General features: G+C 37.6%; 5 protein-coding genes and 1 pseudogene across 11 annotated transcripts; 2 read left to right on the top strand and 4 right to left on the bottom strand.

Annotated features, from left to right (window-relative positions):
- Window positions 1-4,135: 4,135 nt before the first annotated feature.
- Window positions 4,136-17,549, bottom strand: CLEC9A (C-type lectin domain containing 9A). Its single transcript, XM_036252924.1, has 5 exons — window positions 17,475-17,549; window positions 8,332-8,478; window positions 6,434-6,585; window positions 5,112-5,233; window positions 4,136-4,444 (listed from the first exon to the last, which is right to left on the bottom strand). Exons 1-5 carry the CDS (start codon window positions 17,536-17,538, stop codon window positions 4,312-4,314), a joined length of 618 nt encoding a protein of 205 aa, XP_036108817.1. The 5' UTR covers window positions 17,539-17,549; the 3' UTR covers window positions 4,136-4,311.
- A 5,739-nt stretch (window positions 17,550-23,288) lies between these two features.
- CLEC1B (C-type lectin domain family 1 member B) lies at window positions 23,289-28,260 on the bottom strand. 2 transcript variants are annotated; one of them, XM_036252504.1, is made up of 6 exons: window positions 28,042-28,248; window positions 27,345-27,443; window positions 26,022-26,144; window positions 25,714-25,865; window positions 25,257-25,363; window positions 23,289-23,500 (listed from the first exon to the last, which is right to left on the bottom strand). In XM_036252504.1, exons 1-6 carry the CDS (start codon window positions 28,103-28,105, stop codon window positions 23,356-23,358), a joined length of 690 nt encoding a protein of 229 aa, XP_036108397.1. In that variant the 5' UTR covers window positions 28,106-28,248; the 3' UTR covers window positions 23,289-23,355. The 2 variants fall into 2 exon arrangements, with proteins under 2 accessions (XP_036108397.1, XP_036108398.1); XM_036252505.1 differs by lacking the exon at window positions 26,022-26,144 and having other exon boundaries at window positions 28,042-28,260.
- Window positions 28,261-35,067: 6,807 nt separating this feature from the next.
- Window positions 35,068-43,333, top strand: CLEC12B (C-type lectin domain family 12 member B). Of its 2 annotated transcripts, XM_036253084.1 has the most exons (7): window positions 35,068-35,158; window positions 36,809-36,814; window positions 36,950-37,039; window positions 38,915-39,133; window positions 39,658-39,812; window positions 40,013-40,128; window positions 43,183-43,333. In XM_036253084.1, exons 1-7 carry the CDS (start codon window positions 35,068-35,070, stop codon window positions 43,331-43,333), a joined length of 828 nt encoding a protein of 275 aa, XP_036108977.1. The 2 variants fall into 2 exon arrangements, with proteins under 2 accessions (XP_036108977.1, XP_036108976.1); XM_036253083.1 differs by lacking the exon at window positions 36,809-36,814 and having other exon boundaries at window positions 36,941-37,039.
- A 31,334-nt stretch (window positions 43,334-74,667) lies between these two features.
- On the bottom strand, window positions 74,668-105,069 carry LOC118624568. Of its 3 annotated transcripts, XM_036252961.1 has the most exons (7): window positions 104,891-105,069; window positions 104,383-104,484; window positions 93,838-93,936; window positions 92,402-92,614; window positions 90,894-91,006; window positions 77,390-77,461; window positions 74,668-75,615 (listed from the first exon to the last, which is right to left on the bottom strand). In XM_036252961.1, the coding sequence occupies exons 1-7, from the start codon at window positions 104,979-104,981 to the stop codon at window positions 75,586-75,588; spliced, it is 720 nt and encodes a 239-aa protein (XP_036108854.1). In that variant the 5' UTR covers window positions 104,982-105,069; the 3' UTR covers window positions 74,668-75,585. The 3 variants fall into 3 exon arrangements, with proteins under 3 accessions (XP_036108854.1, XP_036108855.1, XP_036108853.1); XM_036252962.1 differs by lacking the exon at window positions 77,390-77,461; XM_036252960.1 differs by lacking the exon at window positions 74,668-75,615 and having other exon boundaries at window positions 77,300-77,461.
- CLEC12A (C-type lectin domain family 12 member A) lies at window positions 104,999-139,293 on the bottom strand. 3 transcript variants are annotated; one of them, XM_036252957.1, is made up of 7 exons: window positions 139,268-139,293; window positions 139,016-139,135; window positions 129,693-129,791; window positions 128,792-128,980; window positions 127,772-127,923; window positions 126,412-126,521; window positions 123,709-124,051 (listed from the first exon to the last, which is right to left on the bottom strand). In XM_036252957.1, exons 2-7 carry the CDS (start codon window positions 139,104-139,106, stop codon window positions 123,898-123,900), a joined length of 795 nt encoding a protein of 264 aa, XP_036108850.1. In that variant the 5' UTR covers window positions 139,107-139,135; window positions 139,268-139,293; the 3' UTR covers window positions 123,709-123,897. The 3 variants fall into 3 exon arrangements, with proteins under 3 accessions (XP_036108852.1, XP_036108850.1, XP_036108851.1); XM_036252959.1 differs by lacking the exons at window positions 123,709-124,051; window positions 139,268-139,293 and adding an exon at window positions 104,999-105,103 and having other exon boundaries at window positions 139,016-139,226; XM_036252958.1 differs by lacking the exon at window positions 139,268-139,293 and having other exon boundaries at window positions 129,693-129,788; window positions 139,016-139,226.
- Window positions 130,521-130,853, top strand: LOC118624569 (annotated as a pseudogene).
- Window positions 139,294-142,014: the final 2,721 nt, after the last annotated feature.

The following is a 142,014-nucleotide window of genomic DNA, read 5'->3' as shown; positions in this document are numbered from 1 at the left end:
GCTGTAGATATTACCAAAGTTTTCTATAATGAGTGCAGATATTTAATGCATGCAGTTAATGTAGTAAGCACATAACAAGAAATGTGGATTAGGCCTTCAGTTAGGCAGTGAATTGTTGTTATTTAAGCCTTGCTACTGCAGCAAGAAAATGCAGTTAATATAAACCAACCAGATGAGCCCGGCTGGTGTGGCTTAGTGGTTGAGCATCGACCCATGCACTAAGAGGTCTCCAGTTCAATTCCTGGTCAGGGCACATGCCAGGTTGTGAGCCAAATCCCAATGGGGGCACGCAGCAGGTGGCCGATTGATGTTCTCTCTCATTGATGTTTCTATCTCTCTCTCCCTATCCCTTCCTCTCTCTCTAAAATCAATAAAAAAATTTTAAAAAGTCGAATGACTTTGTGGACTAATTTGTGAAATAGAGACAGGGCAAACAGATTTTGACCCCCGTGTTCAGGGTTGGATAACAAGTATCTCTAAATAACACTGCTTTAAAGAGTCTAGCTGCCTGGAGAGTGGGTGTTGAATAGTATTCTTTCTCCAAATCTGCAACCTAAGGCAAAGTGTCACTTTAGATAGTGAGGAAGGGGGAAAAAAGCATTTATTTGACATTTTTGGCTATTCTTGAGCTTATTTGTTTCTTTCTTTGTCCATCATAACCCCCTCATCTGTATAACAAAGCCCACAATACTGATCACAATATGAGCAAATATTTCAAAAAACAACAACAACAACAACAAAAACAGAAAGGGTGCATGGCACACCATTCTCTCCACAATTAAAAAAAAAGTTTAAAATAGAACATAATCATAACATGAATTTGAAAATATGATTTGCTGAGATCAATTTTACGTTGAGAACCAGAGAGGACAGAGCCTCCTGAACTGGGTTTTCAGCAAGAGAAGAGCTTGTCTGGGCGCTTCTGTGTTTAGGTTGTTCCGAAGCAATTGCAGGAGGAGTCGGACAAGAAGCATGGCCTTTCCTGGTAGACCGAATTCCTCAGGGTGCACAATGGGCTATTTCTTTTCCTGAGGATATTGGACCAGCTCTTAAAACTTATCAACAGGAAACAAGTCAAGAGCCCTGTAACCGCAGGAAGTGCGAGAAGTGTAATGGGAGTTTTTACTTGGGGGATATAAAAAAATTATGAACTAAATAGTCTATTAGGTTGTGTCAGGGATGGTCATCATATTTGGGATTCTTGTAATTCTGACGAACAGGAAAAGGGGCATAATCTGATTTCAAGTGTAGGTAGGTTTTTTTTATAAGCTTCATTGTATAAACAGATCAGTAGAATCTGATAACACATTATTATTCTTTCAATCTTACTATTCGAATGCTGTTGTTTTTTTATCTTTTTACTCAAGGTACTTGAACTGTACCACGTTATACATTTGCTGGGCAGAGTTTTATGTTTCCTTTTCTTTCCCCGTTTTAAAAGCTAACTTGGAACTTAGTGAGATGAATCAAGATACCAAATTTATTATTGGTGGGACTAGGGTATAAAACTGATTATCCCAGTGCTAGGGCCCCCTGTTACCACTGCCTTGAAAAAGGCCTTGATATTCTGGGCCAAAGCAACCTGCAGGGAAAAGTCGTCTACTGGTAACATCTGTGTGGAAAACAATATTGCTACTGAGGGAATTTGAAGAAGCTTCTGCCAGCTACACTCTAGATACAATTCTGACTTGTAGATACATTGCATTCTGGCAGGATGACATCAGCTGAAGGATGTTTGCCTTTTGCTTCACTGTACTTTTTCCGAAAGGAATTATTAAATACTTCCTATGCATTCTCTAAACATAGCTCCATGACAATACTTTGGAGAGTCCTGGAGACAAACAGTCTTTATTAGTAAAATTGCTATTGTTCCTCCTTTACTGCAGGTTATTATATTCCTCTGCCAGCTGTGAAAACAAAACACATGCTGTTTTCTTGGCTCTTCTCCTTTCCCAAGTTTCAGCTGAAAACTGGAGAAAATCCCTTTTATAGACATCCCCGCCATTTAAACTGCAGGTCAAGGTAAACAAAGAAAAAATCGCAAAAATGTGCCCTTCCCTCTCTTGAAGGACCTTGCCCTTCAGAGGTTGCCTTTCACAACAGCCTTGTAAGTTCATTTCAGTGAATAGATTTTATTTCACTTTATCTATTTAAGTGATGTCTTTATTATAGAGAATGAGGAGAATCTAGTGTACTCAGCTACTTCGTGTGAAAAATGAAAGCTTTAATACAATTATATTGATTTTAGCAAATATTTGATAAGAATCTTTGGTGTAGTAAGTTGTTGTAGGTGTGGTAAGTGGTAGCAGAGTAATAATAATTAGTGAATTTTTCCTTCCTAGCATAAGATACTGTCACATCCACTGTCTCTTGGGAACAAGCTAATCCATGCTCAAGGAGTCTGCAGACCTAGGACACAGATTGTCTATAGATGTATTTGCAGAAATTCATTCACTTTATTCATTTATTCATTTAATATATGTTTTTATTGATTTTTTAGAGGGAGAGGAAGGGAGAGAAAGAAACATCGCACTCCCCCTACTGGAGATGAGCCTGCAGCCAGGCCATGTGCCCTGACCAGGAACTGAGCTGGGACGGCTCAGTCTATAGGAGGACGCGCAGTTCACTGAGCCACACGGCCGGGCTCATTCACTTTGAGAGATATATTTTCTCCAGACAGTTGATGGCATTTTACATATAAACTTTATCTTCTCAGTATTCCTGGAACATGAGCAGGAAAAGGGGCCATTTTCACTAGGAATACACACGTAAAGGGATGCCTAGAGATGACTGGTGATCTGCTCCAGATAATAATAGCAAGCGCCCACAGAGTGTCAAACTCTACATAAGGTGCTATTTTAAGCAATTTGCATATATTGATTTAAACCTCAACAATATTCTGAAATAAGTTATATTACTCTTTTACAATAAAGAAATCAAGGCACAGAGAAATACAGTTAAGAGTGCTGGAGAGCTGTTCGTCCAGCTTGTGTGGCTCAGTGGATTGAGCATAGTCTCATGGACTGAGAGGTCCTGGTTCCATTTCCCCGTCAGGGCACATGCCCGGGTTGCGGGCTTGATCTCCAGTAGGGGGTGTGCAGGAAGCAGCCAATCCATGTATTTCTCTCACATCGATGTTTCTATCTCTTTCTAAAAAAAATCAAGCAAAATAGCCTGGCCAGTGTGGCTCAGTGTCTCTGTTGTAATTATGCAGCTCTCACACTGTAGCATATAGCAGCCACAGATAGTAGGTAAATGAATGAGCATGATTGTGTTCCAATAAAACTTTACTTACAAAAACAGACTGGAGCCTGGCCAGTGTGACTCAGTGGCTGAGCATCAACCCATGCACCAAGAGATCGCCAGTTCAATTCCTGGTCAGGCACATGCCCAAGTTGTGGGCCAAATCCCCAGTGTGTGTGTGGCAGATAAGCAGGAGGTGGCTAATTGATGTTCTCTCTCATCAGTGTTTCTCTCTCTCTCTCTTTCTTCCTTCCTCTCTCTCTCAAAATAAAAAAAAAAAAAATTAAAAATCAATAAACATATTAAAAACAAAAGTGCTGAAAGTTAAACTTCGAGGGTCCAGACTGTGAGACCTTTGATTTGTGAATGGTAGGGGTGGTCAGTGAGAGGAGGAGGAGGCACAGAGCTGTCTGTCACTGGAGACATGCTGGTACTGGCAGCCCGACTATCCCTTCCACTTACGTGAGTGCTGGTAATTCATCTCTCTAGCAGAAATCTACAGTTTTAACAGGGTATTGTCTTACGGGCAGTTGTGATCAGCCTCTCTTCCTTCCAGTTTGAAAGTCTATATGCCTGGGCTCCCATCCTACCAGTCTGATACTGATGCCTTGGAAACCTAGCAAATACATAAAAGATCTGGTAGACAAAGAGTTTAAAGGCCACATTTATCTATTTATTTTAAAAAATTAGCTAGAACAGCATCATCTCCCCAGTGATTTATAGATTTCTGTGTAGAGTTCATAGTCATTCTAGAGTAAAAAGAAAACACACACAAAAAATGACAAATGAAAATGTCTGTTCTTCAGTTTGTTGTCAACCCTTCAGGGTTTTGTCCTTTGTAGCACTAAATCAATTCTATTCTTGGCAATGTGAACACTACCCAAAGGATGTCTGGGAAGTAAAGAATATTACCCAGTGTAAATGCAAACTTGAGTTTTGAGTCCCAGCTAGCTAGTTTAGCCCACACATAGGTTTACTTCTGCTTTTGCTATTTGGCATTTTGTGGTAAGTTTTTCAATGGCCTGTTCCAAATACTATTGCAATAGATCACTTCGAACTGAACTTCTTTTAGGCAGGGGATCTTAACGTGTACTTCTCACAAATAAAGTATTTCCAAAAGGTGCAGTTGGAGGAAGAAAGGACCTTGTCTCTGAAGTATCCACAGAGCCGGTGAGTTGACTGAGTTCTCTGTATTGGCAACCTGGAGAGGCAAGTCGGTGTACATAAGGTTAGGTGTGGCGCTTACAGTGCTGTTCTTATGGGTAACTCAGAAGAGGTGTGTAGTTTTTTGTTTTGTTCTCCTTTGAATAAGACACATTCCTGTAGGAGTTTTGTCTTCCTTCTGTAATAACAGAGCTGTTTTCTCTCAATAAAAAAATATGTAATATAATTTGAACAAACTGCACATTAAAACTCAAAGACAGGCTCTAAATTAGAATATCTTTCCTGACTCTTAATTCTCAAAAATACTAAAGCAGCTGATTCCGTTCACTAATTTCCCTACGTCTATCTGAAAAGCTTAATATGGAAATTTCTTAATACTATAATCTCTTTCCCTCAGCACTCTCTAGCCATTACATTATACAAAAGAAATGTACTTGATGATTAAATAATATTGTTCATTTGGACTCTCAGATTTTGATGTAAATGTTCTAGAGGTTAATGGTGGTGAGGCTGACAAGGAGGAAGATGTAGAAACCATGAAGCTGATTTAAATTACTCGGCTTTGATTCCAGTCAGAAGCCTATGAACTTATAATGCTAGTTATGTTTCTTGGAGGAAATGTAAAATATAAAATAAAATGAAAACTTGAATTCCCTCATGTATTTTCTTCTTGTAACTTTGTGATTTTTCCCTTCGACACTTACAGGTCAGAGGAAGGCAAGGAGCCATCTTGCCAAAACCAGGGCTGGCTGGGTCCATCCTGAGTCAGTCCCACCCAGTAATCATAGCCTCTTCTGATCTTTTGCAGTCTGCCAGTAATAAAGTCCTATAAGAAACAAGACCAGGTTGTGAACTGAGGGGGGGGGGGTACCAACAACCAACTACCATGAAATATAAAGTGTGCCATTTTTCCTAGACAGACATCAATGCGAACTTTAAAGCTGGAGAAAGAAGGGGGTATATTTACAAGAAGAAATACATTTCATAGACTTTTTTTTCCCTATTGCCATACAATCAGTGAAGTGTTAAAAACTAAAGGAAAAATAGGCATCTGGTATTAAAATAGAGCAGGTTTAGAGTTTGGCAGAGATATATGTCCACGAAGGTAAGTGTTATACTGAACCCTCACTATCAGAAGAAGTAAAATATCCTTGTCGGCACAGACCACGTAGATCATACTTACATGCTCCTATATGAAAAATAGTTTAGAAGATTCCAGAAGCAACTTAACTGTAGGCATATTGTGTTAGCAGAAACATTACTAACATTTGTCAACAAATTTGCACAGAAAACAGTGAAAACCCATAATTGTAATAAATTAGTTTGATTTGCCTTGCTTTACTGCATATCCTTAACAAATTGTTCTGCCATTATTCTCATAAAAATGAACTTCGGCTAATTACTGAGTATAGCAACATACACTTTTAATAAGTTCAGAAAGGTGGAACTGTACATTCTACTTTACATATATGGGTAGAATAATTTCAGAAAAACTTCTATTGTTTGCTTGTTAAGATGTTAGTAAATTGGGTTTAATGTCAATTAAACAACTTATTTAGCAAATGTTAATTTTATACACCCTTTCCATTTCATGACATCACCTCACTTTTTATATTTCTGATTTTCCTTGATAATTGAAAACTTTTATAGGTTATTATACTTCCTTACAGCATAAAAATAATAAATTTAAAACATATACACAATTATAATGTATGTATATCTTGGAGTAGATTAGCATGTCACAAAATGGTATTTCTTTTATTCATTCCAATATTTGATTAACAAAGGACATAGAACTAACATAAGCTTCTTGATTTCGGGATAATCATCCTGTTTTTTGTTTGTGTCTCCAGTTAAAAAAAACACAAACCATAATAATTCCTACTTTGTCTCATAAACCTTTGTTACAACAAATATACTACTGTTATACAATATTAAGGAATTCTATCTTATTACAATTAATTCTTTCTTTTAATAGGTAATATGATATTTTCAGAATGATATGAAACCATAAAATAGTGTTTACCATTTCTTCTTTGCTGTCTATTTGTAGAAGATTAGACCTCTCCTTCAAACAATTCTCTTTACCGGTTTTCCAAATACTCCAATTTTCAAAGATACGGTAACAACTTTTTTCATTCTGAATCCAGTTGTCTGGACAAGGGCTGCAGTTAGGAGCTTTGAATAAAACATTTTAGTTTATTAAATTTATTGTAAAAATATTACAAGCACATCTCTTCAAAAGAACCCCTTGTATCACCATCAATGAAGCTGACCATTCTAAGCAAATCTTCCATATGCTATAGTTCTTACTGATTTCAGCTTCTCTGAGGTGACTATGATAATATTTATATAATCATTTCCAACTGTAACAGGTCTCTAAGAATCAGTTTAAGATAAAATTAACTTGAGAATATCTTTTATCAAATTATTTCTCTTCTATAATAATTGATCTGATTATTCTATTTTTATAAATCTCCCTTTCCTTAAGTTTACCTCATTTATAGTCTTCATTTGTTTGCTTATCATTTCATACTTGTTAATCTTACTGGCCCAGTCTAGTTTGAAATGCACTGGACCATTAAGCAAGTTGAGTAATAAGCCTCAAGTTGATGCTTAAATTCTGAGGTTTAAACGTGAAAATGTTTTATGTATAATGGAGAGAACAAGCAATGTACCTTAGAGAGTAATTTGAAAATATATAAGTGAAAAAACTTGAAGAAAATGTGACCAATATGCTTATTTTAGGACTTTGATATAACTAAGAAGTAAGCCACAATGTTTAATCAGCTTTATGAAATCTGCCTTAAGAAAGAATGTATTCACAAAAGAAGGGTACTCACATGTATAAAAGGGAAACCAAACAGCAAGATTTTGACCAGGTGTTTCTGGCACAGTTTTATAAAGGAAAAGACACTGAAATTTCCAGAACTCAAGTTTCTAGAGAAAGTCATGAATAGCATTATCAGCTTCCATGGCCCAGATACTGAGTTGTTTAAGGCTCTTCAATATCCTTTGTTTGGAATCTAGGCTAATCAGGATCCTGAATATTGTTAAAGTTACAGCATACATAGCATTGACAATGGCAATTGAAGGCTTGGAGAACATGCTGAATACGTTGGTCTCCAAACAGATATTGTCTTCAACTGAAGGTCGATGGCTCAGAAGTGGACCTAAATCATGCTTGCAATGGCCTCTTATATTTAAAAAATTTGTTGGGCACACAATGATTCTTTAAACATTTACTTGACTAAAATTCAATCAGAAGGATCTATGGTAGGTTTTTGACTTCTCTCATTGGTGATTACTTAAATGGTATCCACTTCAGGGAAGTTAATTCTCTAAATTATATGTATGAGTATTATTAAATGTTAATTAAGTAATCATAGAATACTTTACAAACTCTACAACAGATAGAAATAGACTGTTTTAGGTTGAAAACATTTATAAAGGATTTAAAATATATAACTGAAATAACTTCATAGAATTTTTAAAAAGAGCTCCATTGTTATAGTTTAATGTTAAATACTCTAATTTTTAAATGATTTTTTGCTGAAAGAGTTATCTAAATTTGAACTTAAAGCAATATCTAAAATAAATATATCAAAGAATCTGAAGCTACAGTTAAAGATATAAATTAGAGTGATTGGATAAAACGTCTGACCTACTAATATCACACGTTTCACTTTGAAATTTGAGTGAATGTGTTCTTTATCTACATTTCTTGGAACCTCTGTATTTTCTACATACTATTGAAATACATAAATAAGATTGATCTGGATGATGAATCAAAAGTATGTTTCGTCCTTTATAAAATGCTGATTATGATTTTGCAGAGAATAAAATGAGTGTCACTGTTTCTTTTGGGGATTTGCTGCATACATTTGTATCTGCAAAGCGAAAACTTACTGTTATATCAGTTACCTGAACTGAAAGAGTTTTGCAGCAAGGTTTGGCAGTGTTTTATCTGGAGGTCATGGCTGGTCTTCCACTTTGTGAAGTTCAACAGTGCTTTGTCCTGTTCCATGAGTTTTTCTTGCTGTTTCTTTGCAATAGCTGACACCTGGAACACTTCAAACAATAACACTCATTTCTATAATTTCCTGACAACTTATAAAAGAGTCATCCTTCAACACAAACTAAAGACAACTACTAATTGTTGATGATTTTTGTGACTTTAATTTGCACTATTTTAAGTATTTATTTAAAATTCACATTGTTCAAGAATTATCTACTATTCTATGCTGTACACCTAATAAAAAATAATATTGAATTTAAACTGTAATTGAAAATAAAATTTAAAAATTTATATATCTAAAGGAAATGTGAAGAAAGGCTTCATTAATAAAATTAAGACTTGTTGAAAACAAAAAACAATTATTTATTTATTATTATTATTTTTTAAATCCTCACTTGAAGATATTTTTGCATTTATCTCCAGATAGAGTGGGAGGAGGAGAGGGAGGAAGAGAGAGAGAGAGAAAAACATCGATGTGAGAAAGACACATCAAGTGCCTGCCACCTCTACAACCCTTGGGGTCAGGGACAAACTGCAACCGAGGTACGTGCCCTTAGCGGAAACTGAACCCTGGACTCTCTGGTCTGTGGGCTGATGCTCTAACCACTGAGCAAGACCAGCCAGGGCCAAAAAACAATTTATATTGTTCAAGATAAAAACTAAAAAAAAAAAAAAAATACGCAGCAAAAAGCCTCTTTGCCACCCTGCTTCTTTTTAATTTAATTTTATATTTTTATGATTTTTTTTAGAGAGAGAGGAAGGAAGAGAGAGAAACACCAATCGGCTGCCTCCTGCGTGCTCCCTACTGGAAATTGAGCCTGCGACCTGGGCATGTGCCTTGACTAAGAATCAAACCGGGACCTCTCAGTCCATGGCTCAATCCACTGGGCCACACCGGCTAGGCATGCACCCCTTTCTTCTTCTTCTTCTTTTTTTCTTTATTGATTTTAGAGAGAGAGGAATGGAGAGGGAGAGAGATTGAGGCATTGATGAGAGAGAACACCAGTTGGCTGCCTTCCGCATGCCTCCTACCCGGGATGGGGTCTACAATCTGGGCATGTGCCCTGACCAGGCCTCTCGATGCATGGGTCGACACTCAACCACTGAGTCACACCAGCCAGGCACTTCTACTCCTCCACAGCAGTCAGGAGCACCAATTTCTTCCTTCTTCTTCTAGAAGTAGTTTGAGTTTTACAAGCAAATGAACATAAAATGCCCTTTCTTACCTTTACATAAATGGTAACAATCTGTTTACATAGTTTTGCACCTTTTATCACTTGAAATACATTTGGACATAATTTTATATTATTATTTCACTATCATTGTGTAGGATTCCACTGTATGGATATATCATGCATGAATGTATCATTACTTATTTTAGTAATTTTCTATTGACTTTTAGACTATTTGTAACCTTTTGGTGTTACAGAAATGAATACTATAATAAAGAACCTTAGTCATATATAATTTTACACATGTGCAAGTATATTTTTACGGTAAGTTTCTAGGTCAGTTTATGTGCATTTATTCAAACCATAATCGATACATCCAAATTACCCTTCAGGTACACTGATGCAAATGGTATCTCAAATCATTGGAACTTGCATCTCTTTTTATGTTTGATGTTGAAATGATTTTTCACACATATAAATAAAAGTCAGTTGTACTTCATTGTTTTATGAAGTATATAATTCTATCCTTTGTAAATTTTTTCTTTGAGTTTCTAGTTTTTTTGTTTCTATGAGGTACTTATTGCGCTATGAGAGTTCATTTGAGCAGGCCGGGAATCAGCCTCAGCTGGGCTTCTAAAGTTTCTGCATGGAACCGATTGACCCATGGACAAGGCATCAAGCATACTCATTAAACAGTGTAGGTTTGTAATCATCAGCCTGAGAATTTTTGGGGGTGGGGGCAGATTATATTAGTTTGTCAGCATTGTTTCTTGATAACATATTGTTGATGATTCATCCCTGGTTACAAGGAGACCCTGAGAAGTCTCTGCCTTGAAGCTGGTTACCTTGCAGGAATATGCCTGTGTGGTCAGCAAAATATAAAAATCCCAGCGACACTCCGTTTGGGGTTCCCTAGTACCAAGGTGTTCTGTGTACACATCAGTGGTTCCTCATTCAAGAGAGAAACTGTGCTCTGAAAGGATATTACAAGGGAAGAACAAGGGTGCCTGCCTGCACCTGGCCTCCCCAGACCTCTTAATGTAACATATCCTTATTTTAATGCTGTTGTTAAATTATATCCTCTTCTTGTAATAAAATAGATCTGTAAGCACTGTGACTTTAGGGTTCACACGGTCCTACAAGTCTTCTGGAGCAACCAATCCTGTTTCCTGAATCTGTTCGTGTACTTACATTTTGGTAAAGTTAGCTTTTCCTATGATATAAGCTACAGTGACATTGCCCTAGTTTGTCTTTCGACTTTGCTTGTGGTAGCTAACCCCCACATTGATCAGATCTTTGTGTGTGTGTGTGTCATTTTTAGTAAAAGTTTTATGCTGGAGATTAAACTGTTATAAGTATATTTTACATTTACTTTTTGATCTTGCTGGGATTTTTTTTTCCTCCTAAATTATATGATATGACTTCACCATTTCCCCCGAGATGGCTGAATAGTTCTCATATCATTTTTGACTCTTTCCCCCCCCATACTCTCTATTTGCCACCTTTAACTTACTGTAAATTTCCAGTGAAGTACTTGGTTACACAGTATTTCTATTGTTTTGAGCATATTCAAGTCAGCTACTTATCTTTTCATATGTCAGCACCACATAGCCTTAGTCATTTTAGGTTTTTAATTTATTTTAATATTTGATAGGGCCAACCCTTCTCTTATTTTCACATTAATTTTTGGTTATTCTCTTCTGACAATTCTGGCTAGCTTATTAAGCCAGTTCACTTTAAATATCATGTTATAAAGTATCTATCTATTCCTATTTTGTGAAATATTTTTCTAAGCATGGATATTGATCTTCTTTGTCTTGTTTGATTTTTATAGAATTTCTTGAAATGGTGGCTTAATGTTTTTAATCAATTATTGAAAATACTTATCCGGTAAGTCTTTTAATCATATTACTTTTGCCCAACTCTCTGTCTTCTACTTTTGGGTTTATTGTTGCACATAAGCTAGTTAGCTCTGCCTCAGAGGAAGACTTGGTTACAATTTTGCTGGTTCCTAATAGAGAATATTGGCATGAAGGTGAAGTTTTTATATAAAAAATAATAATTTCTGTCTGCATGTTGTCTCATGATTAGCTGGTTAATATTCATAATAAAATATTTAATTGCATATCTGCATTTTCTGTCTGTTATAGTCATCAACATTGTTTCTGAGAAGGAAATGCTAGAAGAGCCATGGACTAGAGAAAGCAGGTGCTTACGCCCTGTCCATCTGTGGGTAGAGCCAGGAACCCAGGCTGCCAGTGGATTATTCATTTTTCTTCTTAGCAAAAGGCTGGATCTCACCAGAGTGGGGAGTAGGACAGTGGTGTTATTTATGTTATTCTATTAATAATCTGGCTTGTTTAGACAATGAAAAAGAATAATCTTCCTTTTATAAATTTGAAGTATTATTCTAAAATGTTTAATTTTGATGAATGTCTTAGATTAACTATATATTTTTATTTCTTTTTAAAATTCTCACCAGAGGATATTTTTTCATTGATTTTTAGATAGAGTGGGAGGGGAAAGGAGGAGAGAAAGAGAGAGACATAGCCATTGGTTGCATCCCACATGACCCCTGCCAAATCCGGGGATCGAGCCTGCAACCAAGGTATGTGCCCTTGACTGGGAATCAAACCTGCGGCTCTTCAGTCCACAGGCCGACACACTAACCACTAAACCAAACCGGCCAGGGCAAGGTTAACTATATTTTTGAGGTTATTGTTGCTTTTTTTATTACTCCTTGAAGAGCTTGAACTACATAAAACTGTAATGAAACTGAGAAAGGGAAATGAGACTTTTCTTTAGATTTCCTCCAAGTGGGAAGAAATGTGCTGTACCTTTATTAGTGTTGGGGTTATAATTAATTTGCAACAAGTGAGGAGTAAAGATTAAACAATATAATTACCTGGGAAAATATAAAATGACATATGTTTAAGAAGGAAAATAAAAATATTTATTATAAGATGATATATATTTTACCTAATTGATGAATCAGGAGAACAAAAAAATATAGTAAAAACAAATGAAAAAAATCTGATTCTTTAGAAAATGTTTTGCACAAAAGAATTTTTTTTTTTAAATCCTCATTCAAGGATATTTTTCCATTTATCTTCAGATAGAGTAGGAGCGGGAGAGAGACAGAGAAACATCTCTCTAACTGCTGAGCCAAACTAGCCAGAGCAAGAATTTTTTTTTATCTTCACCTGAGGACATTTTTTCATTGATTTTTTTAGATAAAGTAGAAGGGAGGGAGGGGGGGAGGGAGAGATAAACATCACAAGTATGTGCCTTGACCAGGAATCGAACCTGAGATCCTTCATTCTGAGGGCTGACACTTCAACCACTGAGCCAAACTGGCCAGGGCTGCACTAAATACTTTTTAAAATAGTAAGTCAATTAACAAAGTAATATGGTGGAGAAAAACAGAAAATACAAAATAGTAAGATGGAAGAAATTACTTCTACTTACCTTTAAATTTACCACTCCCTTTCCTCCTCCCCCTCTTCCTCCTCTTCCTTCTCCTGCTCCTCTTTGTTTTATGTTATTCCATAGTGTGTATATATCATGAATTTACACTGTCTCTTAATGATAAACATTTGAGTTTTCTCGAATCTTTCTTTCCTCTAGTGCTACACATGCAGGTTTATCTACAGACACATTTTTCACAAAAGTGGGATTTCTGGGTTAAAATCAATTACAGTGATACCTCGGTTCTCGAACGCCTCGGTTTTCGACCAAATGGAGATTCGAGAAACTTTTGTCTCGGAATCCGAACAAATATTTGGAACTCGAACTTCCGAGATGAGCCAAATGGCGTTCATTCGGCCCAGCGCGCCTTGCTTGCGTCATCAGTGTGAGTGCAGAGAGAGAGAGAGTCACGCTTTGTGGAGTCACGCTTTCCTATTGGTTTCATTGCTTCGGTTCTCGAACAATTCGGTTCTCGACCGTCCTCCTGGAACGAATTATGTTCGAGAACCGAGGTATCACTGTAATACAGTTTAAGACAACCCAGAGTTTGTTAGGCACATGATTGTCTTGGTTATCTAAACAGATTTCATGAACTACACAGAGGAAAAAAAAAAAGTATTTACTGGACAGAAAGTTTTTTGAGAACATGAAAAATGTACAGTATGTTTTATTAGTATTTTTAATATGTGCTATATGCTATATGGTTTTCGGCTATATAATGATTGCTGATTGGAGATGATAAACTTATTTTTATATAAAAAACAAATTCCATATCCTATTCACTTGACAATATTGCTTGAAAATATTTCATCTTTAATTAATCATTTTTTAAATTGAAAGTGTATTTTGTAGTTTCTTTTATCTTCTCACCCCAAATAGTTTATAAAACAACATTGAAATTTATTATATAGAATGGTACTTAATGCATATCTTTAGCTATTTCCAATGTCAGTTAAATATGAATTAGTTTTTTAAAAATGTGGATTCTTATATTTAGAATAAAACTTGGCAATATTTTATTAAAAGTTCCCAGTTTTTATAGAAGAAACTAGATTATTATGTGAATTGACTTATTTGTTAGTTCTCTTTCAACTCTGCAAATCTGCTTCCAGTATATCTTCTTGATAAACAGGTATTTAAAAGTGAGTTTCTTAAAAAAAAAATAGGCTGACATTTGACAACCCAGAGTGTGTTAGGAACATGATTACCCACAGATGGAAAATAGGGTGAGATAAGAAAAGCTTTCTGGAAGTTCTAACATTTATGCTAGACTGTGAAATTTTATTTGAGGAGATAGACAAGGTAACAATTACTTTTTGAGCTACAACTAATTATTAAAGCATTCCTTGCAGAACCACCAGGAAAATGGATTCATAGTTAACATGAACAAAGTCAAGTTCCCTGTACTTTGTGGAGGCAAATCTGAACCTTTCTCTCCTCATTTCAGAACTCATAATTCTCCACCACCAGCTAGTGCCTCCTAGATAGAGAAATGACTTGCCAAAACATGAAGGAAGAAAAATGATCTTGACAATAACCTTCATCTCTGTCTCAGTATATGTTTCAGTGCTAGTATGAGTGATAATAGAGGCTCTTAGTTGTTTTTTTTTTTTTTCTGAAACTTGCAGCTCTGTAATTATTGTATTTCATAAAAAATTCACTTGCTAGAGCTAGAAACATCTCAAATTTAGACTCAAGGAAATAAATAAATGTGATTAAATATGACCCAAATAAAGTTTTCAGGTTTGCATTAAACATTAAATTGTACCTTGTCTAATGTAAAGTGAAAACTCTTATTAAAATATCTGCACAAATCAAGTTTAGAATAAATGCCTATTAGAAAAGAGAGCGGACTTCCGGTTAAGATGGTGGCGTAGGTAAACACGGTATCGCGTCTTCCCACAACTACATCAAAGTTACAACTAAACTACAGCACAACCATCATTCAAAGCAGCCTGAAATCGAGCTGAATGGAAGTCCTACAACTACGAAATTCAAGAAGAAGCCACATCGAGACTGGTAGGAGGGGTGGAGGAGCGACGGGCTGGTCCCACACCCACGTGTGGCGGATAAAAATCAGGAGGACACCTCAGCTGGGAAGGTCCTCCCTGAGGACTGAGGGGTCCCCGTCCCACACCAGATGCCCTGCTCAGGGTTCCAGTGCCAGGAAAAGAAGTCCCTATAACTTCTGGCTGAAAAAATCAGCGGGAACTGAGGCTCAGGGAAGCTGAAGCAGCTGGAGCCCCTGGCAGCTTCTCTTTAAGGGCCCGTGCATGGACTTACGTAGACTTGATCCCTCTAAGTTCAGAGGGGAAGCAGCTTGAGGGGCGCCAGAGACATACAGGGAAGAACTGAGCTGTTTGACATTGGATCGAGGGCTGGAGAGGGGGCTTTCTCCTGTACAGACCTGCTGTCAGAGGCCTTTGTTTCTTTGGTGAGTCCTTCCCTGGGGCGTCAGACAGCCGCCATATCTGGGACTCCAGCCACCTGGATCACAATGTTTGCCCTGCCCTGGTTATTCCCTGATGCCCCGCCCCACCCAACTTTCAGGCCCACCCAAGCTGTTGCCAGTTGCTTAACCATAGGATTGGCCTGTCTTGGATCCTGCTTCAGGTTTTCCTAAATTCTTTCAAATAAGCAGCATATGGTCTCAGCTAGCCCCATACCTCTCGTTAAGTCATACACAGAAACAAACACAGGGAGGCAGCCAAAATGAGGAGACAAAGAAACAAGTCCCAAATGAAAGAACAGAACAAAACTCCAGGAAAAGAACTAAGCGTAATGGAGATAAGTAACCTAACAGATGTTGAGTTCAACACACTGCTAATAAGGATGCTCAATGAACTTAGTGAGAACCTCAGCGAACTTAGTGAGGGCCTCAAGAGCATAAAAAAGGACCAGTCAGAAATGAAGGACGCACAGTCAGAAATGAAGGAGGCACTAACTGAAATAAAGAATAATTTACACAGATTCAATAGCAGAGTAGGTAAAGCCAGGAAGCAAGCCATTGATTTGGAATATGAGGAAGCATAAAACACCCAATCAGAACAGCAAAAAAAAAAAAAAAGAATAATTAAAAAAAAATGAGGATAGTGTAAGGAACCTCTGGAACAACTTTAAGCATGCCAACATTCGCATCTTGGGGGTGCCAGAAGAAGAAGAGAGAGAACAAGAAGTCGAAAACCTATTTTAAACAATAATGGCAGAAAACTTCCCTAACTTGGTGAAGGAAACAGACATACAAGTCCAGGAAGCACAGAGAGTCCCAAACAAGGTGAACCCCAAGAGGCCCACACAAAGACACATCATCATAAAATGCAAAAGGTTCAAGACAAAGAGACAATCTTACGAACAGCAAGAGCAAAGCAGTTAGTTACCTACAAGGGAGTTCCCATAAGACTGTCAGCTGATTTCTCAAAAGAAACTTTGCAGGCCAGAAGGGAGTGACAAGAAATATTCAGAGCGATGAAAAGCAAGAACCTACAACCAAGATTACTCTATCCTGCAAAGCTGTCATTCAGAATCGATGGCCATATAGTTTCCCAGACAAGGAAAAGCTAAAGGAGTTCATCACCACCAAACCATTATTATATGAAATGTTGAAGGGTTTTCTTGAAGAAAACGATAAAAAATATGAACAAACAAAATGCCAATGAATACATATCTATCGACAATTGAACCTACGAACAAAATGAACAAGCAGAACAGAAACATTCTTATAGATACAGAGAACATTTTGTTGATTGCCAGATGGGAGGGGGGTTAGGGGAATGGGTGAAAAAGGTGAAGGGATTAAGAAGTACAAATTGGTTGCTAGTCTGACAATCCTCAAAGGGAAGGGGGGTTGAGGGAGTGAGAAGAAATAAACCAAAAAACTTATATGCATATATGCATAACCAATGAACACAGACAGCAGTGTGGGGAAAGGCAAGATGGGGGTGGGAGTGGGGAGGAGGGGGTCAATGGGGGGAAAATGAGGAACATCTGTAATACAGTCAACAATAAAGATAAGTTTAAAAAAAAAAAAGGGAGAGCATTTACTGACATTTTTCACAGAGCATGCTTTGGCATGCTAACACGGTTCACACATTGAATTATAATATATGTAATTATTTACATTATTTTTCCCAAAGAGACTTATCGTGTTAGATTTGAGTTAAACACCATGCAATTGAACATTACAAGTTATAACAGCATCCGGGTGCTTAGAGCATTAAATCAAATCAATGTTCCATAAATTAAATTACAAAGCTATTATTTTTGTCATTTATATGTTTGTAATTGATTTATTTATCCATTTATAAATTATGAAGTTTTATTTATTATGATATACATATATAGTTGTATGTAAAACAATATGTCGTATATAATGCATACGGTTTTTTTTGAAGATATCCTTTTGTACTTACACTTAATACCCAAGAAAATGGAGGCTGTTAATGAGCCCACGCAGAAAATACATGATATTACCATCACTGCACACCATGCTCCTAAACAAGGAATCAGGACAATAAAATTGAGTTAGAAAAAGTAGGTGAAAATGGTGGGCCAGGATAAGACTAGACTGAGGGAAAAAAGGAATTAACCTTAGGCATTTCAACCACAGACTTGTTGACACCATGTAACTGTAACAATAAAAAGAGAACGCCAACCCTTTGATATGCAATTTATAACCTGAAACACATTTGATGGCAAAAATGTCAAATTGAACAGGTTTAATACATACTTCTTTTACCCTTACATGATGCACAGCCTTACTAACTAGTTTTATGTATTCTTTTCCAAATATTTTAGAGATTGTAGCAAGTCAGGCAGCAAGCTTAAATTTGTTTTTGTTGTTGTTGTTAATCTTCACCTTCGGATATTTTTTCATTGATTTTTAGATAGAGTGGAAAAAAGGGTGGGAGAGAGGGAGAAACATCAATGTGAGAGAGACACACCAATTGGCTACCTTCAGCACAACCCTGACCGGGGTGGGGGAATCAAACCCGCAACCCAGGTACATGCCCTTGATTGGGAATCGAACCCATAACCCTTTGTCTTGGGCCAACTCTCTAAGCCAGACCAGCCAGGGCAAGCTTTAATTTTTGAAAACAAAATACTGTGTTGTATCTCCTCATCTCTTCTCAGTGTCACTTTAACATAATAGGTTCAAAGATATTTCTTTTTAAACATATAGTTTGGGATGAGGAATATTTTTTTCCTGGCAATTTTGCAATTATTCAGTAAGAAAAAAATGAAGATTGTGTAACTGGTTGTATTCTTAATACTAATCAGAGAAAAATAGATACAATGTGTCTTTGGATAATTTGGTAAAGTGAATAATGTACCTGCTCAAGATACACATGTCCTGATCCCTAGAACCTGTAAATGTCACCTAATGTAGCAAAAGAGGTTTTTAAGATGCAATGAAATTAATGATTCTAGCATGGAGAGATTATTCTGTTCTTCTGTCTAGGCTCTTATGAATGAGAGGTAGGAGATCAGAGGGACGTAGTGCAATATGATGGCAAAAGCAGACCTGATGCTGCTGGCCTTGAAGACCGAGGAGAAGTCGTGAGCCATGGAACGTAAGAAATGCAGCTCTAGAAACTGGGAAACACAAGGGAGTGGATTCTCCTGTAGAGCCTCGGAGAGGGAATGCAGCCCGGCCAGTACCTTGACCCAGTAAGATCCGTTTCAGACTTCTGGTCTCTAGATCTGTAAGATAATAAACTTGTGTTGTGCTAAGCCCTTGAGTCTGTGTTTATTTGTTACCCCAACAGTAGGAAACTAATACAAAGATTGACCTTAATAAAGACAGAAATGATTGCTATAGCATACAGCTTCAGGCTGATGAGATGGTGTCAGTTTTTCAATGTCTGTTTTCTCTTTATTTCTTAATATTTATCAGACAATTTGTGAAGGACTGTTTTTGTTGTTGTTAATCCTCACTGACGATATTTTTCCTTTGATTTTTTAGATAGAGTGGGAGGGAGGGAGGGAAAAAAAGAGAGAAAGATGTGAGAGAGACACATCCATTGTTTGCCTACTGAACCACCCCAACCAGGACTAGGCACTGAACCTGCAACCCAGGTATGTGCCCTTGACTGGAAATCAAACGCACCACCCTTTGGTCTATGGTCCAATGCTCTACTGCTGAGCCAAACCGGCCAGCGTGTGAAGGAGTGTTTTATAGAGAAATTGAAATAATTTTTAAAAATTATTTTTTCACTTACTTTTCAAATCCAGGAATTCTTTGTCTGAGAGAGAGAGAGAGAGAGAGAGAGAGAGAGAGAGAGAGAGAGAAAGAGAGAGACTACATATTTGTCAAGTCCATTGCTCTTTTCCTTTTCATCCTTACTTACTCCTCCTACCCTTTATTTAATTTTTTAATGCTAGTGTATCCTGAACAATATCATACTCTAAAGTGGTTTACTTCATTAGAAAAATCACCTGGGTTCAATATGTAATACGAAACAAAACATAAACTGCAAAGTCTTGGACCAAATAATTAGACTGGTTACCTGAACATTTGGTGGAAGACAGATGTTTCTGGCAAGAGTTTGGTGTTGGAGTATCCCACTGAAGGGAAGTATAGATTTCTTCATCCTGCATGTCTGAGGTGCTCTGAGAGCTGAGACTGTTCTCACAAAACGCTGAGACAAGGAACTCCTTTTGTAGTCAGGAGTAGATTGTTGAAAGAACTGAAATTGGCTGTTCACACACCAGTGGGAAAATATGCTAAGGTTTAAGGAATAGAATAAATGCATCTTCATCCAGAAAGTAGAAGTTTATGAAGTTTAAGCCAAAGCACAACTTGCTAAAGAAGGAAATGAGAAAGGAACTGAACTCAAATGACCTGTAATAGAATATGTTTTTGGTCTGGTTTCTAAGATGTAGAAGATGTTATGGTAATAGCACTAGATTACTGTTAAAATGAAGAGAAGTGTTTAAAAAAATGCACTTGTATTTGGCATAGGACACAGAGCATGGGGATGACCTAGATAGCAAAGATAGCTCATGTTGGGCAAATCAGGGTGTAAGGAGTCATCAATCACTGTGTACCTTTAAATAAGAAAGCTAGGAAGGGATTGCATCTCTAGAGTAAATTTACACATTGTATTAGTTAGGCTAATGCACTTGCTGTGACCAGTAAATCTCAAAATATCAGTTGTTTAACACAGTAAAAGTTTATTTCTTGCACACATAGCATTCTAGCTCCAGTAATCCTGGCTACTGGGTAGTTTTCATCCAAATGGAACCCAGACATCTTCTATCTTGTGAGACATTCAAGTCCTCCACTTCTAGCCATTGGAAAGGACAAGGGAAGATGGCAAATCCACATCTGGAGTAACGTACCCCTCTGTGTGCACTGAGGGAATGCCCATGTTTGGATCTAAAGGTTGGGCGTGATAAATGTAACTAACTTTTGCCTGGCTGGAAAACTTTCTATGCCAACTTCATTGTAGAAGGGAAGCATGAATTATTTAGTAGATAGATGGCCCTTTCTGCCACATCCTGACTACTGCAATGGTATTGAGAAATTTGATACTTTAATTGTTATTGGTCTTTTGTCCTTATGGTCAAAGATCCTATCTCAGTAATTTACAGTCTGCAAACCCCAACAGTCTGCAAAATTGCAATGTTTTCTTTTGTTTCTGCATTTCAATGGATCGATCACTTGTCTTTGCTAGAGAAGGAAGCAAATGGCACTCAAGGGCAATTCATAAAGATACTGTTTATAAGGTTTTGGTAAAAATTAAAGGAAGCAAAAGGGGGGTGATATATGCTTTGGGGAGCTGTTACTACCCTTATGCTTGAAGGGTCAAGAGAAGGGTGCTTAATGGAATTTTGTGACCTGATGGAGGTCATGGCCAACATTTGTCAAACCAAGGCATGGTAGGGAGAGAGCCAGGGGAATACATACCCTGACCATTCTCTCCTTTCACCCTGTGATCACGGCTCGCATCTCCCTGTAGCTGAATTAACTGGGAACCAGAGGCCAAGTCTTCCCAGAGGATGCTCTTCATTTGGGTTCTGCCTCGCAAGGCACGGGGGTGGGGTGGTGGGGTGGTGGAGGGCAGGGGGTGGATAAGAAGATCTCAAGATGCAAATGAAGAACATCCAAAAAATTCTCCAAGTATTTTATACAATTTTCATGTGACCTGAGATTTTGATCTGAAAAATAATGTGACTTAATGAAATGATTTCTATTTTCAGGAGAAAAAAGAAGAAACCACAAGCATACCAAATGTACATTAAGACTAATATCAGGAACGTAGTTCAAAGTGTTGCCCTTAATTTTCAGATTCTTTTAAATTTTATCAGCACTGAATATCAGGTTCAAAAAGATCTAGTTTTGTCAAATACAGTATATTCTCTAATAAATTACTTTGGGAACTATTAGGCTCCCCTAATAGAAGATTATGTTATTTGTTTTACATTTGATGTTTTTAATCATACTACCTCTTATTTATTATTTATTATATTTCTAGTACTGTTTCCAAGGACTTTGACATGAATTATTTTGCTCATCACAACAACTCTATGAAATGAGTACTACTATTAGTGTATTATAACTTAGCTGTAAATGAGACACAGAGAAATCATTTACCGAAGTTTACCTATGTAGTAAGTGCAAGAATTAGTATTTAAACCAGGTGATCTAATCATAGTACCTGTGCTATTAAAATCTGTGCTATTTTGATCTCATGTTCAAAATGCTTTTGATGTGAGTACCAAAAAAGGCAATTCTCGTAAACACAGTTTAATTGGCTACATTTGTAATTGTATTTTTGCCGTGGACTAATATATCATTCTTTGAAATTGTGTTGTGCCATAGATACTTTTCCATTTATCTTAAGATAGAGTGGGAGGGGCGAGAGAGAGAGAGAGAGAGAGAGAGAGAGAGAGAGAGAGAGAGAAGGACACATTGATAGGAGAGAGACACGTGGATTGGTTGCCTCCTATACGACCTCAACCAGAGCTATGACCAATCAAGGTTCGTGCCCTTGACCAGAATTGAACCCGTAACTCTTTGGTACATGAGTTGATGCTCTAACCACTGAGCAAACCAGCCAGGGCTCTCCTTAGCTTTTCAACTGAGTACCATAACTTTTTGTATTTGAATTTCTAGTGTTTTCACAAACATCTTAGTTAAGATGTTTGAGAATCATGTTTATAAATTTTATTAGCACTAACTTAAGAAGAAAGTGTACCTTGAGCAAAGCTGCGGCAAGGAAATGCAATGTTGGCCTGTTATCCTGTAAAGGGTGCCTCTCCACATGTCTATAAATATTTCATGAGTTACTCAGCAAAAACTAAGCATAGAGCTGCCAGGAAAAGAACTAGATAAAATATTTTTACTTGGTGGTCTGTCTCCTAGCCTATGGCCTTGTTAAGAAGCATTTATTCATTTTTAAATCCCATCAGGTTTCTTGCAAAGTATATTTTCCTTCTTTGCACAGAAAATTACTGCTGTTGAATCTTACAAGAGGTAGAATTGGAATAGAACTTTGTACAGTGTTTTACTGATTGTAGTGTTTTGTAATGAACTGTCTCACACAATGAGAAGTCAGTATTTTTTTCTGTTTCTTGTGAGGCAGAAGCTGTGTTTGGTGCTGGGCATAGAATAGCAAATAGGAAAGTTGTGGTGTCTGCCTTCATGAAGTTCCTGATGTAGTTAATACTCTGAAGTTTTATTTTATGTTGTAGAACTGTGAGGTATATAAGCCAGGTATTATTCTATTTTAAATATAAGAAAATGAAAGTTGAGGCTACATGACTGGCCCATGGTTGCACTTTACATAAGTGATCACACAATAAAATTATTCTACTGATTCCAAGATTCATATTCTATCTACTACTTTATGTTGTCTTTGAAAGTTAGGTATTTTATATAGTTTCAAACTTAAATATTTTGCACAGCTTAAGTCAACTAAGCCCTAACCTTTCTTGTTCTAATTTGAAATGTATGTATTTATGTCTGAAGATGCAGTGAATTATAAAATGTAGAGATAATTAGGAATGGAAGACAAGAAGAAAGAAAATTAATAAAAAAAGAACAATTGGGAAACAATCAACTCACAGACTAGCTTCTGGATGTATAAAGAAGGGACTACGGTATCCCTTAGTATAAAGGGACATATAAAGAGAGCACTGAGCGGTGTTGGTATAAACAGAATGTAAAGATGAGTCCAAGGGGGTTAAAGGGAAAAATAAGCAATTTTATGTCCTGTGATTCTTTCATCCAGAGCATTTATTATATAATTCAGCATTTATCAGTGACATCCTTCCCATCTCTTAGCATTAAACTACTGTGGCCACCTTTGCCATACCTTCCTTTTTCTCACACATTAAATAATGTTTGTTCTCACAAAAGGTAGGGTGAATTTTTCCATTATGAAAATAAGCACAATTCATATTTTCTCTTGCATTTTCAGAAAGCTCAGTCCTGTGAATGAAAAAGGTAAACATGAGTTCCTTTGAAAACCAAACAATCAGCAATCAAACTCTGTGTACAATTTTGTTACATAAAGTGGAGACAAAATTATGGGGAAAAGAAAGTTAACATCATTCAGATTTCTAAGAGACTCCCTATCTGCTTGAGAGTATCAAGTATGTACATTGGTAGGGCTCAGTAGTAATTTAAGGTAGAACAAGATTAAGCAGCAAGTGAACATTAGGTACAATGATAGCCCAAAGGAAGAGATGGATGGGAATCTGAATGATTGGAAAGACTTTTTCTTTTTATCTTTTTTTTAATCCTCACTCGAGGATATTTTTTCATTTATTTTCAGATAGAGTGGGAAAGAAGGAGGGAGGGAGGGAGAAAGAGAGAGAGAGAAACTTCAATGTGAGAGAGACACATCGATTGGTTGCCTCCAGCAAGACCCTGACTAGGGCCGGGGATGAACCAAAACCGCGGTAAATGCCCTTGACCGGAATTGAACCTGAGACTCTGGTCTGCAGGCTGATGCTCCAACCGCTGAGCCAAACCAGCCAGAGCTCTTTTTATATTTTTATAGAAGATAATACTTTAGTTTTATCTAAAACTAAGGGTAGTTTTAGAAGGGTAGGATTTAGATGAGCAGAGAGGAGATAGGGTACCTCATGGGGCACAGGGTGGAAATGAGCTCATGGAAAAGTAAGTTGATTGAATATTTTTGAAATAAAGGTTTATGTTATAAGTAGCAGATATAAGACAGTACACTATATTGTAGCTGCCTGTCAACTTGTTCATATTCTCTGCCACACTGCTTATGACAAGAGGACAGAAAATGTATATTTATTAATTCATTTGCCAAATATCTGAGATGCCTACTATATGTGCCAATGTTATTTTCTGTGGTGATGATAGAGTGGTTAAGAAAGATAAGGTCCTGTCTTCTGGGGAACTTACATTATTGCTACTGGATACTGATTTGTTGAAAGAACAGAGAGAACACCAGTTTGCTTGCAATATTGTGAACAAGGCAAGTGATAGGAGATAAAGCCCAAGGTCTGTGAAAAGGCTTGCTTGTAGTTGAAATATCTTTGTCTCCTACTCATCATAAATACTTAATAAATATTTGCAAATTAATTACTTAAACATGCAAGCAATAATCATATTGTATAAATTTTAATTAATTGGTTCAACTTTTAATGGGAGAGACGTTGTGGTCTTGATATACAAGATGAACAAAGGGTATTGAGACTGAAGATTGGAAAGCCACATTCAATAACAACGTAATTGTCTCCTTTGCCTGGATTATTTGTAGAAAGAGGGAGGCTTTTGACATGGACATCAGAACCACCTTGTGGATGATGTTGTGCCTGATTCATGGAGACCCCTAAGGTAGAAGAGTAGGTAAATGCTACAAAAAAGTCAAAAGAATCGTGAATAACTTTCAACCATCAAATAATAAGGATAATTTTGTTCTACAATCTGCAAAGAGAATTCGATTAATCTAAAAAGAAAGACATAAAATGCTCTTATAGTAAAGTAGTCAGTAGAAACGAGTGAGGAAAAATATTGGGAATAGAGGTGGGCTGTGACTTATGGCAGAAGACAAAAAGTGTTCTGTTAGGGTGAGGATGTGAGTTACTCAGCTTCAGAGCCCACAGTAGGATACAGAGCTACCTCCCAGCTTTTAAGTAACTTGCATTCAAGAAGATAGAGTATCTCGGAAGTAAAAATTGCTAGGTGTGCCTTGTGTCCAGTGACTTACATATTTTTGAAGGGAGCTGAGCCATCTTCCCACTTCCAGACTGGACTGGAGTTCTTGCGGGACAATCCAACCCAACGAATTAATGCAGTCCTGGATTTGATGTATTCCTGTTGCAAACCCAGATAAAAATAACGGTCAGAACATTTACACATTTCTTTAAAGACACAAAGACAAAGCTTCACTATAAGACCCTGGACCAAAAACAAACAAAGAAAACAGATTATATGTCTATGCTAATATCAATGAATTATATTGATATTTAGAATTGTACCAAGTCCGCTTGTTTTAGCACAAAAAGTACTCAGTAAGAAAATATTGTAATTTTTACTGAGCTTGATAAGGTTCTCAGATTAGCATAAACTAGAAGGCATGAGAAAATCTTTTTAAATGGTAAAATGTTTCACTTCAGATTTTTCTCCTCATGGTTTCAAAATATTTGACTTGGGGATCTCCTTACGAGAATCTTCTGGTTGGCAATCTTCAGTAGAGTCGCGTTCAGGTTGGTGCAGTACCTCTTGCTCTCTTCCCAGGTCAAGTTGTGCCTGAAGAATCCATAGCAACTACCTTCAAAATTTCTCCAATTTTTGTCACAAGGGCTACCCTTCTGGCCTTAAGGAGAAATCAAGCATAGCAGGTCTTTTAGTCTAAATAGGACTCTCTTTTTCCCTAAATTCAATGTTTCCTACAGATCTCAAAATTTCCCACAGATAGCATCAAGGAAATACTTCAGGGGTAGGGGAGATAAAGTTACCAAATCATACTTACTGAGATTGTCCTTTTTTTCTGATGGTTTTATTAAATCTTGGCAGTACTGGTTTGTTAATAATTGTTGCAGAATTCCCGAGAGATTTTTATTCTCGATTTGTAGGTAGTTATGCTGCTTGACAGCTACGTGTAAAAATTAGTTAATGATTTGTAATGAGGATCATAAAGATAATGCGAAGACCTTTCTGTAAACCAATTTCATTAGGACTATCATTCTATGCAAGTGCTTACTAGATCAGCAATTTTCAACCCTTTTCATTTCATGGCATACATAAACTAATGACTAAAATTCAGAGGCACACAAAAATATTTTTTGCCCATCTGACAAAAAAAAATGGGAATAATTTTTATTCATTCACACTGGATGGCTATTGTTGTATTGGCTGTCGTCATTTTTTACTTTGGCGATCTAAAGGAAAAGAGGTTAATGCCCCTAAATAGACAGATATTACATGTTTTAAACATTCTTGGGGCACTTGGGGTGAAAATCGTTATACTAGATACACATGAATAAATGAGTGCTGAAGGCCATCAGGATAAAGGGGGTGATAAAGAACAAATTAAGAACTAAGCAAAGCTGACAGTTGAGGGCTATCCGAAAGAAGAAATGAACTTTTTAAAGGAGATAATCACAAGTAAGAAAATGCCATCAACAAACTGCATCCACAGCTGTTGTTTCAAAGATTTCTTTAAATTATTTTAAAAATACATATTGATTTTTGTTATGCTGGAAGTACTGGGATATTCAGGTAAATAAAAATGGTGAATGAAATATTAGAAAATGTCTTATGAAAAATAAACAGGAACACAAAAAATAACGACTACACAGATGTTAATATGACATTGGAGGGCTTTTAGATTTATAGGGGAAGTATTTATAAATTAGGTGGAATATGAATGCTCTCTTAGCGGAAGTAAATACATTCATTAAACAAAATGGGAAGGAGGACATTTTAGGAAGAGGTAATATAATAAGCAAAACCTTAGGCAAAGGGACAGTATTTATTTGTGAAACTGAGAAAACTCCATGTTGACTAGATCTCAAGATATGCAGGATAGTGAGAACAAATTTTCCAAAGATAGTGTGGAAACATGCTGGGGAGAAACTTAAGAACCAGTCTAAAATTCTTGAAAATAATTTTTAATTAATACAAAATTTAAAAGGTGATTTTAATCTGGAGAGAAAGCTCAGAGTTCCCCTTTAACGAGAATATCCTGACAGCTATGTATAGGATGATTTGAGTAGTAACAAATGGACAAATCCCGACAAGCTTAGGTATCGCCTTTCTCAGATGTAGTCTTTAGCAATGAGGCAACACTTACACATAATCCCCAGAGTCACGAGTCCAACAACCGACCCGATGCACAAGACCAGCAGAATCAAAGCCATCACACGCCACAGTGATGAGGGAGCAGGGTCATCTGTGGAAATGCAATGAAAATGCCAGGAAACAGGTGGTGTGACATAGTCATGGGGCAGCGACACTCCTGGCCCTGCCTACTTAGAATTTTTGGAATGATGTAAACAGCATCTCTGGCAGATTCTGCCAGTGTTCCCCTGGTGACCATCAGCAGGATGCACAACCCACTCCCACTCCACACATCCACTCCCACCCTCAGAGGACTTCTCTCTGAGTCAAAATATAACTTAAAATCTTGTGTGTTTGTCTTTGTTTTGTTTTGTGGTCATTCACATAAATAACTGCTTTAATAAACAAGACCTAGAGAATCACACCCATTTGCTGACATTTTAAAAACTGGGGTTTCTAGTCCCTTTGGCATTGAACTCTATAAGCTTAAAGTAGTGTTTGCCGGTATCTTTTCTTGTTTGCATTGCAAACAAGTCTGTGTGAGCCTATGTAGATACTATTCAAATGCTATAGAAAAATAGGACAATTCAGGAAAATAAAACTATATGTGCTATACTAGTTAAAAAAAAAGAAAAAGAAAAAGAAAAAGAAACTAGAGTTGATTCATCTATGTAATTAATTTTTAAATTGCTGGCTTTGGGCATTCTTACCTGAGGTGATAGCTGGTTTGCGAGTTTTAACATTTAATATGACGTATCCGTCTTCATCCTGCATGGCTTTCTTTGCACTGCAAGTGAGCTCAGGGTCCAATGACTTTGCAAAATGTTGTGTCCACTTTTATGATTTCTGTGTCTGTCGGTTTGTGATCCTCCTCTCTCTTGTAAGGTGGAGCCCTGAGTTGGGGGCATGTGTTTTTTTTTTTTCTTTGTTTTTTCTTTTTCTTTCCAGGAAACTCTTTCATAACTACTTAGAAGGATATGAACCTTAAATATAAAAACACAAAAATAATAATAACTTGTGGAAAGAAGTAGATAACAACATTTGCTTGTTGCTTCCTTATCTTCAACTCTAAATGAAGGGATATCCTATCATGTGTACCCTTTCAAAGAACAAAGGTTCATGCTTGATCTTAACCCCAACAGAGTCTGAATCACATTGTTTAAATAAACTAATTTCTGATGATAATGCAGGGGAAAAACTCCGATATATAGTCTCCCTCGTGAGGAGGAAAACTAATATCATTTGGTCTAATACCAGCTAAATTAGATGTTTCATGGTCTTATGTCAGAAGAGACCATTCCTAATTATGACCTAAAATTCAACCAAATAAGTCAAATTATTCAGGAATTCAAGGACTCCACATGAGGCTTAGGATTAGGCATCAAAGAAAAACATCAAATAAAGTGAAATAACGCAGAGTTAGTGACTTGACATGTTACCTTTTGGTAATGTTTGCACTTTCAAGTGAATTTCCAGGAATGGAAAATTCCTAATTCAATAAAATCATGTAATTTCAGGTGCTATACTTGAAGAGCTTTTTTTTTTTTTTTTTTTTTTTAGAAGAAATCATTTTCTAATGTCCTTTATATCACAACATAATATTTATTCCACACATTTAACTTTATAAGATGGATTTTTAATTGTCATTTTAGCTTATATTGAAAGTCTAAGAACAGCCATAGAAAGCTAGCTGCTGTACTTACAGTAGAAGTATTGGCGAGGGTGCTATCTACTTTGTCATTAGGGGACTTGTAAATTTTTGCTAAAATTTCAGGGCCAGAAAACTTCCTTTCTTAAGTGACAGAGAGAAGAGTGTGGAGGTTATGGTTCAAATAGCACCTTTTCAATAAAACCTGACTGTTCTCTTCGTAGCCATGTAGGTAACTTCTAAAAATTTATAGTTATAGTAAATCAAATGTGTAAATGGAAAATTAGTGGACATTTGGAAGAACTTATAATTATTTTAAATATTTTCTTGTTCAATTAACAGAAAATTTAAGAAGGTATGAAATTTGTTTTGTTGGTGTTTCCGTATTCTCTAGGTCTTGGGTAATTGGTTTAATTATAAAAATATGCCATTTATTTCTTTTGTAAACTACCATGAATGTGCTGGTCTTGCATCTTAATCCATGAATTCTTCTTTATTTATTTTTATCCTCGCCCGAGGACATTTTTCCATTTTTTTGTTCAGATAGAGTGGGAGGGAGAGAGAGGAAGAAAGAGAGAGAAACATCGACGTGAAAGGGACACATCGAGTGGCTGCCACCGGCACGACCAACCAGGGCAACCAAGGTATGTGCCCTTAGGGGGAAACCAAACCCGGGTCTCTCTGGACCACAGGCCAATGCTCTAACCACTGAGCCAAATCAGAGAGGGCGATCCATGAATTCTTAAAACTGTTTATTTAACACCAGAAATAGGTAAAGCAGAAATGGGTAACACCAAGCCTCTGATGACACTCATTTGCTATATTTCAGCTTCTGGATTGCAATGCTTTTTTGGGAGGGGACCGGTTGATAACTCTAGTCACAGAATGAGGGTCTTATATCTAGATTTATTTTTCATAAAAATATATTTGCCTTCATTTGTATTCCCCAAGCATGTCTTTGTCGTATTAAATATGTGCTAGTTGAGTACAGAGACTCTCAGGGCCAAAGGAGCTCATTGTAACATTTAGTCTTAATTCTGCTTTCTCCCTATACATATCCTATACATGCAAGCTGAGTTACCCAGCAACAATTAATCAGAGAACTGCAGGAAAAACAGAGAGATATGACAAATGCTTTCCCCCCTTTTCCAAAACCTAAGGCTTTGCTAGATATCTCTTAATCAACACTACAAGGCATGTTGTTGACATATTTTATTTTTGTGTGTATATTCTACTGCTCCCTCTTTTCATAGTTCAAGAAACTAAAACACACACACACACACACACACACCCTGAAAAAATAGTTCTTTATTCCAAACAGACTTATGACTATGAATTTGAAATTAAAACCTTTACTTGTTTAGTATTTTAGAGATTAAGAGGCACTTTAACATAATATTTCTCTTTTATTTTAAAGCAACTATTTAAGTAATGTTCATTTTATTTTAGACACAAAAATTGGTGGCAAATATTCATGTAGACAGTCATAGCACTGGTTCTAATGGAGCATAAAAATCTTAGATTTTTGTTATCTAACCTTTATTTTTCATTATTTAAAACAACTTACCTCATCTCACCACAACCAGCCCACAGTCTCATCCCTCTTCCTTGCTTTACTCTTTTCTGTAGCACTTATAACTATCTGACACACAGAGTTTTCCTAGATACTTAAATTTTCATAATTTATCCCCTCAATAGTGTATTCCATGACTCTAAAATAGTGACTGACATACAGTTGCTGTCTAATAGATATTGGTGAATGAATGAAAACATACATACATGTAAATGAGCATTTTCATTCTACATGTAAAAATAGAATTTTAAGAATCTTGCGGCTTTTCTATTATCACATTTCTTGTAGAAAGTAGTACCATCTACCTCCAAGTTCTTTCCACTACAGTATGATGTCATTGTCTGGACTCTATTATCTATATTGATAGCTGAAGAATGAGTAAAAGGCACTAGGATCACAATTACAAGTTATAGATGCAATAAGAAAGGAAATTAGTGGAATGCATACCATTGTGGATAAGACTGATCAACATATAATGATGGTCAGTAGATGTGTAAAAGAGAAAGACAGAAAGAAAATGTTGACTACTGTGAATGCTATAATAGTATCTTTAAACTGAAAAACATAAAGGAACTGAGTATTTTGCAGTTGGTGATATCTTTTTGTAGACTTTTTAATGTACATCACCTTTAAGCTAATCCTTCAGTGCATTTATTGGTAATATCCTGTTCCCTCTCTCAGTCTTCTGCATTAAAATTGTTAGTTCACCTCTTACTTACTAACCTCTTACACAAATTAAATACTGTTTATTTCTTGAAAAAAGCTAGGATTTTCTGTTATGAGAGCCAGGAGTGGAATCAAACAGTCTGTCCTTATAACCCTTTATTTTAAGCAGGACATTTTATTAATCTGATTGGATGAATATACATTTTAAGATAAATTCCATCCTATACTCATCCTCTGGCTCCTCCTTGTGGCCAGTTTTTCTCTTTTTTGCTTTTATCTTTATTTTCTTTAGGTCTTTGATGACTCCAAAGTTAATTTTCATTTTTCTTCATCCCTTCTCATGAATAATTTTTTTTTGGAGAAGAATTTTAAGAATCAGTTCTGTCAAATGCTGCTTGTAGGTTAAGGTGAATCTTGAGAAACAACCTTTGGATGTGTTACTATGAAGGCTAATGGTGACTGGGACAGAAGCATTTTTATAGAATAGTGAGGGGAAAAGTGGGTCCAGGAAAAGCAGGAAGAGATAGCAGGCAGAGAGAGTTCTTTAACCCTTTTGTTGTTAAGAGAATTCAAGAAATAAGGTGATATGTGTACAAGTGTGTGAGGGGTTGAACAGGACATTTTTTTTTGCTTATTTTAAAAATAAAATATATTATATCACATATTTTAGTAAAGTAAGGTGAGTGAACCAGCAGGAAAAAAATTAATGATTCCAGAGACAGAAAGAGAGAGAAAATTACAAGGTAAAAGTCTTTGAGTAGGTAGATGGAATGGGTTCCAGTGTATGGACGGAATAAAGCATAGATGAGGGTTTGCACAATTTAACCATGGAAAATAGTTGAAAATAATATTGCCATGCATACAGAAGTAATTTTTTATTTTTAATTCTCAGTCGAGGATACTTTTTCTGTATTTATCTTCAGATAGAATGGGAAGGGGGAGAGAGAGAAAGAAAGAGAGATAGAGATAGAGATAGAGATAGAGATGATAGAGATAGATGGTAGAGGTAAAGGTAGAGAGGTAAAGGTAGAGGTAGAGGTAGAGGTAGAGGTAGAGGTAGAGATAGAGATAGAGATAGAGATAGAGATAGAGATAGAGATAGAGATAGAGATAGAGAGAGACATTGACTGGCTGCCCTCTGCACGACCCCGGCCAGGGCCAGGGACCAACCACAACCGAGATACGTGCCCTTGACCAGAATCAAACATGAGACTCATTGGTCCGTGGGTTGACACTCTAACCACTGAGCCAAACCAGCTAGGGCCAGATGTACATTTTTTGTATATTTGGCCAGTGAAACAGAAAATGCTCTTCTGATTGTTTTTATTTTTTTCAAGATAATAGAAAACCAGATCACTCACTGAGTTTGAGGAAGGAAAGAAATTTGAGAGCTGAGAAAAGAAGAGAAAGTGGGAATAATCTTCTAGGAGATCACCAGGATAGACTGATCAGTAAGAGGGCTGGGAAGTTAATTTAAAAATATAAAATAAGGTCAGTTAATACAATCCCATTCAGCTACTTGTAGAGTTGGATTTAACCAGGCTGCATTTTTCAGATGTGTATCATGGAGGAAGAGATAAGCAATGAAGTTATAGCTTTAAGTAGGAAAATGATTATTATAATTGACCCTGGTGAATGGTCTAAGCCAGGTAAATTAGGAAGTACAGCATGAGGGATTTATAATATTAAAAAGATGACATGGTAATTACATTTGATATCTTAGTGGGCACAAAAGCCCGGTAGGTTATAGAATCACTATAAAAATTAGGCTAGAAAGATAAGAGTTGAAGTTAGAGAGTGAAATATATGAAACCGAGGTAACAGAGGAGGAACTTCTGATAGTAAAATTGTCTCAACCCTAGTGCAGTCTGTGGAACAGAATTTTCCATGACGATGGAGACATTGTATACTTGTGCTGTGCTGGTCCACAGCCAATAGCCACCTGTGGCTATGGAGCACATGAGGTATGACTATTATGACTAAGAAATGTATTTTTAATATTAATTAATTATAGTTTAAATAGTCACATGTGACCCTGGCTGGTTTGGCTCAGCTATTAGTCGGTCCATGGACAAAAGAGTCCCGGGTTCGGTTCCCATTAAGGGCACATACCTCGGTTGTAGTTTGTCCCCGTCTGTGGTTGGGGTCCTGTGGGTGACAACCACTCGATGTGTCTCTCTCACATTGATGTTTCTCTCTCTCTCTTCCTCCCTCTCTCCCTCCCATTCTATCTGAAAAACAAATAAATAGTCACATGTGGCTAGAAACTACAATATTGGAAAGCTTTAAAGTGTGATCACCATAGTAGATGGTTGATTTATGAATGTGGTCAAGGTTCTGGGAGCAATATCCAGGAACTGACAGCCAAAGGTATTGAAAGTATCACCTTGTTAAATTCTCACCATGTTGAAATCACTGATAATCATGACAGAAGTAGAGATGAACAAGGAGATTTAAGACAGTTAAAAAATGGTAAAAGAAAAATGTCCTAGAATTTGGGAGATGTCTGCAACAAGGTGTGCAATTTGATAGTGTAATCTGATCAAATGAGCTACAGAGATTCTGGAAGTTTTTAAGGAAGAACAGTATAGACTGCACTTTCTAAATCAATAAAATTATAAATAAATAATAGGTAATATAGTCTTTTAGGATAACAATAGTGGAAAGTGTATAGAAAGTGTGATCAATTTTCTCTTCCTTAGAGAAATAATTAGGAACCAGGTGAGATTCTTCATTATTGTTTAACTCAAGTATTATAATTATTATTTAAAAAAAATTTTTTTCTTTATTGATTTTAGAGAGAAAGGAAGTGAGAGGGAGAGAGAGATAGAAACATCGATGAGAGAGAACATCTATTGGCCGCCTCCCGCATGCCCCCCACTGGGCATCAGGCCCACAACCTGGGCATGTGCCCTGACTGGGAATTGAACCAGCGACCTCTTGGTGCATGGGTCAATGTTCACTGAGCCACACCGGCCGGACTCAAGTATTATTTCACATAAAATAGTAAGAGGTTAAATACTTTCTTAGGGAACTTCAAGGTATGTGAAAGAGTCAGGGAAATAGCAATACAAATGCAGTCTTTGCAAACCTTAGTGAAAGTGAAAAACCAGAACAGAAACTGAAAAACAGCTTGAGTACTCATTTCTATAATCACCTACTTGGTTTAACTTTTCCTCATTTCAATGGTCTCTGCCTTTACCTAATTTACCCAGAGTGGTAAACATAAACATAGATTTATCATTCATTTCCACAGTTTTGACAGTGGAGTTTAGTTGATTATGGACCCAGAGCCTTCAAACCTTTCTTCCTTGATGGGTCATGCCATTAGTTTAGAAAAAAATGAAAATAAACAAGAAATGTATGTACATTTATGTATTTAGAGATCATACAAAACGTTACTGAATTGTTATTATTATTACATTGCCTTTCTGCAGCTCATTGGATATTTGTTCCCATCCCTGTCCTGCAGAAATAGCTGACCTTTAACATGTGGAAAGAGGACAACCTGATCCTTTATCAAAACATTGAGAATCTTGGGATTTCCTGCATGAAACCAGCAGCCTTTCACTGACTCGAAGTACCTCTTCTTTGCTTCATAGCAAGAAACAGAAATGAGAGAGCAGTGTGAAATCTACAATACACTGATTTCTAAGGAGAATATTTGACTTCCCTCACTTTCTCTGCAGAAAAACTGTCATTCTGTCCTTACATAGATGGCAGTGGGATGTGTCTTGGGTCAGTTGAGTGTCTATATTAAAAGCTCCCAGCCTTGAAAAGAACATCTTGTTTCAGGCCTGAAGATAGTGAAACATTAATTACACAATTCATAGTAGTGCTTCTTCAGCTATGTCTGAAGAAGTGACCTACGCGACACTCACACTTCAGAATTCCGTCGGAGAAGGAAATAACCGGGATAGAAATAACCTCAGGAAAAAAGGTAAGGATTCAGAGAAAGCAAGACACGACCTCAGGGGGTGGGCAGGTGTTCAGGGCTTTGAGGTGCTAGTTTTGATGCCTATGCTAAAGAGTGGTGCTGCTGAAGCTTCAAAATGGAGTTTGTGGAATGTATTAGTAGAATGAGTGTTTCCAATATTGAGAAAAAATGGTGAGATATCAGTATATTTCATGAAGCCCTGTGTTAAAGTGAAAATGTTGATTAGACAAGCCAGAGTTTGGGGACTAAGAGGTTTCTTTTTATAAATGTAGTCCTTGCTATTTATACCTTGTGAGACAGGCCAGAGGAATATTCTTTTCGAAGGCACATTGGAGGGTTCTAAAATAGAGAAGGTAGAGGAAAACTTACTTTTCACAGATATAAATAACTGAAAAGGAAAATTGGAGGATGTCAGAAATAGACAAGAGATAGTTTCTGTTTTATAGTATTTCAAAAAAATTAGGGAGTTGAAATTCCCAGTAAAATTAGCAGTGTTGAATCAATAACAATGGGATATTTTTAGTATTTTATAGACAGTGCATCATATCATTATTAAAATATAATTGTGAAGTAAATGAAATAATGTCAGTGCTTTTTCCAAAGTATTAAGAAAACTGAGGCTAAAAAAAGTAAATGATTTAACCAAGTTCATACAACTGTTATGTGGTGGAGTCCAGACTTAGTTCTCACCTTTCACTCTCTCTCTTGTATCCAGTGGGAAGAAATGGCAGTCTTTGTGGTCAGGAATCCAATTTAATATATCAGGTTACATCCCTCACCCTCAAACACATTAGTTGACAGTTCAGGTTGTTGTCCTGAATGATGTAAAATGTATAAACTATGTTCTTTTCTTCAGAGTTATTTTTAGTTTAAGTGTGTGTGTGTGGTTTGAGAGGGGGTGAAATACAAAAGGAGAATGAGAATAAACTGTAAGTGTGCCTAGTAAAGATGGCTACACATTATTTTTTAGAAAAATTTAACTCTAATCCTTGAGAAAGAAAGAGTAGTACATGTGCTATGTGTGATAGTGCACCTGGAGAGTACATTAATCATTCTGAAATACTGGGCTGGATGCCATCAGATCTTGAATTAAGGAATAGGAAGTAAATAAGAGAACCATTTGTGATATACACAGGGTGGGGGCAAAAGTAGGTTTACAGTTGTGAGTACACAAAACACAATTTATGCTTGTTTAATTATTTATTAAATATGGTATTATTTTCCATGTGAATAACTGTAAACCTATTTTTGCCCCACTCTGTATATGGAATGTTAAATTTCAAAAAGTTATCTACTGGCTTTCTGGCCTTTTCTGTGATTTGTAAGTTAGATTACGTATTCATTCATTATCTACTAGGTGACAAATAAAATGAGTAATAGGTAAAAAACAAAATCCACAATAACTCTTGTCTTGCAGAGGTTTTTAATTTAAAAAACTTGGGATCTCTTCTATTGTTAGAATCATCCAGAGAACCCCTTTCCACAATGTCTTATTCATGAATTCAGTAAAGTTGGAGAAGAAAGGTGTGTTATGATGTAAAACAAAAACCGAAAACTGAGAAGGCACTTCCTCTTAAAGGAAATAAGAGTAAAAAAAGAAAAAAGGAAGAAAGGGAGAAGCACTGGTGATGGGGACCTCACAGAAGACCACAGAATACTGTTTTAGTATTTCTCTAGATAGGGGCCTTAGAGAAGCTTAGGAAGCTTCCTATGTGGGGTAAATAAACAACCACATGTAAACCACAGGGAGTTCTGTTTGCTCATCCCTCTGTTGGCTTTCTTCATGGCATCCAGCTCTATCCCACACATGGCGTTGGACAGCCCTGAGTCTGCTATCCCTCTGTTTGTTGCTGCTGATTGGGCTGGTGACCTTGGGGATTATGTGTAAGTATACTTACATCAAACCCAACAAAGATAATTAGGAAACACATTTGGTAAACTGTGTAAATTTAGATTGGATTATATGATAAGTGCTACATCATGAAGACTCAGAAAGTATTAAAATAATATTTACTCTCTCTCTCATTCTCCCTGTCTCCAAGGTAAACCAACAAGGAAATTCTTATTATGAAGATGTTACCCTAAATCGATTGCTTTCTCTTGATAAACTAGACTGAACTATGAAGCCAACTTTTAGTTTTCCAGTTATTGGTTGGAATAAGGACCCTCCCTTCTGTACAGAAAAACTTATTATCCAGATGGTGAGAAACAGAAAGCCAAGGAGAGTGGATTCGAGGGAGAACATGCCATTTTATTTACCTAAGACTTTCTACAAGACTGGCTAATCTGCTCACCCAAGACCTTTCTAGAGTCGAGAAACTTCTAAGCAGCAGAAAAAGCCTGACTGTATAAATGAACAGAGATACAAACAAGGAGGAAGAGTTACCTGATATACCTTAGCTACTAGATAGAAAGTTGAGCCACCTCCAACAATGGAAGCTCCATTCTCAAGCACAATAGTGAAAAAAGACTGTTCTCTTTATTCTGACCCATCATCGGGCAGTCAGGGCTGAACAGGATAGGGCATCCTGAACTAACAAGTGCAAAAACATCCCGAGAATACTCACCTGGTAGGATATTGTTAAATTTGTGATGTACAGAGTAGTGAGTGAGCACAGTATTCAATTCCAGGAGATTTGCAGTCAAGAAAGTTTATTTGCTGAATGGTACCAACATTTCTTCTGCTACTCTCATTTCTTTTTATATGTGTAAAATTATATGTGGATAATTAGGATTTAGATATACCTATTTGGATATATAAATAGAAGCTAATGATGTAATTTTCTCTTTTGAAAAGAAATATAATGTTCTATCAGCAGTAACAAATATCCAGTAGCTAATCATTATGAAGATTAGCAGTTAGTCTTCTACGCTGATGTCTGTTTTAAAAAATGAAGATGCAATATGTATTCATTGGTTTTCCATAGAAGGACAAATGTTTTTTTCCACTAAAGTGCAGTGCTTTGAGTGCACTGGTTCTTAAATTTATTCTGCTAGTGAATCATCTAAAGTACCTATTTAAATTGAAGATTTTTATGGCTCTAGTATCAGAAATGATCAAGCATCACATTAAAATCTTTTTTAAAAAAACAAACAAACAGCCCTGGCTGGTTTAGCTCAGCAGTTAGAGCATCAGCCTGCGGACCAGAGAGTCCCAGGTTCAATTCCCGCTAAGGGCACATAACTTGGTTGCAGTTTGTCCCTAGCCCCGGTTGGGGTCATGTGGGTGGCAGCCACTTGATGTCTCTCTCTTTCCTTCTCTCCCCCTCCCACCCTATCTGAGGATAAATCCAAAAATGTCCTTGGGTGAGGATAAAAACAAACAAAAGACAAATACCCTAAGTGAGTCTGATGTAAGTGATCTACAGATCATACTTTGAGATTCCTGCTGCCCAGAGGTTACTGTTCCTATCACAACAATTACAAGAACCAACTCCAAACAGAAAAAAGACAAAATTTCCACCAAATGAATGTCAAAATGTCTGTCACTGACTTAAATGAAATGTCAGAGATATGTAATTATTAATTCATTATTTTAATACAAGCACAATAATAATTAAAATATAAACAAAGTTATAAGGATAAGCTTTAAGCAATTTTAAATAGGCATCAAGTGTGTTTCTTCTGTGATACCTCCATTATTAGGAACTATTGATAAATGTTAAACAATGTAAGAAATATTTCTGCATTCAGAGAATTATCTACGGCTATCATGATAATGAGAGGATGTTTGAACTTGTTTACTGTTATGTCTTGGAGTTTTGCAGACCTCTAATGAAATTAACTCAGATTCAGAAAAATTGAGTCAACTTCAGAAAACCATCCACCAACAGCAAGATAATTTATCCCAGCAACTGAGCAAGGACATGAACTTTCCTATGGAGGAAGAATTGCTCAAATTACAGATCTCCAATCTATTGAAGAAGCAGAGACAAATGGCCATCAAACTCTGTCAAGAGCTAATCATTCACACTTCAGGTAATCAGGACTGCTGACTCGTTAGATCAACTCTGTCGTCCCTGCTTGGGTTGATTATGTTCACCACCTCTGGGAATGTGAGTTATGCTATACAATGACCGCTATGATGTTGCACTAATTTTACAGAAGACAAAGAAAGATATAAATTTATTTATTTATTTTTATTTAATATTTTTGAAAACACAGAGGCAAATTTGGAGAAGCATCATGGAATCATATCAATCTGGATACTTCAGCCTCTCACTTTATGGACTATTTTTAAGGGGTCCTGCTGTTATAAGAAGTTTAAAATATAATTGATAATTCTAAGGCCAGAAGACTGAGCCCTGAAAAGATCATTTTAATCACCATGGTCCCAACCCATAATTGGAGTGACTTCATTTTCAAAGGCTCCTAAAGCAGTATGTTTTCAGGGTGCTGGCTCTCAAACCCTATTACCAAATTAAATAATTCAGTTTCCAAAACCTTCCTCAATCACTCAAAAGTTGTTTAGCTTGTACATTTGGGTACAATTTCTTTTTCAGACCACAAATGTAATCCTTGTCCGAAGATGTGGCAATGGCACCAAGACAGCTGCTATTATTTTGCAACACATGAAGAGAAAACCTGGATTAACAGTAGAAAAAACTGCATGGACAGGAACTCCACCTTGGTGAAGATAGACAGCTTAGAAGAAAAGGTCTGAATTTCCTTCCCTGATGAGAGAAATTATCCATGTAATGTGCAGTAAAAAAATGGAATTTCTGATCCACACAATAGGAATTCAGTGCATTTTGAAGGAGAATTAATCAATGAGTTTAATGTATGTTCCCATCTCTCTTACTTCTGCAAATGGACATGTGGTTCTCACACAACATTTTTTCCTTTTCTCTCTCTCAGGATTTTCTGAAGTCACAACCATTACTTGAGTTTTCTTTCTTCTGGTTGGGGTTATCATGGGATTTGTCCGGCAGAAGTTGGCTATGGGAAGATGGCTCTATTCCCTCTCCATCCTTGTAAGTCTCTATTTGGAAAAAATCCACATTAAGAACCCTAAGAAATGGAATACTGAGAAGACAAATGTTCTGGTTTGCATTTCCATAATAATTAGTGATGTTGAACATCTTGTCATTTGCATGTTGGCCCTCTGTATATCTTCCTTGAAGAAATGTATATGCAGATCCTCTGCCTATTTTTTAATTTTGGTGGTGAGAACACTATAGTATATACAGATATCAAATTATAATAATAACTATACATTATTCATTAATGGTACCTCAAAAAAGTTAATTGTAAGAAGTATAAATCTAGATACGAATAAAAGTACAACCTGTGAAGAAAAGAGAGCTTGTAACAAACACTGAAGGAGGACCACCTTCCTTCACGTGTATGACAAATATGTCAAGACATTGAACCTCACCTATTAGTTTAAATTTCTTTCTTTAACACAAATAATACTATGTTCAAAATACTTTATAAATATTAGCCCTATGATTAAAACACTGTTCTAGTCTCATTGTATAGATGAAAAGCATGTCACAGAGAGATTAAATAACTTGCTCATGGCCACAGCTCATCAGTGGCCAAATCAGGACTGACTTGTGGTCATGGGCTCAGCCTCTCAGCCACCCTGGCTCTCCAATGCTCACAATGCAGAAGGGTCATGTTTATTATAAGAACATACATTAACACACATTTAAACTGAACAATTGTCAGCTATTTTCTAACAAAACCTGAATCTAGAATGGTTGATTAGTTAAACAATTAATTTTTATGATGGAGACTTGCCAATTAAACTATATGGCAAATGTTTTTCATGAATTCACATGAAACGCGTCACAGTTTTGATAAAATATTTAAAGTATTTATAGAATATATAATATTCTAAAAGTTGCATTTTTGGCCATGATTTAAAGATATAAAAAAATAGATGTCAACTTAAAAGTATGTCAAGGGCACATGGTTTTGCAAAATTCTTTTAGCGACTGACAACAAAACCAAATATTTTAAGGAACACCCCTCATCCCAACTATGTTCAAATTATACAATTATATTTTTATTTTTAATATAACATTATATTTGTGTATTAGATGAAATTTAAAAGCATTAGCATCTTTTGGGTATAGTAGGTGTTTTCACTTCCCGACCCCCATCAAGTTACTAATCTATTCAACTCCTATTTCACTCTTTTTTTTGTTTTAATCCTCACCTGAGGATATTTTTTTATTTATCTTCAGATAGAGTGGGAGGGAGAAAGAAAGAGAGAGAGAAACATTGATGGGAGAGAGACACATTGACTGGTTGCCCTCCAACCAGGGCCAGGACAAACTGCAACCATACCTGCCCTTGACTGGAATCAAACCCGCAGCTCATTGGTCCACAAACCAACGCTCTAACCACTGAGCAAAATGGTCAGGGCCTATTTCACTCTTTAATAATGCCTGTTGTCAGAGATTCCTTAAACCAAATTATAATTGTTCATTTTCTGTCAAAGATACTGTGCTTTGATTGTGACTCAAAAACTTCTTTTGATAACAAACAATATGGTTATACTTTTCTCCCTGGATTCACTTGATCTTTGTTCATTTCCCAAGTTTTGTCCTGGACTTGTCTACTCAACTCCAATCCTCTCACTCCCTGATCACCACTACTTGTCATATTAAATTGACTAATCTGGTTTCACATCGATAATAATGGAAAAAGCACATGTAAAGTAATAAACACAACCAAAAAATGACAGTTGCTCTTCGCAAATGCAGCAATATTGGGCATGAAATGATTAAAAATTAATCCGAAGATAGACTGAGGGTTCACAGAAGTAGCACCCTGACACTGTGCAAGTTCAGCTGTTTCCATTTTGGAATTTAAGAAGATGTGTCCCTCCTCCCAAAAGAGTTTTAATCATCCCTAGCCCCTCCTTTCACTCCTAACTAAAGTATGGAGGACGCGGCCCCCAGAGCAAGTTTCAGAGCCCGTGAACACTGACTCCTGGAGACTGAGCTGCCCCATAAACCAGTGTGTCATTCTCAGGGTAGTGCGATGAAACTTCAGCATCACATCGCCATTTCTGCTGAGTCAAGGCCAGTCTGAGCAAGTACATATACTCAGAATAAGGTTTAGTGAGCTCAGCCCAGAAGCAATATATATATATATATATATGTGTGTGTGTATATATATGTATATATGTATATATGTGTGTGTGTGTGTGTGTGTGTATATATATATATATATATATATACATACATATATATATATATAATCTGCAATGCAGATTTGGGGAAAAAAAACAATTTGGGGCACACAGATTTAGACCTGAAGAGCATAATTTTTTTTTTTTTTTATCCTCACCCGAGGATATTTTTCCATTTTTTTGTACAGATAGAGTGGGAGGGAGAGAGAGAGAGAGAAACATCGACGTGAAGGGACACATCGAGTGGCTGCCACCCGCACGACCAACCAGGGCCGGGGACAAACTGCAACCGAAGTACATGCCCTTAGCGGGAACCGAACCCGGGTCTCTCCGGACCGCAGGCCGACATGAAGAGCATAATTTTCTAATTACATTATTTAAGTTATCACCGATTCCTCAGCAGAAGACCTAGGGACTTCTACTAGGACCACATTTATTTCTCTCCTAACTTTGTCTTGTTCTCTCTTCACACTCCACATATACATAAATATATACAAAATTATGCTCGAGTATAGTAAAATGTAACAACTTTTTACCTGAAAGGTGATTTTTTTCTTCATAAAGTTCTAAAAGAAAGAAAACAGTACTTCTACCAATATAATCTGAATTGGGTAGTTTCTATCATGTTAATGGAGAGAATACAAAGTCTCAACCCAGAATTGAAGTATCCCTCTTAAATAATTCTACCTGGAGATATAATTAACTTGAAATAAAGAACTCACATCTGCCAGCTTCAGGCACTTTGTTGGGTTGTGGAAGCAGAAGTCTCTCAGCATTCAGATATTTAGTAATGAAGAATACTTTAATTGTGGTCGAATTCCAAATATTTGATGTATAAATTAATTTTTAAATGTATAATTAATTCTGAATTAATTTTCAGATTTAGTACTATAGAATATGCCCAGATCAATGGATCCAAAGGATGTGCCTATTTTCACAAAGGACATACTTACATTTCCCGCTGCAGTGCTGAAATTTCTTGGATTTGTGAGAAGACAGCTGCATTAGTGAACATGGAAGATTTGGATTAACAGGCTTCTTCCAAATTTACCAAAAAGTAAGGGACTTGTGGTAAAGTTCATGTGAATAAGGGGACAGCTACCCTACCAGAACCAAAAACAGATTGAAAAGGAACTGTGTATTGAAACTATCAGACAAATAAACTTGTTTCACAGAACATTCTCCTTCTCATCGTCTGATGCCTTCTGATCTGATGTTCTGGTTATTTCTGGGGACCTAGGGAAAGAGCTGTTCTAGGGCCCCATTGTTCTGTCTCATAATCATTTCACTGACTTTCCTATCTCAAAGAAAAGACTATTTTCTTGCTTTGTTGTTACGTATGCACAAGTGCAACAGGATGATATGTAAATAATTAACAGTCAGAAATGACACAGACCACAGCCTTGGAACAATGTCCAGGAAACCTTGCTCTGAATGTTGCTGGATCATGTAGAAGTTGGGTAGATCCCCAGGTAGGGATCCTAGATGCTGAGGCAGCAGCACTATACCAAATGATTTGGAAACATCTTAGCAAATGGATGGTCTGTACCACTGTGTACCAGGTAAGCATCAGCCTGCACATACAAAATAACTCATCCTCCTCAATTTCCCTATGAAAATACATTTTTAATAATCTTTAAAATTTAGATAATTTGTAATCTAGGTGAAGTAGCACATCATTTAGCATTTGTATTCTCATATATTTAAATTAGTAATGTTGAGGTTATTCCTGTGGTCATCTGGGAATTATTATTCAAAGTTCATTCTCTTATAATTGAAATTTTATTTCATTCAGAAAAGTGGTAATTAATTGAAGAGATTAAGTATTAGAATCATTAAATTTTATTTTTCAGAATTTTCCCTTGACATAGTCTACCAGTGTCCTTGCACATTACATGATAAACAGCAAATTTAGAGGTCAAGAATTTTTCTGGGACAAAATTGCTGAGTTGAGGATGTAAATAAAAAATATGGTTCTTATGTTCTTATATAGTTGCATAGCTATGTAGAAGCTAAAAAGAATGGTTAACTAATCTGTGGCACTGATTTTGCTAGAACAAAGATCTAGAATTTACTGGAAAAACTGATATGATCTGAGTTCAAAGCTAGTTGCATTTCAGAATACTATGACAGTTCTTGGAAAGAACATTTTTATACATACCATCTAATAAATTGTTATTCTCTAAGGATTTAAAATTGTGAGGTAATCAAAATTTTATATCTGTACCAGCAGACAGTCTAGAACAAAGGAATTAAAATATAATGTGAAAATTTAGCAAGAATTCCAAACAAAGCATATTTAAGCACAACTTATTAAATATAGATAATTATTTCATCATTGCTCAAGTGAGCAGACTTTACCAATTTTCATACAAGACTGCAGAACAAGTTGCATATACTTATAGCTTTGTTCCATTTCGCTTTAGTTGCTCACTGTCATTTTCATTCTCAGAAAGATAAAATTATTTTTTAAAGGTCAAGAACTCTGCATCTCACTCCCACACATGTGGGTTTTTCTTGATTCCCATAGTAAAGATAATTTCTTTATTTATTTCTCTATTTCTAACCATAGAAATATCTGCTATTAATAATTAAAATATCTATATTGGTTATTTTTTTGTTCCTATAAGTAAGTTACAGGAGTTTTTTGTTTTATTTTTTTCTGGTATATTGTATCTTTTAATTCTTATCTCATGTACACTGACATTCACACTCAATAGAAAAGAACATTTGTGTTTCTGACCTTGGAGTGGCTCTGGAATTTGATCAGATCTTATTGCTCATAGATCTCTCCTGCTGCCTTGCCATCATCATGATATCGCTGGAACCCTTTCTAGAGAGGATGAGTAAATCCAGAGCTCTTGTTGGAGACACCTCCTATGTCACAATAATTTATCCCTTATCGCTTACTGATAACTTGGCTTATGAAACATGGTATATCCCAGGATTTTCTCTTTTTCTCTCTCTCTCTCTTTCTCCCTAGTCAAAATTCCTGGGAGATATTACACACACACACACACACACACACACACACACACACACGGATTTCCTGGGAAAAGGCTATATTTTGTATTTATTTGGGGTAACTTTTCTTCCCTCACTGAGTAGTTTTATGGTTTTCAAACCAGTCTTCAAATCATATTTACACAAATAATTTCTTCAAAGTTCAAGTCTAAGATCTACAGACTCAAAATGACTGGGCAGGGGGAGGGGAGAGAAGGACTAAAAAAACTGTGAATTTCACAAACTCCACAGGTGATTCTTATGAACTCAGCCAATGCAACATCTGGACAGGTGACCTCAACCTCCTGAGTGATTATGCGGAGGCAAAGGTGCTGGAACCGTCCTCACATTGGATGGCTCTTTCTTTTCTCTCCTATAAAAAAATATTTATTTTACTTTATTTTTCCAGGTTTACTGAGATAATTGACATATAATGTTGTGTAAATTTAAGCTGCAAAGCATAATACTTTGGTATGTGTATGTATGGTGAGATTATCTCCACAAGAAGTTTAGTTGACGCATCCATCACCTCACTGAAATGGTTCTTTTTGCAAAATTAGTTTGGTTTGTGAAGGTCAGGGCAGGTAAACATTGGGACAGAAGTAACTACAAGTCACAGCTATTTCACTGTTGTAACTTTGACTAATATCTCCTCAATGAAGGGATGGGATTGGATGGTTGGAACAGACTGGTGATATGCAATTTGCTTTGTCTGGCTTTGCAGAAGGAGTAGGTATCAGTATCTGCACACTGAAATTGTATGGAGGAGCTTTGAAGAAACACTGATGCCTGAGATTATCCCACCGCTTATGATTCTGATTTGATTGATCAGGGATGTGGCTAGGTTACTGAAAAAAATTTAAAGCTTCTTACATGATTCTAATATGTATCTAAGGTTGAGAAACACTTCACTGAGGTCATTCCAGTGACAATGTTGGTGCAGTGGTAACATGTTGACAAAATAGTCAACCCTCCATTATATATAAGGAAAGCAGGTGAACTAGTCCCATTAGTGAGGATCTTATGGGGCTGGGACAGTGAAGCTAAGGTGGAGAATATATTCAAGGCTCGATATTGACTGATTTATCTGTAATTATGTTTGAATATGTTTATCTGTGTTTGGTGAAAGATGTGATGGACATATGATTAACACTACTTTCCTCAGAGTAGGTGTGATGATAGCAAAACAAGACAGGAAGAGGAAATGATTAACTTTGTAAACTGAGAATTCATTTGAAGTCGAGGTCTGAGGACTGAAAGTGTGAGCCAGATTCTGAACACATGGTCAAAATTAACAAGGTGGTCCTGAATCAAATGTAATTGTTTATTCCTCAGCTATGCTTGTATGGCTGAATAAGTCTAACCTCAGGTAATAGCATGGGTTTTTCATTCCCCTTCAAGATATATAATATAAATATGATAAAGTACATCTCCCCTGAATTTTCTCAAGCTTTATCTTAGCTTCCAAGATATAGTTGTGCCCTAGCCTCTTACTGGGGAGTTATATCACTTGGTGCTTAAGACAATGTATTTTTGAAGTCAGACAGATGTGGGTTTCTGTTCTTAATCTCCATTTAAGAGCTGTTTAATCTTGCTCGGCCAGTGTGGCTCAGTGGATTGAGAGTTGTCCCATGGATTGAGAGGTCCTAGTTCGATTCCCGGTCAGGACACGTGCCCGGGTTGCGGGCTGGAGGTAGGTGATCAATGTTTCTCTCTCACATTGATGTTTCCATTTCCCCCTCTCCTTTCCTCTCTTTCTCTAAAACAATCAATAAAAACATTGAGAGAGAGAGCTGTATAATCTTAGGATTTTTAAACTCTCAACAGTATAAGGTAACAGAAATTGTACCTATTCCCTGTGAATTAAGTGGAGAAAAACATGCAGTAAAAAGCATGTGGTGCAGTGAGCAGCCAATGATGTTCAGCCGTTATTACTGTTACTCTCCCAGGTTCCACTGGAAGAGCAGGTTCCTAAGACCCTTCCAGCCCTGTGTACACTGCTGCATGGAGTCCTCGATTCTCACCACCAGAGCTCTGAAATTGATCTTGGTGTAACAGAAAGACAACCTTTTTCTTACAGACATAATGAAAGTTGATGCATGCAACCAAATATCAATTCATCAGAGTAAAAAGAACAGGAAGCAACAGGGCAAACTGTAGGTGGAAGATAGCCCTAAATAATGCCTTGAGACAGGTGCTATTTCCTGTAGAATATTTTGGTGCTTTCTGTGACCTCTGTGACATTGGGGTCAGAAATGAGGTAGGTAAGGGGAGGGTCCAGGCCCTTTCATTGGTTAGATTCTTAACACTGAAATTGTAGGGAAATGTCATTTTTATTGTTACAGTTACCAAATGAAAAGACCATCTTTTTCAGTTCTCCAACTTTCTTTGATGCTTGACCGATTTTGCTTCTGAGAAAAGTTACTCTCTGTAGGTGATCTTGGTGTTGGAAATTCCAACTCAGGTTTTGTTTCACAGATTTTCATGGAGTGGGTAGTTACATGACCTGGAGCAGGCCAATCAGCAGACTGCATCTCTCTGGCCATAGTAATTGGCTCAGGACTGGGCATGTGACCAGTCAACTCCCATGGGTTAGCCGGTAAAATTGGAATCATAGGAGAAGAGAAGTTCTATTTCCGTTGGAGAGCTGAGGGGAGATGATATCAGCTTGTGGCTGTTGGTGGCCATCCTGCTTTCATAAAAGGAAAGCTCGACTGAGAATGACACCAGCATAGAGGGAAGTGAGCAAAGCCAAGAGGTCAGGACAGGTGAGTCCTGTAGAGGTCACAGAGCACCCAGGTACAGCTTTGCCTGAAGCTATCTACCTTTAGACTTCCTGGTTACATGAACAGTTTCCTCCTGCTTTGATTATTTGTTTAAGCCACTTTGGGATTTTTGTCACTGTCTATCAAAAAAAATTCTGACTGTTTCTTCTAATTTGCTAAATAGAAGACCTTGGAACTACCACACTATGGATTTAGGATAGTTTCAAGGGAGAATGTCCAGATAACACTGCAAGGGCCTAATCCAATCTAGATATCCAAAAGAATTACCTGTTGAAGGCCAGCTATAGGAGGGGCCACTTGTTTTACCCAAATTAATCACTACGGGATTAACCCTGATAATGTACCAACTGATGTCCTTATTTTAGAGGGCAAGACTGAGGCTCAGAGAAGGGACGTGACTGGGCCATAGTCAGGAAGTGTGGAGCCAGACTGCACACCCAGTCTGTTGCTTGCACTCTGGGAAGCCACATGGTATGTCTTGTCCATGTGATGGGAGCTAAAGCACCCAGCCCCAAGCCCAGGGTACTGTTTGCTCCTGAGACTTGGCAACTGTCATGTGGCCATTCGGAGACTCACAGAAACAATTCAGACTTAAGGAGGAAGGTGAACTTTATCAGCACCACCACACTCTCCTAACTCCCCAACATTCGGCATCCATTTCTCATACTTTGCTTGGCAATTACAGAATCATGCTTATGTGATCACCTGGGCAATCCCCCATTCACAGGCTGGCATTTGGAGCTGCCACAGGGTAGGCCAAAAGCCTCCATACCTGGGTACAGCTGCTTCATTTGGACCTTGGGAGACCCAACTCCCCACTTATACACCAGAGGTCTTTTCTACAATATACAGAGAACTTCACTAAGTTTGAAATGGGATGTACCCATCATTGGCCTTTCTATGTCTCCCTTAAAACTCAGCTGATGGACTCTTTTCTCTGCACTGTGGCCTCCCATGGTTATTGCAAGAGAATAACCTGACCAAAAAAAGTCAACAGCTCAACACTAGGCATGCTTGAAGTGAGATTTGAAAGGTGGGACCTCACACTTCAGATGAAGAGGCTGTAGAAGCCCCCACCTGCACCCCCACCCCGGGTTCTGGGAGCTGTGTTTGGGCCAAAGTGAGTCTGCAGAGTTTTTGATGATAGAGGTTTCTGGCCATGAGAGGGCAGAGGCAGGTGGTGAGGTCTCTAAGGTGCTAAAGGCCCACTGTGTGCAGACAGAGACCTGCCCCAGGGGTGTTCACAGACCAAATATGAACACTCCAGCCAGACAGACAGAGCATTGTAGCTCATCAGCTTCTTTTAAGGGTGAAGAGCCAGGGGACAGAGCTCAGAGACCCAAGTCTGCTAGGGAACTAATTTTCAGCCAGCATCCCCAAGAGACGGGTCATCCCCAGCAATTACAATCAGGTGAGATAAATACAGACAGGGTTGAGTGTGTCATGGTGGGGGCAAGAACACTAGACAGGAAGCTCAGGAAAAACTCCCCCAAAATGGGAAGCTGGACATAAAGGACAAAGAAGTGTGACAGATGGTCATGTTCTGAGTTTGAGACCCAGACAAAATGGGACAGGGATGCAGAGGAAAAGGATTGAATATATCTAGATATTGATTAACTAAGATTGTCAGGGTGGACTGTGGTATTCATTTTACAGTCTGCAGTGCCCAATAGACAATAAATGCATGCTGACTTGATGAAAATTCACCCTTTTTCACTTTAAATTACTGTGATAGAATTTGCTGAATTTAATGGATTAATGGCCCAGGCTCAGATTAATTAACTAGAAAGGTAAAACTAAGGATTACAAATAAAAGCAAAATACAGATTTGAGACACAACTAAGAACTCACACTAAAAACTAAGACTCTTAACATGTTTGTAGACCATCATGACTTCAGGGCCTTTGCACTTGCTGTTCTGACTGGAGCACTCAGCTCTCTACGTGGCTTGTCCTTAAACACCTTCAGGATTTTCCTCAAATGTTCTTCCGGACTTCATTTTTCTTCATGGTATATATTACTATTTGTGTTTGCATATATTCTACTGATTTTTTCTCTGTTTCCCCCACTAGGCTATCAGCCACATGAGAATAGAGACCTCTGACTTTGTCACCCACTGCTGTGCCCCGGAGTTAGGAACTGGCCCAGCATGCAGCAGGGCTTCAGTGAATGGGAGCTAGGTGAGTGAATGCCACAGACCACAGACAAGAATATTTCAAGTACTGATAAGTTGTTTTTTCACTATTCACTGAAACCTGATTAAATGCCCCTCACTTACATAGGCTGTAGGCAGAGAAGTGAATGAGAAAACAACAACCCTGCTGTTCCCGTGGAGCTGACATTGTGAAGACAAGACAGTGAGTTCAGCATGTTAGAAGGGGTAAGTGCTATGGAGAAAAGCAGAGCTCAGGGAAATCTGGAGGGTAGGGGTGGGGTGGGTGCTGGAGTGGGCCAAGAGGGAGAGATGGGTGGGAAAAGAGATGAGAGGTCAGAGGGCTCAGATCATGCAAGGCCTGGTGGCCCCTGTGAGGACTTTTCCACTGACTGTGGGGAGCTGCAGCTGGGTGCTGAGCAGGGGGGCACAATCCCGAATGCTATGAAGGGAATGAAGTAGGTAATGGCTGCGGAGACTGTCACAGTAGATTGGGTAGGCAGGGAAGGTTCCTCTAAGGGGGTGACATTTGAGCTGGGCCCTTGTATGGGCCATGTTTCTAGCTTCTGTAAAATCATCTGCCTTGCATGTATATGCTGGACACACCTTATTCTAAGTCACCTTGGCTTGGCCTCATGCCTCTCTTGTGGGCCACCTACCCCTGTCCCCAGGAATTCCTCCTTCTAGGAGCCCACTTTTCAAATACAAGCAACCAATCCAGTGTCCATACCACAACCACCTTGTCTTTGGATTGTGACACTATCCCCCTGCCCTAATCACCCAAGGACAAGTACCAGACAAGCTGGGGACAGCCCTTATGTTGTAGAGGCCATAAATGAACTCAAACCAGCCAATCCTAAGCCTGCTTAACCTACCTCATCTGGTCCTTCCTGCAGAAACAACAATAAAGTTTCCTGTCCACAGTTCCTTTGCTCTCTCTGCCTCCTGGCTCACCCTGGTGTTTCCTTGTGTGGCCCTGAAGGATATGGCTTCCCTGTCCTCTGGAACTGTGGGTAACAAGCAAACTTTTTAATGGTAGTCACCTCCTGATTTGTGAGCCTCATTCAATCTCACATAATCTATTAATGCTTTCTATTTTAAACCAGACATAAAAGGCACTTTGTAGACACTTAGAGTAAACAAATGAAGAACAAATGCACTAAATACTTTTTTACAATATCATCATTTAATACATATTAGAATTCCTTTCTCCATAAAATCAGCGGCACCATAAGAGTAGAGAGCATACAAGAAATTACATGGACAAGACCAGACTCCAGACAATTCTAAAATATGTGTCTCCCCAAATGGAGAGCTCAGGCCAAGGCTTGACCAAGTTCCAGTCTCTGCCTTCATAATGCAAGTAGAATTTGGTTGGTTTTTCAAATTAAGTTTAGCAGGGAACTTGTCTGTTCTAAACCCATCTTTCTAGCAATAATCATGTTACACCAAGTGTGAGATAGTTTGTTCCTTGAGTTATTTCATTAGAATCTGTAGATATTAGCATGGAAAGAGCATAGAATATTTCCAAACATGCAACATCTTTGAGAGAGAGTGGGTGGTGCACTAATGGGGATGTCCCTGGAAGAGACTCTCTCCAGACTTGTTTAGTTGGGAGCATTGATCTTCATAGGTTAGATTTTCAGAGAAGAGGCAGGAGAGCAGAGTAGGCTGGCTGTCACCAAATGGAAAGGAGGGCTGAAAATTTCATGCAGCTCTGGTTCTTTGAGTAGCCTGACCCTCCAGAACTGCAGCCCTGGTTAGGATAAGGTTTATCTGTTGTAACAAAGGGCACACACATAAGAAGGCTGCTTCTCTCTCCGGCTCAGTCTGGTTGGCCTACTCTAGGAAGCCCTCTCCTTCAATGTCTTATCATCCTAGAGGACTTTCTCTCATCCACAAGGGCCAGAATCAAGCTCAAGCCTCAAAGCTCACCTTTCCAGCAGCAGGACAGAAGAAGCAGCAGAAAAAAAAAAGGGCCTGCTTCTTTCTCCTAGGAACTATCCTAGAAGTTGCACAGATTGCTTCCCTACCCATCCTGGAAGCAGAGCTTGGTCACACCCCCAGCCCAGCTGCAGAGGAGGCTGAGAACTCTGTAGTCTTGAGTGACCATTTGACCCACTATACGTCAGGTGTTTGGTTGCTCTGAGAGAGAAGCAGACAAGACTATTGGGAGACACCTGGATGTATCTGCCACACCCCTTTTAATGTCCCTCCCCATTGCCTGACCACTCCTTACCTTGGGTTCATGTTTTATGAAAGATTATACGTAACACAAATTGCATTAAGTAGTTCGTAATTCAGAAACCAGCTAAAAATCTTGGGCTGGTGGGTACTTTTCATTAGATTTTCTGACACATTGCTGGTGGGATTCCTTACTGATCCTGAGGTTCTCTCTCACCCAAGCCCATTTTGCACAGGCAGTCAGAGGTGTCTCGTCCAGAGAAAGTTGATCATGTCACTCCTTGCTCATGAATCCCCTACTCTTTAGAACAAAACACAAAGCCCTTCCTGTCAGACTGAGCTGGGACTAATGAGGGAGATCAGAGTTAGCCATTAGCCAGGCCGGCCAAGTCAGAGCTCACAAAAGAAGAATGTCTCCTTAGCAGAGCATTCATCCATTGGAGCTGACTGCTTTCCAGGCCCTGAGCTGGAGGATGTTGAAATATGGAGACAGAGAAAAATGCACCATAGGGGGGTGGTCCTAAAAGCAAGGGATGCTGGTCCAAGCCTCTATTTCCCAGCCTCACTTCCCACCTCTGCCCTGTATGTGACCAACACTCCAGCTTTCTCCTGACCACAACAGTCCTTTCCTTTTTTTATTTTAGATCCTCACCTGAGGATATTTTTCCATTTATCTTTAGATAGAGTGGGAGGGAGGGAGAGAGAGACAGAGAGAGAGAGAGAGAAAGAGAGAGAGAGATCTATGTGAGAGACAGATATTGATTGGTCGCCTCCTGCATGACCCGGACCAGGACTGGGGACCAAACCACAACTGAGGTATGTGCCTTTGACCAGAATTGAACCCACGACTCTTTGGTCCATGGGCCGACGCTCTAACCGCTGAGCCAAACCGGCCAGGGCCCAAGCCTCCTTTCTAGTTCCTGTGGTCAAACACATGCTTCAGGGCCCCTTCCTACGGGGAAAGGAAAAAGGCCCAACTCCTGCATTATAGTAGGAAACTCAGCTTTCCAGGTAATGACCCTTAAGCCCTTGGGGGCCCACACCCATGCCACTTCTCTGACTCCCTGGGTCTTAGGACTCTGTTGTTTTATTTGTATCTCTTGGTCATAATTAACACAGGACAGAGGACCACAACTTCTCCTTTGTCCTTCTGCAGATAATAGGTAATGTGAATGTAGGAAGGGAACGCTTTCGCATTTCTGTCCTGCAATGTGGCTCACAGCCTTTTCCACATCTGTTGCTGTTGGGAGTTGCCATGATAATTCTCCTTTTTTTCCCCCCATTTAGTTATTCTGATTAAATCCAAGTACTACATCACTACGTGCTTCTCAAACTGGAAGTGGCACAGAACCATTTCCGTGCAGGGAAGATGCAAAACGGAACATCCAATACAACTTTCTAAGCATCAAGTTTATTACAAGATTTGGAAAAACCAAGACCTTTAATAAGAACTGTCCCTCTCTCACAAACATGGAAGAAGAAAAGAGCATGGGAGGTGAGAAGAGCCCCAAGAAAAACAGTCTGGTCTCTGAAGTTTCACCCAGGTTGGGGCTGAATGGCAGACCTGCAGGGAGAGTGGCCTCTCCTCTTGTTGCCTGCGGGCTCCAGGCCATCCTCCAAGCTCACCAGGTATTTGGATATAATGCTTCTGAAGACTGTGAAGGTGCAAGACACCCTCTTGCTTTTAATCCCATGTAGAAAACATTATGGCAGTTTGCACGCCTCCATCATCCACTGGATCAAGTCCGCTTGCCCGGGGTCTTTGCACACACAGTGTGCACTTCTTGCACCTCTCTAACCCTGTTTAGGTCCAGGCTCATACCACATGGCTGTGGCCCACATCCCTAGAGCTCAGCATCTTGAAGTTCAGCATTTAAAACACAGGGAGGCCAGCTTGACAATTTACATTAGCTCTACCCTATTATTTTCCATGCTGCTTCTTGTTGGACGGCTTAAAACCGAACTTTTTAAATATAAAGTTTAAGATCCTCCCAGCAACACCCTCTCCCCGTGCCCCATCTGCCCAAAAATGGCTGTGACCAGGGTGAAAAGCTGAAGTCACTGGCTACCTAGTCTAGAAGGAGATTTCTTTGTAGGTCCTAACCTGCAAGCACTTGTCTCCCTTTGGGGAGCCCCCAAGGCCACAGGGAGGAGCTGAGGTAGGGTGGAGGTCCTAAACTCCAAAATGGTTGAAGAAGTGGCAGGCTATTTAATTTTCTGCCCTGACTCCTGGTGCTCAGGCTGATAATCTGTCTTGCACATTCAGGTGTGACTAGCTGATTTACTACAGCTTCCTATTATCGGAGGGGAAACGTGGCAGAGAATGCCGGCTAAACCAGTATAGTTGGTTAAGAACTATGAATATTGGGATGAGGGAAAGGAAAGGGCCTTACCCTGATGGGACAGAGCTCCACCTTGGATTTCTTGGTACTTAGGATAAGGTACATGGCTATCATGGATTCTGTCACACAGGGGCCATGTTGTCCCAGAGCCTCTCACTATAAGGCTTCAGGTCTTCCTCTTGGCCCATGATTGGATATGGGTCGCTCCAAATTTCTTTAAAAGTTCTCTGCTGTTGGGGGTCAAGAGTCATCATGTTTTCAACAGCTTGCCTCATTTGAAAGATAAAATACAGAATTTAATACTGTTAGCTCAGTATCAACTGCCTAAGCCCCCAAAGGTCCTCCCTAAGAATGACAAGTTCTCAGTGAACATCTTATATAAAATCACTATCAAGCTACACACATCTAAATTGGGGTATAGCTTTGGTCACGAGAAAGTTCAAGGAGTGAAATAGTAGGGGCTGCCACAGCCCATTCCCTGGCTTCAGGTCCCTGTGGACAGAGCCCTTCTGCTGGCAGTACTTCACAGTGAAGAAGAGCTGCTGGGATTTGCCTCAGGCCTCCCTCTAAATAACACAGCCATGGTCCTGTAATTACCTAAATGTGCCCTCCATTCACGTGCTCCAAAACGAGGAACAATTTTTTTTTTCTTGGTGGTAATCACCTTGAATAACTACAATATCTAGGTGATTCATAGGTATGCATATATATTTTGTATGCATCGTCTGTATGTATCACCATATTTTAAAACGGAAATGATGCACGTTTGTTCAACAAAGTAATGAATTTTATTTGAAAGAAGGAGCCAGAGTCCTCACTTTGTTCCTCCAACCTGTAGCCCTTTTGTTACAGGCTGATGAACCAGGGCCTCCCTTGTTGGTGCCCTGCCTTCCCCATACTATCTACAGTAGCAAATCAGACAAGAGGCAGGTAAAGACCTGACAACCTATCACCCACTTTTGTTTACATTGGGGTGGAAGTGATAACTTCCAACATCCTTATTTGAGGGTAAAGAAAGAAACATTGTCTAAAGTGAGACGTTATCCAATCATAAGGGGCAGATGCAACAGAGACCTCAGCTGATTCTTTGGGGACTACTGGCTCTGAAGTGACACTAAATCCAGGAGTCTCAAAATGTCCCTGTGTGCAGCAATTAAAGCAAGGGCTTATGGAGATCAGATGATCAGTAGAGTTTCAGCTCAGATCTCTCTCACAGTAGTCCAAGTGGGTCTCCATACCTATCTTCTTATTTTTCTTTTGTGGAAGACACAATTTGAATAAATATACTAGTCAGCTGGCAGAATCTCCACATAGGTTCCCTGGTCTGTGCTGTGAGCACTATTATGGTGGGAAAGTCCAATTGGAAGCTTCTTTGCTAATCTGTCTTGCAGACCCTGGTGGGAATAGCAGACTCTATACAGCATCCTTTTATTGAAGTGCGTAGACCTTTAGCTCAATCTCACTGGTAGGGAAAGGACTATATCTGTTGGATTGAGGAAAACAGAATGGTCTTACCATGATGGTACAGACCTCCAGCTTGGGTTTCTTGGTACTTAGAATAAGGTATGTGGCCATAATTTTGTTATAACTCTTGCCTCTTGGTAACTCGTGGTTCTGATTCCATTCAAACCCCATGTCTTCAAGACTTATGTCATGTGGGGATCCATGTTATCTCAGAGTCACTCACAAAGATGCATGAGTTTTTTCTCTTCTCACATGTTTAGCCCTGGGTTCCCTTCTAATTTCCTTTAAAGTTTCTGTGCTATCAGGGGTCTTGAGCCATCAAATTTCACCAGTTTATCTTATTCAAAAGATATAAAAAAAATCAAATAATATATTGGTAGCTCATCATCCACTGTTAAGTCTCTCAGAGGTCCTCTCCCATAAAAAAAAAACAAAAACAAAAAACAGTTTCCAGTGAACATCATATATAGAACCACTTCTAATCTCCACAGATCTACTTGAGTTGGTCATAGTTTTGGCCCCGGGGAGAGTTCTGGGGAAAAATAAGAAGGCTGACATAGAAGATGCTCATTTTGGCTCATTAACTTGTTGCTGAGGCCAAAGTCTGTTATGTGTATATTCATTGCCTCAGGGCAGAGCACATTCCTTCCAGTCCCTGCGGATAGAGCCCTTCTGTTGGCAGTGTTGCACAGTGAACACCAGCTGCTGGAATTTGCCTCAGGCCTCCCTCTAAATGATGCAGCCGCGGTGATCCTTCATTATCTAAAAGTGTCCCCTATTCACCTGCTCCATAATAAGGAACAGTATTTTTTCAGTGGTAATCACATTGAATGACTTTACAATAACTAGGTGATTCATAGATATGCATATATATTTTCTATGCATCTTCTGTGTGTATCACCACTATATTGAAATGATGCATGTTTGTTCAACAAAGTAATGAATTATTATTTGAAACAGGTAGACAGAGTCTTCACTTTGTTCCTCCAACTTGAAGCCCTTTTGTTACAGGCTGTTAAACCAGGACCTCCCCTGGTAGAGCCCTGCCTTCCCCATACTATCTACAGTAGCAAAGCAGACAAGATAAGGTAAAGGTCCAACGACCTATGACCCATTTTTGTTGGCATTCGGGTGGAAGTGATAACTTCCAACATCTTTATGTTAGGGTAAGGGGAGAAACATTGTGTAAAGTGAGATGTTACCCAATCATAAGGGGCTGATACAACAAAGACATCAGCTGATTTTATGGGGACTACTGGCTCTGAAGTGACACTAAATTCAAAAGTCTCAAAATGTCCTGTGTGCAGACACTAAGAGCAAGGGCTTATGGAGATCAGATGAACAGTAGAATTTCAGCTCAGGTCCCTCTCACAGTGGGCCAAGTTGGTCTCCACACTCATCCTCTTATTTTTCTTTTCTGGAAGGCACAATTTGAATAGGTATAATAGTCAGCTGGCAGAATCCTCACATGGGTTCCCTGATCTGTGAAGTGAGTGCTATTATGGTAGGAAAGTCAAAGTGGAAGCTTCTTTGCTGAACTGTCTTGCAGATCCAGGTGAGAATAGCAGACTCCATACAATGTCCTTTTACTGAGGTGAGAAGACCTTTGGCTCTAACTCACTGGTTGGGGAAGGACTACAGCTGTTGGGTTGAGGGAAAGGAGGTGGTCTTACCATAATGGTGCAGACCTTCAACTTGGGTTTCTTGGTACATAGAGTAAGGTATGTGGCCATAATTTTGTTATAACTCTTTCCTCTTAGTGTCTCGTGGTTCTGATTCCATTCAAATCCCATGTTCTTCATGACCTCTGTCACATGGGGGTCCATTCTGTCTCAGAGCCACTCATAAAAACACATGAGTTATCTTTCTTTTCACATGTATAACCATGAATTACCTTCTAATTTCCTTTAAAGTTTCTGTGCTATCGGGGGTCTTGGGCCATCATTTTTCAACAGCTTATCTTATTCAAAGGATATAAACATGAAATTATATATTGTTAGCTCACTGTCCACTGTCAAATCTCCCAGAGGTCCTCTCCCATAAAAGACCAATTCCAAGTGAACATCTTGTAGAGAACCACTTCCACACATCTACCTTGAGGTGGTCATAGTTTTGGCCCCCAGAAGAGTTCTGGGGTAAAATTGGAGGATTGCCACAGAACATGCTCAGCTTTGGCTGGTTCACTTGTTGCTGAGGTCAAAGTCTGTCATGTGTATATTTATTGCCTCATTACAGGGCACATTCCCTGGCTTCAGGTCCCTGTGGACAGATCCCTTCTGCTGGCGGTATTGCAGTGAACACCAGCTACTGAAATTTCCCTCCCTCTATATAATGCAGACATACTCCTGTAAAATATCAAAATGTGTCCTCCATTCACATGTTCCATAATGAGAAACGATATTTTTGGTGGTATTCACCTTGAATAACTTTACAAAATGTAGGTGATTCATAGGTATGTATATATATTTTTTATGCATCTTCTGTGTGTATCACCACTATATTGAAATGGAAATGATGCATGTTTGTTGAACAAAGTAATGAATTACTATTTGAAACAGGGAGACATAGTCCTCACTTTGATCCTCCAACCTGCAGCCCTTTTGTTAAAGGCTGATGAACCACAGCCTCGTCTGGTGGTGGTCTACCTTCCCCATACTATCTACAGTAGCAAATGGGACAAGAAGCAGTTAAAGGCCTGGCAACCAATGACCCAATTTTGTTTATGTTCCGGTGGAAATAATAACTTCCAAGGTCCTTATTTGAGGGCAAGGAGAGAAACATTGTCTAAAGTGAGACGTTATCCAATCATAAAGGGCAGTTGCAACATAGACATTTCTTGATTCCTTGGGGACTACTGGCTCTGAAATGACATTAATACCAGGAGTCTCAAAAATGTTACTGTGAGAAACCAGTAAGAATAGGGGCTTATGGAGATTAGATGATTAGTAGAGTTTTAGCTCAGATCCCTCTCACAGTGGGCTAAGTAGGTCTTCACACCCACTCTCTTATTTTTCTTTTCTGGAAGGCACAATTTGAATAGATATACTAGTCATCTGGCAGAATCCCCACATAGGTTCCCTGATCTGTGCAGTGAGCGCTATCATGGTGGGAAAGTCCAAGTGGAAGCTTCTTTGCTGATCTGTCTTGCAGACCCTGGTGGGAAGAGCAGACTTTATACAGCATCCTTTTATTGAGGTGCAGAGACCTTTAGCTTAACCTCATCGATTAAGGAAAGACTATAGCTGTTGGGTTGGGGAAAGAGAATGGCCTTATCATGGTGGTACAGACCTCCAACTTGGGTTTCTTGGTACTTAGAATAAGGTACGTGGCCATGCTTTTGTTGTAACTCTTGCCTCTTATTGACTCATGATTCTGTTTCCATTAAAACTCCATGTTCTTCATGACCTCTGTGACATGGGGGTCCCTGCTGTCTCAGAGCCACTCACTAAAATGCATGAGTTTTTTCTCTACTCGAATGTTTAGCTACGGGTTCCTAATAATTTCCTTTAAAGTTTCTGTGCTGCTGAGGGTCTAAGGCCGTCACTTTTCAACAACTTATTCAAAAGATATAAAAATATAAAATGATAATGTTGTTGTCTCACTGTCTACTGTCAAATCTCCCAGAGGCCCTCTCCCATAAAAGATCAGTTCCCATTAAACTTCTTATATAGAACACTTCTAAGCTCCACACATCTACTTTGGGGACATCATAGTTTTGGTCCCAGGAATAGTTCTGGGGAAAAATAAGAGGGGTGACATAGAACATGCTCATTTTGGCGGGTTCACTTGTTGCTGAGGCCAAAGTCTGTCATGTGCATATTCATTGCCTCATTACAGAGCACATTTCCTGGCGACAGGGATCTTTGTACAGAGTCCTTCTGCTGGCAGTACCACATAGTGAACACCTGCTGCTGAAATTTGCTTCAGGCCTCCCTCTAAATAATGCAGCCCTGGTCTTGTAAATTATCTACATGTGCCCTCCATTCATGTGCTCCATAATGAGGAATGATATTTTTTGGTGGTAATTCATTGAATAACTTTACAATATCTAGGTGATTTATAGGTATACATATGTATTTTGTATGCTTCTTCTGTGTTGTTGTAAGCCACTATTTTAAAATGGAATAGATGCACTTTAGTTCAACAAAGTAATGAATTATTATCTGAAACAAGGAGACAGTCCTCACTTTGTTCCTCCAACCTGCAGCCCTTTGGGTACAGAATGATGAACCAGGGTCTCCCTTGGTGGCGCTCCACCTTCCCCATAGTATCTACAGTAGCAAATGAGATGAGGCAGGTAAAGACCCAACAAACTATAACCCATTTTTGTTTACTTTTGGAAGTAATAATGGAAGTGATAATTTCCAAGGTTCTTATTGGAGGATAAAGGGAGAAACATTGGGTAAAGTGAGAACTCATCCATCCATCAGGGGAAGTTACAATAGAGGTTTAGGTGGTTAAACTGGGACTAATTGCTCTGAACTGGCACTAATTCCCAGAGACCTAAAATGTCACGGTGGCTGACCAGTCATATTCATCGCTTATGGATGTCATGGTTCATCCATTGATCATGGTGATCAATATAATTTTATCTCCTATTATTCTCACAGTGGGTCCAGTTGGTATCCAAACCCACCCTGTTATTTTTCTTATATGGAATGCACAATTGGAAAAGATATACTCAGCAGCTTCCAGTATCTTCACATAGGTTCCTTGATCTGTGTAGTGAGTGCTATTACGGTTGTGAAGTCTAAGCAAAAGCTACTTTGCTGATATGTCTTGGAGATCCAGGTGGGAATAGCAGACTCACTATATCTCTCTTTTATTGAGGGGCAGAGATTTCTGGATTGAGGGGATGGGAAGGTCCTTACCATAATAGCACAGACCTCCACCTTGAATTTCTTGATTCTCAGGATGAGGTCCATTTTTATCAAGCTTTCTTACTTCTTGCTTTTTTTTTTTTTTATCCTCACCCGAGGACATTTTTCCATTTTTTGTTCAGATAGAGTGGGAGGGAGAGAGAGGAACAGAGAGAGAGAAACATCGATGTGAAAGGGACACATCGAGTGGTTGCCACCCGCACAACCAACCAGGGCCGGGGACAAACTGCAACCTAGGTACACGCCCTTAGCGGGAACCGAACCCGGGTCTCTCTGGACTGCAGGCTGACGCTCTAACCGCTGAGCCAAACTGGCCAGGGCTACTTCTTGCTTTTTAATGAGTTGGGATTTTGGTTCCACTCAAGCCCGAGGAACTGCCTATACCTAGGAAATAGTAGAACAAAAACCATACCAAATTTTTAGAGGTAATTTAGAGTTTAGTGCCACCTTGCATCATTTGAAAAATACAGGGGTGGTGATTGCTCTCCATCTTCATTTAATTTTCCTACTTGGTTTGTGAAGAAGACCAATGAATCTTGGAGAATGAAAATAGTTTATTGTAAGTTGACCCAGAAAGTTATTCCAAGTGCAATAGCTCTGCTAGCTTGGTTGCATTTCTTGAGCAAATTAATACCTTTCCTGGTATTAAGCTATCAATCTGGCAAATGTCTTCTTTTTTTTTTTTTTTTTTCATTTCTGTCGATAAAACCAATTAGAAGCACTTACTCTCAGCTGTCAAGGCCAATAATAGACCATTGTTCCACTCCAGGGGCATTGTAACTCTCAGTGCCGATGTCATCATTTAGCTTACAGGAATTGTGATTACCTTTCCTTCCACAGATAGCACACGGGTCCATTACATTGATGACTTTATGCAAACTGGATCTGATGAGTAAGAAGTAGCAACCACTCTCGATTTGTTGGTAACACATTTGTGTGTTAGAGGGAGGGAAATAAATTTCACAGTTAGGGGCGTTCTTTCTCAGTGAAATTTCAAGGGTTCCATTGCTCCATGGCATATCAAGAAATTGAAGATAAGATTATCTATTGTATATGGGCTCCCTCCAACAAAAAATTGGGCACAATGTCTAGTGGGCTTCTTGGATTTTGGAGACAATATATTTCTCATTTGTGTGTTACTTGGGTCCATTTATTTCCAGCTAGAAATAAAAATGTGAGTATTGTCTATATTTTCTATTTAAAGCCATGTACAAAGATGAGGCCTTTAAGAGTAAACATACAATAAAAAAAGAAAATACAGGGTGAGGCAAATGTAATTTTACAGTTGTGAGTATGTGAAACACAGTTTATTCTTGTATTATAATTTATTAATTATTATTTTTCATGCAAACAACTTGGGTTTGCCAGTCTGGAAATTATTGATGCTCTTTGAAAGTGTAGTTTCAATGTAATGATAAAGGCTAAATATAAAAATGGTGTGCAAATGAGTGAAATGTTATGAAATAGCTTAAGCATATAGGTGCTTTTCAGGTTATTGACTTTAAGACTTTAGTTCCCTCTATCTGAAATGTCCTTGCAACTAATCTTGTATCCCCATGTAAAGCATTTGTATTAAATTACTGAGGTTTTTACTTTATGTTAACTGCTATTGTCATAATTCTTACCTTCCACTAAATAAGGACAATTGTGACCAATTGGTAAAAAGCCAGGAGATAATAATTTACTAATTAGGGACCTCAACCGAGTGAGTCCTAAAACTTTCTAATAAAATGTTTTCTTAACACTTGTTTTTATTTCATGATCATATCTACTTCTATTAAATAAATGGAATCATTGAACAATACATAGTTGTAGTGCTCCACTTATTTTCATTTTGTAAGTTTTGTAGTAATATACTAAAGTGGAAAAAAGATAGAACTTAAGCATGGTAATTGAATTATGATAATGTCTTGGCTTCACCATGTGTTAAATACAACCTTAGGCATAAAACCTAAATTGTAAAGTTCAATTTCTTTTTAATTGTGAGATTTGTAATGAAAATCTATGCAAATCACAAGGCAGATGTAAGACAAAAAGAAAATATCTTATAATTTGTTTTAAATGTCAAGTGCTACATGAACGACAGTTTTTCATCAACACCTCTTTCTTTTTCATCTTTTGGTGTATTGTTTTAAAAGTACAAAATGGTAGAATTCTAGCCCTGGCAGGTTTGGCTCTGCAGTTAGAGCATGAGCCCATGGACAAGAGTCGCAGGTTCCATTCTAGTCAAGTGCAGTACCTCTGTTGCAGTTTATTCCCTGGCTCCAGGCGGGGTCATGAGGAAGGCAATGAATCAATGTGTCTCTCTCACATCAATGTTCTCTCTCTCTCTCTCACCCCCCACCCCACTCTATCTGAAGATAAATAGAAAAAATGTCCTCAGGTGAGGATTCTTTAAAAAAAGGTAGAATTCTAATAATAAAGGTGTAAAATTAAAAGCAGATCCTGGTTTCAAATTATACATGAAGTTAAACTTAAGATTCATATCTAGCCCTGGCTGATTTGGCTCAGAGGTTAGAGCATCAGCCCACAGACCAGAGAGTCCCGGGTTTGGTTCCCACTAAGGGCACATACCTTGGTTGCAGTTTGTCCTGGCCCCGATTGGGGTTGTGTGGGTGGCAACCAGTTGATGTATCTCTCTCACATTGATGTTTCTCTCTCTCTCTTCCCCCCTCTCTCCCTCCCGTTCTGTCTGAAGATAAATGCAAAAATGCCCTCCGGTGAGAATAAATAAATAAATAAATGCTGCTTAAAAAAAAATTTCATATCTAAATGTAAAAATAAAAATAGCAATACTTTGAGAAAAGCTGCAACATTAAGCATTTTATTTCAAAGAACACCCTAGAACATAACATATAAGAAAACAAACCGGGGAAACATATGGCCCGTGTCTAAATATACAGAGAATGAAAATTTTGTACATTGAGTTCACTATTGTACTACAGAAGTTTTGTATGTCTCATTTCCTATCTTGGCAGGTCCCTAGCAAAGTTTAGAAATTTGACTTTTTTCCATCTTTAGTTCTGGTTTAAACTTCAGATTGGCCTTATAATCTGCTTTCTCATCACTTTGCCTGCTATCTTTTTCTGTTATTCTATGCCTTATGAAAGTAAGAAGGATATTTTGATTTAAAGACAAAAGACTAGGCTTCAATATTCTTTAATGCTTCTGGGCATGTGCCCTGACCAGGAATTGAATTAGTGACGTCTCAGCCCTTGGGCTGACGCTCAATCCACTGAGCCACACCAACAGAGCTAGTTTTTAATATTAAAGCTAATAATGGAAAATTTAGTTTTTCTACATTCTCCCAGATCAGTTTTGTTCTGCTACTTTATAAACCTTGGAATTATTATTTTTTAAAATCTGTAATCACTCAGTTCTTAGAAAAAGACTCTTGTGCTGAATAATTCTTCCAAGCTTGAGTAGAGCCATCGTGAATATGACGGAATCTTTAGATTTATGTCTATGTCAAGCCCATAAACAGACCCCAACATAGCACTAAAAGGTATAAAGCAAAGAATACAACTTAAGAATTTTAGAGTAAAATTTGTGAATTGCAATAGTTGTAAAGAAAGAAATGAAGATTATAGATGTAGTTTTCAAGGAAAAACTGCATTTTTTTTTCTGTAAAGCATATCCATGAAAGAATATTTGACCTATTGACAATAAGATGTTCAATGGAAAACTTAAGTGTACAGTTTTCTAAACCATAAAAAAAGGGGAACTAACTTTTTTTGCAATCTCCTATGTTAAAATTTTGTATTTTTAATGTCCAAAACAAAATTAGTATTTTTTTATTTACTATATAGGAAAGCAATACAAATTTATTTGCAAAAACCTGTTTGCATGCTCCTCTTTAATTTAGTCTTAAGTATTTTTTTTTCGGTAGTTAATCTAAATTTCATGCATACTCTAAGGGGGAAATTCCCTTGTAAGACATTTGGTGTGAAAAACAACATTGAGTCATCAAAGACATCCTCTTGCTAATCTCACAGAAGTTTACAACCACTTGAGCAAGTGTATTTCCTCCATCTTCAAAACATCATTCTTTGAGAAACCAGAAATATTTCCAAAGACCTCTAGGAGGTCTGAGTAAGCCAAGCAGATAGCAGACACATTTCTGACTGGGCTGTAACATTCCCCATTCCAAAGAATACAATATTAACAACCAAAATTATGTCTAGATGCTTGTTCATAATCAATAAACAGGTTGCCTGAACTGGTTGGGTGATAGGTAAAAATTAAAATGCAAAAACCTGTTTCTTTATTTAGAAATTAGGAATGAAGTATAGTAAAGTTTTATTTTTTTTAAATTTTCTGCTGCTACTGCTGCAAGAGATCACCACTCTGTATCTTCTCTCAAGCATTGTCAATAATGTGACTGAAGTTTATTTTAATTTGTTAGATGAGTTTGATGTTTTTTTTTTAAATTTTTGATTTGATATTTCCACTGATATTAAATCACCTGCACTAGGTGTGGAAGAATGATTAGGAATTAACCTGACAAATATAAAAGATAATGTTAAGGTTTCAAAGAGAAGCATAAGCAAAGGCTTTGATGCAAGATATATTTTTTGAGAGTTTTAGGAAAGTAAGTATTATAGATACTTATTTTATGAAGCAATGTAGTACATGATAACATTGGAGATATGTTTTTTTTCCCATATGATTGAGAGCTTTATATGGCAGATATGCACAGAATGCTGGGAAGAGAAAAAGGTTTGAAAGACATCAAAATTATTTTACACTAGAATTGTATATAGAATATATATAAGGTAAGGAAAGTAAGGAATAACTGAAAAAAGTTACAGAGGTGTGGGTTATCTCTGACTTGTGGTTTACGATGCAAATAGCATAAATAGAATTAAGAGTAAAAAGATCATGTACATAAGAATAACATAATGTAATTGGGCATAACTTCTATGTATTGATGTCATGGTGCATAATTAAAGACCTTATAAAATGTGCTAGAAACTTGGCTATACCCAATGAAATGCATGAATTAGGGATTGGACATTTTCTGATTTTTTAAAAGAAAGATTAACTTAATAAATGGACATTAGGATGAGGAGACATGGAAAACTGCATTATTAATGGTGAGAGATGATTAGAACATAGAATGAGCTAAAATGGAGAATGTACCAGATATAGAAGAATACAGTTTCTAGATGAGAAATTATTTGACTTTAGTAGGACAAGGGGGTAAGATTGTGGTAGGAAATGTTTTTCATATTTCTCCCTGAAAAATTAAAAGTTGGTATAATAAACTTGTCTTTATTGAGTTTGATGTTGTTTTGGATTCACAGAAAAAAAAGAAAAAAAACCTGCCTAATTGGGAAGATAAAATTTTTGCTCTGCAGGTTGAGAGAGAGGATTACCTGAAATAATGATGTGGGCTTTATCTGCATTTGGGTAAGAGTTAACACTTGTGAAAATGAATAAAACAACATGTGTAAAGAGAGGAAGGTCTAAAAAATAGAACTTCAAGGAAAGACAACGGAGAGAGAGAAATAACCCCAAGAGGCAGAAGAGTAGTCAAAGAAGCAATAGGAGCACCCTGAATGAAGTTAAAAATAAGAAAATGTCAGAGGCATTAGTTATCTACAGTGTGAAATATTCTAGAACTGAAAATTGCCTATTTGACTGGTAATGTTATGATCAACATAGACCTTAAATTGTGACTAAGTTTCTGAAGACGAAAGTGACCAAAGTTCTCTAGAGTTAGTGAGAAGTAATTTAAAGGCGAGAAAATGCATATAATACATAAAGTTATCCATTAAGAAGCTTCTCTTATAATGAAATTTTTTTGTATTAGGATAAGAAAATATGTAGTTGCCTGTGTGCTTCACATTATGACTCCCAGAATATGTTATTAAATGTAATTTTATCCACTATTATGACTATGGTTAAGGTTGCTTTAAAAAAGTATTAACATCATATAAGTTTTTTTTTCTTCCCTCCACTTTCACTTATATCATATACTTCTATTTATTTATTTAAATTTATCTTTATTGTTGAAAAATTTACAGATGATTCCCCCGTTTCCCGCCATTTACCCTCTCCACCTATATCATACCCTTTTGACAATGCAACTTTCAGAACATATCACTTATTCTGTACTAGATTGATTGTGATGGCTAATCTTATGTGTCAACTTGTCTGGGCTAGGGGATGACCAGATAGCTAGTAAAAAATTATTTCTGGCCCTGACTGGCATGGCTCAGTTGGTTGGAGCTCCATCCCATACACTGAAAGGTCACAGATTCGAGTCCTGGTCAGGGCACATACCTAGATTGTGGGTTTGATTCCCCAGTCAGGGTGTGTGTGGGAGGCAATTGATTGATGTTTCTCTTTCTCTCTCTCTCCCTCTCCCTTCCTCTCTCTCTAAAATCAATAAAAACATATCCTTGGTTGAGGATTTAAATAATTTATTTTTGGATATATCTGTGAGGGTGTTATTTCTGGATATATCTGTGCGGGTATTTCCAGAAGAAATTAACACTTGAATCAGTAGACTGAGGTAAGAAAATCTACTTTCAACAGTGGGGGCAGGCATCATCCAATCCATTGAGGGCCCAAATAGACCAAAGATAGAGGTATGGAAAATTTTCTCTCTTCCTGAGCTGGGACATCCATTTTCTACACTTGTACATCAGTGCTACTGATTTTTTGGCCTTCAGAATTTGTGATTGACACCAGTGGCCCATACCTCTGTTCTCAGGTCTTTGTCTTCTGACTGGGATTTATACTATTGACTCCTCTGATTTTCAGATTTGGGCTGAATTATACCACTGGCTTCCTGGGACTCTAGTTTATACATGGCAGATTGTAACATATCTCTAGCAATGCCCATAGTAAATCTCTTATCTACTTATATCCTATTGGTTCTGTTTCTCTGCAGAATCCTGACTAATACACAGACCTTATCTACTCATCTTTAATAACTTGTATGCTCCTATATTCTTGGCCATTTTCTTTTCTAACTCTCCACTCTTATTATTTTAACCAGCACCTGTTATTCTATAATAATTCTAACATCTTTTAAAGGGAGACTATAATTTATCTTTGTATTCAAAGTGGCTTACACAAAATTGTTGCTTAACACATTTCGTCAAATATTAAATAAACATACACATTGATGGTTCCAAATTTATATCTCCAGACTCCTCTCCTCTCTCCCTCCCTCCTGTCATTCATGTGCTAAAAATCGAACTCAATGGAGTTTCTAACACAAATTTATTATTTATTTATTTTATCTTTACTGTTGAATGTATTACAGATGTTCCTCATGTTTCCCCCATTGACCCCCTCCTCCCCACTCCCACCTCCCTCCCACTTTTTCCAAACTGTTGTCTGTGTCCATTGGTTATGCATATAAGCTCTTTGGTTTATTTCTTTCCACCCCCCAACCCCCTTCTCTTTGAGGTTTGTCAGTCTAGCAACCAATTTGTTCTTCTTAATCCCTTCACCTTTTTCACCCATTCCCCCAACCCCCTCCCATTTGGAAACCAACAAAATGTTCTCTGTATCTATGAGAATGTTTCTGTTCTGCCTGTTCATTTTGTTTGTAGATTCCATTGCCGATAGATATGTATTCATTGCCATTTTGTTTGTTCATATATTTTATCTTTTTCTTCAAAAAGACCCTTCAACATTTCATATAATAGTGGTTTCGTGGTGATGAACTCCTTTAACTTTTTCTTGTCTGGGACACTCTTTATATGGCCATCGATTCTAAATGACAGCTTTGCAGGATAGAGGTAATCTTGGTTATAGGTTCTTGCTTTTCATCGCTCTAAATATTTCTTGCCACTCTCTTCTAGCCTGCAAAGTTTCTTTTGAGGAATCAGCTGACAGTCTTATGGGAACTCCCTTGTTAAGTGACTAACTGCTTTTCTCTTGCTGCTTTTAAGATTCTCTTTTTGTCTTGAACCTTCTGCATTTTGATGATGATGTGTCTTGGTGTGGGCCTCTTGGGGTTCATCTTGTTTGGGACTCTCTGTGCTTCCTGGACTTGTATGTCTGTTTCCTTCGCCAAGTTAGGGAAGTTTTCTGCCATTATTGTTTCAAACAGGTTTTTGATTTCTTGTTCTCTCTGTTCTCCTTCTGGCACCCCCAAGATGTGAATGTTGTCACGCTTGAAGTTGTCCCAGAGGCTCCTTACACTATCCTCATTTTTTTGGATTATTTTTTCTTTTTGCTGTTCTGATTGGGTGTTTTTTGCTTCCTTGTATTCCAAATCAATGGTTTAGTTCTTGGTTTTACCTACTCTACTATTGAATCTGTGTAAATTATTCTTTATTTCAGTTAGTGCCTCTTTCATTTCTGACTGTGCCTCCTTCATTTCTGACTTGTGTTTTTTAATGCTCTTGAGGCCCTCATTAAGTTTATTGAGCATCCTTATAAGCAGTATTTTGAACTCAGCATCTGTTAGGTTGCTTATCTTCATTTCACTTAGTTCTTTTCCTGGAGTTTTGTTCTGTTCTTTCATTTGGGACCTGTTTCTTTGTCTCCTCATTTTGGCTGCCTGTGTTTGTTTCTGTGTATGACTTAACGAGAGTTATGGGGCTAGCTGAGACCAGATGCTGCTTGTTTGAAAGAATTCAGGAAAACCTAAAGCAGGATCCAAGACAGGCCAATCCCATGGTTAAGCAACTGGCAATAGCTTGGGTGGACCTGAAAGTTGGGTGGGGCGGGGCCTCGGAATCACCACGGCTGTATGAGCCAGGTTGCTGGAGTCCCAGACATGGCGGCTGTTTGCCGCCCCAGGAAAGGGCTGACCAAAGAAACAAAGGCCTCCAACAGCACATCTGTCCTGGAGAAGGCCACCTCTCCAATGCCAAACAGCTCAGTTCTTTCCTGTATGTCTCTGGCGCCCCTCGAGTTTCCTCCCCTCCAAGCCTAGAGGGAGCAAGTCTGAGTAAGTCTGTGTGTGGGCCCTTTAAGAGGAGCTGCCTGGGGCTCCAGCCACCGCAGCCTCCCTGAGCCTCAGTTCCTGCTGGTTTTTCCAGCCAGAAGTTATGAGGACTTCTCTTCCTGGCACTGGAACCCTGAGCGGGATGCCTGGTGTGGGATGGGGACCCCTCAGTCCTCAGGGAGGACCTTTCCAGCCGAGGTGTTCTCCTGATTTTTATCCACCACACGCGAGTGTGGGACCAGCCCGTCCACCTCTGCCCTTCCTACCAGTCTCGATGCCCCTGCTTCTTTAATTCCGTAGTTGTAGGACTTCCATTCAGCTGGATTTTAGGTGGTTTTGAATGATGGTTGTTCTGTAGTTTAACTTGTAGTTTGTAACTTTGATGTGGTTGTGGGAGGATGCCATACTGCTTTTACCTACGCCGCCATCTTGACCGGAAGTCTATGTTCTCTCTTATCCTCTAACACAAATTTAAACTCCCATATGTTTCTTGTCTTTATATTACATGTTTATGAAATGTATTACCATTCAGTCATTTAAATATAAAGTTGACTCTATTTTGGATTTTCTTTTTACCACCTCTAATAAAACTAGAGTATATCAGATTGAGAGGAGAGTGGTGCACATTGTACAATGATGGGCCAATTTGAAACAGAAAAACACAAAAGTGACAGGAATACTAAAAAAATTATTTCTAGAGCATGCTATGTATAATAGAAAAAGAAATTAGATGTGACGAAAAGAATAGACTAGAGCAGAACAGAATAGAAGTAGAAATAGTGAAGGCACTTTTTTGTTATGGCCAAGAGATTGGAATACATTCTTTAAGTAATTGAGATATAAAGGAGCTTTCTAAGCAAGAAGTTTACTAGGTCATATTTGCCTTTCCTGATATCATTCACTGATAGGCTCCATAAATTAGAGTTGTATTTGAGTCACTGAATTTACACCATATGTTTTGGCATGACACAAATGTCTCTTAATGGATCTCCCTGATGCCAGTGTTAACCTCATTTGTTGTTGTTGTTGTTGTCAAGAGATGTTGAAAACACTCTTGGTGTTGTGGTAGAAAATTTGGTTAATGTACTTTCAGGAGAGGATAGGAAGAGAAGAATTAAAGGCAGCATGTATTTCCAAGTCTAGATTTTTTCTGTAAAGGGCAGAAAAGAAATGATGCAATAGCTATAGAAGCCCTAATACACGCTTTTATGCACCTGGGAATGATTTAGTAGAGAGGGACATTTGATGGTGTAGGAGACAGAGAAGAAAACTGCTATAACGATGCCTTAAATAGGTAAACGGGGATGGGGATGAAGTATACAGTGAGAAAATAGAATCATTTGTTAGGATCATGGATAGTCTATCCACAGTAACATAAACGAGGGCAGAGTATGTGGACAATAATGCACATACTTTAATAGCTATGGTGGCGGGAGTTTGTGTAAGTTTTTTTTTTTTTTCTAATTTTTTCAGTGATATAAAGAAGCAGGGTTATTAGCTGAAAGTGAGAATAAGGAATAAAGTGAGTTTTGAAGGAAAAATGTATGAAATAATTGGATAGGCAAGTTGATGAATGAATAAACTGGTGAGATTAAATATAGATTTTGAGCAGCATTAAGACCTATTTGAGGTTAGTGGATATAGATTTGTCTAGTTGCTATCAAATGAATGGGTGAGGGGTGGGCTAGTCTAAGCGTCAGTGCAATTCTTATTGGTGTTTTCCAGTATAAGGAAGTAAAATAGAAGCAAGGGAATTGAGAATATTTAAGGGGATGATTGTAAACTGCTCACTAATTTAAGTGGGTAATAAGGACAGTGAAAATATGAGGGAGGACGGCAAGTGACAAAAGGGTAAAGGGCCATAAGATAATAGGATCTGGTCAAGCAATGTTTCATGGAGTCAGAATAATGGAGGAAATGATTTGGAAATATAGGAGGCTGAATTTAGAGCATAGGTCACTTTAAATTAAGATTACGGAGGGGTAGCCCTGGCCAGTTTGGCTCAGCGGTTAGAGTGTTGGCCTGTGGTTTGGAGAGACCCGGGTTCGGTTCCCACTAAGGGCGCGTACCTTGGTTGCAGTTTGTCCCCGGCCCTGGTTGGGTTGTGCGGGTGGCAGCCACTCGATGTGTCCCTTTCACATCGATGTTTCTCTCTCTCTTCCTCTTCCTCTCTCTCCCTCCCACTCTATCTGAACAAAAAATAGAAAAATGTCCTCAGGTGAGGATAAAGAAAAAGATTATGGAGAGGTTCCAGGTATTTACAATAATTTTAGATTATGACCAAGGGGGTTAGTAGAATAGGTAAGAAAAAATACAAGATTACTGGAGATCATGGAATTAAGTGTCTAAAATGTTGGAAGGTTAATCTGTATAGAAAAATCACTAAACATTAGGAGAGTGCTAGTGCCAGAGGGATTAACAGCGAGCTGTAATCATCAAGGAATCGGAGAAACAACCAAGGGTTGGAAGATGACTGAAACAGTCAGTGTTGCGTAATGGTTGTAGTGGTCTGATGCCGAGAGTGTCACCGCTAGACATTTTTAGAGATGGAGGGAGGAAGGATGGTCTGCAAACTGCAAACAGGAGCAAAGAGAACTTTCTGGCTCACTGGAACAAGCAATGTGGTAAACAAAGCCACCAACACTTGGGATATCTGCAGGGAACCTAAAAGGAGAAGTGGATTTCAATTAAAGCAAGAAGGTAAGGGAGATGGTCAGAGAGCATCTGCGTTTATAAAGATTTTGGTGGTGAATAACAATGGTTTTCAGAAGGCAGAAAAGCTAGATTTTTAGATGTCGACAGGATTTTGAGAGTCAGAATAGATGTTCAGAGCCTTATATACACACATTGCAAACTCCAGAGCACCAATACAGAATTTTAAAAAGAGGTGTGATAGATATTCTAAGAAAGGAGAAAAGTAAAATTATATAAAATGCTCAAATAGAACCAGAGAAGCAGAAACAATAGGGGTAAAACACACTAGTTCAAAGATTAGAAAAAAAATACAAAAATGGCAAATATTAATTCAACTATAGCAACAAATACTTTATTTTTTAAAAAATGTATTGATCAGAGAGAGAGAGAGACATCTATTTTGTTGTTCCACTTATTTATGCCTTCATTGGTTGATTCTTGTATGTGCCCTGACCAAGTATTGAACCCGCAACCGTGGTAAATCAGGATGATGCTCTAACCAACTGAGCTACTCACTCAGTCAGGAGATATCAACAAACACTTTAAATGTGAATGGTCTGAATACCCCATTAAAAGCCAGAGGTTTTCAGAGTGAATTTAAAAAAGATACATCTATACATTGCCTGCAAGAAACCACTTTAATTGTAAAGGCACAGGTTAAACGTACAGAGTGGAGAAAGATACATCATTCTAACAATAATCAAAAGAAACCGTGAGTAGCTGTATTAATTTCAGACAAAGCAGACTTTAGAACAAGAGAAATTATCAAGCATAAAGAGGGGTGTTACATAATGATAAAGCGGTCAATTCTCTTAGAAGATATAACAATTTAAACGTGTCTGTGCCTATCAACATAACATCAAATTATGAGAGGGAAAAACCGGTAGAACTAAAAGGAGAAAAGCTTGAGAGCCCTAACTGTGAAATAGGTGTCTTGTATTCATAGCAAGCCCCTTTCAACCAGGTCTGCCTGACTGAGTTTAATAAGGTGACTTTTAGACATCACTGAAAGGGCTGGGGCTGGTTGCAAGCAAGGGGACATTTAGACTATAAATACTGAAAATCCGTCAGAACTATTTGAGTTTAGGTTTGGGTGAAGTGACTCTTTGCTGACCTAAAAACTCCCTGAAGACCTTTTAGACATTTGTTCCTATGAGGCCAAGCGACTCTTTAGTCGGTATTGGTGTTTAAAACAAGCAGAGAATATTACAGATGTTTTTGTTAAAACAAAAAACAACCCAGCAAAGGCCTTGGGGGTGATAACCCTTGGAGCAGCTCGGCTGGCTTGCTAACACTGGCATCTTGATTCCCTGGCAACATGCTCCAGCAACAGGGGACTTGTATGCTGGCAGCTGGAAGTCAGCTCCTGGTTGCTCTCCAACCCTCTGAGGTCTGCCTCCTCCTCGAATAAAAAGGCACACCTCGTATTACAATTTACACTTTATTCCCCTCATCTCCCCTTGCTTAGAATAATAGTGTGATTAATCCACCACTGGTTTAGAGTATGCTATTTCTTTAATTAGCTTATTAAGAGATACTATGCTGAATGATTTGGCTTATAAAATTATTATAATTCTCATAGTGAACCTGTACTAAATGAATTGCTGGCAAAGACAAAATCAATTTCTGGAACTTAATTTGGCTGCCTCCACAAGACAAAACAAAAAAGTCACACTCATCCTCTTAGGGCCTTGAGGGATAATATGTTTTTTTAAAAAATTAATTAATTAATTTTTGTTACAGATGTTTCTCCTTTTCCCCCCACTGATTTCCCCCTCTCCCACCCTCCCCGCCCTGTCCCCACCTTTGTTGTCCATGTCCATTGTTCATACATACATGCATATAAGTTCTGTGGTTTATCTCTCCCCCCACCCCCTTTTCTGGGGATGCTTTTTATCACCAAACACAACTTCATTAATCCAGTCAATGGACCAAAGCATTAGTTCAAGTTTTAAAGTCTTTTCTCTTTAATGGACATTTGGACAAGCTATTAAGCCTACATTCATCTAATTTCTTTAGTTGAGCTTTTAAAAAAATGATATCAAGCATATCACTGAAAATATTCAAGATTCTGATAGGAAGTAACAGTGAAAGGAAGTATGAGAGGAGCTTTTTACCATGCTGTGCAAGTAATAATGTAAATACAGTTAAAGAAGGAATAGCTGGTGGTAGAGATTACACCGTCATCATTTCAAAGAGTCCTGATATGCATTCAGAGGAACTTACTGAAGGGAATTTATTGGCATAAATAAAAGTAGCTGTGATAAAGATGATAAAGGCGCCCGAAGGAAGTGATGCCAGCCCAAAACTTCACGTGAAAGAAAAGGTTGAAAATATTTTATGTCTTTAAAAGCACAAAGGATAAAATGTTAAAAGTTGACCCCAACGTAGAAAGGAGTATGGCAGTTTTCTAAGACATGGAAAAGATGTTCAATCTGTTTAGTGAACTAGACCACAGAAGTTGTACCACTGTTCATGCTACTCTTAAAGCATGAAATAGATAGACCCCTTTAATTTTCAATGTTTCTAATATTTCAAACTATAGCATACTAAGTAATATTTATCCCACTATTTATTTATTTCCCTTTATATGTATAATCAACAGAAATAGAGTTTTTAATGTTTTGAGATATAGTTTGTAAAGTCACAAAACAAAATTTTCCCTTTGATTCTGAGATTGTTTTTGCATAGTTTCAGCTAGCATGGTGATTTTTATGTCCTGTAGTATTATAATAAGCTGTAAGTTTGCATTTACCTAGGATTAAAAAAAAAATGTGGCATGCCGACTTTGTTTTCACAAATATTAACTACTAGAGTCATTAGATTTTCCAGTTATTTCACATCCATTGAATACAGTTTCCTCACTTGAAGCATTTACAAGGGTTCCAAACCTGCAACAACAAAAATAAATAAGCAAAAATTAGTGGTATGCCTTATTTATCTTTAAAAAAGAGATTAATTACTTCATAAATCTAATCTGTTATGTCCAAAACTCATTGCTCTTTCTTCATTGAATTTTTTAAGTTAGAAGAAAGTGAGAACAGCTATGGTGATTACTTACACCACTGTGAGTATTCACAAGAGCCCTCAGCTGTCTCAGACCCCAAGTTTACCCCTTGGCCTCTGTTTCTAATTTTGTCCAACAGGTAACTTAGTCATCTTGGCTTGCCTAGGACACTTCTGATTTATGCTTGTGAATTGATGTAATTATCAACACTGCCTCCTTTCATTCCCCAAAGTGTCCTGGTTTGGACAATAAATCATCCAGTTATCCTGATTATAAATCTCTCATACTTGTATAATCTTCCTTTAATAAAGTATATAAGCTTATATTATTTACTCAACATGTAAACTAGTAGAAACAAAGCAAAATTTTCTTGGCTCCAAAGAAACACTTTATATCGCACAGGGTAATACCCTTGACTGTGATTTTTTTAATATATATATATATATATAACTTTTTTATTAAATTTTTAAAAATTAATCAATTAATTTTTAAAATTTTATTTTTGTTACAGATGTTTCTCCTTTTTTACCCCATTGACACCCTCCTCCCCATCCCCTCCGCTCCGACCCCAGCTTTGTTGTCCATGTCCATCGGTTATGCATACATGCATATAAGTTCTGTGGTTTATCTCTTCCCACCCCCCACCACCTCCTCTTCTGAGGGTTGTCCATCTGTACCCTACTTCCATGTTTCTGGGTCTATGCTATTCCTCAGACTGTTATGTTCATTATATTCCATATATAAGTGAGATCATGTGGTATTTGTCTTTTTCTGCTTGGCTTGTTTCACTTAGGATAATACTTTCCAGGTCCCTCCATGTCATCTCAAAGAGTAAGAGATCTTTCTTTCTTACAGCTGCATAGTACTCCATTGTGTATATGTACCACTGCTTTTTTATTCATTTGTCCATTGATGGACACTTGGGCTGTTTCCAGATCTTAGCTATTGTAAATAGTGCTGCTATGAACATGGGGGTACATATATTCTTTCTGCTTGGTGTTTCAGGCTTCTAAGGGTATATTCCTAGGAGTGGGATCACTGGGTCAAATAGAAGTTCAATTTTAAATTTTCTGAGGTAACACCATATTGTTTTACATAGTGGCTACACCAGTCTGCATTCCCACCAGCAGTGTACTAGAGTCCCCTTTTCTCCACACCCTCGCCAACACTTGTTGTTTGATGATTTGTTGATGGCAGCCATTCTGACAGGTGTGAGGTGATACCTCATTGTTGTTTTAATTTGCATTTCTCTGATGATTAGTGATGTTGAGCATTTCTTCATATGACCCTTGACTGTGATTTGATTTTGCATTAATAATTTCCATTTCTTAGTGCCATAGGAAATCAAGGAACAGTGGTGTGAAAGAAAAGGCAGGGAAGTAGAACAAAACTTCTGAATTTCTACCTCCTGTGCTCTTAATTCCAAGGGACTCCTTTTATATAGAATAGATATTTTCCTAAAAAATAATTTATTGGGGTACAGACAAATGCTCCCAAAATGTATTGCCTTCTTGTTATTCATTTTTAACCATATATGGAAGATGATTGTCAGAGAAACTTGTTCAACATTAGCATACCAAACATTCCTTTATGATTAACAAGACAGAAGGGACAGGTTGATTTAGAGTCACAGTGCAACATTTTGAAACATTCTCTGCCTTATTTATCTCAGTGAGTGTACAATTCAGATCCATCCTAGAGACAGGTGACGGAGGACATGCAGTGAACAGCTGTATAGAAATGAAACATCAGTTACTGCTCTTTTGTACCACTGGGAGCTAATTCAAGTACAACAGAACCAGATGCATGTCATCCAAATTCCACTTCTTGGTTCCTTGTCCCCTTTCCCTCAGTGAAACTTTAAAACCTTCTTTATTCTCAGGTTTCCTACTTACCACCACCACCTCTCTCCTACTCTTTTAATCTTTCCCTCTTCACTGGGCCCTACCCTGAAGCAAGTAAGAATGTCTTAAAAACTCTCCTGATACCATGAATTTTCTTTAATGACATAAAAGGTAACTTGTCTTCCATTAACATAAAACATTCTAAAGAGGAAATCTGGAGCTTAAGCTTTATTGCTTCTGCCTCATTCAGATTTTAAGTCATCCTTAACTGTTCTCTCTGAGCACTGTACTTTCCATTTTTTTATATATGAAACATCATAATCTCAGTAAAATAACCACTTGCATGAATCTTGATTTATTGCTTTGATTTATCTCTGATTAAAGCTCCTTTAAGATGTGTGAAGGCAGAGCTTGTTATTACATGCCCAGAATTAATCTATGTTGCAAACTTTAGTAAGCACAAGAAATGTTTATTTGAAAAATATAAAATGTTGTCAATATTTAAGCCACATGACTTAATTTATGAGACTGTTGCCAGAGTCGTCTTCTAATTGTTAACTAACACTCTATTTTTAGACATATCTTGGACTTTGGAAACAAATCATAGACTAGGATTTGAGCCTGCATTCTGGTGCTTATTACTCATGTAACTTTACAAACTGTACTTATTCTCTATAAACTTTAGCTTCCTGATCGGAAATTTAGGGATAATCATACTTACACCATACACTGTTATAAGGTTAAATAAAACATTAAATAAAAAGGTCTTTCCTTGTCCAGCCAGTGTGGCTCAGTGGTTGAGTGTTGACCCATGCACCAAGAGTTCACCAGTTTGATTCTTGGTCATGGCACATGCCCAGGTTGTGGGCCCGATCCCCAGTGGGGGGCATGTAGGAGGCAGCCAATCAATGTTCTCTCTCATCCATGTTTCTATCTCTCTCTCTCTCTCTCCTTTTCTCTCTCTCTAAAATCAATAAAGAAAAAAAAATTTAAAGTTCTTTTCTTGTTTGTGGCATGTTATAGGCATGTTATATACATAATGTTTGTCATCACTTGTGCATTATTTAACCTTTTTGAGGTATTTCCACTGTTGATTACATTATTTTTGAAACTCCTTATTTTAAATTCATCAGTTCTCATTGGATCATGCCTTTTTTTTCTTCTCTCCCTATTTCTTTAATCACTTATTCTTAAACACTTCTGCTAGTTTTTCTATCCCCCGCCCCAATAGTGTGGATATGTAGGATTCTATCTTGTGGCTTCTTAATCTACCAGCTCACTTTGGATGTTGTCACACAGTCTATTGACTGAAATTCCCCTTGATAATGGAGATCAGTACTTTATTCATCTGGCATTCCCAAAGAAGAGAACATGGTAATCATTGATAAATGTTTGGTGAGTAATTAATGTTTAGTAAATGATGGGTCAATAATTTTTTTCAATTTAACATTAAAATGTCAATTTACAGAAAAGGAGAGGAAGATGGCGGCGGGTGGGACCACAGGGAGGGTGAGTGTGTGAGAGATTTAAGCGGACGTGAAGGTGGATGACCAAACCTGAGCAGTGCAGAGCCGTGGAGTTAAAAGTTCCTGTGCTGTGGACAAGAACAGCCAGCACCTCAGTAAGCAGCCCTTCAGGGTGCTTCTCTCTGCACCATGGGGAGGTCCAACCATTTTGGAAGATCCTGGGTCTTCCCTGGGAGGAGGCAGTGGAAGTGGCTAGGTCTCAGCAACCTGAGCCCACCAGCGCAACTGGCGCCATTGGACCAGTGAACGTTCTATGTCAACACAGACCGGTGCACAGTAGTGGAGCTCCCAAGGTGCCAGTTGCCCAAGCCGCAAATAGCCCAGAGCCCAGCACCATCCCCAATAGTAGCAGCCTGATCAGAGTCCAGATATACCCCAGGCAACAGAGGCTGGGGAGCAGACATCCATCCCCAGACCACAGAAGAGCAGCTGAGACTCATCCCCAAAAACTAAATCAAAAGCTGAGTAAGAGTTGAGCTCCATGGGGCAGCAGTACTCCCCAGCCACGAGCGGCAGGACTTGGGCTCCACAGATGCCTGTGCAGTCCAGCAGCTCACAAGGGCAAGCTAGGGCCTGAGAGGTACTGGTGAGATCCAGCTGCCTGCCCATGGGACCTGCAGGGTGAGGGGCACCAGAGAGGCCTGTGCGACCCAGCAGGGACTGTGAAATCCAGTTACCAATGGGACCAGTGGGGTGCTAATGCACCAGAGAGGCCTGTGCGACCCTGCAGCCCATAACATAGGCATAGAGCCAGGTCCCCAAAGGGGCTGGGTGATTCAGTTACCCACGGGACCTGCAGGGTGCAGGGGCACCAGAAAGGCCTGTGTGACTCAGCTGCACAGATAGGCATAGAGGATGTAAAAATGGAGGCGGAGTGAATAGAAGCTATGCAGATGATCTCCCAGGACCAAATGGGAATTACAACTAAAATAAAGACAACTCCTCGGAAAAAAGCAACAGAAAAGCATCAGGAAAGGACCATATAACCAGGGACACTGGTATGATCTGTGGGGGCACAAGAGGGTGGCGGGCTGGGTGCCCACGGACAGCAGCAGTCTTAGCTGTGAGCAGCGCCCTTGGGGAATAAAGACCAAGCCCGCTCCACAGTGCAGAGAGCCAGAACAGAGCACTAAAATAGCCATAGACACTCACCTGGGGGCTATGGCAGAGGGAGGGCAGACTGGGCTGGAACTCTGTGGGGACACCCAGGATTTGGAGGGCACTCAGAGTTTTTTCAGAGTTGTGCCCACAAAGGACGGTGGCAAGTGTGCTCCTTTCATGAGCTGTGGGGAAAAGCAGCAGATGCCGCCGCCCACCCCTCCGCCCACCGCCATGATTCAGCCTTCCCAAGGTGAGGCGAAGAAATGCAAATTGAGGCTCATTAACAACCAGCATCCATTCCACACTCTGGAAATCCTCTTATGCACAACACCAGGGCTACATTCCAAGGCACTGAGTAACTGAGACCACTAGCCTCCAGGAAAAAGCTAGAGGATAACTGAATCTTTCCTGGGCTTGCAAATCTACCCAGGAAAGTAAGACTTGACAGTGGTGTTTAATGTAGGCCCGCCCAGGCTCATCCAAACCCAGTAGAGGGAGCCACATACAGCAGAACACCAACATCCAGAGGGAAAATTTGGCAGGCTCCAAAACCCATTAAAATAGCCCAAATGGTGAAACAAGGATACAAATCCCAAATGAAAAAACAAGAGAACTCCATTGACAATGAGATTAATGAAATGCAGTTAAGCAAATTATCAGAGGTAGAGTTCAGAGCCATGATCTTGAGGAAGCTCAACAGCATGAGTAAGGACATTAGCACCATGAGTAAAGATATAGAAACATTGAAAACCAGCCAAGTGGAAATGAAGAATGACATAGCAAAATTAAGAACATATTGGAAGGACTAACCAGAAGAGTAGAGGAAGCTGAGGACTGGAGCAGTGAAATAGAAGACAGGGTAGAAAAAAATCAACCAATCAGAAAACCAAAAGAAAAAAACAATTAAAAAACAGGAAGATAGCTTAAGAGAACTGCAGGACAACTTCAAACGTAATAATATTCACATCATAGGAGTCTCCAAAGAGGAAGAAAATGGGCAAGGGTTAGAGAATATATTTGAAGATACAGTATCAGAAAACTTTCTTAACATGGTTAAGAAAGAAGGCATTCAAGTTCAAGAAGCACAGAGAGCCCTAAGTAAGAAGAACCCAAAAAGGCCCACACCAAGACACATATTAAATAAAATGACAAAAATTGAAGACAAACAGAATCTTAAAGGCAGCAAGAGATAAGCAACAGGTCACCTACAAAGGAAACCCCATAAGGCATTGAGCTGACTTCTCAATAGAAACACTATAGGCCAGAAGGAAGTGGCATGAAGTAATCAAGGTAATGAGAAACAAGGATCTGAATCCAAGACTACTCTATCCATCAAGGCTATCATTCAAAATAGAAGGTCAAATAAAGAGCTTTCCAGACACACACACACAAAAAGGCTAAGGGAATATATTAACACCAAACCAGCACTGCAAAATATGCTAAAAGAACTGCTGTGATTAGTAGGAGAAATAGGAAGAAAAATAGAACCATGCTAAACAAAAATGGCAATAAATAAGTACATATCAATTATCACCTTAAATGTGAATGGACTGAGTGCTCCGATAAAAAGACACAGAGTAGCTGACTGGATAAGAAAGCATGACTCACATATATGTTGTTTACAAGAAACCCACCTCACAACAAAAGACTCACATAGGTTGAAAGTGAAGAAATGGAAAAAAATCTTTCAAGCAAATGGAAAGCAAAGATAAAGCTGGGGTAGCAATACTCATATCTGATAAAGTAGATTTCAAAATAAAGACTATGACTAGAGACAAAGAAAGCCACCACATAATATTAACAGGATCTATCCAACAGGAAGATATAACTTGGTAAACATATATGCACCCAATATAGGAGCACCAAAATATATTAAAAATCTTCTGGAGGACTTCAAAGGAGAAATCAACAGCAATACAATCATTGCAGGGGACTTCAGCAACCCACTGACACCACTGGATAGATCCTCTAAACAAAAAATTAGCAAGGAAACAGAGACTCTAAATGAAGCACTAGACCAAATGGATTTAATAGATATCTACAGAGAATTACACCCCAAAACTTCATAATTTACATTCTTCTGGAGTGTACATGGGGCATTCACATGTTAGGGCACAAACTAAGTCTCTACAAGTTCAAGAAGACTGAAATCATATCAAACATCTTCTCAGATCACAATGGCATGAAACTAGAAATCAATTGCAACAAGAACATGCAAAGACATTTGAACACTTGGAGGCTAAATAGCATGTTAATAAACAATGAATGGATTACAATGGAGATTAAGGAAGAAATTAAAAACTTCCTGGCAATCAATGAAAATGAACACACAACAACACAAAATATATGGGATGCAGCAAGAGCAGTTCTGAGAGGGAAGTTAAGAGCACTACAGGCCTACCTCAAGAAGCAAGAAAAATTTCTAATAGACTATCTAACCTCACAACTTCAGGAACTAGAAAGCAAACAGAAAGAAAACCCCAGAGCAAGGAGAAGGAAGGAAATAGTCAAGATCAGAGCAGAAATAAATGACATGGAGACCAAAAACACAATTCAAAGGATCAGTGATACAAAGAGCTGGTTCTTTGAAAAGATAAACAAGATTGATGGACCCTTAGCCAGACTCACCAAGAAACAAAAAGAGAGAACCCAAATACACAAAATCAGAAATGAAAGATGAGAAATAATAACTGATACCACAGAAATACAAAGGATTGTTAACAAATATTATGAACAATTGTATGGCAACAAATTCAACAATCTAAGCAAAATGGACAAATTTCTGGAACCACATAGTCCCCCAAAACTGGACCGGAAAGAGATAGAAAACTTGAACAGACCAATAAAAACAAAAACAAAAGAAATTGAAGATATAATCAAGACTCTCCCAGCAAACAAAAGCCCAGGCCTGGACAGTTTCACAGGGGAATTTTACCAAACACTCAAAGAAGAACTAATACCCATTCTCCTCCAACTATTTCAAAAAATTCAAGAAGAAGGAAGACTTCCAAACTTGTTTTATGAGGCCAGCATAATTCTAATTCCAAAACTAGAAAAAGACACTACAAAGAAAGAAAACTACAGACCAATATCTCTGATAGATGTCAAAATCATGAGCAAATTGAATCTAGCAATACATCAAAAAATTTTTTCACCATGACCAAGTGGGATTCATCCCAGGGATGCAAGGCTGGTACAATATTCGCAAATCAATAAACATGATACACCACATAAACAAAATGAAAGATAAAAATCATATGATCATATCAATAGATGCTGAAAAAGCATTCAATAAAACCCAGCACCCATTCCTGATAAAACACTCAGCAATGTGGGAATAGAGGGATCATATCTCAACATAATAAATGCCATATATGAAAGACCTACGGCCAACATCGTACTCAAGGGGCAAAAATTAAAAGCATTTCCCTTAAGAAGAGGAACAAGACAAGGATGCCCACTTTTGCCACTCTCATATAACATAGTACTGGAAGCCTTAGCCACAGCAATCAGACAAGAAGAAAAAATAAAACGGAACCAAATTGGAAAGGAGGAAGTGAAACTGTCATTATTCACAGATGACATGATACTATACATCTATACATTGAAAACCCCAAAGACTCCATCAGAAGTTTACTAGACTTAAATAAATTTGGCAAAGTAGCAGGATACAAAATTAACATCAAGAAATTGAAGGCGCCCTGGCCGGTTTGGCTCAGCGGTTAGATCGTCGGCCTGCGGTCCTGAGAGACCGGGGTTCAGTTCCCGCTAAGGGCGCGTACCTCGGCTGCAGTTTGTCCCCGGCCCTGGTCAGTTGTGCGGGTGGCAGCCACTCGATGTGTTCCTTTCGCATCGATGTTTCTCTCTCTCTCTCTGTTTCTCTCTCTCCCTCCCACTCTACCTGAACAAAAAATGGAAAAATGTCCTCGGGTGAGGATAAAAAAAAAAAAGAAGAAATTGAAGGCATTCTTATACACCAATGATGAACTCACAGAAAGAGAAACTGAAAAACAATCCCAGTTACCATGGCAGCAAAAAAATTAAGATACCTAGGAATAAATTTAACCAAATAAATAAAGGACCTACTTGCAGAAAACTACAGGTCATTGAAAAGAGATAGAGGAGATATAAAAAAGTGGAAGCACATACCTTGTTCATGGGCTGGAAGAATTAACATCATTAAAATGTCCATACTACACAAACCAATCTACACATTCAATGCAATTCCCATTAAAATACCAACGACATATTTCACAGAACTAGAACAATTACTTCAAAAGTTCACGTGGAACCAAAAAAGACCTTGAATAGACATAGCAATCTTGAAAAAGAAGAACAAAGTTGGAGGGATCACATTACCAGATATCAGGTTATACTACAAAGCGACTGTAATCAAAGCAGCCTGGTACTGGAACAAGAACAGGCATATAGATCAGTGGAACAGAACAGAGAACCCGGAAATGGACCCAAGGCAATATGCTCAATTAATATTTGACAAAGGTGGCAAGAGCATACAGTAGAGTAAAGACAGCCTCTTTAATAAATGGCGTTGGGAAAATTGGACAGCTACATGCAAAAAAATGAAACAAGATCATCAGCTTACACCATACACAAGAATACACTCAAAATGAATAAAAGACTTAAATGTGACTCATTAATTCATAAAAATCCTAGAAGAAAATATAGGCAACCAAATTTCAGACATCATACGCAGCAGAATTTTCAATGATACATCACCTAAGCCAACAGAAACAAAGGAGAAAATGAACATATGGGACTACATCAAACTCAAAAGCTTCTGCACAGCAAAAAATACAATCATTAAAATGAAAAGGCAACCCACTGTATGGGAGAGCATCATTGCCAATGATATATCAGATAAGGAGTTAATTTCCAATATATATAGAGTGCTCATACACCTCAACAAAAGGAAGACAACCAAATTAAATAATGGGCAGAGGGTCTAAATAGACACTTCTCTAAACAGGACAGAGATATATGAAGAAATGTTCAACGTCACTAATCATCAGAGAGATGCAAATTAAAACAACAATGAGGTATCACCTCACACCTGTCAGAATGGCTGCCATCAACAAATCATCAAACAACAAGTGTTGGCAAGGGTGTGGAGAAAAGGGGGCTCTAGTGCACTGCTGGTGGGAATGCAGACTGGTGCAGCCACTATGGAAAACAATATGGTGTTACCTCAAAAAATTTAAAATTGAACTTCCATTTGACCCAGTGATCCCACTTTTAGGAATATACCCTAAGCAGCCTGAAACACCAAGCAGAAAGAATATGTGTACCCCCATGTTTGTAGCAGCACTATTTACAATAGCTAAGATCTGAAAACAGCCCAAATGTCCATCAGTAGATTAATGGAATAAAAAGCAGTAGTACATATACACAATGGAGTACTATACAGCTGTAGGAAAGAAAGATCTCTTATCCTTTGAGATGACATGGAGGGACCTGGAAAGTATTATCCTAAGCAAAACAAGCCAAACAGAGAAAGACAACTGTCATATGATCTCTCTTATTTGTGGAATATAATGAACATAACAGTCTGAGGAATGATGTAGTTTCAGAGATGTGGAAGTGGGGTACACACTGACAATCCCCAGAAGAGGGCGAGTAGATAAACCACAGAACTTGTATAAATGTATGCATGAACAATGGACATGGACAACAAAGCTGGGGACAGGGCAGAAAGGAAGGGGGAGGGGCGAGTCAGTGGTGGGGGGAGAAACATCTGTAACAAAAATAAATTAATTAATTAAAAAAAGAAAGCAGAAAAATTTTAAAAATAAAATAAAATGTCAATTTAATGTATTCCAGTAGTGCTTAAAATAACGTTGCAAACCAAATAGCAACATTCTTTGTAACTTACTTCCCATTTTAATGTCATTTTATTTTTATTTCAGTTTTTTATCTTTATTGTTGAATGTATTAAAGATGCCCCCCTTTTTCCCTATTGAACCCCTCCTCCTCACTCCTGCCCCACTTCTTTCTTCCCTACACTATTGTCTTTGCCCATTGGTTATGCATATATACGTAGAAGTTCTTTGGTTTATCTCTTTCCACTCTCCCTTCCCCCTTCCCTTTGAGATTCATCACTCTAACAACCAATTTGTCCTTCTCAATTCTCTCACCTTTTTCAGCCATCCCCCCAGCTCTCTCCCATCAGGAAACCAAAAGTTCTCTGTATCTATGAGTCTGTTTCTGTTCTGCTTGCTCATTTTGTTTGTAGATTCAGTTGATAATAGATATATATTTATTGCCATTTTATTGTTCACATTTTTGTTCTTGTTCTTCAAGAAGCCCTATCACCATTTCATATAATACAGGTGTATGGTGATGAACTCCTTTACCTTTTTCTTGTCTGAGAAACTATTTATATGTCCGTCAATTCTAAATAATAGCTTTGCAGGATAGAGTAATCTTGCTTGTAGGTTGTTGTTTTTCATCACTTTGAATATCTTTTGCCACTCCCTCCTGGCTTGCAAAGTTTCTTTTGAGAAATCGGCTGACAGTCTTATGAAAGCTCCCTTTTCTCTTGTTGTTTTTAAGATTTTCTCTTTGTATTTAAACTTTTGCATTTTGATGATGATGTGTCTTGGTGTGGACCTCTTTGGGTTCATCTTGTTTGGAACTCTCTGTGTTTCTTGGACTTGTACGTCTGTTTCCTTCACCAAGTTAAGAAAGTCTTCTGTCATTATTTTTTCAAATAGGTTTTCGATTTCTTGTTTTCTCTCTTCTCCTTCTGGCACCCCCATGATGCGAATGTTGGTACACCTGAAGTTGTCCCAGAGGTTCCTTACACTATCCTCACTGTTTTGGATTCTTTGTTCTGATTGAGTGTTTTCTTGCTTCCTTATATTCCAAATCAATGGTTTGCTTCTTAGCTTATCCTACTTTACTATTGACTCCCTGTAAATTATTCTTTATTATAGTTAATGCACCCTTCATTTCTGACTGGTCTTTTTTCATGCTCTTGTGGTACTCACTAAGTTCCTTGAATTTCTTGCTAAGTTCATTGAGTCTCCTTGTAACCAGTGTTTTGAACTCTGCATCTGTTAGATTGTTCATCTCCATTTCATTTAATTCTTACCCTAGAGTTTTTTTTCTGTTCTTTCACTTGGGACATGTTTCTCTGTCTCCTCATTTTGGCTGCTTCCCTGTGATTGTTTCTATGTATTAGGTAGAGTTGCTACGTCTCCTAGGATTCCTAGGGTGGCCTATTGTTGTAGGTATCCTATAGAAATGGCCTTGCTGGTTACCTTAGCTGTACCCTTGAGGTGTACTCCTCGTGTGGACTGTCCACCCTTCTCTTGTAATTGAGTCTTGATTGCTATTGGCATTTCAATGGGAGAAATTTACTCAGACTGATCAGCTGCAAGGACCGGCTGTGCCCACTGACCACTGACCTCTGACTACCTTGGAGGATCGGCTGTGCACAGCCCACCACACAGAGCAATAGTTACTTAAGCAGGGCTCTGGCACCCACTGAATCCACTCCTTGAGTGTGTAATTTGTGGAGGTAGGTGGGTGGTGGTACATTGATGTGGTCTGAAGCTGTCCACTGGGTATGCTGGCTCTGGGACAACGTCAGCTACTGCCTGTGTTCTACCTGGGGCCACCAAGCATAAGTGACAAAACAACCTATATATGGCTGCTGCTTGTGCTGGGCTTGGAGGTGCCCATTCAAAGCCAAGCTATGAATCAAGGTTGGGTGCTTTTAGTGCCAGGCCTGGGACCAGTTACCTGTGGGTATGGGGCTCACTGAGGTCAGGTGTTATTTGTTTGAGAGAATTTAAGAAAATCTGAAGCAAGAGATAAGACAGGCCAATCCTATGGTAAAGCCACTGGAAACAGCTTGGGTAGTCCTGAAAGTTGAATGGGGCAGGGCCTCAGGGTATCACCAGGGCAGGGCAAACAGTGTGAACCAGGTTCCTGGAGTCCCAGATATGGCACACATCTGACTTCCCTGTGGGAAAGGGCTCACCAAAAGAACAACAGCCTCCACCAGCACATCTGTCCAGGAGAAAGCTGCCTCTCCAGCTCTCGCCCCAATGCCAAACAATTCAGTTCTTCCATGTATGTCTATTGTGCCTTTCAAGCTGCCTCCCTAACACTGGAGCTTAGAGGAAGCGGGTCTGAGTAATTCTGTGCATGGACACTTTAAGAGGAACTGCCTGGGACTCCAGGAGCCTCAGCCTCGATTCCTGCTGGTTTTTGCAGCAATAAGTTATGGGGACTTCTCTTTGTGATACTGGAACCCTGAGTTAGGGGTGTGATGTGGGATGGGGACCCCTTACTCCACAGGGAGGACTTTCCCAGCCAAGGTATCTCTCCTGAGTTTCATCCGTCACTCGTGAGTGTGGGACCAGCCTGTCTGCCCCTCTGCCCCTCCTACCAGTCTCGATATGGCTTCTTCTTTAATTTAATAGTTGTAGAACTTCCATTTAGCTTGACTTCAGGCAGTTCTAAATGATGGTTGTTCTGTAGTTTAATTGTAATTTTGATGTGGTTATGGGAGGAGGTGAGTACTACTTTTACATACTGGAAGTCTCTACCTTGTCTTCTAATTCACTGATCCGATCCTCAGCTTCCTGTAATCTTCTGTTTACTCCTTCCAGTGTATTTTTTATTTTGGCTATGTGATTCTTCATTTCCACTTGGTTATTTTTCATTTCCAGTTGGCTGCTTTCCATTGTTCTCTATCTTTTCTCATGTTCTTGAGCATCCTTATAAGCATTACTCTGAACTCTATATCTGATAATTTGCTTATCTCCATTTTATTTAGCCCTTCTTCTGGTGAATTCTCTTGTTCTTTCTTTTTTAAAAAAAATATATTCTTATTAGTTTTTTAGAGAGCGAGGAATGCAGAGAGAGAGAGACAGAAACATCGACGTGAAGGAGAAACATCTATTGGCTGCCTCCTGCATGCCCTCTACTGGGGATTGAGCCCGAAATCTGAGCCTGTGCCCTGACTGGGAATCGGACTGGGACCTCAGTCCATGAGCTGATGCTTAATCCACTGAGCCACACTGGCTGAGTTCTTGTTCTTTCTTGTGTGACTTGTTTCTTTGTTTCACTGTCTCAGTAGGGTTTGGAGCCTGCCCAAATCCCTATGGATATCACTGTTCTGCAGATTGTGCTCCCTCTGCCAGGTTTAGATGTCTATGAAAGGGACCAAGCTGAACTGGGTGGATAATATTTTTTAAAGTTCTCTATTACAGTCATCTCACATTCAACTCCAAGCTCAATTATATTTTATGTTCCTGTGATTCTCACAAGCACCATAAGTTTGCATATTAAAGTTTACACTCGATATCAGTTCCAAACATAAAACACACAAATACCTGATCATTTTTTTTCTTGTGTATAAATTCAAGAAAGAAAACTTAAAATGATCGTAGTCTGCGCCCTTTCTTTCACACTTCATATCTAATTAGGTTTAGCCTAAGCCAGTTTTCTCTTAATTGTTCTTAATTTCTTATTTTTTTCTCTTATGGAGATGTCTCTCCTTAATAAAGTAAATTATTAAAATATGTTAAAACAATAAAATGCCTCCACTTTGACAGTCTAAGTACTATATTTTCTTATAGAAAAAGAGCACATTAAAAAAAAAATCAAACTATGAAAGAAACCTTGTATTTCAGTCAGGCTTAAAGTCTTCTCAGTATCACAAATGGATATACAATAGTGAATAAGACACATTTTCTATTTTAAGGAGCTAAAGGTCTAGTCAAAAGACACATTTATAGCTGTTGACTAAAAATGTAATGATGTGGGAATTTGAAAAACAAAGCCACTAATGGAGCTTACTGTGATGGAACCAAAATTTCTAAAGAAGCAACAAAGTTGATACTTGACAACTGAATTGTATTAATCAAGTTCAAGAGACAAAATAATAATTCTAGTAATGAAATCATAAAGGGCAAAAATTACATAGACATGAACCTCATTCAAGTTAATGTTGATAACAATATCTGTTTGGCAGGAGCATGCTGTATATTACAGCAAATTAAACAAACTGATTGTGCTGGATAGTAAGGGTTCTAGAATTCCAGTTAGGAATTTGACATTTTTTTCTACACTCAAATATTAATAAAAACAATAACAGCATAATAATCACAAGCAGTGCAGTAACTTTATCTGATTTCTCTGTATTTTAACTTTAATAACATTAAGTAGGGTTGTTACAGGTGAAAATTAGATAGATGATTTAAATGATTGTACCAAGTGAATTATAGTCAAGACTATAATTTTTTTATCAGTCTACAACAACTCTAAGGGGGAAGAGAATTCCATGATTTAATTTGCACTAACAGTACATTAAAATATGCCTCACAACAGAAAATATGTCATTACTCTCCTTTTTATGGTTCTCCAAGAACCAGTAATTATGAGGAAGAAGAAATACCAAGGAAATATATATCCATAACTTACCTGTTGTGATATGTGTCATGGATGGATAAATCTGATAATTGTATATCCTTGCTATTATAACCTGTGTATAGGAATTCTGCAATGACTCCACTCAGAGAGAGGGGGACACATAAAAGGCATAAAGGCCATTTATTTAGGAACAGCCAAAGATTAATGTTGTCACTCAAATTCTTCTTACCTGTACCTTAATAATACTAAGAAATTTCTGTGGCCATACCACCAATCATAATACAGACCTGAGTTTTATTTCCTTTCTTCTTATTGTCACATATCACACAGGAGAAATTCATTCTGCTATCTCCAAGCCATGTGCATGATTTTAAACATGCACATAAGTAAAGTTCAAGGTCTGAAAAACAAATAAGGAAAGTCTTTGATACTGGTACACACATGTGCCTAACATGTCTGCACAGATATACAATCAATAAGCACATATATCATAATTTCTAAACATCTGCACTATATATTGAAATGATTAACAAAGGTTATATATTGAATGAGATGACTGCTTAAAATATGAGAAAAGGAAGAGAATGTGATGTGAAATGAAATGGGATTTGAATCTGAAACAATCTGAATTAGTAGAAGAATCACAGATACAGAGGAAGAAAAATGATGAAGGGATTATTAAATGTACTCAGAGAAAACCTCAGTATGCTTGGATTGCTGCAACAGGACTCTAGTCCATCCTGCTAAATTTTCTAGAGAAACCTCATTACTTCACTGCTTCCAGGGATGTTTCTGTAAGAACTTGCTTTAAATTATCCAATGTTTTTTCATTGCTTTTGGGTTAAAATTCAAACCATCCCCATTACTATAGGACAACCCTAATGACACTCCAATTTTATTTCTTATTAGTCTGATTTTGAATACCTTGAAATTTTCCCAAGAGTGTCATACTATCATTCATCACTTTTATTACAGTATGCCTTCACTCCTAGCATAAATTACTGTACCCCCATCTAGTCTGAACTCTTTCCTCCACTATATTGATTATTGCATTATATTATTATGTTTATGTGCACTTATTACACTGAATTGTAATTATCTGTTTGTTTGCTTTTCCTATCATAGCATTAGTTACTCAAGATGAAGAACAGTTAAACTATTATGCAGAAAACTTTGTATCCTCAGGGTCTTCTCCCAAGTACTAGGAATTTTTTTTTTAATGAAAGAAGGTAAGAGAGGAAATACTGAAGAATGGAAAGAAAATAAATCAGTGAGAGGAAAGAACATGGTTCCTCTCTGAAAAAACTGAATACACTATCCAACAAAGCTGAGGTTTCTGCTATGATTGTTAGTGCCACATTTTATACCCAGCTTTGTTTGAAAAGAAGTGTCTGTTTATACATTCCACCCTTGTCTTCCACCCTTAAAATATCCAGATAGATTTCTAACCTCCATAGAGATCTAACAAAAAACATATCCTCTTTTAATAGCAGTAGAGTTGACCCAAACCAACCATCCCTTTCTTACTTAAATATAAACAGAGAAGAAACATTATAAGGTACACTAGAGCATCAGCACAGGAGAGAGATTCCAATAATAAAAGAAAAGAAAAATAAAAAACAACCTGTTTTTTGGGGAAAGACAAGAGTCATATTTTAAAAGAATTTATACAGGGTTAACATATTTTCATGAGTTTTTTTTTAATTTCAGAAATATTTCAAGATTTTTAACCCATTGAAAAGGTGGGAAAATGAGAGAACACTAAGTTATTGATGAAACAGATGATTTCACTCACCCTTTTTCTTCTGCCTTAAATCTTCAGAGTATTTTGAGGTAAATCTGTTCAACTCTTTTGATGTGTTTACTAGCATATTTTTTAAAACAATGTGCTCACTTGAGACATTTTTATACATATCGATGTATAATGCTACATTTCTCTCCAGCTGTTCTATCATGCTTTCTTGCTTGTCAAATGCTGTTCTGTTTCTGAAGAAGAGTTCGTGGTAATCTATAATTCATGGCATGAGGTTAATTAGACTTTATCACAATGTCTTCCAATAAATTATATGAATATCATAACAATTATTTAGCAATTTAATGGGAACATATTAAATGATAGCTACATACATGTTGAACATCAACCTTACATACATTTAATATTAAAATTAATTGAGATAAAAATGATTTAAGTTACTCAATGGAGCACAAGTTCCTTGTTCAAGAAAATGTTCAAATAAGTTTAAATGCAAAACAAACAAGATCCATTTGAAGCAGAGATTTCCAAATAAAGACAGTGTAATTCAGTATTGGTTTATAAAACTACAAATTGCACTTTTGAGACCAGGAAGCATCATAATATATTGCTGAGAGTATGCATTATGAATTTGAGTCTCTTGAATAGATATAACCATAATTTAAGGATGGAGAATTTATAAACAGCTGCCTCAGAATTAAAGAAAAATATTAGAAAGGCAGGGATCATGCCTCTAAGAACTTCAGAAGATCCAAAAAGCTTCATAATTTATCCATTTTGTGTATTATTACAACATAATCTGGCTTTTCTTGACAGACGGATGTTAGTTTACCTGGCAGCCCTACAAATTAATAAAATCTCTAGTTTTTAATTTAAGTTTTATGAGGATTAAATGAGATCTAAATCAGCAAGAATGGGCATTTAAGAAACGTTAGCAATTATTATAATAGTTATCTTTTGTTTCCTCAGGATGCCTTTTTACTCACTGTTGGAAGAAGGAAGGAAGGGAAGAGAGTATTTCCTACTAGCATCCAGGTTTGGGAAGAAAGTGTTTTAGAAGTCTTTAATTCTCAGATAAATAATTAATGGATATTTAAAGAAACAAATTATTCCAGGGGTTGGAAAAGTATTCAAGGAAGAGAAGAAAGTATGATTGATAACAGCAAGGAATAGAAACAAGAAAAAAAGGCAAAAAGATATTAAAAGCATAAAGTGTAAAATAAAATGATAGCTAGGTGATCAAATAGTCTCCACTGGCCACTTGGTAACTGCACAGAATTTAAAAAGTGCTTTGAGCACTCTGACCCTGGAAATTGAGGAAAAATGTGACTACAGGATATGGTTGAGGTAAAAATGAGACTGCTTGTGAAGAGCTTGAGAAAACAGTACTCAAAATGTTAAGTAATATGATGTTATCAGAGTACTGCAATGTGACTGGTAAAACCAAGGGACAGCCTCAGAGAAAAGTGGAAACTTACTCATTAAGATCAAGGTTCCCAGTCCAGTCAGCACTGCCAAGTTCAGCATCAGCAAAATGAAAGCAACAGGGCCCCACACTTTCATTGGGACAGAAGGTCCTATGAGGAAGCATGATTTGGGAAAATGACAATGACGAAAACATACTATGTTGTTTTCTTTCCCTAACTTCTCCATCCCCTGCTCCTCAGTGTATAGGAGAATTGAACACCCCTCCCCCTTGTTTTTGGTAATGAAAAAAAATTGTTTGCAAAGTCAAGCAGACCTTGTTTATGTTCAGTCTCTCCAATTCACACCTAACACTAAAAACACAATTTTATGTAAATATAATTATATAACATATTCTGGGTATTTTTTTAAAATCCTCACCCAAGGATATTTTCCCATTTATCTTCAGATAGAGTGGGAGAGAGGGAGAGAGAAAGAGAGAGGTGGGGGGAGAGAGAAACATCAATGCAAGAGGGACACATTGACTGGCTGCGACTGGTTGCCTCCTGCACAACCCCAACCAGGGCCAGAAGGAACTGAAACTGAGGTATGTGCCCTTGATAGGAATCAAACCTGTGACTCACTGGTCCATGGGCTGATGCTCTAACCACTGGGCAATACCGGCCAGAGCTATTCTGGATATTTTTATGGATACTGTCTGGTTTATATTTTAGCAGTCTTCCCACCTCTCTCCCTTCTTACCTTCCTAATCTTGCTTTTGTTGTCTACCTTCCCATCTCTATGCAATCAGTGTTGACCACCTGCCAGAGATTCTTCCTTTCTTTTTCACACTAGTATTGAAATATATTATTTAACCCAATTCCAACCCATTCTCTGATGATTGAATTTTTCAAGTGTTCTCTTTAATGTTACTAGGAAATCATCTATTTCCTATAGATTTTCAAATTTATTGCCATAAAGTTGTATAGACTACACTCATAAATATTTATTCTCTACCAGTTTATGGCTGTATGTTAAAACTTATTCTTTTTTTTTATCCTCACCCGAGGACATTTTTCCATTTTTTGTACAGATAGAGTGGGAGGGAGAGAGAGGAAGGGAGAGAGAGAGAGAAACATCGACGTGAAGGGACACATCGAGTGGCTGCCACCCGCACGACCAACCAGGGCCGGGGACAAACTGCAACCGAAGTACGTGCCCTTAGCGGGAACCGAACCCAGGTCTCTCAGGACCGCAGGCCGACGCTCTAACTGCTGAGCCAAACTGGCCAGGGCTTAAAACTTATTCTTAATATCTCATAATTTTTCCTTAATTTGGCTATTGGGTTCCTTTCCATAAAACCAGCCTTCAGAATACATTTTGTCTTCAGAAACTTTCTATTTTTAATTTAAGCTTTTAAATTCATTGGTTCTCTCTTAATTTGTCTTATTTTTTATTAATATATGTATAAAGTTTGGCTAGTCTTTCTTCTCTGATAATGGTACATATACACAATGGAATACTATGCAACTGTAAGAAAGAAGGACCTCTTATCCTTTTAGACAACATGGAGGGACCTGGAGAGTATTAAGCTAAGTGAAACAAGCCAGTCAGAAAGACAAATACCACATGATCTCACTTATTTGTGGAACATAATGAACAAAATGAGCTGATGAACAAAATAGACCCAGAGACATAGAAAGGGGTATGGTTCAGACTGACAAACCTCAAAGGAGGGAGTTTGGGGGGAAGTGTTGAGATAAACCAAAGAACTTATATGCATGTATGTGTAACCAATGAACATAGACAGCAATGCTGGAGGGGGGTGGGGATCAGGAGAAGTGTGTCCAGGAGAGGAAAAGGAGAAACATCTGCAACAAAAAATGAATGAATTAATTAAAAAATAAAATAAAATTTCTTTTCTCACAACAGCTGTGTGCAAACCCCAACTGGATTTATTTAATAAAATGCTAAGTGATCTTTCAGTACCACATGGCACACATTTGCAGTGAGGCCTTCCACTCTGTGTCTGTGGAGCTTGTAGCAAATCATTCGACTCATCTTTCCACATCTCTGTGTTTAAAAGAGGGATAACAGCAGAGTGGTGTGAATGAGTATTTGATGGGATTCAAAAAAGAGAGAGAGAAAGGAAGCCAAAGAAATTTTGGGAGGTAAATCACAGACACAAAAGCTACTAGTAACTTTGCAGATCCTTAGAAACTGAAGCAAAGTCAGCTTTGAGGAAACAAAAGAAACAAGCTGATTGTCACTTAAGAACTCCTCCACCCCTGGCCCTCTTACAGAAACAAACAAACAAACAAACAAACAAAAAAGAACAACCCCAAACTCCATGAATTGGTGATACCTGATACTCTCCATGTAGACATATAAGTAACCTGAAAATATACCTAAAAATCTATGTAAGATACAGATAGACTCCCCTCATCTCATATCTTCTCCCCCACTTCATACAACTGAATTACCTTCTCTTATCCATACTCATAAAACACAGCCTGGACAGTGTATTGGAGGATTCATCTCCAGATCAATTAACTGGCCAAGAGGAATGAAAGACCCCTACAAATATTGACAATGAGTTTTTCAGTGAATTTCCCCAGTCCATGAAGGGGCAATTTAACAAGCCCATCTCATATGCACTGGGGTCCCACATATTTTATTTGGTATCATACTCTTAAATGAGTACGGGCAACCAAGGATCACCAGATATTTGAAGAAAGCTGCTAACATGAAAGACTGCAGAAAAAAATAAAACACAGCCAAGAGGAATTTAGAAGAAGCAGAAATAACATAATGAGAAAACTTCAAACGTTCTGTAAATACACTTCTTCATGGAAACGTACATGTGGAAAACATTCTTTATAGTTTCTTATAAATTTAAACATACCCCAATCCAACTTAGAATTCTATTCCTAGGTTGATATTTACCTAGTACAATTTCTAAAAAAATGTCTACACAAAAACTTGCACAGCTTTATTTTGGATTCCAAAATAGCTGCGGAGTGAATGGAAGCTACACAGACCGTCTCCCAGGACCAAACTGGAATTACAACTAAAACACAGACAAATCTATGGGAAAAAGCAATAGAAAAGCAGCTTGCGAGGACCATATAACCAGGGACACTGACTCCATCCTGGTAGGCTTGCGAAGGCGTGAGACGGGGCCTGGGAGCCTAAGGTCGGTAGCTCGGCAGCGGCCTTAGCTGGGAGCAGCGCCCTCGGATTAAACTCCTAAGTGGCTGCACAGCCCAGAGCCGGGACAGAGGCTAAAATAGCCACAGCCACTCACCTTGGGCTCCGGCAGAAGGAAGGCAGACTGGACTGGAACTATGTGGGGAAACTCGGGATTTGGAGGGCACTCAGAGCTTTTGGTGAGTTGCAGCCACGCAGGACGATGGCCATATTGCTCCTTCCCAGGGCTCTGGGGAGAGGCAGCAGCTCCTCCCTTAGATATTCAACCCCACACTGTGGGCCCTTGAAATGCAAATTGAGGCCCATTAACAACCAGCATCTGCCCCACCCTCGGGAAATCCCCTTATGCTGAGCACCTGAGGGAGTTTTTCAATCAACTGACAACACAAAATTCTTCCAGTAACCACTACTGCTAGCCTCCAGGCAAAAAGCTAGAGGATAACAGTACCATCACTGGACTAACAACACTAACCAGGAAAGTAAGACTTGACAGTGGTGTTTAACGTGGGTCCCTCCTTGCTCATCTAAACCCAGGAGAGGGAGCCACAAACAGCAGAACACCAAAACCCACAGGGAAAACTTGGCAGGCTCCAAAGACCACAGTGATAGCCAAAATGGTGAAACACAGAAACAGAAGCCAAATGAAAGAACAAGACACCTCCACCGAAGATGAGATCAATGTGGAGCAATTAGGCATGTTAACAGAACTAGAATTCAGAGCCATGATCTTGAGGAAGCTCAACAGCATGAGTAAGGACATAGAGATGCTGAAAATAAACCAATTGGAAATTAAAAACCACCAAGAAGAGATTAAGAGTGACATATCAGAAATAAAGAACACATTGGAAGGTCTAAAGAGCAGAGTAGAGGAAGCTGAGGACCGGATCAGCGAATTAGAAGACAGGGTAGAAAAAAATCAACCAATCAGAAAACCAAAAGAAAAAACTATTAAAAAACAGGAAGACAGCTTAAGAGAATTGTGGGACAACTGGAAACATAATAATATTTGCATCGTAGGAGTCCCCAAAGAAGAAGAAAATGGACAAGGGTTAGAGAATATATTCAAAGAAATAGTGACAGAAAACTTCCCTAATTTGGTGAAGGAAGAAGGCATTCAAGTTCAAGAAGCACAGAGAGCCCCAAGTAAGAAGAACCCAAACAGGCCCACACCAAGACACATAGTAATCAAAATGCCAAAAATTAAAGACAAAGAGAGAATCCTAAAAGCAGCAAGACAGAAATAACAGGTTACCTACAAAGGAAACCCCATAAGGCTCTCAGCTGACTTCTCACAAGAAACACTACAGGCCAGAAGGAAATGGCATGAAGTAATCAAGGTCATGAAAAACAAAGATCTGAATCCAAGATTACTCTATCCAGCAAAGCTGTCATTCAAAATAGAAGGACAAATAAAGAGTTTCCAAGACAAAAAAGGCTAAGGGAAAACGTTAGCACCAAACAAGCACTACAAGAAATGTTAAAAGGACTGCTTTAATTAGTAGAAGAAATAGGAAAAAAATGTAATCAAACTAAACAAAAATGGCAATAAATAAGTACATATCAATAATCACCTTAAATGTAAATGGACTGAATGCTCCGATAAAAAGACACAAAGTAGCTGATTAGATATGAAAGCATGACTCATCTATATGTTGTTTACAAGAGACCCACCTCACAACAAAAGACTCACATAGATTGAAAGTGAAGGGATGGAAAAAAATGTTCTAAGCAAATGGAAAGCAAAACAAAGCTGAGGTAGCAATACTCATATCTGATGAAGTAGATTTCAAAATGAAGACCATAACTAAGACCATTACGTAATATAGAAAGGATCTATCAAACATGAAGATATAACCTTGATAAACATATATGCACCCAATATAGGAGCACCAAAATATATTAAAAATCTTCTGGAGGACTTCAAAGGAGAAATAGACAGCAATACAATCTTAGCAGGGGACTTCAACACCCCATTGACACTACTGGATAGATCCTCTAGACAAAAAAATTAGCAAGGAAACAGAGACTCTAAATGAAGCACTACACCAAATGGATTTAATAGATATCTACAGAGAATTACACTCCAAAACTACAGAATTCACATTCTTCTCAAGAGCACATGGGACATTCTCAAAGATAGACCACATGATTGGACACAAACTAAATCTCTACAAGTTCAAGAAGATTGAAATCATATCAAGCATCTTCTCAGATCACAATGGTATGAAACTAGAAATCAATTGCAACAAAAACATGCAAAGACATTTGAACACATGGAGGATAAATAGCATGTTATTAAACAATGAATGGGTTACTGAGGAGATCAAGGAAGAAATTAAAAATTCCTGGAAACCAATGAAAATGAACACACAACAACACAAAATCTATGGGATGCAGCAAAAGCAGTTGTGAAAGGGAATTTCATAGCGCTACAGGCCTACCTCAAGAAACAAGAAAAATTTCTAGTTGACTGTCTAACCTCACAACTTAAAGAATTAGAAAGCAAACAAAAAGAAAACCCCAGAGCAAGTAGAAGGAAGGAAATAGTAAAGATCAGAGCAGAAATAAATGACATAGAGACAAAAAAAAAAAAAAAAAAATTCAAAAGATCAATGAAACAAAGAGGTAGTTTTTCAAAAAGATAAACAAGATTGATGGACCCTTAGCTAGACTTACCAAGAAACAAAGAGAGAGAACCCAATGCACAAAATCAGAAATGAAAGAGAAGTAACAACTGACACCACAGAAATACAAAAGATCATTAACAGCTACTATGAACAACTATATGACAACAAATTCGACAATCTAAGCGAAATGGACAAATTTCTAGAAAAACACAGTCTCCCAAAACTGGACCAGAAAGAGATACAAAACTTGAACAGACCAGTAACAACTAAGGAAATTGAAGAGGTAATCAAGACTCTCCCAGCAAACAAAAGCCCAGGCCCAGATGGCTTCACAGGGGAGTTTTACCGAACATTCAAAAAAGAATTAACACCCATTCTCCTCAAACTAGTTCAAAAAATTCAAGAAGAAGGAAGACTTCCAAACTCATTTTATGAGGCCAGCATAATTCTAATTCCAAAACCAAATAAAGACACTACAAAAAAACTACAGGCCAATATCCCTGATGAACATAGACGCCAAAATCCTGAACAAAATACTAGCAAATCGGATCTAGCAATACATCAGAAAAATTATTCACCATGACCAAGTGGGATTCATCCCAGGGATGCAAGGCTGGTACAATATTCGCAAATCAATCAATGTGATACACCACATAAACAAAATGAAGAATAAAAATCACATGATCATATCAGTAGACACCGAAAAAGCATTCGACAAAATCCAGCACCCATTTCTGATAAAAACCCTCAGCAATCTGGGAATAGAGGGATCATATCTTGACACAATAAAGGCCATATATGAAAGACCTATAGCCAACATCATACTCAATGGACAGAAATTAAAAATATTTCCCTTAAGAACAGGAACAAGACAGGGACGTCCACTTTTGCCACTCATATTTAACATTTTACTGGAAGTCTTAGCCACAGCAATCAGACAGGAAGAAAAAATAAAAGGGATCCAAATTGGAAAGAAGGAAGTGAAACTGTCATTATTCGCAGATGACATGATATTATACATAGAAAACCCTAAAGACTTCATCAAAAATCTACTAGACTTAATAAATGGATTTGGCAAAGTAGCAAGATACAAAATAAACATCAAGAAATTGACGGCATTCTTTTTTTTTTTTTTTATCCTCTCCCGAGGACATTTTTCCATTTTTTGTTCAGGTAGAGTGGGAGGGAGAGAGAGGAACAGAGAGAGAGAGAGAGAAACATCGATGTGAAAGGAACACATTGAGTGGCTGCCACCCGCACAACCGACCAGTGCCGGGGACAAACTGCAACCGAGGTACGCGCCCTTAGCGGGAACCGAACCCGGGTCTCTCAGGACAGCAGGCCGACACTCTAACCGCTGAGCCAAACTGGCCAGGGCATTGACGGCATTCTTATACACCAATGATGAACTCACAGAAAGAGAAACTGAAAAACCAATCCCATTTATCATCGCAGCAGAAAAAATTAAGATACCTAGGACTAAACTTAACCAAAGGAGTAAAGGACCTGCAGAAAACTACAGAACATTGAAAAAAGAAATAGAGGAAGATATAAAAAAGTGGAAGCACATACCTTGTTCATAGATTGGAAAAATTAACATCATTAAAATGTCCATATTACCCAAAGCAAACTATAGATTCAATGCAATCGCCATCAAAATACCAATGACATAACTTCACAGAACTAGAACAAATACTTCAAAAGTTCATATGGTATCAAAAAAAGACCCTGAATAGCCACAGCAATTTTGAAAAAGAAGGACACAGTAGGTGGGATCACAATACCAGATATCAGGTTATACTACAAAGTGACTGTAATCAAAACAGCCTGGTACTGGAACAAGAACAGGCATATAGATCAGTGGAACAGAACAGAGAACCCAGAAATGGACCCAAGGCAATATGCTCAATTAATATTTGACAAAGGTGGCAAGAGCATACAGTGGAGTAAAGACAGCCTCTTTAATACATGGTGCTGGGAAAATTGGACAGCTACATGCAAAATAAATAAAACTAGACCATCAACTTACATCATACACAAAAATAAACTCAAAATGGATAAAAGACTTAAATGTGACCCATGAATCCATAAAAATTCTAGAAGAAAATGTAGGCAACAAAATTTCGGACATCATACGCAGCAGAATTTTCACTGATACATCACCTAAGCCAACAGATACAAAGGAGAAAATGAACACATGGGACTACATCAAACTCAAAAACTTCTGCACAGCAAAAGGAACAACCATCAAAATGGTAAGGCAACCCACAGTATGGGAGAACATCATTGCCAATGATACATCAGATAAGCGGTTAATTTCCAAAATATATAGAGTACTCATACAACTCAACAAAAGGAAGACAAAGAACCCAATTAAAAATTGGGCAGAGGACCTGAATAGACACCTCTCCAAACAGGACATACAAATGGCCAAGAGACATATGAAGAAATGCTCAACATCACTAAGCATCAGAGAAATGCAAATTAAAACAACAATGAGGTATCACCTCACACCTGTCAGAAAGGCCACCATCAACAAATCATCAAGTAAGTGTTGGCGAGGCTATGGAGAAAAGGGGACTCTAGTGCACTGCTGGTGGGAATGCAAACTGGTGCAGCCACTATGGAAAACAATATGGTGTTACTTCAAAAAATTAAAAATTGAACTTCCATTTGACCCAGTGATCCCGCTTCTAGGAATATACCCTAAGAAGCCTGAAACACCAAGCAGAAAGAATATATGTAGCCCCATGTTCATAGCAGCACTATTTACAATAGCTAAGATCTGGAAACAGCCCAAGTGTCCATCAGTAGACGAATGGATAAAAAAGCAGTGGTACATATGCACAATGGAGTACTATGCAGCTGTAAGAAAGAACGATCTCTTATCTTTTGAGATGACATGGAGGGACCTGGAAAATATTATCCTAAGTGAAACAAGCCAAGCATAAAAAGACAAATACCACATGATCTCACTGATATATGGAATATAACGAATATAACAGTCTGAGAAATAGGGTAGACTGAGAAACACAGAAGTAGGGTACAGACTGACATCCCTCAGAAGAGGGGCTGGTGAGGGGTGGGAAGAGATAAACCACAGAACTTATATGCATTTATGCATAACCAATGGACATGGACAACAAAGCCGGGGACGGGGTGGGTGGGATAGGGAGGAAGGTGTCAATGGGGTAAAAAAGGAGAAACATCTCTAACAAAAATAAAATAAAATAAAAAGAAAGAAAAAGAAAAGGGAAGGAGAAGAGTTAGTCAGCGGGAGATGTGACCATAGAGGAAAAGCACAGAGATGGATGTTACTTTAAGATGGAGAATGGGACCATCAGCAAAGGAATGTGGGCAGCTCTAGAAGCTGGAAAAAGCAAAGGACCCGAATTCTTGCCTAGAGCCTCTGTAAAGGAACATAGCCCTGCTGACACCTTGATCAGCCCAATGAGACTGGACATAGCCTATAAAACTGTAAGACAATTAAAAAAAGAAAAACAAAACAGCTTTATTTATAATAAGTCAAAACAGGAAGAAACTACAATATCCACCTACAGGTGAATGAATAAATACTGTGGTATATCCGTGCAATAGACTACTATTCAACAATGAAAAGGAATTAACTATTGACTCACACAACATGGATAAATCTCAAAAACATTATGCTCATAAAAGAAGACAGTATGAAGAGTACATATTATTTGAAGCCATTTATATAAAATTTAAACCAGGCAGAATAGTCCAGGATGACAGAAAGTAGGTCAGTGACTCTCCACAGCTAAGACTGGTGGTGATGGTTGTAAGGATAACTTGGAAAGTACACAAAGTGTCTTTTGGGCTGGGTTATATAGATATATATTTGTTAAGTACAATGAACTCTACATTTATTTTATTATTATTTTTTTTATATGAATTTTTATTTATTTTTTTGTTACAGATATTTAACCTTTTAACCCCATTGGCACCCCCCCCGCCTCCACCCTGTCCCCGGCTTAGTTGTCCATGTCCATTGGTCATGCATACATGCATATAAGTTCTGTGGTTTATCTCTTCCCACTCCCCCACCCCCCATCCCCTCTTCTGAGGGATGTCAGTCTGTGCCCTACTTCCATGTGTCTGGGTCTACTGTATATGAACTCTACATTTAAAGTGAGAATATTATTTTGTATTTAAATTATACTTCAAAAAGGTTGACTTGAAAATAAAAATTTAAAAAACCATCAGAGAAGTAAGACTTTTCATACACACATAAGAGAGAATGCTATGAAAGAAGTCTTTAGAAAACAAGAATTTGTTGAAATAAAATAATGCTAAAACACATATGTTGATAGGAAATAAGAAACAATTTAAGAAAATCACCCATGAAACATAACAAAAGGATAAAAAGTTCAAAAATAGGAGGGAATAAGAAAAGAAAGTTTAATGTTATGAAAATAAGAAAAATCTGCCCTGGCCAGTTTGGCTCAGTGATTGAGTATCGGCCTATGGACCAGAGAGTCCTGGGTTCGGTTCCTGCTAGGGGCACGTATCACAAAAAAAGAAAAAAAAGAAAGAAAAATCCAGAAAAGTGTATGAAAACTCGGTGGCGGGGGGGGGGTAGATGGTGAGAATAATAAAAAAAAGATGGTTTCCCATGACTAAAGAACATGAGTTTATCACTTTGTGTTTATCCTCCCTACTTCATTTTTTGAAAAGTTTTTATCCTTTATTTTTAAAAGTAGTCTCTAATTTTTATGCCCCAAACCTCTCTCCCAATACCCTTACTCAAAGGGGTCTTACCTCTCACGGCCCTGCTCTCTGCCACCTCAACTGTGCTCTCAACTCTCCTTGGTCCATTTTCAGCTGCTTCTTCCAGCTCTAATTCCAGCACTTCATGATTGTCTTTTCAGGGGAGAAACAGTGATAGTGTTTTTAAAAATCACTCCTGACTCTAGTCTTCTTTTTTCTTTCTAACTACTCAGATATCTCAGTGTTTGTGGCTTGATTCTGATGATAGATTTTTTTAAATAGACAAACTTTTTGTGAGCCTGTACAAAAATGAAATTTAAGCAACCTTCCCAGATGTATGTAAAAGAATAAAATTCTTATAAAAGAATTTTAACAACAATCGTTAATTATTGGGAAATGTGACTGAACATAAATTGCTTTTCCAGTTTTATGAGCTCTTACAAACTACATAAGAAGGTGAAACTAGGCTCTGGCAGCAACTTGAAGACAGGACAACCCACCAGTGTAGGTGAACAATCTCTTCTTTGGTCTGTCTGATCCTGTATATTGAGGATCTTACCTGTTCTCTTGAGACTGCAGCTCTCCTGGAGTTTCTTTGATGTAGAAGAATTTGGAAAATTGAGAGTAGCATAAGTCACTTCCTCAGGCATTACTGAACAAATAGAGCACTTGTTCTGTGTGCTCTGTCTGTGTGCTGTGCTGTCACTGAAGTTAACAGAAGCTGCTGCAGTTGGGTGATCTGTGCATGCAGGGACCAAGTTGAGTGAGCTACCTTTGTAAAAAGCAAGCAAAAAGTACTGTCAAAAACAGAACTGTTACTTCTGCATGCATCTTATCTCCCTTTTTCTAACTTCCTCCAGTAAAGCACTAAGTTGAAGAAATGGTCATTAGAGCCACTTTTTCTCAGTGGTTAGAGCGTTGGCCTGTGGTCCAGAGAGACCCTTTCTTATCCATTTCACATTTCCTTATTTTCATTCTCTGACCCAGACCTGACCCTGGCTACATCTGCCCAACATGGGAAATATGCCAAGTACTGTGTTCTCATCTTACGTAAAGAAGATTTAATTGACTCTGTATCTACTGGTCCAGTCCCAGTAACTTGACTCTTTGGTGTGTTTCACTCCCAATGATTTTTTTAACCCTGAAATCCTCATCTGAACTCCTTCATCACAGACTAATTTACAAACATAGCCTCGCCAAAAATAATACCAATCCAGCAAAATAAGGAAGAAACACAAAAAAACTAACAGATGTGAGATCTGGCTAATAGTGGACAGTACTCATGATAGCAGTGACAAATATCCCAGGATGAATATTGTAGCAGTTCTTGAAAAAATGCTGGTCCAGAATGAAGCAAGAGGACTGAAAACTCTGGAAAGAAGGGTCTGAGAGAATAGAACACACAAATTTGGGATGACTTCAAAAACGTAGTGAGGCACAATTAGATAATCCCATTAAAACTTTATGCTAAGAATATTGCCCTTGGAGTGGCATATTGGAGACGCAGAGAAAGATTTATAATCTCTACATTGGAATTAACCATTAAGCAATAAAAATATGGTAAATAAATACATTTAAAATTTACTCTTAAAATCAGCCAACAGTAAAATTATGAAATAATTATGGAGCATATGCATACTTCAGTATTAGCAGTATAAAAATAAAAGTTCAGATGACAGAGATGAAGAGACAGAAAGACGGGAAGAGAGAGGTTGAGGGCAAGAGAAGTGGAAGGGGGTGGTAACACTGATCCCCCCAGAGCAGAGGATTTAAAAATACATTCTGAGACATGGAACAGGCTGGTCCCACACCACATGTGGCAGATAAAAATTGGGAGGAATATCTCTGCTGTGGAGGACCCCCTGAGGAGTGAGGGGTTGTAGCCCCTCATCAGGCTCCCCAACCCAGGGTTCAAGTGACAGGAAGAGAAGAGTCTCCATAACTTCTGGCTTAAAAACAAACAGGGATTAAGGCTGAGGGTGACTGAGCCTTCTAGAGTCCCAGGCTGTTCCTCTTAAAAGACCATACACAGACTTACTCAGACTTACTCCCTCTGAACTCCAGCATGGGAGCAGCAGCTTGAAAGGCACCAGAGATATACAGAGAAGAAATGGATTGTTTGGCATCAGGATGAGAGCTAGTGGAGCAGCTTTCTCCCAGACAGAAGTGCTTGCAGAAGCCACTGTTCCTTTGCTGCATCCCTTCCCCACAGAGCCAGCAGGCAGGTGCCTTATTGAGTTCCCATAAACCTGGCTTCCCTACCCTGGTGATTTCCTGAGGCCCACTCTCCCAAGTGTTACACCCATCCAAACTGTTTCCAGTGGCTTTTCCATATGGATGGCCTGTCTTGGCTCAAGCTTCATATTTTCCTGGAATCTCTCAAACAAGCATTATCTGGCCACAGTGAGCTCCATACCTCTCACTAAGTGGCCCCAGGCCCAGCACTAGCAGCAACCAGCCTTGGTTCACAGCTTGGCCTTGCCTGGGCACCTCTAAGCCCAGCACAAGAAGAAGCCATCTGCAGGTCACTTTGTAGCGTATGCAAGGTGGCCCTGCGTAGAACACAGGTGGTGGCTGACCTTGGCCTGCACCTGCCAGGAGACCCCAGAGCCAACACACCCAATGGACAGCTTCAGACCATGATGAAGCAACACCACCCAATAACCTCCACAAATTACACACTCAAGGGGTGGACTCATTGGGCACCAGAGCTCTACTGAAGTAAGTACTATTCTGTGTGGTTGGCCCCTACACAGCTTGTCATCCACAGTAGTCATAGATCAGTGGTCAGTGGTCACAGCCAGTCATTCAAGCTGATTGAGTCCCTCCCACTGATGTGCTAATAGCACTCAAGGTTCAACTACAACAGGAGAGTATACAGCCCACACAGTGGGACACACTTCAAGTATCCAACTTTAGTGATTGAGAAGGCTGTGCCATGAGACCCTACAGGATGTCTACTACATTGGACCATGCTACCAAATCTAGCAGATGAAGCAATTAGCAGTTCTATCTAATACATAGAAACAAACACAGGAAGGCTGCCAAAATGAGGAGACAAAAAAAGAACAGAACAAAACTCTAGAAAAAGAACTAAACAAAATGGGTATAAACAATCTACTAAATGTAGAGTTCAAAGCATTGGTCATAGGATGCTTAATAAAATTAGTGAGAACCTCAACAGCATAAAAAAGAACCAGTCAGAAATGAAGGATACACTAAGAATAATTCACAGGGAATCAATGGTAGAGCAGATAAAGCCAAGAATCAAATCAGTGGTTTAGAATATAAAGAAGCAAAAAACACCCACCCAGAACAGCAAAAAGAAAAAAAAATCCAAAATATAAAGATAGTGTAAGCAACTTCTGGGGCAACTTCAAGCATACCAGTATTCATATCACATGGGTGCTGGTAGGAGAAGAAAGGGAGCATGCCTGACTAATAAAGAGCTGACCCTTCACATGGCCAAATTTTGGTCTGTTTAGGCCTGATAAACACCACTAGTCTCACCCTGATGACTTCCTGAGGTCCTGCCCACTCAACATTAGTGTGCAAGCAACTTTGAGGGTGGTAGTTAGAGTTGGTATACTATGGGACATTTTCTGAGTGGCCTCAGACCCAGCACTGGCACTGAGTTTAAACCTATATGAATGTGGTGATCATCACATGCCCCTACCTGGTGACTCACTGAGAACTTACCACATACAACTGAAGTCCACCAGAGATTCTTTCAGTGACTGAGCTTAAAGATAGTCAGCAGGTGGAAAGAGTTAGAAGAAGATCTCATGGTGCTTTGGAAATGTTGCTGACCTGCCTCTGGGCCTGATGCTGGTAAAAGCCAGCCTTGTTGTACAACCTGGTACTTCCTGTGCACACTCAGGCCCAGCAAAGCCAGGCACTAACTGTGGATCACTTTGTAGCTCCAAATACATGGTCCAGGGACAATAACAGGCAGTGTTTGACATTGGCCTACATTAAAGTCCTTCCCAGGAGGCTCCAGAACGAACCAGTGGCCAGCTTCAGACATCAAAGTAGAATCTAATTAACTTCACAAGCAACATATCCAAATTGGAGATCAAGTCAGGCAGCTGACCCTAATGAAGCAAATTCTGCTTCATGTGGTCAGCACCTGAACATCAGCTTGTACACTGAGGTATGGGTTGATCCTTACACTTACCAGGGTTGACCTCACACATAAATGAGCCAATAAAAACTAAGACTAACCTGGCCAGTGGGGCACAGTGGATTAAGCATCATCCCATGGACTGAAAGGTCCAGTTTGACTCCTGATCAGGGCACATGCCCAGGTTGTGGGCTCAATTCCCAGTGAGGAGCATGCAGGAGGCAGCCAATCAATGTTTCTCTCCATATATATATATATATATATATATATATATATATATATATATATAATTTATATATATATATAAATAATAATTAATATTTCTATCTGTCCCTTTTTTTTTATCTCTAAAAAAAGTCAATAAAAACATATTTTTAAAAAAGCCAACACCAAATTACAACAGGAAAGTCCACAATACCCACATCAGGGACATTTCTGCGGAGCCTGGCTCAGGTGATCAAGGAGACTATGCCACAGGATCCCACAGGACACCTGCTACATAAGGCCACCCTACCTAGACTTAAAGTCATAACAGATTACCTAGTACAGAAAAACAAACACAAAGTGGCAGCCAAAATGTTAAGATAAAACCACATGCCCCAAATATAAGAACAGGAGAAATCTCCCAAAGAAGAAGGAACTAAATAAAATGGAGGCAAGCAATTTATCAGATATAGAGTTTTTAAAAATTGGTTATAAGGATGATCAAGAAATTTAGTGAGAACTACAACAGCATTAAAAAAGACACAGAAACCATAACAAAGAACCAGTCAGAAATGAAGAATATAATATCTGAAATAAAAAATACACTAGAGGGTGTAAACTGTAGGTTGGATAAAACAGATGACTGAATTAGCAATTTGGGAAGCAAAGTAGCAGAAAGCACCAAGTCAGAGCAGCAGAAAGAAAAAATAAATAAATAATGAGGATAGTTTAACAGATCTTTGGAAAGACATGAAATACAACAACATCCACATCACAGGGGTACCAGAAGAAGAAGAGAGGGAGCAAGGGATTGAAAACCTATTTAGAAAAATAATGACCAAAACTTTTCTAACCTTGTGAAGAAAAAACACACATAAGTCCAGGAAGCACAAAGAGTCCCAAACAACAAGAACCCCAAGAGGCCCCCACTAAGACACATTATAGTTAAAATGGGAAAGGTTAATGACAAAGAGAGGATCTTAAAAGCAGCAAGAGAAAGACAGTTAATTACCTACAAAGAGCTCCCATAAGACTGTCAACTGATTTCTCAACAGAAACATTTCAGGCCAGAAGGGATCTGCATGAAATATTTAAAGTGATGAAAAGTAAACACCTATAACCCAGACTGCCTATATCCAGCAAAGATATAATTTAAAATTGAAGGAGAAATTAAGGGAGGAAAAAGTGGAAGGAATTCATTACCATCAAACAAGTATTACAAGAAATTTCAAAGGGCCTTCTTTAAAAGTAAGAAGAAAAAGAAAAACAGAGAAACATAGATATAAAGAATAAAAGGGCAAAAAAATACATACCTATCAATAACCACTTTAAGCGTAATTGGCTTAAATGATCCAATCAAAAGACATAAGGTAGAGGGCAGTGTGGAGTGAGGCAAAGGGAGGGAAAATGAGAACATCTATAATACAGTCAACAAGAAAAAATATGAAATATGGTAGCAGAATGGATGGGAAAACAAGAGCCATGTATATACTATCTACAAGGGACCTACCTCAGAACAAAAGATACACACAAATTAAAAGTAGAAAGATGGAGCAAGATATTTCATGCAAATGAAAAAACAAACAAACAAACAAAAAAACCTGGTGTAGCAATACTTATATATGAAAAACAAACTTTTAAACAAAGGTTTTAGTAAGAGGCAAAGAAGGACACTACATAAGGACAAAAGGAACTATCTAATAAGAGGATATAACCCTTGTAAAAATTTATGCACTCAATTTAGGAGCAACCAAATATATAGAACAAGTCTTGATGGACATAAAGGGAGAAATTGACAGTAATACAGTCATAGTAGGGGGTTTTAACACCCCATTGATATCAATGGGTACATCTTCCAGACAGAAAATTAACAAGGAAACAACAGCCTTAAAAGGCACACTAGATCAGATTTATTTAATTGGTATCTTCAGAGAATTCCACCCAAAGCAGCAGAATATACATTTTTTACAAGTGTACATGGAACATTTTCTAGTATAGACCACATGTTACAACACAAAACAAGTATCAATAAATTTAGGAAGACTGAAATCATATCAAGCATCTTTTTTGACTATTATGGTATGAAATAAAAATCAATCACAAAAACAAAACAAAACACTGAGAAACAAACAAAGATATGGATGCCAAATAATATGTTACTAAACATAAATGTGTTAACAATGAAATCAAAAAAGAAATCAAAAGATACTTTGAGTTAAATAAAAATGAGAACACACTCTGACTCGTGTGGCTCAGTGGATTGAGTGTTATCCCATGAACTGGAAGGTCCTGATTCAATTCCTGGTCAGGGTGCATGCCCAGGTTGCAGGCTTGATCCCCAGTAGGGGGTGTGTGTGGGGCAACTGATCAATGTTTTTCTCTCACATTGATGTTTTTATCTATTTCCCATCCTCTCTCTAAAAAAAAAAAAAAAAAATCAATAAAAGTATATTTTAAAAAAGGAAAATGAGAACACAACTACCTAAAATCTGTGTGATACAGCAAAAACAGTCCTAAGAGGGAAATTCATACCATTACAGCCCTCCCTCAAGAAACAAGTAAAATCTCAAACAATATTACTTTACACTTTAAAGAACTAAATAAAAAGAACAACCAACAAACCCAAAGTAAATAAAAGAAAGGGAATAATAAAGATTAGAACAAATAATTAAAATACAGTCTCAGAAAACAAAACAAAAGATCAATGAAACCAAGAACTGTTTTTTTTTAAATCCTCACCCGAGGACATTTTTCCATATTTTGTTCAGATAGAGTGGGATGGGGAGAGAGAGAGAGAGAAACATCGACGTGAAAGGGACACATCGAGTGGTTGCCACCTGCACAGCCCAACCAGGGCCGGGGACAAACTGCAACCGAGGTACATGTAGTTAGTGGAAACAAAACCCGGGTCTCTCTGGACCGCAGGCCAAGGCTCTAACTGCTGAGCCAAACTGGCCAGAGCAAGAACTGGTTTTTTAAAAAGATAAACAAGATTGACAAACCTTTAACAAGACCCATTAACAACAACAACAACAAAAAATAGAGGACCAAATAAATTAAATTAGAAATGAAAGAGAAGTAACAACTGACACCAAAGAAATACAAAAGATCATAAGAAAATATTATGAACAACAAATTGGAGAATCTGGACAAAAAGGATAAATTTCTAGAATCATACAATCGCCCTGGCCGGTTTGGCTCAGCGGTTAGAGCATCGGCCTGCGGTCCAGAGAGACCCGGGTTGGATTCCCGCTAAGGACATGTACCTCGGTTGCAGTTTGTCCCCAGCCCTGGTTGGGTTGTGCGGGTGGCAGCCACTTGATGTGTCTCTTTCACATCAATGTTTCTCTCTCTCTCTCTCTCACCCCCTTCCGCTCTATCTGAACAAAAATGTCCTTGGGTGAGGATAAAAATAAATTAGAATCATACAATCTTCCAAAACTGAATCAGGAAGAATAAAAAAATCGGAATAGACTGATCACAAATAATGAAACTGAAGCAATAATAAAACAAACTTCCAACAAATGAAAGTTCTAGACTGGATGGCTTCACAAGTGTATTTTACCAAACATTCCAAGAAGAACTAATACTTATCTATCTCAAACTATTCCTTAAAATTTCAAGAGTAGGGAAAACTCTCAAGTTCATTTCATGAGTCCAGGATTATCCTAATTCCAAAACCAGATCAAGACACCACAATGAAAGAAAAGTATAGGCCAACATCTTTCATGAATATAGATGCTAAAATCCTCAACACAATATTAGCAAACCAGATGCAGCAATGCATTAAAAGGATTCAGACAACATGATTAAATGGGATTTATTCCTGGAATGCAAGTTTGGTACAATATCTGTAAATCAATAAATGTGATACAGCACATAAACAAAATGAAAGATAAAATCCACATGATCATGTCAATACATGCAGAAAAACATTTGATAAAATTGAAGAGTCCACTACAGTTTAACTTGAATTATAGCCCCTGGTGCTGTAGCTGAGTTCAGAGTCACAACTAACCCTCTTTATGTTTCTCCTTTCCTATTCATTCTAGATTTCTTTCACTCCCTCTGAGCACCTCTGCTAACCTTAGTCATCTATCTAAGGTTTGAGCTTCTATTAGTCACATCATTCTCAAGCTGTTCGTATCTTCCTCCAGTTCTTTTTTCATTGTCTGTAGTTTTCTAAGTACAGGTCTTTTGCCTCCTTGGTTAAGTTTATCCCTTTGTATCTTTTTTTGCAGTGGTAAATGGGATTTTTTTGTCTGTTTGTTTCTCTTTCTGGGAGTTCATTATTGGTGTATAAAAATGCCATTAATTATGTATCCCATGACATTGCTGAGTTCATTTATTAAATCTTGTAGTTAAAAAAAATTTTTTTTATTAATTTTAGAAAGATGAAGGGAGAGAGAGAGATAGAAACACCAATGAGAGAGAACATCAATTGGCCACCTCCTGCATGCCCCCCACTGGGGATTTGTTCTAAAACCTGAGCATGTGTCCTGACTGGGAATCGAACTGGTAACCTCTTGGTACGTGGGTCAATGCTCAACCACTGAGCCACACCAGCCTGGCAAATCTAGTAGTTTTCTGATGAAGCTTTTAAGATTTTTATGTGCAATATCATGTAATCTGAGAATAATGACAGTTTTACTTCCTCCTTTCCTATTTTGATGTCTTTTATTTTTTTTCTTTTTCTCTGATTGTTGTGGCTAGGACTTCCCGTACTATATTGAATAAGAGTGGTGAAAACAGGCAACTCTGTCTTGTTTCTGTTCTTAAGAAAAATGCTTTTAGTTTTGTCCATTGAATAAAATGTTGGCTGTGGGTTTGTTGTATATGGCTTTTATTATGTTGAGATATATTGCCTCTATTCCCACTTTGCTGAGTTTTTATCAAAAATGCATGCTGGATTTTGTCGAATTTTTTTTTCTGTATCTATTGATATGATCATGTGCTTTTATTCTTAATTTTGTTTATGTGATATATCACATTTATTGATTTGTGGATATTATACCAGCCTTGCATATCCAAAATAAATTCTACTTGGTTATGGTATATGATCTTTTTAATATATTGCTAGATTCAGTTTTGTAATATTTTGTTGAGGATTTTAGCATCTTGGATCATCAGGGATATTGGCCTGTAATTTTCTTTCTCTGTAGTGTCTTTATCTGGTTTGGGGATTAAGATAATGCTGGCCGCTTAAAAAGAGCTTGGGCTCCTTTGCTCCTCTTGAATTTTCTGAAATAGTTTGAGAAAAAAAGTGTTCATTCTTCTTTGAATGTTTAGTAAAACTCACCTATAAATCCATCCCCTCCAGAACTTTTGTTTACTGAGAATTCTTTTGTTACTGCTTCAATTTCATTCGTTGTTATTGGCCTATATGGGTTTTCTGATTCTTCCTGACTGAGTTTTGGAAGATTATCTGTTTCTAGGAATTCGTTCATTTCACCCAGGTTGTGCAATTTGTTGGCATATAGTTGTTCATAGTATCTTCTTACAATTCTTTGTATTTGTATAGTGTCAGTTGTTATATTGCCTCTATCATTTCTGATTTTATTTATTTGGGTCCTCTTTGTTTCTTGATGAGTCTGGCGTAAGGTTCATAAATCTTGTTTATCTTTTCAAAGTTATTGGCTTCATTGATCTTTTGTTTTTGTTTTTTCGTTTCTATGTCATTTATTTCCACTCTGATTTCCTTCCTTCTAGTTCCTCTGGGCTTTCCTTGTTGTTTTCTTTTTAATTATTTTAATTGTACTGTTAGATAGTTTATTAGAGCTTTTTCTTGTTTCTTGAGGTAGGTCTGTAATGCTATGAACTTCCCTGTCAGGACTACTTTTGCTTTGTTCCATAGATTTTGGGTTGTTGTGTGTTAATTTTTATTTGTATTCAGGAAGTTTTTTATTTCTTTCTTGATAGCCTTTGTAATCCATTCATTGTTTAATAACATGCTATTTGAATGTTTTTTTGTTTTTTAATAACATTTGATTTCTAGTTTCATGCCATTGTAATCTGAGAAAATGCCTAATAATATTTCAATCTTCTTGAACTTGTAGAAACTTGTTTTTTGGCCTATCTTTGAGAATGTTCTGTGTGCGCTTGAGAAGAATATATATTCTGCGGCTTTGGGTATAAAGTTCTATAAATATCAATCAAATCCATTAGATCTAGTGTGTCATTTGAGGTTTCTGTTTCCTTGCTAATTTTTTGGCTGCATAATCTATAAAATGATGACTGAGTGGTGTTAAAGTCCCCAAGATGACTATATTGCTATCGATCTCACCCTAACAGTCTACCAAAAAAAAATTTTTTTTAATATATTTAGGTGCTCCTATATTGGGTGCATATATGTTTATAATGGTTATATCCTATTTTTGGATCAATCTTTTTAGTATAATGTAGTAGCTTTCTTTGTATCTTGTAATGGTCTTTGTTTTGAAGTCTATTTTGTCAGAATAAGTATTGCTACCCCAGCCTTTTTTTTCTTTTCCATTTGCAGAAAATATTTCTTTTCCACCCTTTCACTTTCAACCTGTTTGAATCTTTGGTTCTAAGGTGGGTGTCTTGTAGACAGCATATATATGGTCATGTTTTCTTATCCCTTCAGCTACCCAATATCTTTTGATTAGAGCATTTAAGCCATTTACAATTAAGGTTATTATTGATACGTACTTATTTAATGCCATTTTCCTTTATGCCTATGTTCCTTTCTCTCTCTATTTCTTCTTTTTAAAGCAGTCTCTTTAGCATTTCTTGCAATGCTGGTTTGGTGGTACTGAACTCCTTTAGCCTTCATTTGTCTAGGAAGATCTCTATTTTGCCTTCAATTTTAAATGCTAACCTTGCAGGGTAGAGCTATCTTGGTTATAGGTTTTTGCTTTTCATTGCTTTGAATGCCAATCCCTTTTGGCCTGAAGTATGCCCATTGAGAAATCTGCTGACAGCTTTATGAGGGCTCCCTTGTAGGTAACTAATTGTCTCTACCTTGAGATTTAAAAATTTTCTTTTTACATTTAGCCTTGGACATTTTAATTATAATGTGTCTTGGTGTGGGTCTCTTTGGGTTCATCTTGATTGGTACTCTCTGTGCTTCCTGAACTTGTGTAACTTTATCTTTTACCAGGTTAGGGAAGTTTTCTGTGATTATTTCTTCAAATAGTTTCTCTATATGATGATCACTTTCTTTTCCTTCAGTTACCCCTATCACTAGGTGTTATTATGTTTTATGTTATCCCAGAGTTCCCTTAAACTATTCTCATTCTGTTTTTTAAAATCCTTACCCAAGTATATTTTATCATCTATATTCAAATAGAGCGAGGGGGGGGGGGAGAGAAACAGAACCATCAATGTGTCACATCAATTGGCTTCCTCCCACATGACCCCAACCAAGGTCAGGGACTGAACTGCAACCAAGGTATGTGCCCTTGACCAGATCAAACCCATGACTCTCTGGTTTGTGGGCCAGTGCTCTAACCACTGAGCAAAACTGGCCAGGGCTATCTTCATTTTTTTTTTAAACCAAGGTTGTTGTTTTTTTGTTTTGTTTTTTAATATGTTTTATTGATTTATTATTTTTTTATTTTGAAGAATTTTTTTATTGATTGATTTTTAGAGAGAGAGGGAAAGTGAGAGAGATCAAAACATCGATGAGAAAGGACATCAATTGACCACCTCCTGCAAGCCCCACACTGGGGATCAGGCCCACAACCTGGGCATGTGTCGTGAGCAGGAATCAAACCAGCGACCTCTTGGTGCATGGGTCGATGCTCAGCCACTGAGCTACACCAGCTGAACTATTTATTTTATTAGAGAGAGAAGAAGGGAGAGGGAAATAGATAAATGTCTATTGGCTGCCTCTTGCACATTTCCTCCTGGGGATCAAGCCCAAAACCAGGGCATATGCCCTGACCAGGAATCAAACCAGTGACCTCTTGGTCTATGGGTTAACACTCAAACACTGAACCACACCTGCTGGGCCCAAGGGTATTTTTTGTTTTTATTTCCCAATTTTTATTAATTTATTTTTGTTACAGATGTTTCTTCATTTTCCCCCTAAGACACCCTCCTCCCCATTCTGTCCCCCCAACTCCCTAGCATTGTTGTCTATGTCCATTAGTTATGCATAAATGCATATAAGTTCTTTAGTTCATCTCATCCATCCCCTCCACCCCCTACTCTGAGGTTTGTCAGTCTGAACCATACTCCTTTCTATGTCTCTGCGTCTATTTTGTTCATCAGCCCACCTTGTTCATTATATTCCACAAATAAGTGAGATCATGTGGTATTTGTCTTTCTCTGATAGGATTATTTCGCTTAGCATAATACTGTCAAGGTCCCTCCATGATGTCTCAAAGGATAAGAGATGTTTCTTTCTTATAGCTGCATAATGTTCCATTGTATATATATGCCAAAGATTTTTTTAATCTACTCATCTATTGATGGACACTTGGGCTGTTTCCTGATCTTAGAGATTTTAAATAGTGCTGCAATGAACATGGGGGTACATATATTCTTTCTGATTGGTGTTTCAGGTTTCTTGGGATATATTCCTAGAAGTGGGATCACTGGGTCAAATTGCAATTTAATTTTTAAATTTTTGAGGAAGTACTATACTGTTTTCATAGTGGCTGCACCGGTCTCCATTCCCACCAGCAGTGTACTGGAGTCCCCTTTTCTTCACACCCTCATTAGCACATGTTTTTTTAATGATTTGTTGATGGCAGCCAATCTGGCAGGTGTGAGATGATACCTCATAGTTGTTTAAATTTGCATCTTTCTGATAATTAGTGGCATTGAGCATTTCTCTATATGTCTCTTGGCCATTTGTATGTCCTGTTTGGAGAGGTGTCTATTCAGGCCCTCTGCCCATTTTTTTAAATTGGGTTATTTGTCTTCCTTTTGTTGAGTTGTATGAGCACTCTATATATTTTAGAAACTAATCCCTTATCTGATGCTGGCAAGTATGCTCTTTCATTAGTGGGTTCCCTTTCCATTTTGATGGTTATTTCTTTTGCTGTGCAGAAGCTTTTTAGTTTGATGTAGTCCCATGTGTTCATTTTTTCCTTTGTTTCTGTTGCCTTAGATGATGTTCAGTGAAAATTCTGCTGCATATAATGTCCAAAATTTTGTTGCCTACATTTTCTTGTAGGATTTTTATGGATTCATGAGTCACATTTAAGTCTTTTATCCATTTTGAGTTTATTCTTGTGTATGGTGTAAGTTGATGGTCTAGTTTCTTTTTCTTTTCTTTTTTTTGCATATAGCTGTCCAATTTTTTACCCTATTGTATGCTCTTGCAACCTTTGTCAAATATTAATTGAGCATAATGTCTTGGGTCAATTTCTGGGTTCTCTGTTCTGTTTTATTGATCTATATGCCTGTTATTATGCCAATGCCAGGCTGTTTTGACTACAGTAGCTTTGTAGTATAACCTGATATCAGGTACTGTGATCCCAACTACTTTATCCTTCTTTTTCAAGATTGCTGTGGCTATTCAAGATCTTTTTTTGGTTACATGTGAACTTTTGAAGTATTTGTTCTAGTTCTGTGAAGTATGTCATTAGTATTTTGATGGGGATTGCATTGAATCTATAAATTGCTTTGGGTAGTATAGAAATTTTAATGATGTTAAATCTTCCAATCCATGAAGAAAGTATGTGCTTCCAATTTTTTATATCTTTCTCTATTTCTTTTTTCAATGTCCTGTAGTTTTCTGCAAATAGGTCCTTTACTTCTTTGGTTAAGTTTATTCCTAGGTATCTTAATTTTTGCTGTGATGGTAAATGGGGTTGTTTTTTTAGTTTCTCCTTCTATGAGATTATCATTTGTGTGTAAGTATGCTGTCAATTTGTTGACGTTAATTTTGTATCCTGCTACTTTGCCAAATTCATTTATTAAGTCTAGTAGTTTTTGATGGAGTCTTTAGGGTTTTCTATGTACAATATCATGTTATCTACAAATAATGACAGTTCCACTTTCTCCTTCCCAATTTAGATCCCTTTTATTTTTTCTTCATATCTGACTGCTGTGGCTAAGACTTCCAGTACTATGTTAAATAAGAGCGGTGAAAGTGGCATCTCTATCTTATTCTTGTTCTTAAGAGAAATGCTTTTAGTTTTTGCCCATTGAGTATGGTGTTGACTGTAGGTTTTTCATATATGGCCTTTATTATGTCAAGATATGATCCCTCTATTCCCACATTGCTGAGCATTTTTATTAGAAGTGGGTGCTGGATTTCATTGAATGATTTTTCGGCATCTACTGAAATGATCGTATAGTTTTTATGTTTCATTTTGTTTATGTGGTGTATCACATTTATTGATTTGCAAATATTGTACCAGCAGTGCATCCCTGGGATAAATCCTACTTGGTCATGGTGAATTAATGTATTATATTATTAATGTAATGCTGGATGAAATTTGCTAGTATTTTGTTCAGGACATTGGTGTCTATGTTCATCAGGGATATTGGCCTGTAGTTTTCTTTCTTTGTGGTGTCTTTATCTAGTTTTGGAATTAGATTTATGTTGGTCTCATAAAACAAGTTTGGAAGTCTTTCTTCTTGAATTTTTGGATTGGTTTGAGTAGAATGAGTGTTAGTTCTTCTTTGAATGTTCAGTAAAACTCCCCCATAAAGCTGTCTGGGCCTGGGCTTTTGTTTGCTGGAAGAGTCTTGATTACATCTTCAATTTCTTTAGTTGTTATGGGTCTGTTCAAGTTTTCGATCTCTTCCTGGTTCCATTTTGGGAGACTATGTGTTTCTAGAAATGTGTCCATTTCACTTAAACTGTCCAATTTGTTGGCCTGTGGTTGTTCATAGTATTTGTTAATGATCCTTTGTACTTTTGTGGTGTCAGTTGTTATTTCTCCTCTTTCATTTCTGATTTTGTGTATTTGGGTTCTCTGTCTTTGTGTCTTGGTGAGTCTAGCTAAGGGTCTAGAAATCTTGTTTATCTTTTTGAAGAACCAGCTCTTTGTTTCATTGATTTTTTGAATTTTTTTTTTTTGTCTCTATGTCATTAATTTCTGTTCTGATTTTTACTATTTCCTTCCTTCTACTTGCTCTGGGGTTTTCTTTTTGTTTGCTTTTGAATAGTTCTTTAAGTTTTGAGGTTAGATGGTCAATTAGAAATTTTTCTGGTTTCTTGTGGCAGGCCTGTAGTGCTATGAACTTCCCTTTCAGAACTTCTTTCCCTGCATCCCATAGATTTTGTGTTGTGTGTTCATTTTCATTGGTTTCCTGAAAGTTTTTAATTTCTTTCTTGACCTTCTTGGTAACACATTCATTGTTTAATAACATGCTATTTAGCCTCTATGTGTTCAAATGTCTTTGCATGTTTTTGTTGCAATTGATTTCTAGTTTCATGTCATTGTGATCTGAGAAGATGCTTGATATGATTTCAATATTCTTGAACTTGTAGAGATTTAGTTTGTGTGCTAATATGTGGTCTATCTTTGAGAATGTCCCATGTGCACTTGAGAAGAATGTGAATTCTGTGGTTTTGGTGTGTAATTCTCTGTAGATATCTATGAAATCCATTTGGTCTAGTGTTTCATTTAGAGTCTCTGTTTTCTTGCTAATTTTTTGTCTAGAGGATTTATCCAGTGATGTCAGCGGGATGTTGAATTCCCCTGCTATGATTGTATTGCTGTCACTTTCTCCTTTGTAGTGCTCCAGAATATTTTTAATATATTTGGTGTGCCTATATTGGGTGCATATATGTTTACCAAGGTTATATCTTTCTATTGGATAGATTCTTTCAACATTATGTGGTGACCTTCTTTGTCTCTAGTTATGTTCTTCATTTTGAAATATACTTTATCAGTTATGAGTATTGCTACCCCAGCTTTTTTTCCCTTTACATTTGCCTGGAAGATTTATTTCCATCCTTCTACTTTCAACCTATGTGAGTCTCTTGATGTGAGGTAGGTCTCTTGGAAACAACATATATATGGGTCATGCTTTCTTATCCAATCAACTACTTTGTGTCTTTTGATTGAAGTGTTCAATCTATTCATATTTACGGTGATTATTGATATATACTTATTTATTGCCATTTTTGTTTATTGTAGTTATATTTTTATTCCTATTTCTTCTACTAATTACAGCAGTCCTTTCAAAATTTCTTGCAGTGCTGGTTTGGTGTTAATATATACCCTTAGCCTTTTTTTTTTTTCTGTCTGCGAAGCTCTTTATTTCACCCTTTATTTTGAATGATAGCCTTACTGGATAGAATAGTCTTGGATTCAGATCCTTGTTTTTCATGATCTTGATTACTTCATGTCATTTCCTTCTGGCCTATAGTGTTTCTGTTGAGAATTCAGCTGATAGCCTTATGGGGGTTTTTGTGTAGGTAACTTGTTGCTTATCTCTTGCTGCCTTTAGGATTCTCTCTTTGTCTTTAATTTTTGCCATTTTAATTACTATGTAGCTTGGTGTGGACCTGTTAGGATTTTTCTTACTTGGGGATCTCTGTGCTTCTTGAACTTGAATGCCTTCAAGTTAGGGAAGTTTTCTGTCACTATTTCTTCAAATATATTCTCTAACCCTTGCTCATAGTCTTCTTTTACTGGAACTCCTATGATGCAAATGTTGTTACTTTACAGTTGTCCCACAGTTCTCTTAAACTGTCTTCTTGTTTTTTAATTGTTTTTTATCTTTTGGTTTTTTGATTGGTTGATTTTTTCTTCCTGTCTTCTAATTCACTGATCCAGTTCTCAGCTTCCTCTACTCGGCTGGTTATTCCTTCCACTGTGTTCTTTATTTCTGCTATGTTATTCTTCATTTCTTGGTGGGTTTTTTATTTCCAATTGGTTGATTTTCAATGTTTCTATATCTTTACTCATAGTGTTGAGCTCTTTACTCATGCTGTTGAGCTTCCTCAAGATTATAGCTCTGAACTCTACCTCTGATAACTTGCTTAACTACATTTTATTTATCTCATCTTTAGTAGAGTTCTCTTGTTCGTTCATTTGGGATTTGTTTCTTTGTTTCACCATTTTGGCTTCTCAGTGAATTTTGGAGCCTGCCAAAATTTCCCTGTGGGTGTTTGTGTTCTGCTGTTTTGGGCTCCCTCTACTGGGTTTGCATGAGTGTGGGAGAACCCACATTAAATGCCACTGTCAAGTCTTACTTTCCGGAGTAGACTTGCAAGCCAAGAAAAGGTTCAGTTATCCTCTAGCTTTTTGCCTGGTGGCTATTGGTATCAGTTACTTGATGAGCCTTGGGTTGTAGCCCTCGGTTGAATGAAAAACTCCCTCAGGTGTTCAGTGTAAGTGGATTTCCAGAGGGTGGGGCAGATGCTGTTGTTAGTGAGCCTCAATTTGCATTTCTTTGGCCCAGCTGGGTGGGGTTAAATCTCTGAGGGAGAAGCTGCTGCTTTTCTCAGAGCCCTGGGAAGAAGCTCCATGAGCAAGATGGCCACCATCCTGTGTAGCCATGACTCAGCAAAACTCTGAGCACCCTTCAAATCCTGAGTGTCCCCACATAGTTCCAGTCCAGTCTGCCCTCCCCCTGCCAGAACCCAAGGCTGTAGCTAATTTAGTGCTCTGTCCTGGCCTTTTGTGCCATGGAGCCTGCCTCGAGAGAGCTGCTCACAGCTAAAACACCTGCTGTCTGTGGGTTCCCAGCCTGCCCTCTCACACCTCGGCAGACCTACCATGCTTGATTCAATGTTCTTTTTTTTCTATCTCCGGTTATATGGGTCCTCTCCAGCTGCTTTTCTGTTGCTTTTTTCCCAATGATTTGTCTTTATTTCAGTTTGGTCCTAGGAGATTTTCTGTGTAGCTTACATTCATTCACTTCACCACCATTTTGGATTCTATCTTCAATTTTTTAATTTTTTCTTTTTGTTACCCTGTTTGGCTACTTTTTTTTACCCTCACTTCATCCAGCCTGCTTTGAATTTTTTAGAGTGTATCCTTGATGACAGATATGATATTCTTCATTTCTAACTGGTTCTTTTTCATAGTTTCTATCTGTTTTCTCATGTTGATGCAGTTCTCATTATTTTCTGTAGTTCTCACTAAGTTGTTTGAGCATCCTTATAACTATTATTTTGAACTCTGTATTTGATAAATTGCTTGGTTCTTTTTCTGGAGATTTTTTTTTCTTTCATTTGGGGATTATTTCTTTGTTGTCCCATTTTAGCTGTATCTTTGTGTTTGTTTCCATGTGTTAGAATTACAATGACTCCCAGTCTTTGTGGGGTGGTCTAATGTAGTAAGTGTCCTGTGTAACACAGTGGTGAAGTCTCCTTGATCTCCTGAGCTGAATGCGATTCGCCCTGAGCCAGGGCGATTGTATGATTCTAGAAATTTATCCTTTTTGTCCAGATTCTCCAATTTGTTGTTCATAATATTTTCTTATGATCTTTTGTATTTCTTTGGTGTCAGTTGTCACTTCTCTTTCATTTCTAATTTAATTTATTTGGTCCTCTATTTTTTTTTGTTGTTGTTGTTAATGGGTCTTATTAAAGGTTTGTCAATCTTGTTTATCTTTTTAAAAAACCAGTTCTTGCTCTGGCCAGTTTGGCTCAGCAGTTAGATCCTTGGCCTGTGGTCCAGAGAGACCCGGGTTTGGTTCCCACTAAGTACATGTACCTCGGTTGCAGTTTGTCCCCGGCCCTGGTTGGGCTGTGCAGGTGGCAACCACTCGATGTGTCCCTTTCACGTCTATGTTTCTCTCTCTCTCTCTCCCCATCCCACTCTATCTGAACAAAATATGGAAAAATGTCCTTGGGTGAGGATTAAAAAAAAAAAAAAAAAACAAAAACAGTTCTTAGATTCAATTTTCTCTGAATTTCCACAATGTTGGTATTTACCTTGTTTATGTCTGAAAAAAAAACAAGAAAACGTTACTTTTGGTTTTAGCATCCTCACTCAGGACACTGTATTGATGCTTAATATTATCTGGACTGTATCTAAATGATATGTTTTGAATTTAGGTGACTTTGGATTTCTTTTACTTAGAAAATGAGGCCCTGGCCAGTTTGGCTCAGTGGTTGGAGCATTGGCCTGTGGACCAGATAGTCCCCAGTTCAGTTCCTGTTAGGGGCATGTACCGAAAAAAGAAAAGAAAATGAGGAGAAAGAGGAAATTTTAAATTGTAAATTATTAGGGGAGAGGAAGAAATTTAGTTTCACAACATCTTTATTCCGTTTGTGTGGTCCACAGGGTGTATGTTTCCTAAAGTTGCTAAGGCAAAACAAATACACTAACTACATTCTTCTGTGTGTTTCTTCATTCAATTAGTGTACTCCCAATCTTCACTGCATTAGCTAACTTCTCACAGATAACAAATTTTCTGATAGCACAGTAATCATAGTAAATGTATATACTTTGTATGTATCCACAATAGCTTCTATCATTTAAATAAATTTTGTTTCCTGTATACCTAAAAGAGAAAATAAAGAATTACACTAGGCTAGTCAAACATTTGAAACATATTCACACACACAAAATTACTTTTCCTTTATGTCATTGCTCCTAGGCTCTGCATTGTCTAAAATAAATTTTTATTATTATTCAAAATATTGAGAGTCCCTTTATTGACGTATGTATAACATCAAACATTGTGTTATTTTTCTCTGCCTTGTTTTATTTCTCACAACTAAAATATTTGCTGTTTTTTTCAGACATAGCACCTCCCTTCCCCAATAACTAATATTATTTAAAATAATGCAATTCTAATTAGATTTTTTAGTCTAACTGCCTCCATAGTAAATCTTTGACACTAACCTCCCCAAATGTTTTTTATAATCACCAAAACCAAGAATTAATCTAATGTATAATACCTTAAGCTCAACATCATCTCTATGTGATATATCTCTCTAACTTTTTTTTAGAGATTTTACGCTGAAGTTCTGAATTACTACCAGCCCCTAATACAAGAATATTGGTCAGGGATTATTTACTAAGACAAACTTGTAAATTGAAAATACTATCTTTGTAAAAAATGTAGTATTAATACTTGAGTTGATAAATAATTATCACTAATCAATAAATAAGTTCATTAATTAAATTTTCAGAAGTGAAAATTTCTATTTGAGGTGACATAATACAGATATCATTGATCATATTCCTTTCCAGAAACAAGACAAAAATTAACGTAACATTGAGAATAAAAAACAAAAAGGAATCATATATACATACATAGGTAATTATATATTCTATACAAATATAATGTGTTATATATACATATATTATTATATAATTTTTTTCAGTATTATTTCTTTCTTTCTTTTTTTTTGTTAATCCTCAATGGAGAATAATTTTTCCATTGATTTTTAGAGAAAGTGGAAGGAAAAGAGAGAGAGAGAGAGACATAGATGTGAGAGAGATACATTGATTGATTGCCTTCCACAAATGCCCTGACTAGGGCCAGGGATTAAACTTGCAACCGAGGTATGTGCCTTTGACCAGAAATCACACCAGTGACTCTGTTCCATGGACTGATGCTGTAAACATTGAGCAACACTAGCCAGGGCTCCATATTTTCTTTCAAATTAGAAATAGCTATTATGTTTCCATCCCATTACAGATTTTCTTCCCATTAGCAAAATTGCAAATAAACACATGGAAATTCTTTTTTAAAATAAGATCCCATCTATACTCTCCCCAGACACACACACTACCTTTATACCCTTAGTCCTTCACTCCAAATGAGACATTTATCTTATATATCCTTTTCTCCTCTATGTGTATGTATTCCGTATTCTGTCCTATTATTGCAAACTGCCAAAGTTAAAGCTGCTTTGTCTTTTTGACCCATATTCCTACACCTACTATTTCTATCTGAAGGGGAAAAAAAAAAAACAACAAAAACAATCATAGCTTCTATTTTCAGTGTGACCCAAGGTGGTGAGTGTGAAGGAATCTCACAGTTTAGATTCAGTGTGACAGTACTCCAACACAGTTGCCCCGAGATCACTCCTGCTTTATGTGTCCTCAACCAGCATATATGTATAAATGACTGAACTTGCAACAGTATCCAACAGGTTAAGACTCTGGTTTCTTTCTTTAGTCTAATCTTGTCTGCCTCCAAATTGAAGGAAATATAAACTACAAATTAAATTTTGATATTAATTTTTTAAGTCTTTTTTTCCCCATTACAAGCAGAACAAATACAACATATCAATCCATTTATAATCATATTTTGAATATTTTATACAATTAAATATTTTAAATATAGCATATATACAATATACCATGCCCAAGTTCAGGTTATTCTCTTTACCAGAAATGCTCTTCAATTGTATCTTTAAAATTTCCTTTCAAAAATGGCCATTTCAAATGTCAATTAATAATATAAATTTCAAAGCTCAATTTTATTTTTTGTTATTCTGACTGAAGCATTTTCACATGCTATTCTTTTTATCTATAAATGTTTAAAGTTAGTGTAACCATAAAATCAATCATTAATTAACTAAAGGCAGAATCAATCTTTCATTTATTTATGAATTCCAGCAATTAGCATCATTTTAAGTACATGTTAGAGACCACTGCATTTTGTTGGCTTCTATAATTCTCTTACATAAAAACATAGAAATTCTTCCTTATTTGGCTAGTATAAGTTTGTTAGCGACTTGTCATAACTTCTTGCATTATTAGATACATTAAAGAAGCTTTATGGAAAAGAATTTTTTACAGATGCAATTTTAATTGAAGGCAGTTTTAACTGTAACCTACAGTGCTCCTGAGGAAAACTCTTTTATTCAAATCAACTGGAAACATTCAACAAAACTAGAGACTTACCAGTTAGATGAGATAATTGTGTCTTCCAAGATCTGGTAATATATGTTGTTATAGTTTCTGGGAGAAAATCCTAGCCAGTAGTTATATAATTTCTGGGACTTTATAAATTCCTACAGGAAATAGAGATTGCTTGTTAAAATAATTATCTCCCATTTCTGCATATTACCTCACAACATAATATCTTAAAAATAACTGTCTTAAGGTAACATTTTTAAATGTATACTACTAGTTTTCAATGTCATTAAAAACAATTGAGAGTGTTTTTTACTTACTATAAGATTTCTTTCAGCTTTTATACATTGGTTATTGTCTCACATGGAGATGGAACTACCAATCCATGTATAACCTTAATTTGGGGTCAATGTATTTCTCAAACTTCAGGATGCGAACAGTGAGCACTAAATATTCAGCCTTGGGGCAAACAGGTAGCTGATCACTATAAACATATGTTAACAGAAGCAGAAAGAGTAGGAGAACAATAGAGCAGTCAGATGAGAGTGATTATAGAATAGAATTTAAAACCAGTTCAGATTTTTGTAGCCAAAGTAACATTTTTTCCCAGACATTTTTTGAATAAGTAGCTATGAATGGATCCTTTGGGGAAGATCACATGAGTAAGAGCGATGGGTTGATTTTTCTCTTCTTTTATGAAGGAGGAGAAAGATATTTGAGCAGGGAACCTAAGACACTTGGGAAAATAAATTTTTGGCTTGAAAAATAAATATGTGAATACTATGGGAGAGACCATAAATGCTGAGTAATAAGTAAAATATAGAGATACTACTTATATATTAAAAAATAAATAAATATATAAATGAATCTTCCAGAGAACTCACTTTTTCTTAGACCCAGGGACTCCATGCAATATATCTGCTTGGCACTTGCCTTTGCCATCCCATCTTAATTCTGCTTTTTTATACATATTTTATCCAACTATCTATATTTTCTAGTATATGTTGGCTTTTTCTCTTAGTTAAAAAAATGCAAAATGATGGAAATGAAGAATCAATTGCAGTGTATATTTTATGGGATTAGTAAACCTGAGGAATAATTTACAGATCTCCTGTTTTTAGATAAATGCTCAAAAAGTGTGTTCTGAAAGTTGATCCTAACGTTTGAAAATACTTACAGACCTGATCTGGGTGCCCCATATCTATACATCTGCTCAGCCTCTGAAATTTGACTGACACTAAGGCCCTAAGCTCAAGTTTTATATGCTTTGCCTTGGCTACTCCAACTAGAATAAGCCAGAATCATGTCTGGATTAACACAAATCTTCCCCAACATGCCTCTCTCCTATTTATTCTATCTTGGGAAAAGTGACTTCCTTCCTCACGAGCAGAGATACACTGGACCTTACCAGTACACTTTTGTTCTTAATCTTCACCAGACTGGCATTGTGACGAGAACATAACATGACGCTGTCTTGCCATGTCAGAGATTTTTCAAATTGCCGGTAACAGCTGTCCTCATGCCACATCCATTCCTTTGGACAAGGTTTACATTTGTGCTCTGGAAGAAGAATGTAGTTTTATTTAGTGTGTTTGATAATCTTTATAATTCTCATTAGTTGCATTGTCCTTTATGTTAAATTAACCATATTTACTTGTCTTTTTTCTTTTTACATCAAAGGTGAAGAAAATTAATCTTGTGTTCTGGGTCCCTATATACTACCACAATGTGTCTAAAACATATTTTGAACAGCACATTTCAAATTAAACACTTATATTCCAGTATATTTCCTACCTCAGGAGCCCTGGATCACGATTAATAAGTTTCCTTCTCTGTCATTTTTTGTATTACTACATGGCAATAAAGGCTAATGTCAAGAAACTTTGGGTGGTGAGAATCAACACCACAAACCTACATCAGTCCTGCCTTTTTCACTTAGACTATTTATATCTCTGACTTGTTGAATATTTGGGAGACTGTAAGGGCATAAATAATGTATTTCAGTTACAATAGCTATATAAAGTGTAGAAATATTAAAAGACCAATTCCTCTCAATTCCAAGAGTAAGGTCTGACTTTATTGTCTCTTGACTATCATTAAAAGTTCACTGAAATTTAGGAACAAGGTCACCTATAAAATGATATCCTGATCTCCCTATCTTCTATTGACTTAGTACCCAGAAAAGCATAGTGAATGTCAGATTAAAGAAACTGTATATTGTTTACTGTTTCATTTAGTTACTATCTTCCTTGCAATTTTGAGGCCTATATTATTATTACTTTTTCTGTTTTACTTTTAACTACATAGAAATATTAAGTACTCGGTCAACCATATTTAATTCCTTCTCCCAAGTAATGTCTTCCCAAGGAAAGACTGATTCTCTAGTGACTCTCATTGTCTAATAATTTAGACAGAAATATAGGATTACCTGGTTTTTTTCTATATAGTTCATAACATAATTTGGTGGTCATTTCTTGCAGTGTGATAGAGAGGTTCCTGATCTTCTTGGAATTATCAATGTTATACATTAGTTGTAGAGAAACATTCTTCTGAAGTTCTTCTTTGAAATTTTGTAGGTTTTGCAATTTTTCCATTTCTGTTTTCGAAGTTAGGAAAACTCCAGATTAAAAAAAAGAAAACAAATGATAAAAAAATTTAATCCCTCATACAACCATCATTTTCTTTTTGCTGAAATAGTATTAAGAATATTACAAGGTCTGGGGAATTATTTATTTCATAAGAGTGAGGGAAAGGAACTAAGTTCCATACTGTAAGGACTTAGTTGTAAGTCCCCTTTGTGCTTATATATCACCTATAATCATTCCAAAGCCTCAATTCAAAGAGTGAAATTTCTTGTAAAACTCACACAATTCTAGGTGTTTTTCCATTCAATCAAAACATGGGTAACACCCTGGCCTTGTAGCTCAGTTGGTTGGAACATTGTCCAGTACACCAAAGGGGTGCAGGTTCAATTTTCGGTCAGGGCACATACCTAGGTTGTGGGTTTGATCCCTGGTCAGGGTTCATACAGGAGTCAACACCACAAACCTACATCAATCCTGCCTTTTTCACTTAGACTATTTCTAGCTCTGACTGGTTTAATATTTGTGAGACAAACAACATATTTTAGTTATAATAGCTATATAAAGTGTAAAGATATTAAAAGACCAATTCCTTCCAATTCTAATAGTAAAGAGTCAATCAATTGATGTTTCTGTCTCTCTCTCTCTCTCTTTCTCTCAAATCAATAAACATATCTTTGAGTGAGGATTAAAACAAACACACAAACAAAAACAAACAAACAAACAAAAACCATGGATAATACATACATATGGTTCCTAAGACTCCCATTCCAATCAGTAGCAGAAGGCACAAAAGAGTCAGAGCCAAGACTCTTTGACGCCACACATGGGGAGGAGCAGGACCTGCTGTAGAAAACAAAATCAGCAGAGGCCTGGAAATGGTATACTTCTTAAATTGAATCATTCATTCATTAATACATTCATTTTGCTTTTTTTTTTTTCTTTCCTAACATGTTCCTGGTAAAGAAATAAACTGCAAGGACATTTTAAAATAACCTTTTTAAAGAACACGTCAAGAAAATGTTAAAAACATTTTGTTAGCTATTTTATATGCAAACCAGTTTTCAAGGAGAGGTTGTTAATTGGTAGGCTGATTCAAGAAACAAAGACAAAAATGGAGTTCATAAAAGAGAAGTGAGCAAACCAATCAATCTGGATATAATATATTTTTTTCTGTAAAAATTGGGGAAACTAAGTAGTTGACTGTTAAAAGAAATGTCAACCTGGGTATTCCTTCTATGAGTGGACAATTGCGGGATGTCAAAGAAAATAATTTCAACTATTTGTATTTTCCCCAGAAAATCATGGCTGTAGAACATAAATGATGAGTTGCCTCTCTCTGTCTCTGGGTGTCCTTATATCAGCCAGATCTTAGATCAAATCTACATCATTTTGTCCTTAATTTTTTAAAAAAGTTTTTTAAAGCAACAAACTTTTGTTGAATGCTTTTTTTTTTTAACTGAAGAGTAAATTTCAAAGCAGACAATTTCCCTATTTAAAAAAAAAAACATGCCTTTTCTGCCATCTTGGACCCTGTGGAGGCCTGCTGGGAATAGGACTTCTACAAGGACAAATATGTCTGGAAGGCTGTGATCCAAGGCCATTTTTGCCAGTTATAAATGAGGTCTCTGGAACCAGAGGGAGCACACAGCTCTTCTTAAAATTGAAGGTGTTTATGCTCAAGATGAAATTGAATTCTATCTGGGCAAGAGATATGTTTATGTGTCCAAAGCAAAGAACAACACGGTGACTCCTGGTGGCAAACCAAACAAAACCAGAGTAATCTGGGGAAAGGTAACTCGTGCTCATGGAAATAGTGGCATGGTTCATGCTAAATTCCTAAACAACCTTCCTGCTAAGGCCATTGGACACAGAATTCATGTAATGCTGTACCCCTCAAGGATTTAAATTTATTGAAAAGTAAATAAAATGGATTTGTTCCAAAAAAATAACATAATTTGTAAACTTTATATTATAAATGAATTATTGCACTTAAATAAAATCAGAAATGAAAGAGATGTTGCAACTCATACAACAGAAATACAAAAGATCAAAGTTACTACTGTGAACAGTTATATGCAAAAATATTGGACAAACTAGAAAAAAATCATACATCCCTAGAAACATACAACCTACCAAGAGTTAGTTACAATGAAATAGAACATTTGAACAGACTCATTACTAGTAAAGAGATTGAGTCAGTAATGAAAAGCTCCCAACAGCCCAGGCTAGTTTGGCTCAGCGGTTAGAGCATTGGCCCATGGACCAAAGGGTTGCAGGTTTGATTCATGGTCAAGGGCACATACCTGGGTTGCAGGTTTGATCCATGGCCTCTTGAAGATTCTCTCTCTCTCTCTCTCTCTCTCCCTCCCTCCCTCCCTCCCTCCTTTCCACTCTATCTAAAAAAATTCAATGAAATAATATTCTTGGGTGAGTATTAACAAACAAATAAATGAACAAACAAAACTCCCAACAAACAAAAGTCAAGGGCCAGACAACTTTATTGGAGAATTTTACCAAATATAAAAAGAAGAATTAACACCAATCCTTCTCAAACTCTTTTGAAAAACAGAACAAAAGAGAACACTTCCAAACTTATACTTTAAGAGGCCAGCATTATCCTAATACCCAAAACAGACACAGATACTCCAAGAAGACTGTTACAGGACAATATTTCTGATGAACACAGATACAAAAATTCTGAACAAAATACTAGCAAACTGAATTCAATAATAGTTTAAAAGTCCAGGAGAGTAGTAGAAAGATGGCAGCAGGTGAGTGTGTGAGAGTGTGAGCAAGTGTGACAGAGAGTGTGAGTGGACGTGAGTATGGATGAGCAACCTTGAGCAGTGCAGAAACATGGAGCAGAAGGTTCCTGTGCTGTGGAAAGAAAGCAGCCAGCTACCACAGCAAGCAGCTCGGCAGGGAGTTCATCCTGTGCAGCCGGGAGGCCCTTCATTTTGGAAGATCCCTGGTCTTCTCTGGGAGGAGGCAGCAGGGAGCATCTAAGGCCAAGTGGCCTGAGTCCACCAAAGTGCCTTGCACCATCAGACTAGGGGACTCCCCTGTATCAATGCAGACCAGCACATAGAAGCAGCACTATCAAGGTGCCTGCTACAGTAGCCACAACCGGCAGGAACCAAGTACCATCCCCCACAACAAAAGCCTGACCAGAGCCCAGAACCCTCCCCCACAGCAGCAGTGACTGGGAAGGAGTGGAACCCCACCCCCAACAGCAGCTGAGGCTTGGGAGCAGAGTCACACCCCCAGCAGTAGAGGCTTCCTAGTGGACTTCTATCCCCAGGCAGCAGCAGAACAGATCAGCAGCTGAGACCCATCCCCAGAGGCATCAGCAGAGGCTGATCAGGAGCAATGCCCCAGCTCAAGCAGCAGAAAAACTCCGGCAGCCAAGACCTGCCCTTGACAACTGCAGCAGTGAATTTGGAGTGGAGCCCCTCCCCCAGCAGCAGCAAAGTCCCGGAGCAGAGCTTCCTCAGCCCCCAACAACAGCAGAAGATTGGGAGCTGAGAGCAGCCCCTGGCAACAGCAGCAGCAGTAGCAATGAAAACCAGGAGCTGACACTTGCCCCCAGCAGTAACTGATCAGGAGTTGAGCCCCACCAGGCAGCAGAGTAGCCAGCGTCACACCAGAGGAACCCATGCACCCCAGCAGTGCACCAGCTGGACCGATGCACCTCAGGAGCACACCAGCAGAACTCACCTACCCCAGCAGGGCACCAGCAGGACCCAAGCACCTCAGCCAGCAACAGCAGATATCAGCAGCTGAGACCCATCCCCAGCAGTATCAGCAGAGGCTGATCGAGAGCAGTGCCCCAGCCCAAGCAACAGCAGGACTTGGGGAGGTGAGACCTGAATGACGGACCAATACCAGCCACCATCTGTCAATCCTCCAGGACCCATAGCATACAAGAGGCGCGCGCCATACACCAAAGCAGTCTGGGAGGCACAGCAGCCTTATTTGATACACACTGACCTGCCTACACATTCCAACATCCATCACCGGACCTAGATCTACCAGATTCCCAAAATGGTGAGACAAAGAAACAACTCCAAATGAAAGAAAAGGAGGAATCACCAGAAAAGGAATTACAGGAAATGGAAGAAAGCAATTTGTCAGATAAAGAATTCAAAGCAATGATTTTAAGGGTGCTCAAACAATTTAGTGAGAACTACAAGCAACTTAATAAGAATAATGAAGAGCTCAGTGGGAATTACACCAGCTTTAAGAAAGAGGTAGAAGCTATGAATAAAAGTCAAAAGGAGATAAAGAATGATATAGCTGATATGAAAAATACATTGGAAGGATTCAATAGTATCTGAACACCAAATCAGCGACTTAGAAGACAAGGTAGGAAAAAACTCCCAAATAGAGCAGCAAGTGGGAAAAAAATTAAAAAGCAGGAGCAGAGTTTAAGGGAGCTTTGAGACAATACAAAATGTAACAACATTCTCATCATAGGGGTACTGGGAGAAGAAGAATCTGAGAAAGTAATACAGAATCTGTTTGAAGAAATAATAACAGAAAACTTTCTTAAATTGGTAAAGGAAAAAGTAACACAAGTCCAGTAAACATGGAGAGTCCCAAGCAAGATGAACTAAAAAAGACCCACAGCTAGACACATCATAATAAAAATGGCAAACATTAAAGACAAAGAAAGAATCTTAAAGGAAGCAAGAAAGAGACAGAAAGTTACCTACAAGGAAGTTCCCAATAGACTGTCAGCTGATTTCTCAATAGAAACACTGCAGGCCAGAAGGAAGTCGCATGAAGTATACAAAGTAATGAAAGGCAAGGGTCTGAAACCAAGACTACTCTACCCACTGAGACTATCATTCAAAATGATTCAAAGGAGAAATAAAGAGCCTCACAGACAAAAATAAAAAAACTAAACAAACTTCCACCACCAAACCAGCACTGCAAGAAATGCTAAAGGGACTGTTGTAAGAAAAAGAAGAAGAAACAGAGAGAGAAAAAGGAACACAGGCATAAAATATAAATGGCAACTAATAAGTATCTCTCAATAATAACCTTAAATGTAAATGGCTTAAATGCTTCAATCAAAAGACAAAGGGTAGCTGATTGGATAAGAAAATACAACCCACATATATGCTGTCTACAAGAGACCCACCTCACAACAAAAGACTCACACAGGATGAAAGTAAAGGGATGAAAAAAATTTTTTTCCAAGCAAATGGAAATAAAAAAAAAAGCTGGTGTAGCAATACTCATATCTGATAAGATAAACTTCAAAACGAGGGCCATAATAAGAGACAAAGAAGGTCACTACATAATATTCAAAGAATCAATCGAACAAGAGAATATAACCCTGGTAAACATATACTCACCAAATATGGGAGCACCAAAATATATTTAAAAATGTCTAGAGGATTTTAAGGGAGAAATCAATAGTAATACAATCATAGTAGGTAACTTTAACATGCCACTGACACTGCTGGATAGATCTTTTAGACAAAAAATTAACAAGGACACAAAGACCTTAAATGACAAACCAGATCAGTTGGACTTAATTAATATTTACAGAACATTTCACCCCAAAGCTGCAGATTATACATTCTTCTTCAGTGCACATGGGACATTCTCGAAGATAGACCACATATTAGGACACAAAGCAAGTCTCTACAAATTTAAGAAGATCGAAATCATACCAAGCATCTTCTCAGATCACAGTGGCATGAAACTAGAAATTAATTACAACAAAAACACACAAAAACATTCAAACATTTGGAAGCTAAATAACATGTTATTAAACAATCAATGGGTTACCAAGAAGATCAAAGAATAAATTAAAAACTTCTTGGAAACCAATAAAAATGAGCACAAAACAACACAAAATCTGTAGGAGGCAGCAAAAGCAGTCCTGAGAGAGAAGTTCATAGCACTACAGGCCTACCTCAAAAAACAAGATAAATTCCTAATTGATTATCTAACCTCACAACTTAAAAAACTAGAAAGTAAACAAAAAGAAAAACCCAGAGCAAGTAGAAGGAAAGAAATAGTAAAGGTCAGAGCAGAAATCAATGACATAAAAATTAAAAAACAATTCCAAAGATCAATGAAACAAAGAGCTGGTTCTTTGAAAAGATAAACAAGATTGATGGACCCTTAGCCAGACTCACCAAGAAACAAAAAGAGAGGACCCAAATAAACAAAATCAGAAATGAAAGAGGAGAAAAACAACTGACATCACAGAAATACAAAGGATCATCAAATACTATGAACAATTATATGCCAACAAATTGGACAATCTAGGCAAAATGGATAAATTTCTAGAAACACAGTCTCCCAAAACTGAACCGGAAGAGATAGAAAACTTGAACAGAACAATAACAACTAAGGAAATTGAAAATGTAATCAAGAAACTTCCAGCAAACAAAAGCTCAGTCCCGGACAGCTTCAAGGGAGAATTTTGTCAAACATTCAAAAATCTAACACCCATTCTCCTCAAACTATTCCAAAAAAAAAAAAAAAAAATTCAAGAAGACAGTAAACTTCCAAACTCATTCTAATCCTAATTCCAGCATAATCGTAATTCCAAAACCAGATAAAGACACTACAAGAAAAAACAAAACAAAAAAACTACAGGGCAATATCCCTGATGAACACAGATGCAAAAATCCTTAACAAAATATTAGCAAATCAGATCCAGAGATACATCAAAAAAAGTATTTACCATGACCAAGTGGGATTCATTCCAGGGATGCAAGGATGGTACAATATTCACAAAGCAATAAATGTGATACACCACATAAACAAAATGAGACATAAAAACCATATGATCATTTCAATAGATGCTGAAAAAGCATTTGACAAAATCCAGCACCTACTTCTGATAAAAACACTCAGCAATGTGGGAGTAGAGGGATCATATCTTGACATAATAAAGGTCATATATGAAAAATCTATAGCCAGCATCATACTCAATGAGCAGAAACTAAAAGCATTTCCTTTAAGAACAGGAACAAAACAGGGATGCCACTTTTGCCACTTTTATTTAACATAGTATTGGAAGTCTTAGCCACAGCAATTTAGATATAAAGAAAATATAAAAGAGAATCAAATTGAAAAGGAGGAAGTGAAACTGTCATTATCTGCAGATGACATGATATTGCACATAGAAAACCATAAAGATGCCATCAAAAATCTAATAAATTTAATAAATGAATTTTGCAAAGTAGCAGGATACAAAATTAATGTCAAGAAATCCAAGGCATTCTTATACACCAGTGATGAACTCACAGAAAGAGAAACTAAAAAAACAATTCCATTTACTATTGTGGCAAAAAAAAAATTAAGATACATAGAAATAAACTTAACCAAAGAAGTAAAGGACCTCTTCACAGAAAACTACAGGTCATTGAAAAAAGAAATAGAGGAAGATATAAAACAGTAGAAGCATATACCTTGTTCATGGATTGGAAGAATTAACATCATTAAAGTGTCCATACTACCCAAAGCAATTTATAGATTCAATACAATCTCCATTATAATATCAATGACATATTTCACAGAACTAGAACAAATACTCCAAAAGTTTATATGGAACCAAAAAAGACCCTGAAAGCCACAGTAATCTTGAAAAAGAAGAACAAAGTAGGAGGGATCACAATACTGGATATCAGGTTATACCACAAAGCCACTGTAATCAAAACAGCCTGGTACTGGCACAAGTACGGTCATATAGATCAATGGAACAGAACAGAGAATCTGGAAATTGACCCAAGACAATATGCTCAATTAATTTTTGACAAAGGTGGCAGGTGGAAAGAACCACCTTTGTGGGGTCAATAAATGGTGTTTGGAAAACTGAAAAGCTACATGCAAAAAAAAATTAAGCTAGACCACCAACTTAGACCATACACAAGAATAAACTCAAAATGGATAAAAGACTTAAATGTGACTTCTGAATCCATAAAAAATCCTAGAAGAAAATGTAGGCAACAAAATTTCAGACATCACATGCAGCAGAATTTTCACTGATAGAACGCCTGAAGCAAGAGAAACAAGGGAAAAAATGAACACATGGGACTACATCAAACTAAAACGCTTCTGCACAGCACAAAAAGCAACTATCAGATTGGAAAGTGAATCCACTATATGGGAGAGCATAACTACCAATGATACGTCAGATAAGAGGCTAATTTCCAAAATATATAGAGTACTTATACAATTCAACAAAAGAAAAAGAATTAGAAAAATTAGAAAATAGAAAATGGGCAGAGGAGCTAAATAGACACCTCTCCAAACAGGACATACAGATGGCCAAGAGACATTTGAAAAAATGCTCAATGTCACTAATCATCAGAGAGATGCAAATTAAAACAACTATGAGGTATCACCTCACACGTGTCAGAATGGCCACCATCAACAAATCATCAAACAAGTGTTGGCGAGGGTGTGAAGAAAAGGGGACTCTAGTACACTGCTGGTGGGAATGCAGACTGGTGCAGCCACTATGGAAAACACTATGGTGTTGCCTCAAAAATTAAAAATTGAATTGCCATTTGACCCAGTGATCCGACTTCTAGGAATATACTGTAAGAAACCTGAAACACCAATCAGAAAGAATATATGTAGCCCTATGCTCATGGCAGCACTATTTATAATCGCTAAGATCTGGAAACAGCCCAAGTGTCCATCAATAGATGAGTGGATAAAAAAGCGGTGGTACATATACACAATAGAATACTATGCAGCTGTAAGAAAAAATATCTCTTATCCTTTGATAAGAGGGATCTGCAAAGTATTATCCTAAGTGAAACAAGCCAATCAGAGAAAGACAAATATCACATGATCTCACTTATTTGTGGAATATAATGAACAAAACAAACTGATGAACAAAATAGACCCAGAGGCATAAAATTGGGGTACAGACTGACAAACCTCAGAAGAAGGGGTTGGAGGGTAGAGGAGGGAAGAGATAAACCACAGAACTTATATACATGTATGCATAACCATGGACATAGACAACAATGCTGGGGATGGGGGGGGGGTGGGAGAAGGGTGTCAATGGGGGAAAAAGGAGAAACATCTGTAACAATAATAAATTAATAAAAAATTCAAAAATCCATACACCACAATCATGTAGGATTTATTCTAAGCATGTAAATGTGGTTTGACTTCCACACATCAATGTCATACATTATGTCAATGAAAAAAAGATAAAAATCATATGATTATCTTGATCAATGCATGTACAAAATTCAATATTGATTTCTGATAAAAACTCAACAAAGTGAGTATAGAGGTAATGTACCTCAACATAACAAAGATCATATATATGATAAGCCCGCAGCTGACATCGTACTGAATGGTGAAAAGCTAAAAGCTTTTCCTTTAATATCAGGAGCAAGACAAAGATGCCCACTCTCACCACTTTTATTCAACATGGTACTGGAAATCCTAGCCCTCCAAACTGAAAAAGAAGTGCAACTGTCACTATTTGCTGATGATATGATATTATATATGGAAAATTCTAAATTCTAAGGAAACTGTTAAAACTAATAAACAAATTCAGTAAAGTTGCAGGTTACAATTTCAATACACTAAAATCTGTTGCATATTTATGCGCTAACAATGAACTACCAGAAAGAGAGATTAAGATAACAATCCCATTTACAATGACATCAAAAGAATAAAATACCTAGGAATAAATTTAACCAAGGAGGTGAAAACCTGTATGCTGAACTACAAGACATTAAAGAAAGAATTGAAGAGAACACAAATAAATGGAAAGATAATTTGTGCTCATGGACTGAAAGAATTGATACTGTTAAAATGTCCATGCTACTAAGCAATATATAGAATCAATACAATCCTCCCTCTAGCTCTCCCTCCTTCCCTCCCACTCTATCTAAAGATAAATGGAAAAATATCCTCGAGTGAGGATTAAAATTTTTTTTTTCAAATTGAAGAAGGATCATTGTCAACTCATTACTACCTAAGGTACAGCGCTTCAACACTTACACTTCTACCACCTTCTACACTTCTTTTCTAACATCATACAAAACATCCATCGCTCAGAATCTTACCTTTTACACCAACTTGGTGAAACTCCTGAATATTTTCTCTCTTATTGGAGTCCTGGAATTTTAGATCCGCATAAGTTACTTCTTCAGACATTGATGACTCTGAAAAGAAAACTTGACAAACTGGAAAAAAAAAACAAAAAAGATGAAGATAAATTAACAGTTGAATGTTAAACAGGAGTTGTAATTTTCATTTCTGTTTATAAACCAAAGCTTAAACTTCTGTTTTTATATTTTACTGCTCCAACTACCCACAAGTTAGCCAATGAGCTGCAACCTTACTGTGTCTTCAGATAAGAACATAGAACTGGTGCAAGAGGGAACATCTTAACATTCTTCTTCCTCTTTCTCTTTCTTTTGCATATTTCTCTATGTCTGCCAACCTACAGAGCAGTTTTTCACGTTGTGTCTGGGTATTATCAATGTTGTGCAAGGGAGTATGAATCACTAGTGCCACATGATGCAGATTTAACAGAATTTATTGGAGACAATCTTTCAAGCAGAGAAATAATAAAAAGGACACAATTCTCACTCACTATACAGAAATAGCCTGGTATAGACATTCTGCCCAAGTCATGGCAAAGGTTCTGATAGAGGGTGCTTGCTATAGCCAGGAGACTACACATACACAAAGAGCACTCCCAGAGAAAGGAAGAATGTAAACTCTACCTTGCCACCTTGTTCCATAGGTTAGCCTTAGATAAGATAGAACACTTAGTTTCTCTAATAACAAGAAATAAACTAAGGAACCTGGGGCCCAGGGACCACATTAGGGGGTCTACATGCCAATGTCCAAGGTTGGTACACCAAAGATCCTAGAAACAGCTTTGAAGGCCAGGAAAGCTGAGATCAACCTTGCAGTCTTTCTGCAGACTGGCTCAATTAATTTGAGCCAGCTCTCAGCTAAGCTACCAGAGGAGAAAAGAAATGAGTCTTCAAGGTTATGCAAGTGAGTGTCTGATAAGTCTGAGGCAATGTTCTCAGGAGGTAGAAGTTCAATCGTTTCTTGATCAAGTATGCAAGGTGGAGATGCGGAGTGTGAATTTATTGGTTCCGAGTAAGTTCTTTCTCATTTCGATTAGGAAATCTTAGCTTAAAATTTGTATTGGAATTGCCACACATAAATTCCATAAAATGTTTGTTTGTTTATTTGTTTTTTACTTAAGAGAATGTGTAAAGATTACTTTAAGTATTTTTTTTTTAATTTTTAAAATTAACTGCTTTATTTTATATTGGAATAGGTAGTAAAATAAAATGAATACATAGAAAAAATAAAATAAAATAATAGGTCCCTTTCATAAGAGCTACTAAAGAATTAAAAAAAAAATCACAGATACAAAATAATTACAAATATGTACAATCAAAATGAAGAAAACTTTAAAACTCTTAAAACAAAAAAATTAAAAATAACAAAACTTGCTTTTAGATTACAAGCATCAATATTGCAAGAAAAAAGTTATTTCTCCTAAATGCATCTAAATATTAAATGTCAACTTAATTAAAATACTAATAGATTTTTCCCCCTTGATACTTGAAGAAAAGTTATCAAAATTCATCTAAAAATACAACAGTGAATATCTTGCCAGCAACATTTAAAGTAAAGAATTCGCAAAACATATAATGATTATCTGTTTCATCCTAAGCACTTTACTAATGCTGGTTTCATCTTTACAGCTCTATGAACTGCTATTATTATCATCCTTATTTTACACTTGGGAAAGTGAGCTATCAAGAGGCTATGTCCTTATCCAACATCACACAAATGAAAAAGGTTAGAGCTGAGACCTGACCTAAGCATCCTGGCTGCCTAGTGCAATATATTCACAGGCAATAATGCCTCACATTAAAAAAAAAAAAAAAATACCTTTCTTGATAGGAATAGACTAGCCCTTCTAGTTCTGCTTGGTGGATCATATATTTATATATAAAGAGTTGAAAACATTAACATTTTAGAAGAAAATACATATTGGTGGATTTTTTTATTATTATCTTTGAGTGGGAAAGACCTTTAGAAATAAGACAAGAAAAGCCATTCAAAAGATTGACACAATTGATAATATAAAACCTAAATTTGTTTATATGACACAATATAATAAAATAAAAATACCCATGGAAAACTGAACAAAATTATATATATTTCTAAAGTACTGTCTTCAGATTATATTACATTTGTGTCTTAAAAACCATTCAAGTCATTTCTCTGCTCTACCAAGCTAGCAGTTTTCAGGTGGTGAGGCATGCCAGTGAATTGTTGTTAAATGCCCTACTTCCTTTGCCTTGAAATAAATTTCTTTGTCAGAAGGCATGGGGTAAGGAACACCATGGAGATTAATGAATTACCCTGTAAATCTAAGACTAATGGTGCTGTCAGATGCATTAAAGGTAAGGAAGATAAATCTATGTCTGGATCAGTGTCCCAATTATTTTTTAAAGCTCAATTTTCTCCTGTTTTTCAAATATCTCTCTCTCTCTCTCTCTCTCTCTCTCTCTCTCTCTCTCTCTCTCTCTCTCTCTTCCCCTTTAGCTAGGTAGGGGCTCATCATCAATCCAGTCCAATTTGAATTCTTCTCTCTAAATTAACAAAACAGGCCTAACCAAATCCAACAAATACTTTATTTTCCAAATACTTTATTTTCACTATATCTATTGGGTATTTCTTATATATTTTCTAAACTTACAAGTAATTTTTCTGGGACATTTAGTTGGGGACAGTATCACAGATGCAGAAGCAATAACACTTGCTGTTATCTCTTAGAAGTATTTGATGCCAATGGGCTACTCCTTCCTTCTTAAACATTTTTATCTCTTGGATTCCATCTTGCTGTTACTTAATCCTTAATGAAATTATTTTTAATGCCGATTATTATTTATCTCACTTCTAGAACTCTTATTTCACTCTTGAATTATTTCCAAGTTGTTGAACTTCTTTATACTTTTCTCTATTTGAACACAGATATCATTTTTATATTAAATGTCCTGTCTGATATTATCAGTGTCTGAAA

This window comes from Molossus molossus, unplaced genomic scaffold (genome assembly GCF_014108415.1).
Source record: "Molossus molossus isolate mMolMol1 unplaced genomic scaffold, mMolMol1.p scaffold_m16_p_10, whole genome shotgun sequence".
Lineage (NCBI taxonomy): Eukaryota > Metazoa > Chordata > Mammalia > Chiroptera > Molossidae > Molossus > Molossus molossus.
Note: the sequence above shows the minus strand (reverse complement) of the source record. Positions and strands in the feature narration are given on the sequence as shown.

Coding starts and splice junctions, on each gene's coding strand:
- CLEC9A (XM_036252924.1), bottom strand. CDS start 17,538: ATGGTAATATCATGTATTTTCTGCGTGGGCTCATTAACAGCCTCCATT. Junction 6,586..8,331: donor GCAAAACTCTTTCAGTTCAG/GTAACTGATATA, acceptor TTTTATTCAAAG/CTCCTAACTGCAGCCCTTGT. Junction 4,445..5,111: donor TCCTTGCCTTCCTCTGACCT/GTAAGTGTCGAA, acceptor TTGCCTCTCCAG/GTTGCCAATACAGAGAACTC.
- CLEC1B (XM_036252504.1), bottom strand. CDS start 28,105: ATGCAGGATGAAGACGGATACGTCATATTAAATGTTAAAACTCGCAAA. Junction 25,866..26,021: donor AGAAAAAAAGGACAATCTCA/GTAAGTATGATT, acceptor TTTCTCCTTAAG/GCCAGAAGGGTAGCCCTTGT. Junction 23,501..25,256: donor TCAGCTCCCTTCAAAAATAT/GTAAGTCACTGG, acceptor TTTCATTCACAG/GACTGAGCTTTCTGAAAATG.
- CLEC12B (XM_036253083.1), top strand. CDS start 35,068: ATGTCTGAAGAAGTGACCTACGCGACACTCACACTTCAGAATTCCGTC. Junction 35,159..36,940: donor AAATAACCTCAGGAAAAAAG/GTAAGGATTCAG, acceptor GGCTTTCTTCAT/GGCATCCAGCTCTATCCCAC. Junction 39,134..39,657: donor GCTAATCATTCACACTTCAG/GTAATCAGGACT, acceptor TTTCTTTTTCAG/ACCACAAATGTAATCCTTGT.
- LOC118624568 (XM_036252960.1), bottom strand. CDS start 104,981: ATGCCTGAGGAAGTGACTTATGCTACTCTCAATTTTCCAAATTCTTCT. Junction 92,615..93,837: donor GGGAACCTTGATCTTAATGA/GTAAGTTTCCAC, acceptor CATGAATTATAG/ATTACCACGAACTCTTCTTC. Junction 77,462..90,893: donor AGAAAGGAAATAAAACTCAG/GTCTGTATTATG, acceptor ATTTCTATACAG/CTGTTCACTGCATGTCCTCC.
- CLEC12A (XM_036252957.1), bottom strand. CDS start 139,106: ATGTCTGAAGAAGTAACTTATGCGGATCTAAAATTCCAGGACTCCAAT. Junction 127,924..128,791: donor ACTATATAGAAAAAAACCAG/GTAATCCTATAT, acceptor TTCTTCTTCCAG/AGCACAAATGTAAACCTTGT. Junction 126,522..127,771: donor TTAAGAACAAAAGTGTACTG/GTAAGGTCCAGT, acceptor TATTTCCTGTAG/GAATTTATAAAGTCCCAGAA.